A 144,179-nucleotide genomic window follows, 5' to 3' on the forward strand; every position below is an offset into this window, starting at 1 on the left:
TAGGAACGCCCAGCACAAGGGCCCCCCATTTGGGTACAAAATACGATGAAACACACATTGCAGATTATGAGTCTCTCTGTTTACACAAGTGAGACTTAAAATATATTGCAAAGCTGAAAATGAGCAAACAATATTCTTTTAAGTTTAACGTCCATGCACTTCCAAAGGCTTTTACTTTTGTTACTGCTCCATTAATCCTGTTCATTGTTTGACCCTGCTGGTTCCCTTGCCCGCTCACTCCCTTTACACACCAAATGTAGTTAATGAGATTTAAAAAAAAAAACTAGAGGTTATGATAGAGAATAATATTAAGCTTATAATTAAGTAAACTCAGTATTTAACCTTATTAGTATAGCTTAAGCTTAATTACTATCAACAATTTTAATTTACATCAATGTTATTATCAGCCTAAATCAAGGAATAAAGGCAAATTTTAAACCAAATCTCATAAGGCCATGCATACTTACCCCACTTTTCCCGAGCCTGGTTCTGTTTAAAATGGTTTGCCAACCATCGTCCGAAATTCTTGACTCCAGCTTACAAAGAAGAAGAAGCCAATCGGGAACACACATCTCGTTCACTCGCTTCTGCCACAGCTCCTCAGGAATAAGTTCTTCGCAGGTTTTGCGTACACCGTGCTGTTGTTCCACTCTTTCAAAAACGTCACGAACAATATTTTTCCCGCAAAAGCTATCCTTCTTCTGAAATAAGCAACACTGGGCGATCATCTCGCTTAATGTCTCTCCGTACTCTGCGCGAACATTGCCAATGTCTCTCATCACAGTTTCAACTTTCTTCCTTATCTTTCTTTTCTTGGTTACTGGACCAAGACTAGAGCTTTCTATCTCCGATACCGATGATACTGATAAGTCTGGAGACGATGATGTCGAAGGAGAACTTTCAGTGGAGGAAAAGCTTGAGCTGGCTGGCGTCGAACACCTTGGCGGGCTTTCGACCGTGTTTGGCGGGCTTTTTGGACATTGGTTTGCCACTACATCTGGATCATAATCTTCAGCAAGAGAAGAGAGGCTTGAAGCTTTGGTTGATTGGTTTGAAAGGTTTTCCATTAAATCAGCTGATCTGTTGCTGCTGTTATCCAAAGAGATTTGGGAAGAGCTCGAGCTCTGGCATTCGTTTGTGCTGGCGAATTGTTCTGCATTATTCACAGCCATTCTCAAACACTCAAACAGAGAAGATTTAAAAAATTCTCCTTCGCAAAGGTCTTTCCTACGAAGATACCCTGCCAAAACGGCAAACGCTGTCCCTGCATAGATGGTATCTGATCCTCTGGCTCCTCGGTTGAAGCTTGCCAAGGGAACCAGCCCGCCATTTTCACTTCGAAGGTCATCAATGTTGTTGACGCGGCATACTTATACATAGATAGATTTATATTATATTTATATATATTTATATTTATATATTATTTTTTTAGATAGATTTTACTACACATAGATTTACACCTGACCTATGACACTCATATCTCTCACTTAGTCTCTTCTTGCTTGACTAAACTGGTTCAGATGAACGGCGTGAAATATTGTTTTGATAGGAGGACTTTGGTTTTAATTATTACATCTCTTGTCTTTAGCAAAATGCTCTACTGTTCGACCGTGTGGTCTAATACCTCATCTAAGAACATTGAAAAGCTGCAACTTATTCAGAATTTCGCCTGCAAAATTATCTGCGGCGCTCGGAAATATGACCACGTGACGCCATTACTTGATGAACTCAACTGGCTTCCAGTTAGCAAGATGCTCAAATTCAGAGACGCTGTTATGGCTTATAAGTGTGCCAGCAATTTAGCTCCTGAATACCTATGTACTAAGTTTAAAAAACGATCTTCTGTACATAATCGCACAACCCGTAATAATGAGAAGTTCGAAATCCCATTATTCAGGTCTGCCACCGGCCAACGAACCTTCGCCTATAGAGCAGTATCCCTGTGGAACACGTTAGACGAAGACCTTAGAAACGCTACAACTGTAAAGGCCTTTAAGAAAGCCCTGAAACTTGTAATGAATGAATGATTGTATGACAGTTAGCATTTAACAATATTAGCTTGTTAGATATAGTTTGCATTTATATTTGTAAATAGGTACTGAAAAACCTTTTTTGGGAGTATTTATTAAAGTTTTATTTATATTTTATTATTTATTTATTATACTTCTTCGGGAAACAAGTCAAAAATGCCATTGGCACAAAATTTTCTCGGAGGAATTACACACAACTTATCATTCAAAGCGTACCAAGCCTTCCGTGGATTCAATTGCGTCGAGAAAACTCGAGTAATAATCCTCAGAGCAGCGATCACGGTCGCGGATGCCAGCCGCGAACATCGACCTCCAAATTCGCGCTCTCACCGAATTCATATCTGGCGCGAAATAAATTTGTCACCAAAAATAGTCTGATCCAATTTGGCATTAGCTTCTGATTAACTAGGAATGTCTGGTTCGTTTGACCAGAAGTACAAAGTTTCTTGACAGGTAATGTGTTCGGCACAATCGAAAGGTGTCTGTAGTAATGCTCAAAACTAATTACGAAAATAACGCCTGTCTGTTATTGGAAACCGATCTGCGGTGGAGATTAGGCCTCCTCGTGCGCGCATTAAAATCGGGGCTCTGGCCTGTTATGGGTCGTGGCAGTACGGACCGAGCACAGCCAGGTCCGTACTGCCACGACCAAGGGCCAATATTCCCCAGTACGGCTCGAGCAAGCTCGGTTAGTACGTTGTTTACCATGACACTAGGCTTCTGATATTAAAAAGCACTTCCGGTGGCTTGCACTTAAAGGGCTTCCACCGTGACGTATTCTTGATGACACGAGGAACTCAGACAAAAGCAAGCTACCACGAGTTCGAAAAACAATTCATTGATGTGAGATCGCCTTAAATTAGCTTAAACAACACTTCAAAAACGCTTTTTAACGGAATCTGACAAAAGCAATTGTTGATTCTAAACTTCGAGAAAGGTTTTTTTCGTCGATCAAGCAATTCTTTCTTAATTACAAAATATGGATCAAGTCAGAGTCAAGTGAAAGTCTAAGTTTGAAGCTGTGAAAATTAATTCGAAACTGGACATAGTTGACAAAAATAGCTTCAAAGTCAATCGTCTTCATCGCTGTCGATAACAATTCGACGCTTCCTTTCATTTTCACATTTACCATGAAATATTTGGTATGTACACCTGCTGATGGATCCTATATCTTTGCACCTGTAAAAACTGGAGCGCTGGAAGACAGTAGCGGATCGCTTGACTGATATTCTCTTGCTCGGAGACCGAAGTGTTGTATAAAAACCACCACACAGCTCTTTGAAGCGCAACTGGATTGGGATCGCTGAATTCAAATTTAAAAAAAGGACATCCTCTTCGTCCTTGTCGATGGCCTGAGCGGCTTGCGGTTTGTTTCCTTTGCCGTGCTCGTGTCAGAACAAGTGACTTTCGCTACATTGTCCTTAGATATGTTAAATAGATATTTCTTCTAAGTATCGCTGTAAGCTTAAATTGGACTGAAAACTGGAAACTGTTGCTGGCTCTTATTCTTCTCCATTTTTCCTCCGTGCGTTCAAACAAATTTCGACGAAAAGTGGTCAAGCTCGGACGCAGGTAAGCTTAAATTTCAATTTTCTTATTTTTCATACCATTAGCTTCAATGTAGCGGAGAAGAGTGTTCATATCAGAAGCCTTTTTCTTGTTTGTGTTTGCACTTTTTTGTTGGTTGATGAAATCGTCTATGGCCTCCTGGCTTTCTGTAATGCCCGTTTCAGTTTCTGAATCAAAAGTTTCCAGATGTTCACGATAATACTGAACTGGCTCAGAGAATTTTCGTCTTCTTCATCCATCTTTGAAATCTCAGTAAAATTTCAATCTTTTTAGCTTTTTCTGGTAGTTTCGCGATGAAGAATGACAATGTGCACATTTTTTTCGCTGTTTTGGTTGCAAATTGTGAATTTGCCGGCTTTCCTTCAAAACAAAAATACGTCTTGGACCGTTTCCATCCCGACCGAGCAAGAACCAATCACAGGGCACGGATTTGCCTAAGACTGGTTTTGCCATATAATAATTACTTTTATTGTTGAGAATGTTGAAAAAATGTACTTTCACTCAAAAATGCCTTGACCACCACTACTTATAACGTCATATCTCGTAACCATACAAAACTGACCATCACTGTACGTGACTCAAATTGCGCGCAAGGGATGAACGAACAGCTACTGAAAACATCAGAGGCTGATGCTTTATCCCCCAGGAAAAAACTTAGAAAAACCTTGGGGGGAGGGGGGGGTTGGCATCCACCCTCCCTGTACGTCTGAGGGTTAATACCGTCAATTAACGGACGTGATGAAACTCACCTGGACTCAGATGCTGTTAATAAATCCACTCTTAATTATCCCAGATAAAAAGCATTATTTCTGTTGGAAAAAGACGCATAAATTGCCTTATCCCACTTATAACCACTTCAAACACTCTTCGGTCACATAATCAATACGGTGCGTTTTTATTATGAGGTTGCAAACATCTCAAAACATTCGCAGTCTTCTGCTTCGTGAGGTTTTTGAAAATTTTGCTTGAGTTTCTTTTTAAAAATGTTGGTTTTTGTCACTTCTCAGAATTACAGTTTTGTTCATCTCCACACAAAAAATTGAGGCTCATGCATATATATTTTGTTAGAAATATACCCGCTTAAAGCGTCAAAAAGAAGGATTACCATGAAAGCTGCAAACCCTACACAAAGAAGTAGTGACAGCCACACAAAAATTATACTTGTAATCGCAGAATTCATGATTTTTATATATTCTGTATAGACGAGTGCAAAGCTTTTTTCATAACATTTATGCTTGCTTCGGGTACAATAAATTGTTATTGTTGTTGTTGCTGTATTTTGATGTCACGAGATATCTACCATCTTCATAAAATCCGAGCAGACTTTTATTTTTAAGCGGGGGGTAGAGGGAACTGTTTTTTTTTTTTTTTTTAATCCCTGAAATGGGGTCCCTTACAAAAATATGGAGGTGATTTGTATACAATTTGTATACAGAAGGTACACGTATAAAAATCTACTCTATTGTACCTAATGTATACTTGATGTATACATAAAAAATACAAACAGGAAATGTGATTGATTTTCAACTATTTTTTTTTGTTTACAGCACCCTTACCAAATCCAGCGCTGTTTTGAAAGTATTTTTAAGCTATAATAGGTTTTAAATAGGCTGAAAAGTGTATTTTTAATGTACTTTTCGACTGCTTTTAAAGATGTTTTAACCTGTTTAAAACGCTATTAAAAAAGAATTTTTAAATAGCCTATTTTAATCATATTTATTAAACAAAATACATTGTAAATTGATGAGAGAGGTTTTCCTTTTGATGAAATATAATTTAACTACACTTAAGATATATTTCAAACAGGAAGGAAAATTTTAATTTTTTTGTCAAATAGGATTAAAATACAGGAAAATAGTGTTCAAATACTGAAAATACATTTTAAATACTTTAAAATCAGTTTCAAAATACATATGGTTTGGTAAGCAAGAGGATGTGTATACAAAAAGTATACAACAGATGCAAACTAGAAATACGTGATTAATTTTGATGTACAATTTTTAAAGCACAATCAGAAGAAGCGTACAAAAAGTATAAAAATTCAAGGAATGCATTAACAGGAATAACAGCATGTGTAAAAAACTATATAACAGATAACAAAGGGGATCTTTAATAAGTAATGGTAATAGGACTGCCCCTTATAGAAATGTATTACACAAAATGTATACAAATTCAAACATTGAAGTATACAAAACATTGTATTCCTTGTGTACATTTATGAAGTATACATTTTGTATTATACATTTGGAACTAAAGTATACACAAAAAGTACACATTTTTGTACACGTTTTGTATAGTAAATGTGTTGCCTGAATGTTATAAAGAATTGGCTCACGTTCTTAAACTTCAACTTGTTTAATCAGATCATAGTGAACTCACAAGCGGCCATGAGAGTAAACTATGACAAAGCGAACCCGAGCGCGCACATGTAAATACTAAAATCTGCTTGGATAATGCAATATCGTCACACCCTTCCTTGTTTACAAAGAAAGTGTACAAACTAGATGTAACATAACAGAAACAAACAACTAGCAAAGCACTAAAAGATGATGTCACTGAACTCTCTAAACACAGTGTCTTTCAAACAATGTCTTATTTAAAAGTTCAAACAAAGTCACTTGGATACAACAAAGTCTTTTAAATGGCTAGGTCATGAGAGGCTTAGGCCGGTTCAGGAATTCACAGCAGGCATTTGCCCAAGGCGTTAAAATCCCGCGGCCATTTGCCTTCCTTGCGGTTAGGCATATGGAAATCTGCGGTAAGATAGTATCCGTTCACAAGCAATTTAATGTCGCCTCTGCTGTTTCCAGTTTTAAAAAAATTTTCTCTAAAAATATTTTTCCCTTTGGAACAGTTAAAACAGAATCAGAGAAAATTTGGATCTGTCGACGGTGACTTTACAAAAAGCAACAGAACAAAGAACATAAGCAAGATGCTGTGTTACTTATTTGAGTTAATTTATTACAGCACTACCATATTCGGAAATATTAGCGGGAAAAATGAAGTAATCTCACTCTACTGCGAGCTCAAATGCAATGGCGCTCAAGACGAATTTTTTTTCTCGTTTAATTTTCGCTTGTGCACATGCTGGTTATCTTGTGATCTTCACTGAAACAGGTAGATAATTACTATCAACGTCGCAAGGTGAGTAATTACAAATCTTTACATAAAGAAAACGTCTTAGCTGTAAATGCGAGCGGACTGTTATGTCGAAGACGTCGCGCGCATATATAGATTTAGCCAGGGCTAAAAGCGAAGCTTCCATTGATAAATTTATAATTTAAATCAAACAATAAACTTGTATTCCACAAATCAGTTACCTTAAGGGCACATTCATGTGACTTTTGTGGGAAAAGCTAAGTGATGTTGGAGTGAAAAAAAGCTTGCATCGAGTTGAAATAGCCTTATATGTACACCCAAAAATAGTTTTCGTTCACATTGAAGAGCAATAATGGCTCTTGATCACAGTAGATAAGGCGTGGAAAACAAATCAGGCCGAATTTTTTGCATTCGACAAGTTCACTTTACAAATTCTTGCCAATAAATCTGGGTGCCTGCAAACCAACCTTTCGTTTTTGTTTTTATACACCACATTTGAGGAGAAAGAGTACTATGAGGCGCTGTTTTTATCATACAGACCTCTACAAAATGCAGTATTTCACAATTTTTCAAGACGAATTGCATTCATTCAACATTCAGGACCATCGAAGGACGCGTGGACTTTTAGTGAAACAGTTCAAAAAATTTCCAAAATCACCTATACGGCCAGCCGGTTCTAACTTTTGACAAGCGCCAAATTTGCTAAGAAATTTTAAAAGAGTTACGCTTCAACGTGATAGAGAATTTATTGAGTTCTATTTTTTAATAATGGTTTTATAACGATGTGTAATCTTCAAAAGCATTTGATACGCTCGGCATTTTGAGTACTCCTAGCTGCAAGCGATGTTTATGAACGGCTCAAAACAAACGCAAAAGCGATGAAAATTGCACTTTTGGGACTAACAACAATCAATAAAGAAATATACAATTCGGTAGTGCATTTACAGAGACAACAATTTTCATTCACGAAAACAAATGAGTATTTAGGTGCCTCTAAGAATCCTCAAGTCTTTTATAAGCTTAAAGATTAAGTTTATAATGTTTTAAGCCGCCGGTTTCCCGGTGTTTGCTGTTTTCAAAGATGAACTCGGGACAAGAAAATACGCATCCAGCATGGTGAAAAACAAAAACGATGCCATCCGAAATCAGATAATCGGCTTTGACAAGCGACGCATTTCTCAACCAAAAACCCAATAAACAAACCAGCCATGAATAAGAGAAGACTCTTTATAGCAGCTGTATTTCATTTTGTACATTCAGTGGAAAAAGACAGTTAAAAAAATCTCAAGTTGACTCAAAACTCTGTCAGCTTCAGCTGTCAAAGTGAACAACTTTCAAGATATGCTGCATAAATTTTACGTATGAGCTCACCTGTCAAATTTTAACCAATCAGAGCATAAAAATTGGACTTGGAGCGTGACCAACACGTGACTATGGAAAGAAAAGGTCTTCCCCGCTTGTATGTTAAAAAAACTGGCTGAATTTTTGCTTCTGAGGTCAGCTTGAAATCAAAACCGTAATAGTGCTAGGCGATAGTGACATAAACATAACATATTTGATAATATATAGATTTAGCCAGGGCTGAAAGCGAGGCTCCCATTAATAAATTTATTATTTAAATTAAACAATAAACTTGTATTCGAATTCCACATATCAGTTAACTTTAGAGCACATTTATGTGACTTTTGAGGGAAAGGCTACCTGATTTTAGAGAAAAATAATTTGCAAACAGCCCAAGAGTGAACCAAATCTTACATAGAGTTGATAGCCTCATATGTACACCCAAAAACTGGTAATCATCTTCGATCACATTTAAGAGCCATAATGGCTCTTGGTCACCGTAGATTAATTAGTGGAAAAAAAACCAGGCCAACTTTTTTGCGTTCGACAAGTTTACTTTGCAAAATCTTGTCAACAAATCTGGGTGCGTGTAAACCAACCTTTTATACCATTTATACATCACATCTGAGGTGAAACAGTAGTATGAGGCACTATTTTTATCATACCGGCAGACCTCGGACAGAAAGCAGTATTTCACAATACAAATTGCACTCATTCAATGTTCATAAACTGTTAAAAAAATTTCCAAAATCACCTATACGGCCATCCGGTTCTCACTTTTGTAGTGCGAGCTGTGGCGAGTGTTTGAATGAACATTAACAGAGTTAGGCTCCAACATTATAAAGAATTTATTCTGTTTATTTTTTATTTAATGGTTTATTAACGCGCGGCATTTTGAGTACTCCTGCAAGCGATGTTCACTGAACGACTGAAAACAATCGGCACAGCGATTAAAATTACAAGAGAGACTACTAACAATCAATAAAAGAAATATAATTCGGTGAAACATATACAGGAACAACAAATTTCATTCAGGAAGACAAGTATTAAAGTATCCCTAAAAATCCTGAGTCTTCAAGCTTCAAGCTTAACTTTATGTTTTAAGCCGGCTTCCCGGTGTTTGCTTTTTTCAAAGACGAACTCGAGGCAAGAAAATCGCTCAAAGCTTTCTTTACCGGCCAGAATTATAACTAAATATTCTTTGGAACGTTTTCTTTCTATTTGCGGTGGGAAACTGTCTAAAGGCTTTTTAAAGTTCTGTAAGCATATATCAAACCTGATACTCGGTCAGATCATTGTCTCAAATCTTGCAAACGTGCATAAACTAAATGACCGCATAAACTCCGCTCGACTTCATTAAATTAGATCCAAAAAAACAAACATCAAATACAATAATTTCTCTGGCTTACCATTCGAGATGCAGCTCCTGAGAGGTATCAAGAAAGGCCAGTATCGCTTCAGACTTTGCAATCCTCTTACGCATCAAGCAAGGTGAAAACGAAAACGATGCCATCCGAAATCGGATTTCCGACTTTGACAAGCGACGTATTCCTCAACCAAAAACCCAATAAACAAACTAGCCATGAATAACAGAGGACTCCTGATAGCAGCTGAATTTCATTTTGCACATCCAGTGGAAAAAGACACTTAAAAACATCGCAAGTTGACACAAAACTCTGTCAGCTTCAGCTGTCAAAGTAAACAAGATTCAAGATACTGCATAAATTTTCTGCATGAACTCACCTGTCAAATTTTGATCAATCAGAGCATAAAAATTGGACGTAGAGCGTGAACAACGCGTGACCATGGTGAGAAAAGTCAAAAGCAACTGTCTTCCCTGCCTGTAACTGCTGGCTGAATTTTCGCGTCCGAGGTCAGTTTGCAATCAAAATTTTAATTATGTAGCACATAAACACAACATATTTCATATGAATTTAGAAAAAACTTGAACTTGAGCCTGCGATCACTTGAAAACTAGTAACTCGTCAGCGGATAACTTCAAAAAATACTTGACCTCGTTGGGTCGACACCTGAGCCCGCGATACGTGATACTGGTCAGCGGGTACCCTGTTTTGACAGCTGTCAATTGATCAAAACATTGATGTCCAATATGTGTGCATTATCAGTTTAACTAGTAAAAGTATGAGATTGAAGATTGTTCGCGATCTAGTAAAACAATTAGCTGGTCAGCGGACAGCTTCCAAATAAATCACGTCACCTCGATGAGTTGACACATGAGCCCGCGATATGGTCATGGGATACTGGTCAGTGGCTATCCTGTATTGACAGCTGTCAATTGCCCATATTGTTAATGTCCTAAAATCCTATATTAAAGATGTGGACTTGCCAAGACACGCCTGAGACACCCCTCCCTTCCTTTTGATAGTCTCCCCTACCCCACCCGTACAATCTGTAGACGCGTACGTACGTACGTACGCTTGGTCATCACGTGACAACCAAACGAAAAGAGGTTGACCATATTCCATGATTATGGGGCTCTCTGAATTTTGAAAAAAAAACTGAGACTGCGATCATTTGAAAACGAGTAAATTGTCAGCGGATAACGGATAATAAAAAAAATATTCGACCTCGATGGGTCGACACCTGAGCCTGCGATACGGTCAGGTGATACTGGTCAGCGGTTACCCTGTTTTGACAGCTGTCAATTGACTACAACATTGATGTGCAATCAGTTTTCTCCTGGGCTCCCAAAGTAGCTGGAAAGTGTGAGAGTAAACATTGGTATGCCTGAGGTGCGGACGGACGGACGGACGGTCGGTCGTCGGTCGGTCACGTGATTACCAAATTTTCTGGGATGGGTAGCTTTATTTAACCATGGTGCTCCGCTGGCGCGCTTCGCGCGCGGAGCTCCGCTATAAAGATGCTAATCGAGCTTGATCTTAATGTTCGCTGAAGCTTAGAAGTGGTTATTTAATTAATTCCCTTACCAAACCATATGTATTTTGAAACTGATTTTAAAGTATTTAAAATGTATTTTCAGTATTTGAACACTATTTTGCTGCATTTTAATTCTATTTGACAAAAAAAAATTTAAATTTTCGCCCCTGTTTGAAATATACCTTAAGTGTAGTTAAATTGTAGTTCATCAAAAGGACACCTCTCTCATCAATTTACAATGTATTTTTTTTAATAAATATAATGAAAATAGGGTATTTAAAATGTATTTTGGGCATAGAACCACTAACACTGTTACAAACAGAGTTCAAATAGACTATTTGAAATATGTTTTAGTGGCTTAAATGCTGACTGTATTTTAAATACTTTTAAATACGGTACTTTAACATTGTTTTGAGTTGTATCTAAAATGTATTTTGAGACGCATCCACTCACAAATTAAAGTTACAAACAGAGTTCAAATAAACTATTTGAAATATATTTTTAAGACCTTAAGTACTGACCGCATTTTAAATACTTTTGAATAGGGTACTTAAACACTGTTTTGAGGTCTATTTAAATTGTTTTTTGGGCACACAACACTCTGATTAGATTATACATAACATAAACTATTTAAAGTCTGCTTAAAGACATCAAATGTTGACCTTATTTTAAATACTATAAAATAGGGTACTTATTACTATTATTATTGAGGGGCAATATTGTAATGTATTTTGGAATACTTATACTCAGACTATAATAAAAGTAACAATTGCACAAAGTTAATTTTAAGCCTTCATCGTGTCACGAACTCATAAATGACTCAAAACAAGCTGCCACATATTGTGGACCGGATTCTTCTCTCAACAAAGTACAAAGCTGAGCGGAAAATTCAATCTCCCAGCAAATCAAAAAGAAATTGAAAAAAGAGAAGAAAATTCGGAATAGATTTTAGCTTTGACTGACAACACGTAACTGTGACAGTGTGCCGATAAAAGATCAATCAGTTCCTCAATGTTCATTACCTGTAAGCTCCCTGCGAAAATCTCCGCGTAGATTTTAGTTGTGATTCAGTTAATGCAGTTACGGGACATTCCATAGGTTTTTTTTAAAAGAAACTTCTTAAAATCGCATTTTAACTTAATATAGAAATTTTTCACAAACAGCCGAAGGTGCGGGCAGAGAACCGGATGCACGGCATGCATGGCATATTATCTCTGAGATGTCACGCGCGACTTCGCGCCACGGTGATGTGACAAATGCACGTGATAGACAAACCGTCCTTTGTCCTTTGCTCATTTCAAATTATTGAAACGGCGGTTGCTGGGAGCTTAAATGCGCTTGATTTTCATGTTTGTTACGATCTTACAAAAATACACTTCAACTCTGTGGATTGTCTGAACAAGTAGATGTTGCTCTTATCACGAATCAAAAATGGGTATGACGGCTATGTACTTTGAAAGGTTCTGGTTCAAGTTCTCTTAGAAGCACGCGGCCAAGAGTCCTCTCTTATGTGAGTGTTATATACAATGTTCTCTCTACATGCATAACATGTTACTATATGACGCTTAATTATACACCACCTGAGAAACAAATAAAGGATAGTAAACATTTATACTCCCGCCTGTACGGCAATTTTAGTTTTTACAGGATTCCATGTTCAGCTTCGCTGTTTTCTATGACTTGATATCACGTCAACGAACTCTTTCATCCTCGGGTAAATTTGATGGTGTTATTCTTATGTTGTCCTTTATCAGCCAACAATTAATGTTCAGGCGTAGCCTGCAAGGTTCAGGTTCAAGGTTCCTTACTGTGATTTAGGAAAAAAAAAATTACCTAAGCAGCGGGGACCCACATTCCTGAACCGGCCTAAGCATGTCATGTCTGGAGGTCCGACCACTGCGAGTAACTGGCAAACCCACTGGCTTTTCAGGTATAGACGGCGTTGAAACATCTGCAGGATTTAGACTTGTGTTGGGTTTCTCTGCAGCAGCAGCCTCTTCAGGAGGTGGAAATTGCTGTGAAGTTCCTGGCACTGGCTCGTTGGGGGGAGTGGGGCAGTGAACGTTCCCTCTGGTATACTGAGAGACACAGGTTCGCTACTACAACGTACTGGCTCTTTGCTGCTTCTGAGGTCTCTCCTGTTTCTTCTGAAAACTCTCCCATCCTCAGTTCTCACATCATAAGACCTCACATCAACTTACTTTTCTACTCGTACCTTGTACCATCGGCCAGATTTATCTGTTGGCTTCACACACACAACTTCTCCATTGTTTAAGGGTAGTAGTTCTTTAGCACTGATATTGTAGTATTTTGCTTGCAGCTGTTTCCTCTTGAAGAGTTTTCCTGAGACATCGTCCACTATTTTGGGCTTCAATAGTTCACTGGTAGTTGGTATCAGTGTTCTAGTTCGGCGCCCGAACATCCTTTGTGCTGGGGGACTCTGTAGACCTTCGGAGGGCGTGTTTCTCCATTCTAGAAGGGCTAGGTACAGCCTCCTCCTCAGGCGCTTCGTTTTTCGCATGGCAGAGGCGAGCGCGAAACGCGAGTGACTGGTGATGAACCGCAAGGGACCATGGGAAGGGTACAGACGGCAGGCGAAGCGCCTGCCAGATCTTGTGTCGTTTTCTTGGCAAAAAGTCGTTTTCTTGGCACGGCCCAATTTTTGGTCTTTTGAAGTCTTGGAAGCGATAAATTTTAGTAGCATATTGTTGTAAACATTGTAAACTTTGGTAGACAGTTGAATTGCTCAAAATTTCCAAAACCTGAGGTAGAAATAATCGACAGGCTGCAAAGGAGTCGGATTCTGCTGGATTCTTACGAATCGAAGACCTCTAACAAAATATTTGATGACTTGACGGTATCGGGTAAGTCTTATATTTTAGTATTTAATTTGTCGTTTATTGCAGAATCCGGATTAGTAAAGTACAGCGCCGGCGAATATGTTTCTATTTTTCGCTTTTTAGGCCAAATCCACCGAACAACGAGCAAGTAACCTTGTGAATTGAAAGAACTGCAAGGCCTAGCTAGATTGTGCAAGGTCAGGAGTTGATTATCAAGACCACATTATGTCCTTACACCAAGATTTAAGTCTGCGACGTTACTAACTATGAAACCAGGGACAGATGCTTTTGTCAAAATAAATAAAAATGCATAACTTGAATTGTTGAAGCTTACAATTACCTAACTCTCGGTATAAGATCCCTAGATTCTCGAGGGATAAGTAATGAACTTTATTTTGGGATCAGGGAAGGGGTTGAAGAGAAGGAAAGTGCCAGCATTGATCAATCAATTATTTTGGACTACCTCTGTCAATCTTGATGAGGGAAACGAAAATCTCGCGCTATAAAGGCAGTCTTTTCTAGCTGAAATTTTTTTAGTATTTTTAATTATTATATAAACACCAATGAAGTACCAGGTGAGCTTTCGCGCGAAAACTTGGTATCTTCACATGTGAAAATAACATGTTATCTTGCATAATAAATCGCGCCTTTCACACCAAAAAACTATTAAAGTGAAATGGTTCGGTATTTCTTTGTTGTTTATGTAATAAATAGAACATTACATGACCGCTTGGAGATACGAAATTTCTTTTCTCGTGTTGAAAAAATATTTCACTCGTTCGTTGCGCCCACTCATGAAATATTTTTCAACTCTTCTAAGAGAAGTTTTGTATCTCCGCACAGCCATATAATATCCTCTATATATTGTACAATAATTAATGCTAAAATATATTTATTGATTTTATCTTTTGTAAGAGATTTTGTTATTGCTATCATTAGTTTTAACTTTATTTCATTTCATTTATGGGTGTAAATATTCATATTCCTTGCGATTCAATTCGATTTCGATTATTGCCTTTCGATTTTGATTCGATTACGTAAACGTTTCTTAATTGTTATAACATAACGCGCAGTCTAAACAGCATGCAATCCTAAACCCTCAATATAACAATAGTAACAGAGACAGGAAGATTCACAGTTGCTTGGTTCGTCGGCATGTTTGAGAACCTGATAAAGAGTGTGTTGCACATGGTTAATTGCCCTATTTGGAAATTCTCAAGGGGAGGTTGAAGGACAGCATTTTTGCCAGGCAACTCAAAATGGCGCACGAACTGCTATCGTTTTTGCTCATCAATGAAAAACACTCATTAAAGAGTTCTGGATTCTTATTTTAGACTATAATAACTCACTGAGGGCACCCTGGAAAAGGTGTGCAAAAATTGAACCAAAATCGAAATGCGGAAGCAAAGAATCCTGAATTCAACTGAACGGTCATAATCACGATTAATCGAGAATTTGGTTATTGTTACACTACTAATTTTATTTAGCTAGATGTCTGGCATGATAACACCCCTATTGCAAGACTAAAAATGTTTGAATAAAGGTTGATTAAAGTATATAGTTCAGTTAAAACACAGTGATTCAATGACCACTCTACTACATCTCATTCAAACTCCAGGTCTGTAGTCTCAATGTAACTTTATTGGGACCCACAAATGTAAAAGAAGGGGAAAGGGCTTAACCCTTTTTTGACAGAAGTCAGTTCAATGACAACATGCCCATTCAATAATCTCAGTAGCCCATGCACAGCAATTTTTTCTGAGGGGAAGGGGCAACTGTACACATGCTTTTATCACAGTATTAGTGTAAAAAACACACATCAACCCAATTTCCATTGTCCAAAATGAAGGAATTATAACAGCAAAGTATTTTATTACTTTGGGCAAGACAGCTAGATCGAGTTTAAGTTGGATTAGGGGTGCAGGTGCAGGTTTTCTCTTTTGCTGACCATAGTTCAATGACCTGACCATATCTTAGTTCAATAATCTTGGTAGACGTTCATAAAACATACATCAATTCAATGTCCAGTGACACTAATTTAAGGAATAGGAGCAATATTTTCTATTTCTCTGGGTGAGGTCGAAGCAATGGAAAGGGGTGAAGGTTTTGCATGGCTGAGCTTCTGGTCCATACATAAAACAGCTGGCATTTTTCATTGCTTGCCACTGTTAATAGACCTGACATTAGCCTACTAATAGTGTAGTGTTTTTTACTGCATATTCTTCCAGTTTGTCCAGGGGCCTGTTTTTACTGTTCTTTCCATTCAATGCTTGTACCTTGATTAAAATTTTGTAGTTAAAATTTCTAGGAAGGGGGTTGGGGGTTAGTAGTTATGAGAACCATTTATACTTATCTTAACGTTTTTTGCATTTCAAGGTAATTCTGTGCCCATTGGTAATTATTAGATGATCTTGTATTCCTCTGCAACTCTAAAGCAGGTCAAAAACTACCCCTTCAGAAGACTTTTGAGGGGAATTTTATGCTACCACAGGTTTGCCAAGAAAGAAACCATGTATAAGCAATGACAGGAACACCAATGTTGAATCTGGGTAGAATGATCCCAAGAACTTCATAATACTCAGTCTTTCCTACCACCAGTTGGCATTAGGACAATGCAATCATCATTCTCTAAAATGGCATTCACAGCATCTTGTTTGCCATGAAATTTAAAATATTCAAACACGATTATTTTTTAAAAAAAGTGTCTAGGACAACGTCTCCTGTCTGGCCAAATGGTAGTTACGATGGTATCTCATCAACTACATCACCCTCTTCAATCAGGGTAACAAAATTGTCTATCAAATTGAAACCAAAGTTACCAATAATTTATTTATTAAGACACAAATGATGTGTTATAAAAGAGCATGGCAAAACCCAATTGGTCTACTGTGTAATATCACAAAAACAAATAAAAAACAATACAGACAATAAGTATTTGCTGCACATTCGACACAGCTTCATCATAAAATGAGGTATATAAATAAAAAGGAAGTAGAATTTATTTACACCGGGCTGCGCATTCAGTGACAAGTCTAGTACCCAGTGAGGTAATCGAACGATAAAAAACTTCAAGTAAAAAAAACCTAGACCTAGTTTCGTGGCTGTTTTTCCTGTAAATAAGCTTACGTTGTCGAGCAAAATACACAATGCGAAATCCTGAGACAAACAATTTAACAGATTTAAACAATATTTTATCATCTATTTAATAAAATAACTTAGAGGGCTTGAGACTAGACTGGTTTGTTGCCTTTTCGAGTATTCAAGATACAGCGTGCAGCGAATAGTATTTTAAAGCTTTACAAAATATTTGGCCTCATTAAGTTGTTGCAACAATTCTCAGCTCGCCATTTTTCACTTCGACAGAAGAGATCGTTGCATCACTCGGGACCTTAACAGAAACGACTACTAAATTACTAACTTACTAATTTTCCTGACCGGCTGTTACCTTGGCGTGCGGCAGTTTCGTTAAATAAAAGGCGGTACCGTCCCGTCCGCGGCTAATAGTTTTTCGATTTAAATTCACGCAAGACAATTTTATGTAACATAACCCCCTTTCAGAAGAAATTTCCTAAATTTCTCCTTAACAAGAAAAATCGATAAATAAGGTGCAGTTCAATGTCAATAAACTTATTCTTCAGCTCTACTTAAGTAATCTGCTTCAACGTTCTCTGAGCCTTTAATGGCTTCAACTCTGAATGTATAAAACTTTGCAGAAACATAGCCCAACGCATAAGACGTCCGTTCGCAAACTTAGCACTGTTCATATACTTTAGGGGTTCATGATCCGTCTGCAGAACAAAGGGAACTCCATACAAATAAAGATTAAATCTCTTGATACCCCAGACTACTGCTAGGCACTCTTTCTCAATTGTAGAATAGTTTCTTTCTGCACTTGACAATTTCTTGCTTGCGTAGCAAACGGGGAACAACTTGTCATCATGCATCTGCATTAATACAGCACCAATTCCAGTATTTGACACATCCGTTTGCAAGTAGTACGTTTTCACTGGGTCTGGAAGACGAAGAATTGGCTCATTCGTCAATGAAATTTAATGGTCTGATATGCTTTCTCTTGTGCTTGTCCCCACTCGACTCTAGTTGGTTGACCCTTGCGTGTCAGGTCCGATAGGGGAGCTGCAATAGCAGCAAAGTTAGGGATAAAGTCTCTGTAATATCCGGCCAAACCAACAAACGAACGAACTTGCTTCTTTGTACCTGGCCTTGGCGCATTCTTAATCTTCTCGACATTCTCCTCGTGTAGACCAAGCACTCCTTGTTCTAGGCGATGACCCAAGAAATCAACGCAACTCGCTCCAAAAATACACTTAGTTGGTCTAATAGTCATCCCAGCACTCAATAAACGTGCAAACAGCTCTCGGAGGGCTTTAATATGCTCTTCCCAGGTGCGTGTATGAACCAATATATCGTCCCCGTTAAAATCGACGTTCTCTAAATCTTCAATTAATTTCTTCATGCTCGCTTCAGGGTTGCTGCAGAGTTAATCATTCCAAATGGCATCTTTAAGAACTCGTAGGAACCGTCGGGTGTTACAAACGCAGTCTTCGGAATATCCTCCTCAGCTATGGTAATCTGCCAGTAGCCCTTGCTAAGATCAATCTTTGTGAAAAACTTATCACTACTCAGCTTCTGGAACAGATGTTCCGCGGTCGGCATAGGTTCAGGGTCAATAACAGTCAGCTTATTTAGCTTCCGGTAGTCAACGCAGACTCGGTTGGTATTCTCTTTCTTCTTCACTACAACAACAGGCGACGCATAGGGTGAATCAGACTCCCTAATGACTCCCATTTTAATCATATCGGCGATATCTTTCTTCAACGACTCCCTCACGCTGTAAGGAACTGGATATGGTCTTGACCGAACAGGCTCATCTGAGGTAAGTTTGATGTGATGCTGGGCGAGGTCTGTAGTACCTGGTGCCTCGGTAAATAGACTTGAAAACTGATTGGCTAGGTCCATAAACTCAGAACGCTGTTCGTCAGTGAGATTTGACCCGGTGGTAATATCTGCAACAGATTCCTTAGCATCATAACCACCGATCTCTAGGAAATCAACATTATCATCATCCTCCGCATCCTTTACTTCACATTCTTCAATTTCACAGTGCATATCTTCCTTAAAATGATCATCTGCTTTTACCACCGCTTCTGCTCCTTCTGTGGTAGCTTCAGCTCTTTCGAAATACTTCTTGAAGAGATTCGCGTGATAAACTTTCTCCTTTCCTTTCACTTTAACTCTGTAGTCGTTAAGGCCTACTACTGAACTCACTTTAAAAGGACCCTTTCACTGCATCAGCAACTTATTGTGATCAGTTGGTAGTAGCACAAGAACTTTCTCACCTAGCCGAAATTTTCTGACTCTGGTCTTGCGATTATAATAGTACTTTCCTTTATCTTGAGCCTTCTGTAACTGACTGTGGGCTAATTTAAGGGTTTCTTCCAACTTCTCACGCAGCTGAAAAACATACTGGTAGCTGTTTTTAACTTCCGGTTCCTCTACTTCTTTCGTCCAAAGCTCCTTAAGGATGGTCATTGGGCCTCTAACGGCTCTTCCATACTACAGCTCAAATGGCGAAAAACCAGTAGACTCTTGGGAGACCTCACGATAAGCAAACAACAAAGGGTTGATAAAGCGATGCCACTGTCTTGGTTTTTCACTACACAATCTCTTTAACATAAGCTTCATTATTCCGTTAAACTTCTCAGTTAAATCATTACACATAGGGTGGTAGGGCGTGGTTGCGATCTGCTTGATACTCAGCAATCGTGTTACTTCCTTCATACAATCAGAGACGAACTGTGTACCAAGGTCACTTAAAATCTCTTCAGGGACTCCCAATCGGCTGAAGATATTTACTAACGCCTCTGCAACAGTTTCAGTGTCAATAGTCTTCAAAGGAACGGCCATGGTTCTTTGGGCTGTTCTTTCTTGTAGCTGGCGCAAGCCTCACACTTGGAAATGTAATCTTTAATTTCAGCAGGCATGCCAGGCCAATAGACAATTTCTCTAGCCCTGCGAAGCCAGCTTTCAATACCTGTGTGTGCACCATGTAGACGCTCACGGATCTTAGGGCTGAGGCTTGATGGAATCCGGCATCGAAGACCTTTAAAGAGAACGCCATCCTGGGCTGTCAGTTCATCCCGAACGTCAAAGTAGGGATGAAGTTCTTTTGGCAGATCATCTTTCTTTTCTGGCCAACCCTTTAAGATAACTTGGGTGAGGGACTGTAGGACAGGATCTGCAGCTGTTTCTTGCAAGATCTCTTCAGGCTGTGGTTCTGAAATCGACAGCATGGATTGGCTCGACCTCTTTTTCAGTGAAGGAGCGGTCTGTGGTTGACAGGTAAGCACGGCACAAAGTATCTGCTAGATACATTTCAGGACCTGGCCTGTAACGAATCTCAACATCGTACTGTTGTAGTCTCAGGAGTAGGCGCTGGAGTCGTTTCGGTGCCGATACTAGTGGTTTCTTGCAAATAGTCTCCAATGGCTTATGGTCAGACCACAGAACAACTCTTCTACCATAGACAAAGTGATGGTTACGCTCCACTCCAAATACTTGGGCTCATAGTTCTTTCTCTATTTGAGAATAGTTCTTCTCACTGGCTGTGAGAGCTCTGCTTGAGTATGATACAGGTTGCCCATTCTGCATCAACACAAATCCTATACCACTGGAAGATGCATCTCCCTGACCTTCCACAGGTTCAGCAGAATTGAAATATCTCAGGACTGGAGCTGAAGTGACAGCATGCTTGATACTTTGAAATGCTTCTTCATGTACTGCTGACCAACTCCATTCAACGTCCTTGTGAGTTAATCTTCTCAGGGGCTCACAAAGTTCTGAGAGCTTACTTAGGAACTTGGACAGGTAGTTCACTAGGCCTACCAGTCTGCAGCTACATCGTTTGGTCTTTCCATTTTCAGTATGGCATCAACTTTCCTTGGGTCGGGTTTCACTCCTTCAGGTGCAAGAACCTGACCAATAAGGGGCGTTTCCGAACACTTCAGTTGTAGCTTCTCCCGGTTAAGCTTCAAATTTCGCTCTCTGCACCTGTCTAACAGCTTCAGTAAATTGGCATCATGATCTTTCAGAGCTTCATCAATGCTTGCACCAAGGCCTGTAATAAGGATGCCATCTGCAATCTTGTATATTCCATTCAGGCCCTCTAAACTCTGATCCAGTTTTCTTTGGAAGTATTCTGCTGCTGGACTCTTTATCTAACTGTATATGTAAGAGGCCATTTTTAAGGTCTACTTTTGAAACCACTTTAACATTGGTTAACTCGGGGAGTATGTCTTCAATGACTGGAAGCGGATAGTGACTTCTTTTCAGGGCTTTATTGAGATGCTGAGGGTCAATGCATACTCTAAGCTTCCCGTTAGGTTTCTCTGCAACAACTAGACTAGACACCCAGTCGGTTGGTTCTTCTTCCTTGATTATAACACTTGCTTTCTCCAGGCGAGTCAACTCATCTTTTAACCTATCCTTCAATGTTAGAGGCACGCGACGAGGAGGCATAATTGCAGGTGCAACAGTCGTATCTACTTCCAGGTGAAGAGCTCCTTCCATACATCCTAAGCCTTTGAATACGTCACTGTAAGAAGCAGTGACTTCCTCCATGGTTAGACCTTGACAGTCAGTTTTAACCACAGTTTGATTAACATTTAGGATGTTTTCATGCTGAACGGTGATCAGTCTCATCTCCTGTGCTGATGTAGAACCAATGAGTGGAGTGTAATCTTCATCAATGACCACAAACTGAACATGGTACTTCTTCTGATTTTTCGGGTTACGAAACTGGATTTTTGCCACACCCTGTACCTTTATACTAGCTTTAGAGTAGTTGGTTAATTTTACTTCTGTTATGTCAACCACAGTACCTTTTGGCAGAAATTTACGAGGTAACACATTGCACGAGGCTCCTGAATCAACTTGCATCTTCACTAACACATCTTCAATTTCTATGTGTGCAAATATTTTACTCTTGAATTCCGACATTTCCACAGTAGTAACAGCGTTTTGAGAGGACAGAGACAAAATTTTTTTCTTCAGACGAGTAACATGCGTCATCGCTGCCGGCAAGCTGATGGACCTTTCTATGCTTGGATTTCTGAGAAGGCTTCTTGGAATCACTGGATTTCTTTCCACATTTTACCGCGAAGTGATTAGGTTTTCCGCAGGAGGTACAAATTTGACCATACACGGGACATTTCGTTCTATTACGCTCATGCCGACGGCCACAAAACTTGCATTCCTCGACGAGCTGATCTTTAGGATATTTCTTATTTTCCTTGCGTGAATTTGACTTTTTAGGCTCTGCCTTCGCGACCAAATCAACCTCACTCGAGTGTTGGCTCGGTGCCATTTGTTTGAGCTGTGCCGACGTAGCTTCCGCGGCTCGGCAGATATCCACACATTTTGACAGAGTAAGACCAGATTCTTGCAGTAATTTCCTCCTAACAGCATTTTCTCGGACTCCACACGCAATTCTGTCGCGGATAAGATGGTCTTTCAAGGTTCCAAATTCGCAAGTTTCGGCGAGAGCTCGCAAAGTGGTCACGCACGTATCGATGGATTCTGTTTGTTCTTGAGAACGGTTATTGAATTTGTATCTCTCGTAAATTATATTGGTTTTGCCAATGCAATGCGTCTCCCACAATTCCAGGACCTTGGTTATGTCGGATTTCTCCTCTTCACTTCTAAAAGGTAGACCATTATGGATTTCGAGGGCTTCTTTACCAATGCAGGTGATAAACGTTGTTGTCGTTATCTTAAGAAAGCCTTCGATACGGTTGACCACAGCATATTGTGAAAAAAAACTGCAACTTTATGGTCTCGACCCGCATGCAGTTCAGTGGTTCAAATCATACCTATCAAATCGCTTTCAGAGTACTTATGTAAATGGAACTCTATCAGACTATCTTCCTGTTAGTTATGGGGTCCCACAAGGTTCTGTACTTGGACCCTTGTTGTTTCTCATTTATATCAATGACCTACAAGAATGCGAGCTGTCATCATCTGCACTCATGTATGCTGATGACACCTCGCTTACCCTTTCCGCCTATGACCCCGCAACTCTTGAAGAAAAGTTAAACAAAGACTTGGATGAGGTTCAAAAGTGGCTGAAATCGAATAAACTCACATTAAATGTCAAAAAGACAAAATATATGATAAGTGGAAGCCACTACCGACTAAGGCATATAAATGGTGACTTAAACGTTACTGTTAATAGTCAACGATTGACTCGGGTGACTAATTATAGGTATCTGGGAATAGAGGTTGACGAGGCATTGTTGTGGCAATCCCATGTAGATACCATCTGTAAAAAGGTATCTGCAGGTATAGCGGCCTTAAAATGTATTCGTTTTCTGGTGCCTCGCCAAACCCTACTGAAAATGTATGATGCCTTAGTCGCTCCTTGTTTGATTATTGCTCCGAAGTCTGAGGATGTATGGGAAAAGGCCTGTGTGACCGACTCCAGAGATTGCAAAATAGGGCTGGGAGAATTATAACATTTAGTGATTACAATACAAGATCTGCGGATATCCTCCAAGACTTGAGATGGGATACCCTTGAGCAAAGACGCTCTAAACAGCTCGCAATAAGTGTTTTTAAATCTCTAAATAACCTTTACCTTGAGAGTTTAAAGAACATGTTTAAACCAACCTCCGGGGTTCATTCCTACAACGTGCGAGGTGCCTCGAACAACATTTTTGTACCAAGGCCCCGTACTGAAGCTGCTAAAAGGGCCTTTAGCTATAGGGGAACAGTCATGTGGAATGGCCCAGAAAATGTGCTCAAAGACGAGATAAACTTCAACTCTTTCAAGTCTGCCCTATCTTTGTCTTGAACCAGGGATTGCCTTGAGGGAGTTGAGATAGAATTTAATTTTAGTTATTTAATGTACCTTTAAGGTTGATTGATTTTTGTGTAATTAATTATAGGATAGATTTTCTTAATATATAGATATATTTTAGCATTAATGTAGTAATTAATTTTGTTATGTAAACGGCTCACTGGAAGAGCATTTTTAATGAAGTGATACCGTTAATAAAGCTTTATTGATTGATTGATTGATTGATTGATTGAACGCGAAGGCGGCTCGTTTCACTTCGAAGGTCTGGTACCTCTTCGTAAACATCCCATACTTGTCGCCATTGCTTCCACTCTTTCAACAATTTTCCACAGTTTTCCAGTTTCGGCGGTAAAGATACATTGCACATAAATGAAGAAGCCATAATATTTGCAGAAGGTGGGGTAGCGCCTGAATTCGCATCACCATCACTCGGTATATTTGACTAGATTTCGACGACTTCAATGTGTTAAGCTGCGAATTTATCAATGAAAACTGGCTTGTCTTTACCAAACGCGGTTCTAGTCGTTTACTTCTGACACCATATAAAGAATTGGCTCACGTTCTTAAACTTCAACTTGTTTAATTAGAACATAGTGAACTCACAAGCGGCCATAATGACAGTAAACTATGACAAAGCGGGCCCGAGCGCGCACATGTAAATACTAAAATCTGATTGAATAATGCAATATCGTCACAATTGTGCTTTGCGATCTATACATTTTGTATACATTTGTATACTTTTTGTATAGTACCAGTGTAGCCTACGTTAATTTGGAACAGAAATGAATACAAAAAGTTATTCTTTTGGATTCAATGTGATGTATACATTCTGTATACAAAACATTGACTGCAATCTGTTAAATCAACATAATAATTGTATGCAAAAATTATACAAAGTATATACTTTTCTGGAATTTCTTTAAGTCCTTTGCTTCACATTTCCGGTTCCGGTAGTTGGCCCCAGCGCGGACTTTTATCTCCTGCAGCGCGCCAAATTTACAGCAGACGTTTTCCTTCTGCAAGTTTTATCCAATCACGAACGGTTTTACTGATGCGCAGTCAATCAAACCCAATCACGCCACAGAAACGTGAGTTGAACTGTTTTGAACTGTGTATTTTTTGCGGGCTGCATTTCGATTTCGTTTTATAGCCTGTACCTCCTGAAATACAAAAGCTTTAAGGGCGTTTTATCTTCCTCTATTTGAGTACTTTACAAAAGGCCGGACTTTCCTGGCAGCCAAGGAGGGAAAAACATTACCTACTTGTTTTGTTTTGAGCGCGCACTGCAAAGTTTTTATCATTACTATTATTATTATTATTATTATTATCATTATTATTATTATTATTATTATTATTATGATGTTTTCTTTCATGGCGTATACAAACATTGCAACGATTCTTACGTACTTGAACTCCACTGATGAAGGGCCAGGCCCAAACGTTTGGAGACTGAACTCATAAATATCACAAGACGGCACTTTTGTTCATTACTTGTTTTTTGTATTGAAAATTCCTTTATTTACTCTCTTTAATCGGAATTTTTTTCGTTATTCGCTTGTTTTGACATACTTTGACAGCTCGCGACACCACAAGCACGCGATGACACACGTGACAGGGTCGCAAATAGTACGCGCCAAAATGACAGAGACAGGGGGAAAAACTCGAGCTATTGGTTAATATATGGATTTAGCCACGGCTAAAAGCGAAGCTCCTATTAATAAATCTATAATTTAAATCAAACAAGAAACTTGTATTCCACAAATCAAGGGCACATTTAAGGGCTTAAGGGCACATTTATGTGACGTTTGAGGGAAAAGCTAAGTGATTTTGGAGTGAAACAAATCTTGCATCGAGTTGATATAGCCTTATATGTACACCCAAAAAATAGTCTCTCGGTCACATTTAAGAGCAATAATGGCTCTTGATCACAGTAGATAAGGCGTGGAAAACAAATCAGGCCGAATTTGTTGTATTCGACAAGTTTACTTTACAAATTCTTGCCAATAAATCTGGGTGCGTGCAAACCAACCTTTTGTTTGTTTGTTTGTTTGTTTTTTTTATACACCACATCTGAGGAGAAAGAGTACTATGAGGCGCTGTTTTCTTCATACAGACCTCTACAAAATGCACTATTTTACAATTTCTCAAGACAAATTGCATTCATTCAATATTCAGGACCATCGAAGGACTCGTGGACTTTTAGTGAAACAGTTCAAAAAATTTCCAAAATCACCTATACGGCAGCCGGATCTAACTTTTGACAAGCGCCAAATTTGCCAAGAAATTTAAAAGAGTTAAGCTTCAACGTGATAGGGAATTTATTGAGTTCTATTTTTTATTAATGGTTTTATAACGATGTGTAATCTTAAAAAGCGTTTGATACGCTCGGCATTTTGAGTGCTCCTGCAAGCGATGTTTATGAACGGCTCAAAACAAACGGAAAAGCGATGAAAATTGCACTTTTGAGACTACCAACAGTCAATAAAGAAATATAATTTGGAAGAACATTTACAGAGACAACAATTTTCATTCACGAAAACAAATGAGTATTTAAGTGTCTCTAAGAATCTTTAAGTCTCTTATAAGCTTAAAGACTAATTATATTAAAATTTCGAGATGCAGCTCCTGAAAGCTATCAAGTACGGCAAGGATCGCTTGAGCCTCTATAATTCTCGTACGCATCCAGGAAGGTGAAAAACAAAAACCATGCCATCCGAAATCGGATTATCGTCGTGAGCGATGCATTTCTCAACCAAAAACCTAATAAACAAACCAGCCATGAATAAGAGAAGACTCTTGATAGCAGCTGTATTTCATTTTGTACATTCAGTGGAAAAATACAGTTAAAAACATCACAAGTTGACTCAAAACTCTGTCAGCTTCAGCTGTCAAAGTTAACAACTTTCAAGATATGAGCTGCCAAATTTTAACCAAATCAGAGCATACAAATTCGACGTGAAGCGTGACAAACACGTGACCATGGTAAGAAAAGGTCTCCCCCGCCTTTATTTAAAAAAAAAGTGGCGGAATTTTTGCGTCTGAGGTCAGTTTGAAATCAAAATCGTAATAGTGCTGGGAGATAACACAACAACATAACATAACATATTTGATATGAATTTAAAAAAATCTGAGCCTGCGATCATTTGAAACGAGTAAATTGTCAACGGATAACTTCAAAAAATACTCGACCTTGATGGGTCGACACCTTAGCCTGCGATACAGTCAGGTGATACTGTTCAGCGGATACCCTGTTTTGACAGCTTTCAATTGACCACAACATTGATGTGCAATCAGCTTTCTCCTGGGCTCCCAAAGTAGCTAGAAACGAGTGAGAGTAAACATTCGTATGCCTGTGGTGCGGACGGACGGTCGGTCGGTCACGTGATTACCAAATTTTCTGGGATGGGTAGATTTATTTACCCATGGTGCTCCGCTATGAAGAACGTAGATTTGTTGGGTCACAAGGTTAGTATTCCATCAACAGTCTCAACAGTCTCCAGCTGTGACAAAAACGTTAAAATTCTGCGCCTAGTTCCTCGAAAAGTAATTTTGCTAATAATAATGCAAGGTTCTTTTAGTCAGAATTTGGTGATTATTGACTCTATATATAAATATATACGCCTTTGTACTCGCTCCGAGATCGAGATATACACCAGAAATACTGTAAACAGATGTAATAGGATAGTAAATACTGTTTTTACAAAAGGGATTTTCTATCACTCCTGTACTTGTACTAATTAATCAGTGATTTCATGCCTTTAATCAGGGCTTCTGATAGGTCGCGGAGAGAAAAGTCATATTTCGCGGGATTTTTAGGGAGAAATTCGCGGAAAAATCGGCCACTTTCGAGGGAATTTGGCGGGAAATTTCAGGGCAAACTTCGCCAAAAAGCAATCGGTAAAAAACGGCCGATTTTGTGATTATTTCGTGGCAAATTTCGCAGGAGATCCATCGGTTTTGCGCTGATCAGACCAGTGTTTTTAACGTTTTTCTAACAGAGGTTATCATTTGCTCTTTCAACGACAATACCCTCAAGAAACGAGCTAATAGCAAAGCCTTTAACATCCTGGCTAGTGCCCAGTTTTTCGCAACATAATCGAAGCCTGGTAGTTTCGGGACGTTGTTTGCACGTTTCAGTGACGAAGTTTCAAGATAAATTAGCATTTTTACAGCAAGTAAATAGCCCCAATAGCTGAAATAAGTTTCAAAAATGTTGTACAGACATCTATTTGCTAAGATTTTTACCAAATTTCGCAGTATTTTGCGTGTTTTTGTGAATTTCGCGGGTTTTCGCGGAATTACCTGATTTTTGCCCCTCCGCGACAGCGCGAAATATCAAAAGCCCTGTTTAATGCAAGGAAAGTGAAAGTGTTCATTACAAGAACTTTACTGCAGTTGTTGTTGTTTAAAACAATTTTAAAACAGCTCAACTTCAAATGAACGTACGAAAAAGAAAATGATGATAAGAAGTAACCGAGGGTCATACTAAAAACTTAAGGCATAAATCCTTGCAGGTGCTTCACCTTTCGAAAAATAGCGAGTGGTAGCTATAATTAAGGCCTTAGCTTAAATTTGATTTATCAAGCATCAACCTGAATAAAAAGAAGCTGAAGAAGCTAAAATGTAGTTCATTTCTGTAACCTCGCAAGTATCAACATCTTTCTACAAAAGGGTACAAAAATATATAATGAAAACCCCATTTATCAAAAGGAAAGGACAGTACTTACCTTTCCAGCAAGTCTTTCAGTTATTAAAATGAAAACTTCATCGAAGAAAAGGACTACAAATCCTTTTAGGGAAAAATTAGCCTTGATCTTGTTCTTGCACTGATATGTTTAGCTTATACACGTCATCTCTAGCTTTGTTGTGAACGAATTAGGGAGTTTACGCAGCGACGTTTTCGAGCGTCGCACGTCAACCGGAAGTGAGCCTTTTTCTCTTTTTAAATGCCTTGACGATACCAAATCTGTATTGCTAAGTGAATTTACCTTTACAGAGACGATTTGTCAAAAAATTTGTTGAAAATCGTGGCTCAAAATTGCAAAAAGTCCACTTCCGTTCGACTTGCGTCGCTCACAAACGTCGGTGCTTATAAACTCCCTAATGAACAAAGTTTGGCAGCTGGGTTCAGAAATTCGCGCCAAAACCGTCAAAACACGGGTGGTAGGATCTAGTCTTTCATGGCCCCCTCCGAACATTCGGCTCGATCTAGATCTTTCAGATCTTTGTGCATCGTGCTGTATTTTTTTCTCACTGGTTTAATTAATGGATGTGTGAGGGACAAGCATAAAATCTGAGCTGAGGTCAGAGTAAAAGAAAACTACTTCCTAAATCGCCTTGAGTTCGCAAGTTAAGTCAGTCTCTGTTTATCGATATTTTTACTGTAAACGAGGCAGAGAAAAGCCCAATGCTGAAAGGAAGAAAAAAAGTACTTTTAAGTGAGTACTTACGGCTTTCTTTTTTGTCATTTTAATTACACTGGACAATTTCCTTGCTTTCTTCGATTTAATGAGCTTTAATGCATGCACGAATCGAATGCACGCAAGTAAGCTCGTAACTACACTGTAACTACAAAGTTTCTTAATGATAGGCGGCCAAAATAGTTTTCTGCTTCTATGCAAATTATGTTAAAGTAATAACTTTCGTACATGTTAAAGTGAATGGTTCTATTGAAAAAATATACCTTAATTTTGTATAGGTAACCACATGATTTCGAGTACAATTTGGAATAAATAAGAACTTGTACATTTTTCAAAGACCAACAAAAGTACACGATCCCGTACTTTGTGGTCTTTGAAAAATTTTCAAGTGCTTATTCATTCCAAATTGCACGAGAAAAACCATGTGATTACTTATTAATAATATACACGAAAAACACAAATACAACAACAAATTTTGACAGCGCGCGCGTTTTTAGTTCATTCAGCTGATTGGCTGAAACAGCAATTACCTTCGTCAAACTCAAACTTTTTCAAGACCAACGCTTTCAAAATCATTCAGCTAAGAACTTGGAAATATGCAAGGATTGATTTTACATGGTCACCAGCCTGTTAAAGATAAATCGGTTTACAATAATCAGCAAAAGTAAGTGTTTGATTACCAGAGCTCGGCGTTTACAAGAAGCATTTACAAGAAGTATACTCCCGTTTTGACGCTTCGAGCAGTCAAAGATAAAAGACACGTGCTGAGTTGTTTAACGACTGTTCAATGTTCATCATTGTCTGTTCCTGAGACCCCATCATAGCTGGGTTCATGGAGAAATTTTTGAGATTTAAAACCCGAAAATGAAGGAGGCAATTTGTTTTCTTTCGACTCTATCATCGATGGGTGAGTGGAGCCACAGTTGTTGTGAAGTCGGAAACTGCCAGTATTGATGTAATATTTGCTTTTTCTCAGCGCTGGGGTTTTCATAATTACATTTGGCCTACTGCAAGAGAGAGTCATCGTCGCTCTTCTTCGTCGGCTTCATCGTAGTCGTGGAGGAAATTTATACCCCTGTGGCCTGAACTTACAATCGTTGCTTTCTTCAGCTTGCTCACTGTTGGTTTTCTTGCACGACGATTCCTAAACTTTAGTTCGCACTTTCTTTAGGCTAGTACCAGCTACGCATACTTTCATTGTGTTAGTTATGATATTTTCGCCCATTGGTTTAGTTTGAACCAAATGTTTAAATTTTCGGTTTCGTTTGCTACTGAGGTAGAAAAAAAAAAAAAAACCATCTCATGGATGTTTTAATAGAGGTCTTCGCTCGACAAAAGACTTAAAGAGAGCAACCGGACACCAGTCTTCCCCAACAAATAACGTACGTGACTTGAAATCCCTGTTGTTATCATGGAAAACTTGAATGTATCCTTGTTCATTTAAATGCCTGAAAATTAGTGTAGCTGTTCTAGCTTGCGTGTGGTTGCCACCATTTTTGTTCTTTATTTTTTACTTTAGCGTACTCTTTTATAAGTAGCTTGTTTAGTTTCTCTGGCTCATTTTCCTCGACGTTGTTGACACTATTTTTCTTCTTTTCAATACATTTAGACAGAAAGACGTACTTCAATGTACTGTGTTCGGGTTTTTGGAATATATATTTTTAACTTTTGTATTGTTGTTTTGCGTACAAAATCAAATCGTTGTTTGATGAAAACCATGGCAATTTTCTTAAATTTTGTTGTCAAAACAGCTGTAATCTGAATAGTTCTTGGTGGTTTCTTTTGTGTTTTTCAGCCGAACAGAAACCATTTGTAATTTGCACTCGTGTTACAGAAGAACTGCACTCCTTTCTCAGCCAATCAGAATTGAGTAATTTTTTCGTGTGTATCATTAAGCCTCCTAAGCTATTTTGAAATACGTGGGGCAGTTGTAATTTGTGATAACATATTTTCTGCAATTATTTTTAATTTGTGTATTTTTTGTATCCTTCCTCTGACTATTGTATTAAAACGGTGTTAACGAAATGATTCCTTTTTGTATGTGTTAGTTTTGTCGTTAATGCATTGCTTGACTGTTGTATACTTTTTATATGAAAGTTACTGATATTGTTCCGACTATAAAATTACTGTACATGATATAAGATATATCATGACGGTAACAGCATTCTTGAAAGATCCTGTGCTTTATACAAAAAATCAAATAGACTCTCATAATCACATCTTAAATTTTGTTATAGTTATTACTGAATTGGTAACAGAACCTTGTACCTTGTGTAATCCAGTTGGGTCTAATCATACAGTTACTCGTGATTAAAGAAATTAAACGAACACAACTCTGTTTAGATCACTTGTATGTATGATTACCGACTGAATTGTACTCCACTCATTTGAGCCACATGCAGATGTCAAGTACCTGCTTTCAATGTGCTGTTACTCGCTTCTGGCATTGAGCGATAATCCACATCAATAACGTTCAATATTTTGTTTTAATTTTGAACACTGACTCTCTGGTAGCATGAATCCAGTAATACAATTACATTGGCAAGATATGTAAAAATTTATTCAAATTTAAGTCACGCGGAACTCTTCCTTTAATAAATTCAGGGTTTCATTCAGGGTTAAGTTACCCTGGGTACCAGAGGTTTTTTCTCGCGTTTGACGAGGAGCTTAGTCGGCCGTCGACACGTCTTCGGCCGAAGGCCGAAGAGACGAGCGGCGAAGCCGCAAGAAAAAACCTTTGGCGCATAGCGCCTTGATTTACCGTGCTAGATGGACCTTGACCTTGTCTCTAATCTGTCAATCAAACCAGCGGTCGCAAGACTGTTTACGCTCATTCAAAAGTAATCACCAATGGAGGAAAGACGCGCTCCAGCAAAAGGAGTCACATTATCTTGAGAAAAACAAACTGGAGTTTGAAAATCATTGTTTAAAGAGCAATCTTGTCACAGTGCAGTTCTCCATAATTTATGTAGCTTCAGTTTCAGCAGCAATCCATTCTTCGAAATTTGAATCTGTAAATCATTAAGGCTAAAAAGCCACTTGAACCAGTTGGGCCTAGCGTGACCAAACATTGAAGGAAGCGTTCACATTTAGGGACAAAAAGAAAATAGCTTATATTTATTCAGATGCAGGAGGCACTTTGGAGAAAATTACACAACCTAAAAGTTTATTTAGCCGCAATGAAGAAGTTTACTTTTCATGAGGTCAAAGAAAATGCTATCGACTCGCATCAGAGGGCAAATCATGCAGACCAGAAATAAACCGTAGAAAATCAATATGCGTGTCACGACCTCTCAGTATGAAACAAGCGGCAAAAATAATGCACATTTGCTCAGTCATAATCTATTCGCTGGAGAAAAAATTCATTGGAACAAGCAGTAGCTTGGCACGAGGTAAAAGTAGTGTGTTGCTTACTGACTCCCTTGTTACACAGTGCATCTGCCAGGTAGTGACTAGAACAAGACCGCCAATATGTCTTTCCTTTGATTTTAATTTACAGAGCCCTCTCTTAGTTCCGCACTTATTATCCACCACACCATCGAATGCTCCAATGACTTCGGCTATTGCCTTATCTAAATCTTCCGTTCGTATAGACATCTGATATTTCCAGTTCTCTTCCAAAAAGCGAAAACGTACGTGACGTGTGCTTGGATTCTTTGGATTTGATCTTTGTCACCTTCAAAACACCCGCGTCCCGATCACGCGCCTATTGTGATTGTAATCCAATCAGAGCATTTGAAACACTCGATATCTCCAAGGAAACAATCAGCAAAACATCCAGATTCTGGATGTTTTGGTATAAGCGGGGTTGTAATTGGCTCGGCGCTATCAAAGGGATGGCGCTCTAGTCCAGAGGCTTTTCGCGCGGGTCACTTTTGAAGACTTGACCAAAACCGGAAACCGCGCATGAAAAGCCTCTGGCACCCAGGGTAGGGTTAAGTAGACAAGTAATGTATTTTCTGAAATATTGCCGCAATGTTTTTTTTTATTATTATTATTTCAAGCGTACCAGATATCACTTTATTCTGATTACGTACGACACTCTATGAATGGACACTGGACAGCCGACGAAATAAAACAGTAGGGCACAATGAAAACAAAGCGTTCTTTAATACAAGCCAATGAAGCCATGCACGTAAATCGCATTTTCCTTACTGTTTAGAGTATACGATATTTGAAAAATGAAAGCTATTAAAATTGTGTTTTGGTCGTTCTGTTTCACATCGTGGTCTTCCCTTTCTTTCAACGTGAAGAGTAATGCTAAAATAATAATAATATTAATACTAATGCACTACGTTTACTATTATTCACAACTACTACTACTACTACTACTACTACTACTACTAATAATAATAATAATAATAATAATAATAATAGTAATAATAATAATAATAATAACAATAATAACAATAATAACAATAATAATAGACAAAATTTAGGTTGATTCGTCACTCTGTGATACGATCCTTCGGCCCAGCTACCAGCTGTACAGTCACATAGCTTTCAAGTCGTTTACATTAGCGTAAAGGCTGTGGTCATATTGTTTCAGGTTGACATATGTCTGAAAATATGAAAGCAATAAAAGAAATGCACGTAAAAAACGTGGAAGGCACGAGATGTTGGGATTTCTATTCAGTCACATTTGACCTCAAAAACAATTAATTTCACCTAATACTCAAACATAGCTTACAGGCAACTTTTATGATTACTGAAGGAAGACAGACAAGTTATCCCCATCTTGGAATCTCTCCCTTCAGATTATCAACCCAAGACTAAGGACGGCGAAACACCAGAAGTGGTCACTATAATATCAAACGTTTTGTTACACACATAGTGATTTAAAATTCTACAGATTCAGATCAACTGAAAAGAAAAACTGAGAGGTCTACATTTTTCAGTGGTAATCCTGCCTGAGAGAGATCGGGATCAAAATATTTAATTACATAATGTAAACAATGTAAACACCTTCTCATCAGTTATTTTAGGACCCTATATGCCTTGTAAAGTCTGATACTCAACCAAATGACACTAACAACCCTACTTCTTTCGATCCAGTTGTTGTTAATGGCATGCCTATTGATTTAGTTACTAGTGCCAAAATACTAGGCCTTAACATCTCCAATGATTTGAAATGGAATTGTCACATTGACTCCATTATTAAGAAAGCTAAAAAGCGCTTGTATAGCTTATCTCAGCTTAAACGCTCTGGTCTTGGTACCCGTGAATTAGTCCAGTTTTTCTGCACTTGCATTTGTCCGATCACAGAGTACGCGTGTCCTGTCTTTCATGACGGCCTCCCCGTGTACCTCTCCAACGAACTTGAAGGAGTACAAAAGCGGACTATGCGCATCATTTTTCCTCTTTGCTCATACAATGAGGCCTTGGTTGAATCAGGCCTAACTAAACTTTCAGACCGCCGCCAGGAACTAGTTGATAAACTATTTAAGAATGTTTTACAGAACGAACGGAACAAGCTCCATGAACTTCTTCCTGCTCGCAACACATGTACCTTTAACCTAAGAAATGTGCGGAAGTTTAAGCCAGCTTTTAAGACGAACAGGTTTCGTAGTAGTTTTATTACCTTTAACGCCCTTAAGGCTTAAACGGTTTTAGTAGATTTTTAAACCTCTTCTGGATATTTTTTAGAACATATATATAGTGTCCTTATTTGCTGTTTTAAATCACTTGTAGTCTTTTTAATGTAATTATCAATATTCAATTTTGTGTAAATAATCGTATAATTCAACTTTTAGTTGCAAATCGGTTATTAATAAACTATCTATCTATCTATCTATCTATCTATCTATCTATGTATCTAAATGAGCTAATCAGGTCGACGGGCGGTTTGAAGTAGTTTGGTCAGTAAGGAATGTACATTTAGTGTAATGGATAAATGTTTTAAAGTAAACTGCTTGTAAAGAAACCAAGCGGAATGAAAAATAAATACAGTAACCAATTCAATATTTAATCAGTCTCTCATACTGAGATAAGAGGGTGGGAGGGAGGTGCTACACACTCCTCTCAGCTTCAGCCCTGGAATAATCATTAGTTCTTCCCTAAATGAACCTTCCGTATCCATAGTTGTTTCTCCCTTTTAATTTAAAGAAAGTTCTTACTCTCCTTACCTTATGATTTCCTTCCATCTCCTTCATTGTGTTCCTCAGTCTCTCAAACGTTGGACGATCAACTGGGTTTTCCCTCCAACAGTCAAGCATAATCTGATAGCTAATCGAGAGAAACATATTATTCATCACTACATCACTAACCAAACTAGGGGAGGGGCCTGGACCCCGATTATTTCTGGTGGAATTTAACCCCCCGGAGGGCCGATAAATATTTTTGACGAGGCCGGTCCCCCTCTAATATTAGGCTCTGGATGAGCGGGGCACCCTTATTCCAGAGGATCTAAATACGCAGGAACAGTTACGGAAACCTAATAGCCATAGCATGGCTACTGATTTTTAGAACTGAATCTGTACTCATAATTTTTTTCACTTCTTAGAACTTTCTTTTCCCTACTCGTATTATAACTCACAGTTTAATCTCAACGTGTTTTGGTTTTGGCATTCTGTATCCTTCCTGAAGTTTCTGGGCGATTTTACGGGCATCTATATCCGGATATGGAGATCCACCTGGAAGAAATGAAGCTATACTAGGAAGAAGAGTACATAACAGAAAGAAATGTTTTTCTGTACTAGCGAAAACATATAAGGGAAGTTTACGCGATTTGAACAAAATTAATATTAATTCGAATTGGTAAACCTTGCCTCTGAGTTTTGGAATGTTTTGTTTCTCATAAGAACAGTACACAATATTATTTAAAAAGATAATAAAAACTGATCAAACATTGTTTGTTTGTTTGCTCAATCATTCCGCTATGATTATTGACATTAAGGTAAAGGGAGTTTTGCTTTTGTTTCATTTTGTATCTGTTCTATCTATTACGAACCATGAAAAACAAGAACAAAATAGAGTACACAAGAAAATATCAGAATGAACAATTTTCCCAACTCACCAACAGTAAGAATCTCGTAAAGTGCGACGCCATAACTCCAGCTAGAACAAAACAATCCGAGTCAGTAGAAATAACTAACTAAAATGATGAAGAGAAGGCTCGTGCACCGGCTTTCTAAAAGCTACAATCACCTTTGAACTTGTATTTCATTTTGTTGAGATAATTATCGTTGAACTTTAATTATTGAACGTAACATACCTTTGTTTTTAGACATAAAAGAGACAGACGAAAGCCTTGTGACTCATCGGAAAAGACAACATTCTACATGTTTAACGTGAAAAAAATGTTGACTTTAATACAAAACATACTTACACATCACTCTGTGCAGTGTATGTTCCATACATCAACGATTCATAAGCAGTCCATTTCACTGGCAGACGCCCCTTAGAAAACAATCAAATTAGAATCAATAGTAATTTTTTTAAATTTAATTTCCGCCCTTATGCCAATGTTTTGATTGTTTTTACCTTCTCAGCAACTTTTTAAACGCCGCTAACAATAATCGAGATTTCAAAGCAGCAATTTGTGTCCCTGACTACAGATTCCACGCAATTTTGTGATAAAACCCAACGTGATTTAAAATTAAACGGTGTGCTTAGTTGAACTCACGCGACTCGTTTTGTTGTAGATGTCTTCTTGATGCACATCCCTTGCCATTCCAAAATCTGTCACCTTACATTTCTCTCCTTCACCAACCAGAACATTTCTTGCAGCCAAGTCACGATGGATAATCTACATGACAAAAAAATTTTATAAGGGCTTTTTTAAAAAATCGAATCACGATAAAAATAATATTCTTTTCAAAGCTGTGCTTAGGGCCTCCTCACATGAGCCCGGTTTCCAAGATCTCGCTTATTTACCTCTAACTTCGATGTGTTCATATGAGAGGATGGGCTGGCTCGGTTCCCCAGATCTCGCGCGCGGTTTTTCCAACCAGGACTTTGGAAACCGGGCTTAAATTTCACATTTGAACCCAAGGCGGAATTGGTCCCGGCAACCGGGCTCATCTGAAGAGGCAAATTAATTTGATAACTTTTTTATCATGACAGTTCGTTGAAGACAATCGCTTGATATAGAAAAAAGGAATCCTATCTAATACGGAAAGAAGGTTTTTTTTTTTTTACAAACTACACCCTGAATTTAAAATATTTAGTTGCTAGAGACGATAGAGGAAACCATTTTGTACTAATTTGAGGAAAAAAGATGCGATGGTACTTTTTTGTTCTATTTTAAGTAACCGCAAAGAAAGGCCATTGCTAGAGAAAGTTATCAGCAAGACAAAGATCCTCCTAATTCCGCTGCGCCTGGTGTAAGTTTCCCACGCTGCCTAATATGAGATGTCGTGAGATTTTACCTCCTTGTTTGCCTTCGAAACTCTGTGTTTCTTTCATACTCGCCTAATAGAGCGGTCTCTTTTATGAGTATGCCAAGGACTGCTCCTATTACACCTCTCACACAATGTATTGCATATGACGAGGAACGCAAGTGGAGCACCTCGTTCAGCTTGTTCAGAAAAGACTGGTACCAATGACCACATGAGCTGCTGGTCACAAAATCACACAACGAGCTCGGACCCTTCACACCCACGGGATAGGTATCTCTGGACAACATCGTTTATGTAACTTTTTTAGTAGATTTATTTGAAATTTATATATTCATTACGTGGTATTCATTGTTTGAGCATAATTATGTTTTGTTTAGAATTGGGCAAGGTTTGTAAGACTAACACTTAAGCTTCTAATTAAGCTGTGAGTGCTCAATCGTATGTCCCATAAAGGTTTATCTTGTAGATAAATGTTCATAATATAATATCTTTCAGTTCCAATATCAGTTCTCAAGTCAAATTGTTACTTCTAGTTGAAATCACAATTAAAGCAAACCTTTTTTGAGGATAAGTAACACATTCCATCTGCCACCTGCCAAGCGAATTTCATTAACTGTTCTGCTGAAAGATTGGTCTGTGGCTTCATATCCGGGTCCTTAAAGTACGTGTCGCTCAGTCCTCGACTCTTCCTCAAGTATCCCAGTAGGTCACCGTACGGGACATACTCAATTAAAACCAACAAGGGCTCTATGGTAACCAATATAATAAGAAAATCTTCAAACCTGAGTTCCTACTCATGACATATCATTAGAAAATTCGCCGATTTACTCTCCGAGCAAATATTAATGATTTTGTTCGCACGAAGGGACATAGAATGAAACGTTACTACCTTTCAATGAAGATTATGTGAACTGCAACAATAGAAAATCTAACTGGAGGTATGATCATTGCAGGTTTGATGCAATTTAGGGAACAGAAGCGAAGGCCGAAAATAAAAAAGCCCTGAATTGCAGTGAAACCCCGCTTTACAGACATCCGCTAAACGCGGACACTTTATTATTTTACGGGCAGTTTGCTTTGTCCCTTAGGAAAGAAAGCCTTCAGTTAATACCGACACTTTCTATGGTCCCCTCAGTGTCCATATAAATTGAAACTGGGTTTAACCGCAACATTATTTCATTTTCTTTGACACCTTACAATATTTCTTTCAAACATACTTAAGAGTGTGTCCATGAGAGAACCAGGCAGGAGGTGATAATGCTCAAATCACGGATTTCGCTCAAACTTGGCACAATTGATGGGTGTGGTGAGATATTAACCTCGACAAAAAGTAAGGTCGCAATATTGAATTCCCTGGGATTTACAGGGACCCCCCCCCCCCCTAAAAACGACAAAATCTACTCATTTTTGCATAATTAATTAGCTGACTTTGGTTTGGCTGTTCAACAAGAAGAAAACACAACTTCAAATCTAATCAACTTTATCATCTTCTATGTTTATCAAACTTAATGCTCAGTAATTTATTTTTACTCTCTAATTCGATCTCTTCCTATTATTTAGCCTAAAGTAAGGACATCTTCTCACTGTTTTGACCAAACCCTAAATTTAAGGTATTTTAGTGGCTAACATCTCCCATGAGCAACAACCTATGTACTTAGTTCTCACATATTCTTTGAAAGACATCTTTAAGGTTATCAAATCAATCATAAAATATTTGGGCAATCTCATACTTTATCAATAATGACGTATTATGTACATCTGACTTGACGCTTATTTGTCATTTGACCAAAATTGGAAGAAACGTAACATTCGTTTTTTTAAACAAAAATAGCACAAAGTTGGCGAGAAGTCACAAATCAGATGTGTCATTATCGATACTAATAGCGGAATTGTTAGAACGTGTCACCTGAGGCATGTTTTCTGTGTTATTTATGGACGTTTGGATGGATATGTTATGGAACGCTTAAGTAAACACAAGGAGCAAAAGAGTTAGTTCAAAACTTCGATCGGTCCAACTTGTGGGTGAAACAAGACCCAACAAGGATAAAAGATAGTTAATAAATGTTACATACAAGTCTCTCAGGTGCTTTAGTCTAGATTTGCTGCTCCAGTTTCGTCTGGTCCTTTGTGGCGTTACTTCGTGACGAGGTAATGAAATCGAAACATCATGAAACATTGCAGAATTAAAAGTGCCGGCTTTTCACCGAACATTCGAAGTCTTTGAAATAAGTTGTAGTCAGAAAGAACAAAATCATTCTCAAAGGACAAGAAGGATCACTGACAATCCGTCTATATCTACAGAAAACAACCACCTGCTCGAACACCCTCCATCTTTGACTTTAGATTCTGCCAAAAAGATGGAATCTGTGACGCCGGACTACCGGACTCCGGAATGCGGAATAAGCTATCTATTGTTTGTACGCGCCAATATCCTGTTATAACTGGTGTGTTGAAAATAGGTTGTGAAAGTCGTGTTACTTGAAATTTTGAGTTTATTCGATGTTGACATTAATTACCATGATAATAATGGTCCATAATAGCCCTTTTTGTAGTCAGACCGTGCCGTGCAATTTTTAGACAATTAATGACTTGCCACTGGGTATAATTAGTTACTTACTTGTATTTTAATCCTCGTAGTCTTACAACTATACAGGTTGGTATCTGTATCTGGGTATATTATTGGCTACAAAAATATAATAATAACCGTTTATGAACGTGTTGAGGAAAAACTTCTGAGAAATACAAAAGACCCAAAAGGGGGCACTAATACATTGCAAAAAGAGTCGGCTAGACTTCTTTGGCTATAAGGAAGGTGTAAAAGAACAGTTTCTTGAACACAGACTAATACACTATATTCACTTCTCATTTAAGCTGTCATTTGCGGATTCATACAGTAGATTAAGTTCTCTTGACGGACACTCTCGTATATAGCGAATAGCTCTACTTACGACTGCCATCACAAAACCTCGTTTCAACTCCCACACAAACCCTGGATTTTTACATTCCCGTAGGCGGCCGCGGACTTTTAAAGGGTTTACCGGCGAATTAGATGTTAGCTTTGATTTAAAGCTCTCCTAAGCAGACACTCGAAAGAAATCTTATCCGCCTCTGAATGTTGTTTTTTTTTTCATATTATGTCCACGGTCATATGGCTGTTTGTCACTGTTATGAATCATTCTTGTATATCCGTTTCAGAGTTACCGTTTTTTCATATACTCATCCGGTTACACTTGAAAATACAAACTGAATTGTATGCTTTTACCTAAATTTCAACAAGGCAAGAACATCAGCGTAACCATACACTAAAAAACAGTTTTTTGCTATTACCAGTGTTAATTTGTAGCTGGGAGGAGCTTCCGTAAGCGGCCATCTAACCTTTACACCACTTTTAAAGTGGCTGAATTCCACTTGCATAACTATGCTGCATATTAGATTCACTCTTGTAAGCGGCCAGATCCAGTTAAGGACACCTTTTTCTCGTCCCGAGGGCGCCCTCGTACGAGAGCTTCCACTGTATTACAATTTTAGGATTTCTCTTACATTTTAACAAATTTTCGCTTAACGAGGCACAGTCGAACCTACGTGCGACCACCCAACTTAAGTGACCACTTCCCAATAAGCGATCACTTATTCAACACACCAAATATATTATCAAGTCAAAGCGCTTGTAGTTGGAACCTCCTGTAAACGAACACATCCACATCCAGTAAGCGACCGCGACCACTTTTTACGATGACAGTCTGATTGAGAATTTTCCATGATGCAATGGTCTGATCTCTGCGTTCCCTGTATGTCCTAAGCTACTCGGAGTATAAGAGGAACTTTAGAAACAAATTAGATTTATCTATAGTATATTGTAACTTAAAAATTGCATGCAGTACATTCACTCCAAAAAGTAGATGTGTCCGCACTTTTCCTCGTTAAAGACCTCCTGCAGTTGGACTCTCGTAAAACCCAAATTTTCCTCGGGCAACCCCATGGGCATTATTTACTGGGTTTCTTCCGACCACGCACGGACCGGAACATCAAATGTCTGTAACTTAATTGTTGTGTCTGTCCATAATTCAACATCTGCCTGCCTCAGCACGGCACACGGCTGGGCACTAAACTGGTTTTGGTGCCCAAGAGTACGCAAAAAGGCCCTTCCGAGATCGATGTCTAGGACGAGAAAATTGACCTTACCTGGGTAGGGTGAGAAATTTGAAATCGAAGTATTACAGTTGAAGTATCTCTCGGAGGGAATGTGGGAAGGGTGTTAAACATATGGAAGCGGGTGTTTGAGAAAAATATCTAACTCAATGTGAAAGTGTGGTGTATTTTGAATTCTACTTGGGAACATTAGTGCCACAGTTAAGCTTTATAAGACCCCCAAAAGACCGTGCGAGATAAAAAAAATTCACTGTTTATGACAGTCAAATCTGGTGCCAGCAGGGTAGGGCATTTGTACGCAATTTGGACACTCCCCCGGGGAGAAGGGACTCCAGTATGAAAAAAAATGGAATTCTTGTCGTAAGCCAATCTGGACGTGTCTCACGCTTTATTTGTCTCTTTGAACTGGTCTGCACCAACATCCGGCTTCACTTCGCTGCTATTTCACGTGCAACTAAAATAGAAAAAATAGTTCTTTCCAAAACACGAAGACAAAGCGACTTCTTTCTCCGAGTTTGAGAAGACATGGGATCATTTATAATCATGGTCTGAATAAAGTTGCCAATAGATTTGGAATTCTAAATTATTTATCAGCATACAATAACAATAAAATAATCTCAGAGAATGTCGGAAAGTCATTTTGTTCACTGAACTCTGGTTCCTCGCTCCTGGTTCCTGACTCCCGATACGATGTTTCCGTATGGTGGCAACCGCTGCTTAAAATTGCGGGCTCCATCTAATGTCAAAGATGTCGGACGTTTGCAACATTTTTGAGCTACAACAGTGGTAGAAATAATTCTTTGAATGGGTTAAGAATCGGCTTTCTACCTTTCGTATTGTTTTGTCCTAAAACAACTTGATTTGGATTTTGGTGCGTAAACTGATGGCTAAGGAATTTTAGTCGTACAGCGAGTCACGACGCTGAACTACGCTGAACTGGACATCGAAGGTGGCATGAAGAACAAATCAAAGCGGGCACAAACTAGCAGTTGAGACATCTAAGAGATACGTATATGGATTTTATTGATCGTTTATATTGTTTTTAGGGCGAAATTGTTAAAGTAAGTAGAACTGTGAATTAAATCTTTGTATGTTGTTTTTACTTGAAAAGATCGCGTATATAGCTATCAAAAATCATCGTTAGCGTTTCTTGCACAACAATTTTTATGATTTTACCCTTATTAATGCTAAATCATTGTCTGATGAGTTTTTTTGTTCGATTTCTCCTCATTCAAAGGCAAACACACGAATATTGTGAGGGCCTGAATTTTGATGGAATATGCAAAAGTCGTTCAGTCACATAAACAGTTTATGTCAACACATGGAAGAAAGTGAATTGCCCAAACTTTTTATGATCTTTTTCTTAACTTAAGTGATGGCTTTAACTACTCATGCAAAAGTTATAAAGATAAGCGGTTGCTCATCAGAGATATTTGGGAATAAAATACCCTAATTTTACGTCTTACTCAAAACTTGGAAATGATGACCCAACTTAAGGGGGCTAAGAGGGGGAAAATCGAATCGGCGACTTTAAACAGTTTATTGTGCTTAAAGTCTTATGATGTCAGATTATCTCTCAGTGCATTTAAGTTCCAGGTGGCTTTTCTGTTTGTTACACTGGCATCGTAAAGTTAGCTAATTAATTATGCATAAACGGGCAAAATGGCGATTTTTACAGGGGGAGCCCGGATCTCCCAGGGAATTTAATATTTTGACCTGACATTCTGTCACATAAGCTAACTCCTGATACCTAACATTTGTACCAAGTTTGAGCGAAATCGGTGATTTGAGCATTATCACCCCCTGCCTGGTTCTGCCTGGTTTTCTCATGGACACACTCTTAAAAAAATGTAGCAAGTCATATGTTTATTTGGAAATCAATTTACTGACATTTCTATTAGTTTATAAGTAAGCTATTAAGGACGATGCCCACTAATGGGAAGTATTTTTTCCCAGATATGTGAGACAAGTAGATCATATCAAGGGCTATTGAAATCCAAAAAGAAAACTGGGGGTAACCACGCATTTTTCAGAGATAACTGAGCTTCAATATGGAGAAAAACGCTGAATAGGCGTTTTTTAGAAAAATGAGAAAACGTTATTTTTTCCCAAAATTTAAGAGTGTACACGTGAACTGGCATAAATGCAATGATAATTGTAAGAAGGTTTCAAAATAGGCAACAAATGATAACATAACAACTGCTCTTTAGACGTCTTTTTTTGAAATATCAGCACAACTAGGAAGTTATCAGCAGTTACCCCTCTCCACGCGTTTGCCTCAAAAATAGTGTAAACGACATTTTCCCCGAACCAAAAATTGATTGTTTGCTGAGTAGGCTTATTACTTTCATTTGGTAAGATAAAAAGTAGGGGTTACTACGCGTTTTTAGAAGTTAAATTGATTGGTTTCGACCTTAAGTTAATCGCTTTGGGGTTTATTTACAATTTTCCCCATCCCCTCCCTGGTCAATTTCACTATTGCTTCACTCAACGCGGAGTACTCTGCGATGTCCAGAACGGCTAACAGTCAGAGAAAACAACAACACACTGAGGAGAGCAAAAACAGAAAGTGAAGCAGGACATTTCATGGACTCTAAGGAAAACAAATTATACTATTTCATTCAACTGGAGTTTCTCTGTCTCAAACATTTGACAAAAATGTTTAGAGAAGAGCAATCTCCAAGGTATTAGAGATTACTTGCAGCGCACATAGAGTAGTATGGCGAGCTCAAGATCCACGGCTGGTGCTGTAAACAAACTACTGTGGTGTAGTGGAAAATGGTCGACAGGAACTCTAAGACAGATACTCCTTCAATCGTTTGCTTAACCGTACATGTCCTCAAGATTTTTTGAACTATGGATGTAATATGGATTGTAAACCTTCTATCGTTTTTTATCATTTTACCGGGTACCTCGATCGAATATGTTATTAAACTTGCATACATTCAATGAGCTTATATCTGTCCTTTGCGCTATCTCTTTCGGGCTTTGCCACAAGTGTCATATGACATAAATGATTTGCATAGACTCAAGTTCCATACATGAGCTCTCTTTTAAAAAAGCTCAATACTGCGAATGTAGTTGTACCGAATGCGTTTATGTACCCTCATAAATGAACTGGGCTATAATGATCATTTTATATATTTCGTTTTGATTGTTTTACTGTGGCATTCTGTGTCATGATCATTCACTATTTTCGTTTCTAAATGTCGTTTCTAAATGTTAATTTTAGACTTAACAGTGTCTGTTAAACCTAAGAAAATCTTAGAATGGAAATACTTTATTTTACCTTCTATCTTTAGTTTGTAAACAGCCAAATGGCAGCTATGTCTAAATGTCCAGATTATATGTGGCGTGAAATTGAACCGTAAGAAATACTATCTACACGACAAGGTGCCAATGAGTCAATAATTTCAATGCTTAGTAATGCCAAAACAAGAATGGGCTCTGAGTCAATAGCGCATGAGGCCGAAGGCCGAATGAGCTATTGACTCAGAGGCCATGAGGGCGAGAGGAATAATTGTTCTAGTAAAATTCAACTAGTTGGTCAAAAATATCGAGACAAAACAACTTTAGCTAGCAAAACGCGATTCAGCCGCCATTGTTTTGGTTTTCAAAGCCGGTACTTTTCGCTCTTAGTGGACTATAACATATAGCCTAGTAGTAGCTTAACCAATCAGAACGCAGCATTGATAATAGAGCACTAGTTGGATTTTACTAAAGCCGATTAGCCGATAAAAAGCGAAGGACGCTAGTGAAAGGTAAGCTTGCAGTTTCTCGATTAAGCAGAGGACTTAGAGCTATTTTCCCTCTGATTTACTGATCCTTGCCTATTACAGGATTTTTTAATACCCAAGCTCTAAGCGTAACATCTTAAAGCAATAACTTTTGATGTTTTAGAATTGACTTTTGTTTGACTATAAAATGTTCAGTCAGATCGATCATAAGTAGAAATAGCAACATGCGCATACTTCTTCGGTTTTCAAAGAACTGACAAGGAAAATAGAAATCATTTTTTATCTGTTGAAAAACGATGCAGCTTTTCCACAAGAAATAACTCGAACCTCCTAGACTTACAGGAGACAAAACCAGTCCGCGTGTCCTGCGTGTTGCGCATTTCTTTCGCGTCGCGCGCCACTACCTTGGCATGCGCAGAAAATGTGCGCAGTAACAATAGTGGGCACCGTCCTTAAAGTTATCTACTTCAACTTATCGAATTAGTTCTCTTTGTTTGACTTTGTTCAACTCAGTGATATATCCATTCTAATATGTTCTGCCTATTAAATTGTTCCATATGGCATACATCATGGAGAACACACTGTGTTCCAAAACAATGGCACGGTGGTGTACCAAACTTTTTCCGTGGGACTAATCGAATACTTCTGTTATGTAAACGTTTGCTTTTATTCTAATTAACGTGTTCGCATAACCTCTGGCCATTGGCAGTATACAATCACTAGGAAAACTTATATGCCACAAATTTCAAGAAACTGAAACGTTACATCCTTCACACATCCCTTACCGGTTTCTGTGACGCAGCCCAACAGCTTGATCACGTGGGGATGAGGTTTTAGTTTTTTCATCACGTCAAGTTCTGACAGAAGGTCCTTTTTATCTGAAGGTGGAGCATTTGCTAAAAAGAAGAACCCAAAAAAATTTCTTAATCTTAGACCATTACTTTATTGCGGCAATCGTTAAAATTTGCTGCAGTGAGCTTTTTTCAGTGTTCTCTGTCCACTTGGTTTTTTTTTGTTTTGTTTGCATCGAAACCATCCAACTGAACGAGATGCCTTTTATAGTTTATTGACATACCTTTGGACTCAACCTTGCGCAAATCTCCATCTATTAGTCATAGTACACTGAATTACACTACACCTTTAAGCATTTTTACTGCTACTGTCAAGGTATCCTGGCCTTCATGCATGTCGTTTACTGTTGCCTTGGCAACTTGCGAAAAAGCTCCTTTACCAATGACTTTAACTATGTTGACCTGTCTGCGACTGATCTCCCAGCTTCTCGTTGAGGGATGAAGTGGCATGTAATCTGAACTTGCTGTGGATGCATAGGTCGGGGCTGCAAACGTTTGCTCCACATCGAAGGATTGTGTATCAGCCTCTACTTTAACAGCAATGGGATTCTATTGTCAAACATTGTGAGACAAGATTCAGCAGTAGAACAACAACACTCAACTGTAAAGTTCCTTTTTTAAAAAGGCCAGTAAACCATACAGTTAAAGTGATCGACAAATGATTGAATGAATCAAATGAATTAGTACGTTATGCAACACTTTGTTTTAAATATCATAATGGCAAATATCGTAAAGAGGTGTTCTGAGTTCAAGTTTCATAGGGAGCGTCCAATCAAGCTTTCCGTCATTCGCTAAAAAAAGAGAAGAGAACCTCAGAAATATTTTCTCCAGGCAACAATACTTTGCTTCGCTCTGGCCTATTTCATGACCTAAGGTTAGGCGTAAGCGCATCTCGGATTAAAATATAGAGCTTGACAAGGCAAAACGACAGGGGTTTTTCTATCCCCACCTTCACTCCATCCACCCCACCCCTACTGATTCATTTTCATCGCCCCCAAAATTCCATAGGGTGTGCACAAATGCTCTTAGCAATAACGTATTAACTTACCATCGCTAGAAGGTCTCCGCATCTTGGACAATTTCTGTTGACAAGAAAGTAAACAGTATTTAAAACCGTTTAGTCTAAAATTTGTGCCAGCAAGACGCTATTAAGCTTTTCTCGATCTGCCACTGGACGAAAAAACGGATTTGCCTAAGTTTGCTAGTTGAGCAAATCTACTGTAAATTTAGGGTACTAATGTTGCTACTTATTTGTTCTTGGTGCAAATTTTGTTCAAAAGTGAAAGTTTACTTTTCTGCAAGGGTGGCGTAAATGTGGAGTAAATATCAAGTTTACACATATTTTGTTTCACTTTTGCCCCTAATAGTAAATTTGGTGTTTAGATTCAAATTTGCCGCCATTTTGTTCTCTGTGTAAAAATCGAAGGTCAAAAATGAATGTTTGCTTGATATTTTCTGGCATAGCAAAGTTACTGTGTAAATGTATGGTTACTAGAGGCGTAAATTTAAGCAAAATATGATCAAAGAACTATCTTTACGACCACTTTAACCAACGTGCAACGTTTGCACATTCACCAAACTTCACAGTGTTATTTCACGCAAGTTTTGATTTTCCATTGCCCCGTTTCAATCACCATCACATTCTTCTCAAAGTTTATCATATTACTTGCTGCAGCTGGTTATTTCGCGTAAGGCCATCCCCCCTTTTTTTTCGTTTAGCGTCGAATGCGTTTCCTGATATTGGGTCGGTGGCTCGGAAAAAAACAAAATATCACAAGACGTCTCGGAATAGGAGGCCCTGGTACCCCAGGATGACGTAAAACGTTACCATTTACAATTTGGTGAACAAAATGCACAATATGTGAAAGGTTTGAACCCAGGAGTCATTTCAATAGTAGACCGCTGTGTTTAATCGTCCGGGTGAATGTAGATCAGCCGCCATGTTTGTTGTTTCCCAGGCTTCCACGTGACTTTGGCACATGCGCGGTTTGATTTACATTGTCACGTGCGGCTTTTGAACCAATAGAATAGTGTAAAATAAACTTTCGTTGAATAGTTCAAATTCACGCGGACTTCACGAGCAATACAGCCTTGCAAACGAGTAGTTTTGTTATAAGCCTGTTTTTCTATGAAGCTGTTCTATTACGATTTATAGCTTTGTTATTTTTGAGAGAAAGTGATCAGTTGCGATATTCTTCACATAAGCCTGTTTCCAAGTCATCAACTCAGCTGGATTGCAGAAAGGTATGTTCTTCTTGATATCGTGGTTCGTTTATTTACTTTGGTTTTCTAATAACTTTGCGTAAGCTTAAAACCTCAAAGATAAATCTTAAAATTTAAGATGCATGCACAGATATGCCATTGATTGATTCCTTTATGCTTATTGCAGAAATAACTGTACTCTTTTGTTGCGCATCGTCTTCATTAATGGAATAATCTTAATCTTAATCGCGGCCTCGGTAAATATCCAACACTAGCCACCTCCACTTCGGTGAATAATTGTTCTCGAGCCAGATCTTGAGCTGTGCAGGCAAACATTTCTCTTACACCAATATAAGTCGGTGATGTGACCTGAGCATGTCCATAATTCAGTAATTTGGCTTGTTGTACAGCTGAGTTTATCTGTTAGATCTTTTGGGTTACTGTACTTTTCAGGTGACAGCACTTGACAAAGTGGTGGTCACTATAATTTATTATTTAATATTCTACTACATTTCAAATGACAAATGATTTTCCTTTTGAAATTTTTACAGTCAAAAACTCATATTTTACATCTATACATAATTATGGTTCAGTGATATTGTGAAATCTTAATTTTGGTTCATTTTGCAAGTGACGGCATAAGTTTGCCAGATCTTGAAGGATATGTGTCATTCTGAGTGACCACCGTATTATTGTTCCACATTTAAATGAAAAAGGATTCTTATTTCATAAATTGTACCATCCAAAACTCTTATGGTTTGTACATATGGTTCAGTGATACTGTGAGATCTTAATTTTGGTTCATTTTGCGAGTGACGGTGTATGCCAGATCTTGAAGCCTATGTGTCATTCTGAGTGACCACCGTATTATTGTTCCACATTTAAGTGACGAGTGATTCTTCTTTCATAAATTGTACCATCCAAAACTCTTGTGGTTTATGCATATGGTTCAGTGATATTGTGAGATCTTAATTTTGGTTCATTTTGCGAGTGACGGCATATGCCAGATCTTGAAGCCTATGTGTCATTCTGAGTGGCCATGGTATTTTTGTTCCACATTTAAATGACAATTGATTCTTCTTTGATAAATTGTACCATCCAAAACTCTTACGGTTTATACATATGGTTCAGTGATACTGTGAGATCTTAATTTTGGTTCATTTTGCGAGTGACGGTGTATGCCAGATCTTGAAGCCTATGTGTCATTCTGAGTGACCACCGTATTATTGTTCCACATTTAAATGACGAGTGATTCTTCTTTCATAAATTGTACCATCCAAAACTCTTGTGGTTTATGCATATGGTTCAGTGATATTGTGAGATCTTAATTTTGGTTCATTTTGCGAGTGACGGCATATGCCAGATCTTGAAGCCTATGTGTCATTCTGAGTGGCCATGGTATTTTTGTTCCACATTTAAATGACAACTGATTCTTCTTTGATAAATTGTACCATCCAAAACTCTTATGGTTTATACATATGGTTCAGTGATATTGTGAGATCTTAATTTTGGTTCATTTTGCGAGTGACGGAATATGCCAGATCTTGAAGCCTATGTGTCATTCTGAGTGACCACGGTATTATTGTTCCACATTTAAATGACAATTGATTCTTCTTTCATAAATTATACCATCCAAAACTCTTATGGTTTATACATATGGTTCAGTGATATTGTGAGATCTTAATTTTCGTTCATTTAGCGAGTGACGGAATATGCCAGATCTTGAAGCCTATGTGTCATTCTGAGTGATCACCATATTATAGTTCCACATTGAAATGACAAGTGATTCTTCTTTCATAAATTGTACCATCCAAAACTCTTATGGTTTATACATATGGTTCAGTGATATTGTGAGATCTTAATTTTCATTCATTTTGCGAGTGACGGCACTTGCCAGATCTTGAAGCCTATGTGTCATTCTGAGTGACCACCATATTATAGTTCCACATTGAAATGACAAGTGATTCTTCTTTCATAAATTGTACCATCCAAAACTCTTATGGTTTATGCATATGGTTCAGTGATATTGTGAGATCTTAATTTTGGTTCATTTTGCGAGTGACGGCGTATGGCAGATCTTGAAGCCTATGTGTCATTCTGAGTGACCACCGTATTATTGTTCCACATTTAAATGACAAGTGATTCTTCTTTCATAAATTGTACCATCCAAAACTCTTATGGTTTATACATATGGTTCAGTGATATTGTGAGATCTTAAGTTTGTTTTATTTTGCGATTGACGGCATATGCCGGATCGTGAAGCCTATGTGTCATTCTGAGTGACCACCGTATTATTGTTCCACATTTAAATGACAAGTGATTCTTCTTTCATAAATTGTACCATCCAAAACTCTTATGGTTTATACATATGGTTCAGTGATATTGTGAGATCTTAATTTTCGTTCATTTTGCGAGTGACGGCACTTGCCAGATCTTGAAGCCTATGTGTCATTCTGAGTGACCACCATATTATTGTTCCACATTGAAATGACAAGTGATTCTTCTTTCATAAATAATATTATACCATCCAAAACTCTTATGGTTTATACATATGTTCATTTTGCGAATGACGGCACTTGCCAGATCTTGAAGCATAAGTGTCCAGGGGTTTCAATAAGCACCGATGACCGACGAAACGCGTCGGGTACATTGCTCAGAGAAGTTGGCTACTTTTTCCCCCGAAGAAGAAGCCACTAGTTTGAATAATGTCATGGGCAAAAAAACGCGGAAGTGTATGTAACTTATAGTGTAATTATCATTGTTCATTGCTTGCAGGAGTTAATTGTGTGGCTAATAAATCAAAATTTAACTAAAACCCAAATCTTCTTGAATAGAAAACTCGCTCTTTTATACTCAGTTTAGTCCCTTATGGGACTCTTATGGTTTATACATATGGTTCAGTGATATTGTGAGATCTTAATTTTCGTTCATTTTGCGAGTGACGGCACTTGCCAGATCTTGAAGCCTATGTGTCATTCTGAGTGACCACCATATTATTGTTCCACATTGAAATGACAAGTGATTCTTCTTTCATAAATAATATTATACCATCCAAAACTCTTATGGTTTATACATATGTTCATTTTGCGAATGACGGCACTTGCCAGATCTTGAAGCATAAATGTCCAGGGGTTTCAATAAGCACCGACGACCGACGAAACGCGTCGGCTACATTGCTCAGAGAAGTTGGCTACTTTTTCCCCCGAAGAAGAAGCCACTAGTTTGAATAATGTCATGGGCAAAAAACGCAAAAGTGTATGTAACTTATAGTGTAATTATCATTGTTCATTGCTTGCAGGAGTTAATTGTGTGGCTAATAAATCAAAATTTGACTAAAACCCAAATCTTCTTGAATAGAGAACTCGCTCTTTTATACTCAGTTTAGTCCCCTTAACGCTGGAAATCGCTTATTAGGGCTTTGCAATTTAAGATTTTCTGAGGGAGCATTCCCCCAGGCACCCCTTGAAAATGTGGACTGGTGATACAGTCGGTTACTCTATTCAAATCTGCTGATTACTTCAATTTTTATTGAAACCCCTGAGTGTCATTCCAAGTGACCACTGTATTACTGTTCCACATGTTAAATGACAATACCTCATTATTTATACCTTTTTGTACAGCTCAATGATGTTGAGAGATCTTTGTTAGTTCATTTTGCGAGTAAATGCTTTTGCTTTATCGTGCCAGATAACCACAATTAATTAATTATTGTTCTAAGCAACATGTGGGTTGCCTCAATAACGTTTCTCAGGTTCTGACCGGTTTTACGGTTTATGTGTACAGTTGAGTCATGGCTGTGCTCTATTAGAGCCTGGTGACCTGTGAGACACTATCAGTTCTGCTCTTGAATAACAGGGGAATAAATTTTTTTCAGTTTTTATTTACACTTAAAAGAGTGTTAATGAAACAAATGCAGATTCAACTGAAAGAGGCATTTCTGCTCTCTACTTTAACACCTGTTCCAAAAAACATATATATTTAATGAAAAAGTTAGTAGGAATAAAATGCAGGGAGAAATTTTTCTCACAAATATCCTCAAACTATTCCTTTGATTAAGAGAGTGTTTTCAGCTTTTGGCATTGTGTCATGGTTCTGCAACCCAATCATTTACACTCAGTATGAGCAGTACATGCTTGTTTACCAACTGTGGGTTACTTGTTGGCTGCTAAATCATGGCTCTTCATTTTTCTTTCACAAAAAAAAAATTAAAGGGCCAATATGCTCTGAGGGAGTCAACTACAGTGTAGCATCAGTTAGTCAGACAAGGACAAGTACCTTTTTTTTTATACATGTATGTCCGTTGCATATATGTCATCAGAGAAGTCTTTGTCTGAAACGGTTGTATCAGAGTGGCATGAAGGTAATTCTTCTGGTTCAGATGAGGACCTCCCAAACAGGGAAAATCTCTGTGTGAGGCCACTTTCCTGGCAGAGCATTGAGGTTAATGGTTTAATGGCCCAGTTGGACCGCAAAGTTGCATGGTGTCAAAGCCAATGAAGTGAAAATAATGGTAATAGATAGCACACAGTGAGACCAGCATCAAGCCAAGGAGCACCAGATGATGCTCCTGAGTTTGCTCTGGCACCCACCACTTACAATAGAAAAAGGAACTTGATCATAAGCATAACACAGATAATTTTTTGAAGAACATTCAGAAAAGAAGAAGACATTTTGGATAATAATGTACAAAATAGTAATAACACTCAAGTTGAAGTTGACATGCATCATGATTCAGTTCCTATTCAGTTAAGTTCCTGTAATCATATTTACTCAGTAGACAATTGCACAATTTTTTGAGTTTTGATGAAGACCTACAATGTAGTAAGTGAATATCCTTTTACACCCATGGGAAGGAACCACGTTAAAACTAGGTAAATTACCAAAATATAATCTCAAAGTGATTTGCCACAATCCAATGAAGATCTTGCCTGTGTTGCAGACACTCTAAACCTTCTGTATAGAGCATGCCGTCTGAGAATTAGTGCACAATATCATGTTTGAATCCCACAAAGTCACAAAGACATGCATGTATGTCAGCATTTTGTGATTGGCTAGGTTCTTACGCTGTTTGTGATTAGTCCGATTTGAAATGAAGTGTTGACACAAAGTCACATAATCTCAATGGCCTTTGTATGGTACTGTGGAGCCACAAACTTGCCCTTACCAGACAAATGTCAGCAAAATTTGCCATGTTTGCAGAGCTGTCTTTGTTAGTTGGCACCAAATCACTCTGTAACTAGGCAACTTTATTGAATTTTAAAAACCTTCCTTCTAGTAGCCTGTAAATGTAGCTGTATTTTCAGTCGTCGTGTCCATTCACCCAACATATGTAATTGGAGATACATCTGCATCCACTTTCCGCAGTGGTGACAGATCCTAGGGCTACCCTAAGCACTGCCTTAAAAAGTGCCACTCCGAGGACTAAATCTAGCCAATACATGCCATGGTAGAGTAATTACTGGACTCCAAATGCCGTGATCCTATTTTGTTCTTGGCATATTTTATGAAAAAAGAGTGCAGTTATGTTTTATGCAACAACAAAAAAATACCGTGTGTTATAACAGTTTTTTGATAAGCATGGCTTAAATTTTAATCACCTGCATGCCAATAATAATAATGGCGATGATGAATTAAAGAAGTTCTACAGAGCTTTCATAGTGTATAGATTGTGTTTGGATAATTTGGATATTTAATCAGTCCAATACTGCAAGCAAAACAGCTGATCATGTGAATCAGAAAAAAATTGCTCAAATTTTTAGCAAATAATTTGATTTTAGTTAAAAAAAAATAAATGTAATAAATTATTTATGGTCATATAATAATACAAGAATTTCACCAAATCATATTATTTACAGTGATTTAATAATAATAATAATAATAATAATAATAATAATAATAATAATACAAGTATTTAACCAAATCAGAGGATAGCAGATTTGCTTTCATAACTTGAAAAGCTTTTGGCTACCTATAGGATGAAAGTAAAATTGGGGAGTCATTTCATGCCTGTTTTAGAAGTTTAGCAGTAAATGAAGCACCTGTAAAATAAAATACATGTACATGCTAAAAAGGTGACAAAATTAACCTTATAAGTGTTTACTGCTGGGTAAAAATATATCGAAGTTGTACCCAAATCATAGAAATGCACAGAGCTTTCGAATAGTAACACATTTTATTTACAAGAAATATTTTTTTATAACTGATTTGGTTAAAAATGAATCATACAGATGTATCTCCCCTTGGGGTCAGTGAATAGCACTAGATATTATTCACTGTCTATTTTGGGTAGTGGATAATATTTATCAGATGAAAACAAGTTCTTATAAATAATTATTACAGGAGTATCGCTTATCATAATAATTTGAGGCTAATTTTATTTCCTGTGGTTGATGTTCTGTCCATTAGTAAGGATGTCACATCTATACTGGGAGTGATGTGTACGTGTTGTCATCGTACAACCATTTGCCAATAGTATCAATTGAAATCTATAAAGAGTATATTTGAAGCATACCACTCAAATGGAGTTACGTTTTACCTGTACCAACCTTAGATAATTATGAACCAGCTAGTGTTGACTTGTACTTTCAAACCCAATGTACATTCTTATACATGTATGAGCTTAGTTAGTTTCACATTGTATGTGCTTTTTATTTAAAGGCATATATTTTGTGGTACATGCAGTGCCCTGTAGAGGCAAATGGAACTTTCTTTTAACTTATCTTACTTTTTATTGTTCAGTGTATATTAAAGATAATAAAGTCATTTTATTCTTGAAATTTTGTTTGGTGTCTAAATTGTTTGTCAGTCATTTATGGTACCAAATAAAAATAAGAAACATGTGGATAATGATGTCTTGATCAAATTTGCTATCTTGAGCGAAAGTGTAAAAAAGTGATATTTTAATCAACTTTGTTTACCTTACTTTAAGTATGGAAAACTGCTATCATGGCAATATTTGCCATCCTGAGCAAAGATACAGAAGAACTGATATTTGATCAACTTTGCTACAATGGGGAAAAGTATGGGAAACTACTGTTTTGATCATATCTGCCATCCTGAGCAAAATTGAGAATAAAGTGGTATTTGGCCAAATTTGCTACCCTGAGCAAAACAGTGGCAAACGACTATTTTGATCATATTTGCCACACTGAGCAAAGATACGGAAGAAGTGATAATTTGTCCTCATTTACTACACTGGGCGAAACAAAAATAAGGTTAAATTTTGCTCAGTTTTACTATCCTAGGCAAAACTGTTGAAAATTGAGTTTTGGTCACTTTTGCTACATTGAGCAAAAATGTGGGAAATTACTACTTTGACCGAGTTTGCTATAGAGAGCAAAAGCGTTCAAAAATTCATCTTCGATCGCTTTTGCCCATTTGGGCAAAAACCTGACAAATGTCAGTTTTGCTATCAAGTTTGACACCCCTGTAAATGCCTTGATAAAATAAAGGTTATCCTTGTTTTTACACACGGGGCAAATTTGAGGCAAATTCGGCATTTACCACCTTTGCCACTAATGCAAAATTATGGCAAAGTTGGTCCTACGACATGAGGCAAAATTGAGCAAAATTAAGCAAATGTGGCATTTGCAGATGATTTGGTCCAAATTTGCTATAGAGGTAAATCCGTTTTTTCGTCCAGTGTGCCTGTAAGTCACATAACCTTTAATTGCCTACGATATTACCCTTATTGTAGACAATCTTTGCTGAGATTGGACTTAAACACCCCGATACTGGTGACGAAGGGAATGGTAAAGTTATTTTTATTATTTTTTTATAATTTATTTATTTATTTAGTCACTTACAAAACCTTACACAACATGAACAAAGGGTGTTAATTAAATTATAACATTAATGTGACAAGGAAGCCTAACGAAGCTTGAAGCTTATATTAATAGGCTTCCTTCAACTACCTAGTGAACTAAATTCATGGCTGAGTGCAGAGTGAGCAAGATCAGAAAATTAAACGACAGATCGGCTATCAGTGAGATAATTCTTTAATTTAAAAAAAAAAAACGGATATAGAAGGAGAGCTAATTAGTGAAACAGGCAACGAATTCCAGATTTAAGGTCCTTGGTAAAGGATACTGAATTGCTTTATATTTGTTCTACAAAAATGAGTAGCCGTATCTTGAATACCATAGTGTTGCAGTTTTTGACACAATATTTCATGATTAATAGAATCAAACGCCTTAAGCCCCATTTACACGGCAGAAAATTTTTGGCGCGGCTTGGATGAAAGTGGTACGCGTACCAAAAAAATTGTACTGATTACTCATTTACACGTTCTTTTTTCTACCGTGCTAAACGATGTGAAATTATGATTTGGTACGGGTAAAAGGCTCAACATCTCGGCCAGCGTACTCGATTCTTGCCTAGTGCGCATGCTGCTTCCTCTGTAAAAACATGGCGGACGAAAAGTTCATTAGAATTCCCACAGCCGCATGTAGTCTACGCACAAGGAACAAATGGGTGGTCATTGAATACTGGTGCGGTTATTTAATTATTGTGTGGTTATTGAACACACTGAACTAACGAAAAAGTATTTACCACTTAGTTAATGCTACACATTTATATTAAAAAATTCTAACGTATTTGTGGCTATTTCCCCCGCAGCTGCATGTTGTCCACGCTCATCAATGAACTAACGTGTGGTCATTGAACTGCTGTCGTGTTTATTGAACTTTTGGTTTATATTGAACCAACGAAAAAGCTCATCTGAACATGCTCTCCCACACTGGTGCTGACCAAAGGCACGAAGGCTCATCAGAGAAAAGTTAGCTCGGCACGGCTAATCGTTTACACTGCACACTTTATCCGAGCTGGGCTAGATTTTCAGGATCGCGTACCAGTTTTATCCGTGCTCGGACTACCTCTCGACATGGTCCGAGCACGGGTGAAATTTTGGTCCGGCACGGATGGGCCAAAGTCGTTTACACGACTAAATCTATCCGTGCCGAACCAATTTTTTTGGCACGCGTACTTTTTTCATCCGAGCGGTGCCAAAAGTTTTCGGCTGTGTAAATGAGGCTTTATAAAGATCTAAGACGATGCCTAAAGTTGTTTCATTTCTGTCGATAGCTGAAGATATGTTGCTGATCAAGTCAATTAACGCTAATGCAGTCGAATGATTATTACGGAATCCAAATTGTTTCGAGTATAAAATATTATGCAAATTTAAGAAATTAATCAGTCGGTTGTATATGACTTTTTCAAAGAGTTTAGAAAAGGCTGGAAGAATTGATATTGGCCTGTAATTACTAAAAAGTGTTGGTTCATCTGCCTTAAAAACTGGAATCACTTTGGCTATTTTGAGAGATTCAGGAAACACACCAGTAGACAACGAAGTGTTTATAATGGTTACAAGAGGCTGCGTAATATTTTGGAAAGACTGATGAATTATAAGCTTGCAGGATACAGCGATTTAGCGACACGCCCGTTGATCACTTCATTAAGAATTTTTCATGTTTGCTTCAAGTTTGATCTAGCCTTATCCAATTTGTTGTCATAATAATTCTTCCTGGCGATACGAACAAGACAAGTTAGCTTATTTCTGAATGACCTATAGTTGGATTCTCGCTCATGACTTGGTTTCCTTAAGAACAATTTATACAGCCTAGACTTTGTTTTAATTGATTTCAAGATTCCAGTTGTAAACAACGGATTATGCAGAGTTTTTAGGTTTTTCCCTTGACAAAACTTTATCGGAAAACTCTTGTTATAAAATTCAGTATATTTTTGTAGGAACCCATTGTAAGCGGCGTTAGCATCACCATAAATTAGAGAATTCCAATCGAATGCACACAGGGGTTGTTAAATGCATTAATATTCTGACTAGAGAAGTTGCGAATGGCAACACTCTCCTTAGGCTTAATTGTTGAAGAATGAGCATCGGGGTAACAGACCGTGAAGATTGGTAAATGGTCGGACTGATCATTAATAATGCGTCCATTGTCACACGAGGCAAAAATATTTTTAGTAAAAATGTTATCAATCAGGGTGGCGCTGTACGAAGTAAGTTGAGTTGGTCTCGAAATTGGCGGGTAAAGAAAATGAAAAAATAACGCATTAATAAACTCGTTCGTAGCTGAATGCACATCAGTGTTAAGAAGGTCTAAATTGAAATCACCCATTATGTAACACATTTTATTGTTCCTGGTTAACCAATGAAGCAACTGGTGAAAAGATTCCAGGAATTCATGCAAATTAGCAGAAGGAGGACGATAAACTCTACCGATAATAAAGTTTTTTCCATGCGGATTTTCGATTTCAACAAAAACAGAGTCAAATAAAGAGAAGTTTGACGAACACAAATCAGACATAATGTTAAAGTTGAAAGTGTCGCGTCAATAAAGGCCTGCGCCTCCACCAATCCTAGCCAGTATTGTTTACATAATCTTCGTTAATATCATTTAGCCACGTTTCTGAGATACCTATAGCTGAAAACTCATGCTGCGAAGAATCTAAGAGTTGGGTAAATTTGTCAAAATTTCTAAGTAAGCTACGAGCAAAAACATAAAACATTTATAATAGACGTAAGACTCAACTTTTATTTTGGATTCCTACCATTCCGGAAACATAAAGTACAACCCTACATCCCACGGTAAGGTAAAACATCAGTAAGTCACGTGGTTTGGTGCAAATGGTAGCGTTAGTGACTGTGATACAGCTAACTTCTTCCTAAACAAGTTTTTTGCCGAAAAACTGCATACGTCATCTCTCTATATTTTCGCCGGGGCGATGAATCGGAGTATACTATAATGATAATAATAAGGAAAGTTACTTACTTTCTCTCCCGTGACTTTTCTGAAACAAAAATATGTTCAGACTAGTTCAGTTTGTAAACACTTTGACAACTAGTTATTGATATATCTCTGGAGCTCAATACAAAATACAAGATGTGAGTATCTTTAGTCCTCGCAGCATTTACCAAGCCTTTCAGGGCTTTTTACTTACGCATTGACGTCTACTACATCTAGATTGTCTTTTTCTTGTATCATCTACTGTCAGCATGTTGAGTCACCGTGGCGAATTCAATAAATAATTAGAAACAAGACAAATGCGTTTAAGACAAAAAACCCACCTACCTGAACGGGTGCGCATTCGGCAGACGACGAATATCAGAATAAGATTGCTTATTAATAAAAGACAGATGATGGTGATATAAACAGCATGAAGAATTTCCTTTTGATTATCACACGAGGAACCTAAAACGAAAAGTTTTCTGTTAGTTGGAAGCAATAGCGCAGCGACAGACACAAATACACTACCCTAATGCTACAAGTAGAAGAGAGGATACAGAAGATATAGTATCTAATGGCCTCTGAACCGTCTGTATTTTATTATATTGCATTTGTTACCCTTCAAGCGTTTCTAACTTCACTGAAGCAAAAGAGGTATGCACTGATGCTGGTGAGAACAAGTGCAGTTTAACCATGGTGCTCTTTCCGCCTTTATGAGTAACAGCAACTCACCTGTTTGGCCTCCTGTTGGTTTGGAGGAACCTGAGAAAATATTTAAGAATACTATCATATGATTCTAACGTGTTACATGGGAATGATTTACAGTTAAACCTGTTCATTTGGTTATTTTTAACTGAAAGTTCTTGTAACGGTAGTCAAAAATTAATTCTCAGAAGGCAAGATTCAATGCCGCGAGGGTTGCTTTTTGAGCGCTAACAAATTATTTATAACTCCTTTTGACATTCTCCACCGGTCGGCCAGTCTTGCTATTATTTCCTAAGTTACTTATTTAATGATTCTTGTCGTATTTAATAATCCTATCTTGATACTCAGTGCCTGACCTACAAAGCATGAACGATTCACATTCATGAATGGTTCAATATTGATCAATGAAGGTAGCATTGTCCCAAAGTTGGAGTTACTGACTACTAACTTTTATAGCGTTTTATCTACAATTAATTTTTCCCTGCATTGATTTAAATTGAGTAGCACACAATGGCCGTTTTCACACTAGAGACGGATGATCCGTATGAGACGGTTAATCCATCTTAAAAACCCGTCTCAGACGGAACATCTGTCTCTAGTGTGAATACGGCCAATGACTGCGATACGGGTACGAAGCTCAGTTGAAACCTGTAGAGTTTTTTGTCAGTGGCTTTTGCCACTGTAGGGAACTGTTTTTTTTTTTTTTTTTCATCCGTTTTTACACTAGAGAAGTTCCGTCTCTAGTGCGAAAACGGCTATAATATCTGTAAGGATTACCGTTTAACATTTAAAAGAAAGAATTATCTGGGGAAACATCTTGTGGTCTGAAATGTGAAAACAAAACCTACAAGCTAAAAAGGTGTCTAGTGAACATCACTGAACGATCTGCTGTGTATAGTGATCTACTATGTATTTCCCTGAGATACACTCTTTCAGTTAAACTTGAGCTTAACCCACCTTCCGGTACGTCAACACGTTGCATCTTGCCTTCCTTTGAATTCTCTCCATACTTGTTGCTTGCTGTTACCAGTACTTTATACTTCTGGCCCATTTCGACTTTCACAACATATTTACGTACTGAGACATCAGTTATCTTTTCAGTCTCCTTCCATTGCTCATCACTTTGGGTTCCATAGTACACGGTATACATTGTGATTTCTGCTCCGTTGTTGTTTGGTTCCTCCCACTTCAAGGTTATTTCATCAGCTTTTAATTCGTATGTGAAGGCCACTGCTGACGGGACACCTTACGCACGAAAAAAATGCCACAGAGCTGTTAATTTTCCTTTCAAAGTTTTTACTCTTTCTTCCTTAAATAACTGGAGTACGACTTTTGCGCATAGCTGATGTTAAAAATTGAAAAACGGTACAATTAAGACTTTGATAATGCATTGCCAGTTGTGAAAATCATATCTACCCGTATTTGGCTCTCCCTACTACTCTGGCTACGCTATCATGATAAACGCTTAATACTGTCTCAATGTATTGTTTAGTCCTTCACTTCGATCAAAGATTAGTGTGCTTTCGTACTCTTTTGGGAATAATTTTCATTGGACATTCATTTCACACAACATTATCGGGTAATAAAGTCGTCTCGAAAGCAATAAACAGACTCACTTAGAACACGACACAATAAAATCCTTAGATTTAAATGTTAAGACTAATGATCGACAAACATGTAAGTACCGGTATGTAGCAAAGCAGGTTTTCTTTTTTTTTTTTTTTTGTCGTTGTTGTTGTTTTTTTTTTTCTGGAACAAGCCAAGCCTCATCAATGGATGGAGGCAGCGGAAGTAGCTCGGAAAGGGTAGGTTAAAGGCAAAGGCGTGTATTATCCAGTAAATAAACTTTTCCCGGTGGCTAGTATATTGGAGGACAAAGCCTACGGCCGAGAGATAAACATTCGCTCCTCGGGCAAATGTAAAATTTTGAGGACAATCTCTTAGCCAAGGGCATTATCATCCGATATACGATAATGGGACTACTGCACTGATTCTTTTTTTTTTTATGTCGCCTTTAGAAACCAATCTGATCTTCTTTAAAAGGTACTGAATGCTGCTGCGTTCAAACGAACATATCCTTCTTGCTGTTCCTAGAGCTAACCACAAGGCATTTGGTGATCGCGCCTTCGCACACGCGGGACCTTCTCCTTTGGAACAACCTCACTCATGAAATACCACAAAGTGCAACTCTGGCTGTTTTTAAATCAAAATTAACGACTTACTTTTTTAGACTAGCATACAATCCTTCTTAATCTTATATGCTTCAAAATTGTTTTATTTTTAACACGGAATTTTTCATCTATTTTTTTTTTTAATTTTTATCATTATAATTCTAATTTTACTATATTGCGAATGACGCAAACAAGCACATTGATTGGTTGATTCTTTTTTCTTTGTTGAAACTGTGATTGGACCAGGGCTTGACTGGCTGTCATGCCAAATGCACTCTTGAAACGCCCCAAAGATCAAAACTCGAAAAACAGCGTTTCTAATGGATAAGTAAAGAGAATCCAACCATATCACTAATTGCTGCTGCAAGGACTAGAAAAGTTCTTGAAAGTATGAAACACAGAAACTGAAAAACCTGGAGCAGTTGAAGGATTTACATTAGTGAGCTGCTGTCAAAACCTGGATTTGTACGTTGCTGTGGATGGTGGAAGCTGAGGAAGTCATAGAAAGAAAGGAAGAAGAACTAGTTATGAGGCCCAACTGTAAGAACAGGTTGAGCTGACCGGAATCACCTGATAATTGGAGATGACTCAAACTGATTCTCTAGTTGGTTGCGCACTGTACGACTCGATCAATTACTCGTTTTCATGTCCCGCTACGCTTTTTTATCTCTTTTCTCCATGATGAATGTAACAAAAAAGGCTTATATTAGTGAACACTTGAAGTATTCTTTTCCATGGCTGAAAGCTATGACTGCGTAAAAAACTGTATTCAGGTTTCTGTTCAAATGCGTAAATATAAAGCTCAATTTGAAATTTTGTTCATCTTCGATTCGTAGCTTATTTTATTGATTTCTCTGTATTTTAGTGAAACTGGATTAAACAAAATAAGTTTGTTTTTACTGCTTTCATTCTAAATTATTAAAGAAGATAAAAACTGAAAGGAGACTGCAATTTGTTGACTTTGTCATATTCTTGCCACTGAAAAATCGTAGAGCAAATATCTACACAGATGGGGCGTATTGCTTAACACCCGCCCGATTCCGTACCACGTGACCCAAAATAGCCCATAACATCGCGAGATAATTCATCAGTCACCGTGGATTATAACTAATACACGCTTTCTCCTTTGTTTTGGGTGTACATAGGGTCACACTGGGCGAAGGTGAAGTAAAGACACTTATCAACAAACAGATGCTACGTATCATACGACCATTGGATGGAGTCCAATGCCATACATTATGTCTACTTTTATAGTGGAAATTTTAAGAAAAGGAAAATATACAATACACCTACCTCCCAACACCTTTATTTTCCTGATTTTTCTCTCTTCTTTCCCTCCTTCTCCAAAACGGTTTGTAGCAGAAACTACAAATTCATATTCTTTGCCTTTTTCCAAGTTAACAACAACGTTACGGTCTGTAATATCTGTAATTTCCTTTATTTTACTCCAATTCAGTGATGTGCCATCCTCACGGACAGTTCTTCGGTACACAGTGTACTGGGTTATCGGGGCTCCATTGTTTTCAGCTTCTTTCCACTTTAAAGTGATTTTAACATCTTTTGTTTCAACCGGTAAATCTGTGATCTCCGCTGCTGCTGGGACTCCTGGGTTAAAAGATGAATGGTACAAAGCTTAAAAAAAACTAGTTTACTTTCAGTTGTATTGATAGCCTAGCAGAATTAAGCTGCAGTTACTTCGAGTCCTCCTTAAAAGGTTTCCTCGTTTTCAATGAAGACATGCTTTGTGACAAATTATAACGAAGGCTATGTAATCCGAAATTAACAAACCCAAATTTGTATACCCGCCTCGGTTATTTAGATGAAAATGAACGTGGAGAATGCAGGCGTGGCTTTATATAAAAAACGTTTTTTTGTGAGCCAAAAAAAATTCGACTATTAAACTAAACTATTATTTGCGGACAATTTCAGGTAATACAGATCAATGCAGGGCGAAGGATAAGAATAAGGTGAGTTTCCTGTTGAGGTACAACAAGAGGTCTGGTCACAAATGTTGCTTATACTAGACAGAGCACAAGCTTCATAAGCTCACTTTATGGCCTAGTCCACACGTAACCGGGTATTTTTGAAAAGGGACGGATTTCTTTTCACGGTTTAGCTTTCAGCTCACAAGTAAACGGTATTTCCGGGAAATAAAAAACGGTCCCCAGAGTGGAGTTTTTGAAGACGCCAGCTTATCGTTTTCGTGTGAACGGGCGAAACGGAGGTTTTTTGAAAACGATGATGCCATACATCGTATTTCCATTGTTTTGGTGTTTTCTTGTGGACGGGTGAAAACGATTCGAATACGCCAAAGAATCCTACGTGAATACAGTGAGGTTAAAAAAAACACTACTGTGTCAGACATGGCAAAGCACTGGAATTTTTAAGTATATCTTTAAGGGACACTGTCCCGATTATGCACACACGCGAAGGACTTTTTTTTTTCCTCAAAAAGACTTGTCACGATTTTGTCGCTCGCTCGGCCGCCTGGAGACCTTGAAAGCCTCTTCAACTAGCCTTACTGCTTTTTGTGAGGTCAATTTGTGGCACCTCAAAGAACCTATCCTCTTTGTGACTATTGACTATTATTCACAGAGTCTTTCCACTTTTTTCGGTTAGCTGCTATGGATCGCACTTCGTCCCATAATTCCTATCCTGCTTTCTTTCTTTCTTTCTTTTTCAACCGTGCGCCTCCAGGTGGTCTTTGGTCTTCCTCTTCTTCTGTTTCCTTCTGGTGCCCAGGACATTGCTGTGTTGCAGTCGCTGTTTTTGTCCCGTATTAGTATATGTCCGATCATGTCTCATTTGCTCATTTACCCTGTTTCACCTGTTTACTCGGAAATCGACCTAAACCAGACAAGTCATCGCTATGTCAGCGGCGTCTTACAAAATGACTGAAATGTTTACGTCGACTTCCGCTCACTTGATCGATCGCAGCGAGGACGTTATATTTGAGTTAGTTTGAGTTATAAAACGGTCAATATTGTCATTTCCAGTTCATATCACTAAAAAAAGGTTAAATCTATGATAGACTCAGCTGTACTGCATTGAACGACGTGGCTTATGGTCTTCCCAAGGAACGCTGGTTTCGGTCGATGTTATTTATTGTCAACACGTCACGAAATCCTGTTTAACATCGACCGAAACCTAACCGGAACTCGGCTGCGGCTACGAAAAACCGAAATAAATTAAATAAATCCCGCGAGAGTGCGAATCCCATCCCAGTTTCATTGCTGTCATTTGAGTCTCAAACAGTAGTTTTCCAGCTTTTCGACTTTCACCGAAAAAAGTTTAAGAAGTTCATAATGAAAAAAAGTTCTACTTCCACAATCACATGCCAACATTTGCGCCAAATCTAAAATTTTCCAACTGAGAATACTCTGTGAAGGACAATGGCGGGAGTAGAATCAAGCCATACACCGTGGTTATCTCTATTTTAATCGCATACGATCTATATATTCAGGATATATAAGCCTAGCCCGTACCAAACCAAACACTATTTTTAACATATTTTTGATATATTTTTAAAACTGTTTTAATTAAACAGGTATCAAATTCTATTTTTAATGGTGTTTTAATCCGTTTTTAATGGTGTTTTCACCTGTTTTAATGGTGTTTTAACCTGTTTTTAACGTTGTTCTAACCTGCCTTCAAATGTGGTCTAACCCTGTTTTTAATAGTGTTTTAGCTTGTTCTGAATGTTTTAATCTGTTTTTAAAGGTTTTTGACCTATTTTAAATGGTGTTTTAACCTGTTTTTAAAGGTGTTTTAACCTGCTTTAAATGGTGTTTTAACCTGTTTGAATAGTGTTTTAACCTGCCTTTAAATCCGTTTTTAATGGTGTTTTCACCTGTTTTAATGGTGTTTTAACCTGTTTTTAACGTTGTTCTAACCTGCCTTCAAATGTGGTCTAACCCTGTTTTTAATAGTGTTTTAGCTTGTTCTGAATGTTTTAATCTGTTTTTAAAGGTTTTTGACCTATTTTAAATGGTGTTTTAACCTGTTTTTAAAGGTGTTTTAACCTGCTTTAAATGGTGTTTTAACCTGTTTGAATAGTGTTTTAACCTGCCTTTAAATGTTGTCTAACCCTGTTTTCAATGGTGTTTTCGCCTGTTTTTAAAGGTGTTTTAACCTGCTTTTAATGGTGTTTTAACCTGTTCTTATAGGTGTTTTAACCTGCTTTTAATGGTGTTTTAGCCTGTTTTTAAAGGTGTTTTAACCCGTTGTTAATGGTGTTTTAACCTGTTTTTAAAAGTGTTTTAACCTGTTTTTAAAAGTGTTTTAACCTGTTTTTAATAGCGTTTTAATCTGTTTTTAAAGGTGTTTTAACCTGCTTTAAATGGTGTTTTAACCTATTATTAATGGTGTTTTAACTTGTTCTTAACGGTGTTTTATCCTACTTTTAATGATGGTTTAATCTGTTTTTAAAAGTGTTTTAACCTGTTTTTAATTACAAATAAAAGCACATTTATACAACAGGATAAATTAAAGTTAATGTGATAACCATAAACCCGCCTTTACCAGTAATAATGGAACCAGCTCACTTCCTTTCAGGGGTTACTTCTTGCATGTGACCCCTGTCACACTAATTGTTTCGCTCAGCCAATTAGATGGCAGCTATCACTTGGACAGTTGATGCCTATGTTTTCGCGCCTAGCTCAGCAAAATAGCACTTCATATCCTTCTCTTCGTGGAACAAAATCCCATCCCACCCTCCCTTATCACTGCTTGATTCTCTTTGCTGGTTTTCCTAAGGTTTTATATATGAGGTCTTTTCTCTTGCTTCAAATTTAAGACGCTCCTTGTACTTTTTGCAGTCATAAGAACTACTGATCTTTGTTGTTTACACTTTGAATCAATTGGCAATTATCAAGAAGATATGGCAGAAAAGAGGTGAGGTTTCTGCTGAGGGGAATCATTCTACAAGGCATCCCAACATGCTTGTGCACTTGGTTACTTTCGGCCTTATTTTGATTATTAAGTTGATAAAAGTTTAATTGTCATTTACTTACAACTTGTATTATTATATTTTCGTCTAGCCTCTCTCCCTCGAGGTTCATGTTAAGTGTCTGGCTCTGCTTTCGGGAGGGTTCAGGTTTCCCTCAAAATAATTAAGGGTTTTTCCTGACGGGCAGCAGACACGCATTTCTAACTTAAATTAGTGATATCTGTATTGAGAGTTGTTGGCAATTAATAAACTTGGGTTCGGGATGAAGTGCTCCCATACAGGTCACACTTTGCCCCATAGACTCTTGTTACTCCTTCAACCGGGGAATTAGACATCTAGAGAGGTCTCTCCACCTAACCAGTACCCAAGGGGGATTATCACCTCCACTCACAACCTTGGGGGATTATCAACCCCTAGAGAGGATTATCACCTCTCACTATCCTGGGGGATTATCACCCCCTAGAAAGGATTATCACCTCTCACTAACCTGGGGGATTGTCACCCCCTACAGAGGATTATCCTCTATTACAATCCTGGGGGATTGTCACCCCCTAGAGAGGATTATCACCTCTCCCCATGTAGATTTCGGACTGTTACACCAATATGTAGAGAAAAGTGACCTGCTGTCCATATTTGGAGTACTTCATCCCTTACCCCTTTTCCCCACAATAATTCTGGTCTAGTTTACTTGCTTTTATCTAAGGGGTTTTGGATTAAGAGCATTAAATAAAAATTTAAGCATTTTCCTTGTAACAAAACTTGAAAATAAAAGCAAATATTCAAAAACACCCTTAAAGGCTAGCTGAAAAACCCTTTGTAAAAGAAATCACTTATATCTGAAGTTGTCTAAACAACATACAGGTATGTCTTGAGAATTTTCTTTAAAACTCACCATATCCACATATGTGTTTGTTAAAATTTAAAACACTACTAGAAAAGTGTATTCTAAAATTGTCTAATCAAATCCCCAAGGTTTAATAAAATTTTCTAAAGGAAAATATAGTTTATTTTCTTCTTTCCTACTATAATACAACTACATTAGCCAAATTCATTTGTACAAAACAAAGGTCACAAGTTGTTGGTACAGTAATAACTGGCTAAAACACTAAAGGATCCAGAGTGCAAAGAAAGTCAGTTTTACAACCTGTCATTCGGGCGAGCTGTAGCTAGCATGTACTAGCCCACAAGTCATTTCAACTAGCCCCAAAACCCTTTTTGATTAGCAGGATTGATTACAATCCTTCTGTAATTTGAATTTTCCCAAAAAACAGCACTTGCCCATCAGGTAAGTTAAGGACAAAAATCACTGGTCCGATGGCAAAATCCACTAGCCCTGGGCTATCGGACACTACTTTCTTTGCACACTGAGGATCATTCAATGAAACAACAGCTACAGATCTGGAGACAGATGGGCCGAATTATCAAAAACCTAGAATAGACTTCAGTGGTATAACTGAAATCAATAAGAATGCTGGAAAGACATGTTCTACATGAAGCTTTATTTAATATTGCTTAGAAGTAATTTCTTCTCTAAGGCCAAGTCTCATAATAACAAGTACTGTACATGTAATTGACAAAACTAAGCGAAATATAATAACATGCCTTCTAGCTGCCTTATCCAACAAAAGTTGTACTGTTGCTGGGACAGGCAATTTTCCTCCACCATTAATTCAGGAATGAGGGTTAGGGTATAAAAAATATAATCTACACTGTATTGACAGCATCTGAGTTCTTGTACAACACAGTCTGTTTTTGTTGTTAATTTCCATGACACTGTCCTATTTTCACAAGAAGTCTGCATGAACGTTTAACATATATTACTTTTAATCAAACAGTGAAACTCAGTTGATACAGACACTGAGGGGACCATAAAAAAAAATTAAAAGGCTACTGCTAGAGTCTAAATAAAACAGGACACTATAATAGCATCGTTAAACAATTAATCTGTGAACATTGAAATGCTGTCTCAATTAAGTAATAGTATTATTTTTTCAATTTGAAAAAAGCACATGTACACAGTGGGTCTTATTACAGCAAACAGTTGATAAAAAAGAAACCGTATTAGTAAGATTAACGAAGCTTAGTTGTGACTGAATCTGTTGACTGAAAAAAGGCTTTTTTATTCCTTAAGTTATTATTACTAGCATTTCCCTAATAACTATTAGTCAATGGGTGTCTGTATAAAATTGTTTGAATTTAGAGAAAAAAGTGAGGATTCACTCTCATACAGATGTAGGTCCTAAGAAAACGATTTTTTATGTCTTGATAAATTGATGTTCTTTAGTGCATAAGGAATATGAACAAGGCAAACAAAATTGAAGCTAGATACAGCGTAGCACAGGCTATACATAGAAACTGGCAGGGATATCTGCGTAGCTCAAATAAACAACAGTTCTTTGGGATTGTCAGAAAAGGAAATTACTTGGATACTATATTTTCAAAGAGTTAAGTACAAGAATGGTGAAACAAAATGCTTGGGTTTTATTGCTTTTCAATGGAAAAGTTGAAGACGTGAATATAATTATATTCAGTGATTTTGGTAACAAATAGTTATGGTGAGGCCTGCGACTCATCTTGTGAAAAATATCGAGTCCCAGTCCAGAAACAATGAGTTCAAAATAAAAAAAAAAAAATTACAAGTCCGTAATCAAAAATGCTTGGGCCTTTCTGTAACCAGACAGTTAATCTGACTTATTAGCTTGACAGACTCGAAAACTCTGCACATATTACTGCAGTACACTAAAATTAAAATAAAGTCCTTCTAAAGGCTAAAAGAAATATGCATCTTTAACGACAGCCATAATAACTGCTACGAAATACACAAACGGGATATTTCTACAAATGCACATGTTCAGATTTTTTATGGATCTTTGTGTCCATTGGAATGCATGCCATGAATATTGTTATTTTGCATCTTTGGGGATTTTTATGCATCGGGAATGCAGGATGCAGTGGTTAACAAAGTCACTGCATACGTTTTTGTATGGACTAGAGATTATAAGAAGATTTTGTTTTAAAATGTAATCAATGAAAATACTGGATGTCATTTATTGCTTGTGGTCGTCGCTTCTCCGGAAGCCACACTGTATATAGCTGATTAAGTAAAGGTTGGCTATTGGGCATTTGGGCATACCAAACAATGCAGTGATTTCCCTGAGTGACCACCAAACGATAGCTTACTGTTTCTCAATTCCCAATGCCCAAAGCAACCTTAATTGAGCCAGCTGTACATGTGTGCAATGTATGTGTAAGGTCCTGATTGTTTACATGTTTACTAAAAGTCAATCCCTGGAACTATAAACTTTTTAGGATTTTCCAAGCACAAAAATAATCATTTTAGGCTTAACTGAGTCAATATAATAAGTTAAATGTCTATAATATATAATTTCATCATTGAATTTTACTTGCCAACTATATATAATAATAATAATATAATAAGTTAATAATAATAATATAATAAGTTAAATGTCTATAATATATAATTTCATCATTGAATTTTACTTGCCAACTATACTTACATTCATTCTCGCAAGACCTAACACAATAATATTTGATTCCACTAAAATCATCATGAAGCTTGCAAGGCCCAAGGCTGAGCATTCATTAGGGAGTTTAAGATACGGCGACTAGGACTACGACTACGGTTAAACATGTTATTGCGCATGATAAAAACCACGTGACTGTTCATTTTTCTCGCGTAGTCGCGACTACGGAGAACGTTTTGCTCGCATTTTGCCGTCTCGGTAATTCAAAAATCTCGTCTTTTCCTAAAAAAGTTTTCAATTCACCTGCTTTAAGTGAGAGGGAAGCGAAATATGTAAGTTGTGTCTAATTTCTGCTCAGATATTTGATATAAGTATTCATGGGCGAAAAAAATAAAACCTGTGTAACCAAAACTTTGTTCACCAATTTCACCCGACGTAATTGCTTCTTTCAAGTATGGAAAAATTTGTTCATTGTTCTAAAGATAAGATCACACGCAAAACTGACTTCATTTTTGTGACCTGTGATGACAACAAGAAAATCTTTGCATGTTGTTTCCCTCTCCGCCTCTTCTCTCATAGTCTACTGTCTGTAGTGCAGTCTTAACGCTCTATATATTTGCACGACTCAACCCAGTGCTACAAACAAAGGACAACGCTCGTCCAGCCGTAGTTCGTAGTCCGTAGTCTCCGTATCTTAAACTTCCTATATTGGTTTTGTGGTTAATATTGCTATGTGTGAGCGAAAGAGGACGGACACAAAACTTGATTAACGTGACACATTTGGCGTGAGAGCAAGAATGTAATCTAATCAATTAACTGTAAAGGAAAAGAGTCGTTTCGATACGAACTTAAGCAGTGAAACTGCAAAAATATTGCGATTACTTGATGTATAGTTATTGCGCGTGAACAAGAAAAACAAATGTCGCGAAATATATTGCTTGTACTCCTCGACTGAATCAATTTGTTTCTGAACGAGATGAATCGCCTGGTGTATCGAAATTGCTTTGTATCAAAACGACCAGTAACCAAACACATACAAACAAAAGTCAAAATGGCTCCTGGTAATAAATTAATTAACAGCGCTCTTCAAAAGCCCACATATCCAACTGTCCTTTTCATAACGCGGATGCCTAGACGGTCCTATAACAGATTAATCTAAAATAAGCAATGTTAAACGTGTTTTAGTATTTAAACGGTGGATATGGGCATATTTTTATCCCCTATAAATTTTTCATCTGTTCGGATTTCCTAGCTGAAAGTCTAGTTATCCAACAATTATAGGGATCAAAACTTACCTGTTCGAAAATTTCAGCCAGAAAAAAGGCTCCTGAAGTTCTAGGTGACCATTTTAGGGTAAAAATCCGTTGAAAATGGGCAATTTTACCATTTTTTAGATGTTCGAAAATCCTAGGAGAGGCAGGCAAGCAAGAAATTTTACAACAAATGTTCCTAAAATTCTAGATCTCAAATCGTCTTCTGAACAGATAAATTTCCGAAAATTGTCGTTGGGTGCCCCTGAAAACAGCTAGTTTAATCCTGTTTGGAGAGATTTCAAGGTATTCGTCATTTCAAATCACAATTTGATTTGAACTGCCTCTTGAACCTTTTGAAACATGTTTTAACTAGTTTATGAGCTGTTTAAGGTCGTAGACGAGGAAGTATATTCAAAATAGTCTTTAAACATCCTAATTAAAACCTGATTTTGAACTTTACTTGTAAAAACTGCTTTTTAAATCTTTGATTTTAGGTTCTTCTTTCCAAAATGCAATTTAAATACGGTATTTAAAAAAATTTTAGCAACTCGCCAGTACTCTCTTTCCGAAAATATAGTTTAAATACTGTATTTAAAATGTAGTTTTGATAGCAAATATGTTTCAAATACAAGGAAATCCTGGGAAAATGTTATAAATATTATTCAAATAGGTGTTAAATACAATTCAAGCTTCTAACGCTATTTTGGTTTTACTCGTGAAATATAATAAAAATACCTCAAATTGTGGTAAAAATAGTTTTTAAATCGTTTAAATAGCTTTAAACTACTTCACAGACAGTTTTAAAATACAGTTGATTTGGTGCGGGTAGGAGCTTATTTTAAAAAGCGTATGCCACTACTACCCATTTAGCCGTTTTGTGAGGTATTTAATGTACTGCGCTTTTCACAGTCACGCTAATTCTAAAATTCAAAAGCCGCCTTCACAATTGCGTTTTTCGCTGCCGTCAATCATAATTATATACGATCACAAGCAATGAACCTTGAAACAAAGAAACACACAAAACGGATCGAAATCCACCAATCACAGATCACAAACCTTGACCTTTTGAACCCGTTTAAGCAAAGTTCTGTTTCCTAAGAGGTCCGTTAAGATGATTGACGGCAGCGGAAAACGCAAATGTCAGTTGGTTCTTCGCGTGTTTATGAAAAAAGCGCAGTAATAAACAGACAGGAGGATTTTCCAGCATTGGTAAAGCACTTTGTACAAGTGTCCCCCCCCCCCCCAGTAATTTGTATTTTCCACACTTTTACAGTATAAAAATCACGTTTGAGACTACCATCATTGTTGTTTACGTTCACAGTAACTCGTAGATTTAACAATTTTTTTTCTTTTTTAGCTTGAGTTCCCAGGAGCGGAAAAGTTGGGGAGGGGGCGGGGGGTACTCCGGATTTCAAGTGACAGGGATAATCGAAGGATTTTGGGGGGTTTGAAATTTTCGATTTCGGGATCTTTTTGGGCATTCAAAACCAATGTTTCTATTTTTCTTGTTATATCATTTTATGCTTTCTGGAAATTCTTGTTATGGCTCGGAAATTCGGCATGGGATTTTTTTGGGGGATAAATTTTTGGTCCAGGGATTTTTTTGGGTTTTGATTTTTGCCCCCATTCAATCACCCCTGTCAACTGAAATCCGGAGTACCCCCTATGGGCTTGAGTTAAGCTGAAAAGTTGTATAAGAACACTGAATTTTTCACACTTTCCAACCCAAGTTAATCTATGTTTTTCTGATTGGAAACTGTGTGGAGGAGAGCAATGAAAAAACCAAACCTTCTTAAAGCCGTAAAATGCATCTAAAATTGTCGGGGAAAATAATACTGCGGAAATTCTTGCTCTTCGGAAATTTTTGTGGATTTTAACACCGGCCCTAAAGTCCCCTTTCCTGGGGTTCTGGATCTTGGCCAGTTCCATTCTCCTCAGATGAAGCCTTGCAAATCGGCGGATTACCTTATTCTCCTTAATTTTCGCGGGTTCTTAAATTCGCGATTTTCGCGATTTTAAAAAATTCGCGAACTTAAAGACCCGCGAAAAATAACGACCGCGAACTTTGATCTCGCGAAATTTAATGGACATAGAAAAATCATGTATTTGTGTTTTCAAGGTTCCTAAACAATTTTTAACACAAGGTGTTAGTACAAGCAGCTATCATCTATCAACTTTAGATGTTAATCAGTGTCAAGATTCGCCTCAAGTTCTTCTTCGGCATCTGAGTAATCATCTTCGCACATTTCCTCCAATATACCCTTTGGACTCTTCGTAGACATTTGTCATGAAACACATCTACTGCTCTGTCGTCCCCTTGTTCATTTTCTATGTTTCACACCCGTACAGGACTGGCACTAGCAGTGTTTATACAGCCTCAGCTATGTTCTTCTTAGTGTTTTAAGAGCGCCACCGTTTCTCTCGTTCTTGTAATTTTGTTCAAATGTATATTTTATCATAGTCTTATCTTAGTATTGTAACCATAATTAAATAAATAAACAACTTCCATCTCAACAAGCATGGTGGAGTAGAGAGAAGTCTAATGAAGGCAAAATAGAATGGCAGGTATGTTTGTGTTGCGTATGTAGAGGGCCTATATGTAATAGCATCTTAATAAAAACTTAAGTGGAATAACATTCGGCCTTAACTGCATTGACGTCATGCTAACGTCATTAAGGATGTAACATGTCATTAACCAACTAACTGGTTATAACAATGGGCACGTGATCATTCGCGCACCTGTCACGAAAACTAGTCACGTCATCGTCCACCACCTGACCAACTGATTACAACATCCACGTGACTGTGACTTCTTAAACCTTGGTCAATATACTTTTTTCCATTACTTAAGGCTTTCTTTGCCGTGCAAGGGCTACACCGTAGCGAAAACACTTGTAGTAATCTCTGCGGCAAAGCTTTTTGGACTACCCTAAAAGTGACATTAGACAGATTTAGAAATAAAAACGCAACAGCAGTGACGACGGCGCGCGCAGATCTGAAAACGAGGATAACCAATGGCAGAGCAAGAAATTAAGCACGAACTTTTTAATTGTGTATAGTTTGTACCCTGGAGGGTAGTATTGCCGAAACGTCGGATTAAACTCTTGTAACGGCGCCGATTTTACAATTTTCAAATTTACATTAAGTAACTGCGCTGCGCAGGGATTTAAGTCTTTATTTCACAAGAAATTAAGCATCTTAAGTTGCCTTCAGTCCTTTCCGTTCTAAATGATATATGTATGGTAAACGGGTTGTCCGAAAGCCCTAAGGGTGACCGGCTACGATGTAACTCTTCACCTCGCAGTGCACATATATGATTTTCATATATACTTCACAAAGCTACGTATCTTCTTAGCAACTAGTTTTATTTTTCTGACACGTTTTTGTTTCATTCCAGATTTAAAGAAACTCACTTTATATAAATTACTACTAGGGTGTGAACAGCAAAAAACATGTCGATATAACAACATTCCGCCGCCTGGTTAGCTCAGTTGGGAGAGCGCCAGTCTGCCGAGCGGGAGGTCGCGAGTTCAAACCCCGGCCGGACCAACGCTCAGGGTCTTTAAATAACTAAGAAAAAAGTGCTGCCTTTGTAATGACATCTGCAAATGGTTAGACTTCTAGTCTTCTCGGAGAATTAAGGACGAACAACCGTAGGTCCGGTCTCAGAGCACTTTCACTTATTTGTTCTTGTGGGACGTAAAAGAACCTACATCCCTATTCGAAAAGAGTAGGGGTCGTAGACCCCGGAGGTGTGGCCAACCTTTAAGGGTTGTGGGATTGGGCAGGGATGGCACCTCGCATGGGACCTGAGTCCTGTTCGTGCACATTCCCTCTGGGCAGGCCTGTGTCCAGAAAATCTGGTAAATAAATAGATAAATAAATAAATTCCTGCGTGACAAGGGGCTATGATTGCATGCGGACCCTGGATTCGCATAAAGTGCAATATTTAGTTTCTTGGCTGACGGATTTATCGTCAAAAAAAAAATACGCTGCTTTGAGCTTGTCACTTGTATTAATAAAAATAAATGAATATAATTATAAATAAATCAACTGACTCAATACAGTTCTTATGCATTCTTAGTACAGATTTTCATACCTTCATACTTGGTCTGAATTTTCCTTTCAGTTGCTTTTCCCTCAAACACGTAATTTCTGGCAAACAACTTAATAGCGTAGTTTGTGCTTTTGTTTAGACCTCCAATATCTTGATGCTTGACGGACGTATCCGTAATATTCTCATTTTCTATCTCCGTGTTGCCCCGCAGTATTAAAACTCTGTATGCTGTAATAGGACTTCCTCCATCATCAGCTGGTTTTGTCCACCTAACTGTTATTGACGTTGCTTCAATCTTCACTGTGACGGTCGGTGAGCCTGGTGCCTCTGAAGGAACACAAAAATAGGTCCGTAGAAATGCATGCATGATAGACTGATGCGAATCAGGGACCCGTTTCGGTAACTTTTAGGGCAGGAACCCAAATTTTAAAATTAAACGCTAAAGAATATTACTATAGCTCCCAGTTCCATCTTGTCTTGTCACCTGACGGTTATATAGAAAGGCTACAAGACGAAAATACAGAAAAAGAAAGAACCACACATGACATAACCAACAGGAGTAGGATGGACAAGTAGAATAAATCGATAAAAGATGGAAAGCACTACGAACCAACTACAAATATTCCGTTAGACGATTTATAGCAAGCTTGATACACACCTTATCCTCACATTAATGGAAAAAATAAAACTGTGATGATGATGCCGTTGACTGGCTAAAGCTCGGATTTTGACTTTTATTATTAATCGCAGAAGTTAAATGCCTCACCCGGAAACTATTTTAAAAGACAGATTTCGAGGCAGAACTAAACGGTAAATTTGGCCGTCTTTATGCTAGAGACGTTAAAGTCGTCTTAAGACGACTTTAACGTCTAGTATAAAAACGGTAAATAAGGCAGACGACTTTAACGTATGACGACTTTAGCGTCTTCTGTTAAGTGCGTCCGAACGACGCACTTAACAGACGACTTTAACGTCTCAGACGTTAAAGTCGTCTGGTATAAAGACGGGACGTAAACTAGGACGCATTTATGCTCGACTCGTCCAGAGACGACTGGGACGAGTACAAAACAACATGGCGGCCAAGAAGAGTATGAAGGAGTCTAGTGGAAGAAAGTGGAATGAGGATGAACTTAAGGAGTTTGCATCTGTTCTCGCAGACGACCGAACTGAATTTGTTACAAAGATCTGTATTTCTTAGTCATGCCTTTCTTGGCGACGGCGAGAAATAGACTTTTAAAGTTGTAACGCCGCCGCTATGTTAGAGTTTGGACAATTTGTTCGCATTTCGCGGGATTGAAGTTCATTTTTGGCGCCGCTTTAACTCGTGTCCAGTGTCTTCCCAGAGTAGAGCCTAGTCCTTTTTTCGGAAAAATCTACTTTTTTAAATGAGGTCGTCTACTTTTGTGCGTCCCGTTTTTACACTAGACGACTTTAACGACTCAGACGTTAAATGCGTCTAGACGACTTTAACGTCTCTAGCATAAAAACGGCCTTTATTAGCCTAAGGTCTACCCACTTTAAACAAGGACACAAAAGACAACGTGACAGTAGGGCATTGCCAAAATAAATCAGTTCGAAATTAATTAAGCCCCATCTTCTATATTTATTTGTGTTTCTTCGTGTAACCAACAGACGAAATGTTAAAAATACCAATATACACGTGGATAACCACCTATGCGTCTAGGCATCATAATAAGTATAGGCAATCACATGATTGCGAGTGGAATTTGGAATACATATGCACGAGTAAATTTTTCAAAGGCCAACAAATATCATAAAAAAAAAACATAACTAAAAAAAAAATAAAACAACGAACATAACTAAAACAACGAATTTTGACAGCGCGCGCGTTTTTAGTTAATTCAACTGATTGGCTGAAACAGACTACTACCTTTGTCAAATTCAAACTTTTTTCAAGACCAACGCTTTCAAAATCATTCAGCTAAGAACTTGGAAATGTGCAAGGATTGATTTTACATGGCCATCAGCCTGTTAAAAATAACTCGGGTTACAATAATCAGTATAAACAGTAAGTGTTTTTAAATTCATCTTCGATTATGAGAGCTCGGCGTTTACGAGAAGCGTTTACAAGAAGATACTTGAGGAAATTTATACCTCTGTGGCCTGTGACATTGGCGATATTTTCAGAACTTACAATCTTTGCTGCTTTCTTCAGCTTGCTGACTGTTGTTTTTCTTGTACTATGGTTCGCAAACTTTTTTCTCACTTTCTTTAAGGCTAGTACCAGATACGGATACTTTCATCACGTTAGTTATGGTACGTTAGCCCATTGGTTTAGTTTGAACCAGACGCTATAATTTTTGGTTTCGTTTGCCACTGAAGTAGAAAAAATAGAGATTACTTCATGGTTGGTGAGTGCGTACGATTTTTATTCACGAGTTGTGAAGAATCGCAAACGAACGAGTGAGTCTTCGAGCGAGTGAGTTTGAGATTCTTCACATCAAGTGAATAAAAATCGTACAAGCGAATATAAGTGCTGAGATTTCTTTCAAACAATAATGACAATTAACAGCGATAAGACAATGAAATGAGCTTTATTTACTCATACGCTCTTTAAAAATTCAACATCTTTTCAAAATTTCAGGACAATGAAGAGTTTCATTCACTCGAAAGCGTAAAAACTTCAACATTTTCTTTTAAAAATTTCAGCAAAGGGAAAAGAGGAAATTTTAAAGCTAGTGATATATAACAACACATTCATATCATAGCAATGTTTTTACTCATCGTCACTGTCCTCCAAAGGCCTCAGTCTCTTCTCTTCTCTTGTTTTCTCAAATACGAGGTCATTCACGATACTGGCAGAGTAGCTAGAGTAGCTAGAGTAGCTAGATGTCGTTCAAAACTTGCCAATAGACTTCGGAGCGAGAAGAAGGCTCATAGTCTTTCCCATCTTTGGTTCTGACCAAAATGATAAACTCGCAGATGTATTCGTTTAACTCCAATGCTGGAATTTCTTCAACTTTTCTAAGTTCATTCCTGGTTCCTAAAAAGGTTCGCCGAAGTTTTACATCTCGTTGTGTTTTTTTGTAATGCAATGTGGCTTTGTTTTCTTGTTCCGCAATAAAATTGTCACCTGAACCAACGTCCATAAACCTTTCCGACATCTTGAAAATAAAAAGGCGGCTTGCCAGTTTTCATGCCAAGGATGACGCGGCTTTCCGTACGATCACTTTTCATGAGTGAAAAACATCGTCCGTCCAATCAGACGCCGCGAACGATGATTTTTCATTAGTGAAATTTCATCGCTCGCGTCGCTTATTGGCTGCGACTAAAAAGAGAACGATTTTTTCATCACTGTCATCTGTGTGGATAAATCTTGGTCCTTATAAAATAAAAACAGACCATCAAATGGCCAGTTTTAATATTATTTTATTTTTCCAACTTTAACCTGTATGCATTTAGGGGTACGGATGCTTTGCAGCGAAACAGTCACGTGGTGCATAAACACCTTGCTAGAGCGCAGACGACAAAGAGGGTTTTGGAAAGACGGGATAGTGGCCTTATAAATGACGTAATCGTGGTGTTTTTCTTGGCCATGTTCAAGGAGTTTTTATCCCAAGAGACTGCCTAGCTGCAAAGGGCCCATACCCCTTGATGCATATTAAAAATGAAAGAAGTACTTGCAACCATCACGTAAACGGCAAAATCACAGAATCACAGCTATTTATATACAATAAAGAAAAAGATATTCCACTTACTTATCTGCTGCACCTGCACTGTGCTTGTATCAATATTAACATCATTAGTGGCCTGGCACGTGTAATTACCAAAGTCCTGATCACTTTTCATCAGCACATCTACTGTTGTCTTTAATTCTTTTTCTAGCCGTATTACTCTCCCACTCGGGCTTTTCCAAGATAAGGTTGGCGTTGGGGAACCATCTGCCTTACAAGTCAATTTTACAGTTTGTCCAATCCAAGAATAGGATGTTATAGGAGCGACCGTCCGTACTGTAGCTGCATCTGTGAAATACAATCATGCCACCAATCAAAGACTATGAATATTGCTATTGTTTTCGATGCAAAACTTAAGGGCTTAGCTGTGTTGTGATTGTTCTCTTAACACTGATAGTACGTTGCAATTAATTTCTTTGTTATTTTAATCTTTATTCATTTTTTTTTTTTTTTTAAGTTAAGGGAGGAAAAATGACTGCTTTCTACCAAGGTACCACATGAGGGCGACAAAAAAAAGTCGGCAAAAAACTACCAATAATTGTTTTAAGTTATCGTACGAATATAAGGAGCCTTAAAATAAAGTGTAAGAAAATAATTAAATAAATATATAACTTACGTCACTAACTTGCAGTTTAGTAGTTAAGCTCATATAGCATAGTATAGCAAATGTACGTCTTTCTTATCGGAAAAAAAAAGGTGATCATCAGAGGACATATTTCATTTGATAGGTTTAACTGCTTTTACTGCTGAGACAGTAATCCATTCCAAATCGCCATGCATCATAAAATAAATAATCGTACTCACATTGTACAGTAATGAAGACATCACGGATTTTAATACCAAAACCATTATCAGCAGTGCATCTGTAACCTCCTTCATCTTGTCTCCTGACGGCCAGAGGAAAGGTGACGTGACTGTTACTAACGAGTCTTGTCCATGTAACGTTTGGAGGTGGATTACCATCAGCTGTACAGTTAAGTATCACCTTATCTCCCTCATTTGCTGTCTGATTATGAGATACGAGTGTTATATTTGGTGGTCCTAACAAGTCAATAAAAGGATAGTAAATAAAGACCTTAAGTAGTTGGCAAGGATGTTTTAGGACAAAAGCTTCCAGAGGTCAATTTTATAAAACTTTGACAAGTGTAAGTCACAAGTGTAGCCATTGTTTAAGGGTCTGAAAATAATAGCTACACTTGTATTGTAAATTATATTAAATTGACCCCAGGTTTGCGTAAAATGTACATCGCCATTAAGCGATGCTATCTGAAAACCGCTTCTTGGTTCAAGTCTTGCCAACCTCCTCCCCAGGGCTTTTCCCTTAAAAAAATGGCTGGGGCGGGAAAAGGCCCTGGCATCGGCTGGTCACGTGTCCCCTCGTACACCCTAAAATCCTGGGTGTAATAAATTAGCGCTATGTGAAAAGCTAAAATTACTGCGTAACCTCACAGCGCGCGATCTTGGGCGGCCTTTTATATCTCTTGACGATTAACCAAAAATTTTACAACGTTTCCTTTTTGTCACAGATACTGGCTACGGTAATTTTTTGCTTTCCTCCGATTTCTATGAAGGGGACAGCGAGCGGTAACATTTCTAAACTTCCTTTATAGAGCGATATAAATGACAAACAAGCTATCGTACATGCATAAAGTTTGTACTGGAAAAGTTCGTTTTCGCGACTCTTTTGATATTTTATTTTATTTCTTGCGAAGTGGACCGCCGTACACAACCTAGTTCCATTCACCCTAACTCTCTGTTATCTTGTATGACCTGTATTTTTAAAAAATTCAATGACCTCTGCGAGACTTGACCGAAACCGGAAACCGCGCATGAAAAGTCTCTGGCACCCAGGGTATCAAACGACTGGTAACAAAGAAAGACTTGGCTCCATTTAAAATTGACATAGCTGTAGTTGATTCCAATCGATCGGTCAATCTTCCCTTTAATATAAGGAAAATCCTTTGTACTTATCCTCGGAAGAGAAAAGATATAAGAGATCTTTAAATGTTTCAGATCGGCGACCTGTCATCGTTCCTGGCTGGAGGGCTGACTTGCATCCGGCGCGGAGATTTGTTCATCAAAATGCTTTATGGAGTCTGGTCTTCTCTACAACCCGACCATGAAACAAACAATTCTATTTCAATTAAGTTCAATTTGTTTAAATTCACTGCAGATCATAGAGGCAAGGGCCCGCACTTTTGTTTGACATTGGACAAAATCACTTTCCGCTTGATGATCGTACAGCAATTCCACAGTCACGATGAATTTCAGTCGAAGTACTACTCGATAACTGCTTGTCTCAGCTCTGAAGCATTTGACATATTTTGTACGTGACAACGTAGAGCCGGTACGCCCTTTCATAAACTTGTAGCATTTGAATAATACGCAATTAAATGGATCTTAAGCTTTTGAATCGCACAGACGCGAAAATATTGACATACAGTTCGCGAAGTTATTACTTTTTCCATGGTTACTCCGTTCGACTTCTGTCAGCGCAAAACCAGCGGGTTGCATATAAATTAGCTTCTCAGGAATATTTAGGCTGTGCAGGTGACCAGCCGATGCCAGGGCCTTTTCCCGCCCCACCCATTTTTTAAGGGAAAAGCCCTGGGGACGAGGTTGAAGTCTTACCTAAAAGACAGACAGCAATTTTGCGTGGTAAACGGATTGTCGTCTGTAAAAAATCGTATCGTATGTGGCGTTCCACAGGGTTCTTTATTAGGCACACTCTTGTTTCTTATTTACATTAATGACTTACCAAATTGCTTAGATCATAGTATAGGAAGGTCATTTGCTGATGATAGAAAATAATATAACGTTCTCTGCCGTGGATTTATCTATCCTTCAGACTGAAATGAGCAACGACCTTAACGGAATTTTTAATTGGCGCAGCTCAAATAAACTCACATTGAATATTCTAATATATAGATTTAGCCATAGCTAAAAGAGAGGCTCCCATTAATAAATTTATAATTTAAATCAAACAATAAACTTGTATTCCACAATTCAGTTAACTTTAGAGCACATTCGTGTGACTTTTCAGGGAAAGGCTAAGTGATTTTACAAAAAATAATTTGCAAACAGCCTAAGAGTGAACCAAATCTCACATCGAGTTGATAGCCTCATAAGTACACCAAAAAACTGGCAATCATCTTCGATCACATTTATATTAAGAGCCATAATGGCGGCTCTTGATCACCGTAGATTAATTAGGCCTGGAAAAAAAATTCCGGCCGAATTTTTTGGGTTCGACAAGTTTACTTCACAAAATCTTGCCAACAAATCTGGGTGCGTGTAAACCAAGCTTTTATATCACTTATACATCACATCTGAGGTGAAACAGTACTATGAGGCACTGTTTTTATGATACAGACCTCGGACAAAAGAATGCAGTATTTCACAATATTGCGATACAAATTGCTATCATTTAATATTCAGGACGACCGAAGCACGCGTGGGCTTTAGCAGTAAACCGTTAAAAAAATTTTCAAAATCATCTATACGGGCAGCCGGTTCTGACTTTTGCTGTGCTAGCGGTGGCGAGTGTTTGAATGAACATTGACACAGATACGCTCCAACATAATAAAGAATTTATTATGTTTATTTTTTATTTTAAAACGGTTTAACGCGCGGCATTTTGAGTACTCCGGGAAGCGTTGTTCACTGAACGACTGAAAACAATCGGCACAGCGATTAAAATTACAAGAGACAGTACTAACAATCAATAAAAGAAATATAATTCGGTGAAACACATACAGAGACGACAATTTTCATCCAGGAAGACAAGTATTAAAGTGTCTCTCAAAATCCTGAGTCTTCGAGCTTTAAAGCTGAAGTTTACGTTTTAAGCCGGCTTCCCGGTGTTTGCTTTTTTCAAAGACGAACTCGAGGCAAAGAAATCGCTCAAACCTTTCTTTTACAGCCAGAATTATAACTAAATATTCCTTGAAACGTTTTCTTTCTATTTGCGGTGAGAAAATGTCTAAAGGCTTTTTAAAGATCTGTAAGCTTATAGCAAACCTGATACTCGGTCAGACCATTCTGTCAAATCTTACAAACGTGCGTAAGCAAAATAGCCGCATAAACTACGCTCGACTTCATTAAATTAGGGATAAAAAACAAACATCAAATACCATAATTACTTAGGCTTACCACTCGAGATGCAGCTCCTGAATGGTGTCAAGTAAGGCCAGCATCGCTTAAGACTTTGCAATCCTCTTACGCATTAAGCAAGGTGACGGCGAAAACGATGCCATGCGAAATCGGATTTCCGACTTTGACTCAACCAAAAACCAAATAAACAAACTAGCCATGAATAACAGAAGACTCCTGATAGCAGCTGAATTTCATTTTGTACATCCAATGGAAAAAGAAAGTTAAAAACATCACAAATTGACACAAAACTCTGTCAGCTTCAGCTGTCAAAGTAAACAAGATTCAAGAAGCTGCATAAATTTTCCGCATGAACTCACCTGTCAAATTTTGACCAATCGGAACATAAAAATTGGACGTAGAGCGTGACCAACGCGTGAACATGGCGAGAAAAGTCAAAAGTAACTGTCTTCCCTGCCTGTAGCAGCTGGCTGAATTTTTGCGTCCGAGGTCAGTTTGAAATCAAAATTTTAATTCTGCGGCACATAAACACGACACATTTCATATGAATTTTTAAAAAATTAAACTTGAGCCTGCGATCATTTGAAAACCAGTACCTTGTCAGCGGATAACTTCAAAAAAATACTTGACCTCGATGGGTCTACACCTGAGCCCCTGATACAGTCAAGTGATACTGGTCAGCGGATACCTTGTTTTGACAGCTGTCAATTGATCACAACATTGATGTCCAATATGTGTATCAGTTTTCCTAAGCTCCGATCCCAAACTAGCTAGAAAGTATGAGACTGAACATTGCTCGTGATCTAGTAAAATAATTAACTGGTCAGCGGACAGCTTCCAAATAAATCACGTCACCTCAATGAGTTGACACATGAGCCCGCGATACGGTCATGGGATACTAGTCAGTGGCTATCCTGTTTTGACAGCTGTCAATTGACCATATTGTGAATGTCCAATGTAAAAGATGTGGACTTGGCAAGACACGCCTGAGACACCCCTCCCTTCGTTTTGATAGTCTCCCCTACCCCACCCGTACAATCCGTAGACGCGTACGTACGTACGCTCGGTCAATCACGTGACAACCAAACGAAAAGAGGTTGACCATAATCTATGAGTATGGGGCTCTGTCCCACGCGCGCTTGGCGCGCGTGGGAGCCCCACTAAAAACAGATTTTATGGTGATAGGTTCTCGGCAGAGAATAGCAACATTAGCGGGAAATATTTCATTAAGTGTCAATGGTTTAACGTTACAACAGGTCGAAAGTACAAAGTGTCTTGGCCTTACTATCGACCAATTTCTTACTTGGAGAAATCATTTACAAAGTGTCAGACAAAAGGTGGGGTGTGGCATTAGAATTCTTAAGAGGAGTAGGCCTTTTGTTGGTTTGGGGCACTTCATAAACGCATACAGGTCAATAGTTGAGCCTTATTTTCCTTATTGTTGTATTGTTTGGGATAGTATTGGGGAAACGTTGGTAGACAGTCTTCAAAAGTTGCAAAATAGGGCCGCTCGTGTTATTATTGGTGCTTCATACTCGAAACATTCAGCTGATATTCGGCATGAACTTGGGTGGCTCTCACTTAGTGAAATGAGACAACATCATATGGCATTAATGATGTCCCTCTTATTTGTCTGACATGTTTGACGTTAATACAAGCCGGCTCAGTTATGACCTTCGCTCTTCTGGATTGAATTTAATAGTGCCAAAAGCAAGAACAAACTATTTTAGGAATAGTTTTGCTTCTGCATGCGCCAAGCTCTGGAATTCTCTTCCTTCCAGTTTAAAGGAAGAGACTTCTTTAAAACAATTTAAGGCTAAGATCAAGTGGTATTTGCTATCTACACAAGCCTCATAATTTAAGTTTTTTATCATTAGGTTTAACATTGTGTGTGATCTTTCTTAGTTTAGTTTTTAGGTATATAGCTATATCTTTATGTAAGTTAAATAATGCACGGCTTTTAGGTAGAACAGATGCTTTTTGTAAAGTTATTTGATAAAATTACCGTGGGTGAATAAAGTTTTCACTCACTCACTCACTCACTCACCCATAACTAAGTGTTTCTCATTCATAAAGCGCCCACCCAAGGAGGAGCCATTTGTACTTGTAGTATCGGAAAGTCCCAATAATTAGGGACTGTGCAATAATTATCAGGAGGGGGAGTGAAAAACTAGAGTTATCTAGCAAAAACTTAGACAGTACCCCCCCCCCCTCCAAAACAAAAAAAATTGTTCTAACCCCCCCTCCGTTATGTTAAAAATAACGTCGCGCTAAACCAGAGAAAAATACCCCTAAATCGGCTATACCATTTTCCGATTTGGCACTAATCACATTGCTCTGAAGCTGACTACACAGCCGTTCTCCTTCTGTCCAACCGTTAGTCACTGTCAAAAGCAGTCCTATGTAGTCTGGCAGCATTTGTACTCCCATGGGAAGTTCGTGCTGAAAGCAAGCAACTTTTCTGGAAGTACGTATACTAAGAAGACCTCAAATAACAAGAAAAATGTTGCTGCCAGTTTTGTAACCCGCACCGAGGCTTTTCAGGAGGGGCTAAAAAATTAGCCTAACAGAGGTGATATCATTTCTATCCGCACGTCTGAGATATCATTTTTGACCAATCAGCTTACAGAATTTTCGCGCGCTGTCAATGCAGACGCTTGTGATTTTCCTTCGTTTGGTCGTTTCGCAGTTTTCGCGAGTCGAAGTTAAGTTTTAAAGTTTATTATTTAATGGCGACAAGCTATTTTTTTTAGCCGGAATACACTAAGGTCGTAGAGACTACTGAGAGTCTAGCGATTTTCTAGAAAGGCAGATTATCATCAATAGACCTTTTTGCCGATAGGGCGGCCATATTGAATTAATTCGATTTAAGGAGTATTATAGGATGCCCAGGGAGCATGAGCACATTTTGTTTGTATTTTCGAGCGCTTTTCGGGACATTTTTTCTTAAAGTTTTCTTAGAATAACATTGTAAAGGGAAAAAAGATCCTTGTGCAGTGTTTGGATGTAATAATGATCGCCTTTTTCTAGTTTAGTATTAGAAATATGGTCTTTCACTGTATATTTCTCGGGAAAGAGGAAATCATTATTACATCCAAACACGGCACAAAGATCTTTTTCCCCATTACAATCTTATTCTAAGAAAACTTTAAGAAAAAAATGTCCCGAAAAGCGCTCGAAGATACAAACGAAATATGCTCATGCCCACTGGGCATCCTATAATACTGCTCAAATCGAATTAATTCAATATGGCCGCCGTATCGGTAAAAACGTCTATTAAATTATGAAACAGGTTGGGGAATAAAATGTATTACAACTTTACAAACTGTGGATAAAATGACACCAAAATAACAGAACATGTAAACCTCGATGTTGCCAGCTTTTTTCCATAGCCAATGGGACATTTCATTAGTCACGTGACGAAGCTAGCATGAAAACGAGGCTGAGAAATAAAACTTCCTATACGTTTATTAACTGTGGATAAAACGAGACCAAAATAACGGGAAACACACAACTCAGTGTTTCCAGTGTTAACCTAAGCCAATGGGATACGACACTAGTCACGTGACGAATCTAACATGAAAACAAGGCTGCGAAAAAAAGCTTCTTACAGTTCGTATAACTGTGAATAAACCAAAACCAAAATAACGGGGATATAAAAAGCAATGTTTTGAATGTTTGCCTAACCCAGTGGGACTCTGCCACTAGCAAAGCTAGCATGAAAGCGAGGCTGAGCAATAAACGTATTATAACGCTATCAACTGTGGGTAAAACGAGACCAAAATGACAGGAAATATGAACCTCAATGACTTCAGTTTTGGCCTTAGTCAAACACTCACTCACTAGTGGCTCTCAATTAGGTATTCTCTGGCATATTACGTGTCTAATCACGTGGCCAAAGTAACACAGAAATGTGCTGACGGTTTGTAAAATTTTTGACTGGTCCTTTAATGTCGATTAAGATACTGTTTTTACATCCAGCATCCAATGTTGCACAGAAAAGAGATCGATGTTTCGGCTGTGGTGTATAAGAAATTGTCATGCATATTTTGACAAAGTTCCCCACTGTCTGAACAACTACATAAAACGGTGTAGTTTAGCTCAGCATCTCTCCTTAGCGCATTTGCAGTTAACAAGGTAAATAATTGCGTTTGTGGTAGTTTCGTCATGACAGGCACCCAACCATTCTCATCCGTCGTCCAGCCAAAGTTTTCTGGGGATGGAAGGGTGGATTTGCGACTTGGTCATTATTCTACACAGGAGGTTGATAGTAAGCTCTTACTATTGCTTGACATAGTGCAGCTTGGGTTGGTGGCAGCCTTTCTGACTGCGCTCGCTTCTTTCGAAACAACCACCATCTCAGCTATTTCACCGTACAAATAATTGCCCTTGGTACATCCACATGTACATTTTATTACGTCGGTAACGTCGATTAGACATCACACCAACTTTTTGAAAGAAGTAGAACACGTGGCAAGTAACAAAATGGAATAGGTGAACCTATTTATGTATGTACAGATATAAAAAGAAATATATCAAAATAAATAGACTTAATAAATACAACATGCTAGTTGTGTCTCATTCACATTTCAGATAGTTTGCTAAATTTGTTTTGAAACAGTTCAAAGACTTAGAATTTACAATCTCTGAAGGCAAAGAATTCCATTCACATACGGCTCTAGGAAAGAAAGAGAACTTGAAAACGTTCTTTCTATAAATTTTGGATATTCTGTACTTAAACGCATGGCTCCTATGTGTTCTGGTCTCGCTATTCGGCACGAAGTTTTTCGATCTGTTTTAATACCTACCAGACTACGACTCAGTTTGTGTATTACTGCTAATCTGTTTTACTTTCTTGTCATTTCTAAAGTATCCCATTCCAGTTCCCCAAGCATATCTGTAACGCTGGCAGTTCGGTTGAAATCAGCTGGAGGCAAAAACGTGCAGCCTTTCTTTGAACTCTTTCTAGTGTGTGCACGTCTTTCTTGTAGTGTGGGTCCCAAGAGGGCGCTCGCATACTCTAGTTTAGGTCCAACAATGGAGCAATATGGAGATTCATTCACATTCTTGAGGCAATTCCAGAGATTACGTCTAATCAACCCTTGGGTCTTACTAGCATTTGTTGAGATTGAAGCAATATGCTGGAACCACTTCAACTTCACTTCACTTCACTTCAGAATGCAGTCCATTGGGCAGGTCATTTACATACGTCAACAACATAGTAGAGGGCCCAAAACTGTTCCCTGTGAGAACCCAGAGCTAACAGGGGAAGCTTTAGATGCCCAGCTGGCACACAAACTTCTCGATCAAGGCCATCGTCTCTCTGCCGGGAATGGCACTTACTCCAAGAGCTAAAAAGCTACTGAGGACTTCTTCTTCGACAGGTTGTATGAAAATTTCCAGCCAGATGCCTTTCCTTTTCCAGGAAAGCTTCCTGTGTTTCCAGCTCCGCAAGAAACTTGAAAGGCAGGAAGGGCTGCTGCGTATACAGGGCTAAGAGCGTGAAACATTGTTTCATGCTTGATCCCGTGATGATTCTGGCCCGTGCCGGTGACAAATGAGGTGTTTTTGCAGAGATGTAGGTAACGTCTATCAGACAAAACAGAAACATCTGTTTGGGGAGAGTGAAAGGCATCTAGCCTGCGAACAGCAGACGCATTTCCGGTCGTCGCTTCTCTCCCTCCGAAAAATAGCGTCTGCTAACCCGAGCGGCAAAAGAATTTTCCGTGACGTAAAACCTTTTGTTTTGATGTAGGCCAAACAGATCAAAGGATAGAGTACAGCTCAAGTGACTCCTCGCGACCTCGCGCGCTGAAGTGTCTTGGATTTTGGCGAAAATTACCAAATACTCTTTGGAACGTGTATTTTACGACCATAACAAGGTTTCCTGCGACGTTGAATGCTGACTTCTTTATGAAGCAACTGCTCATGTTATGTGGGCCTTTGGTTTCGCTTTATAAAATACTGTAGTACGTGACATAAACAAAACCTGGACAAAATAATCGCTACAGCGAAGGAAAGTGACATAGCTTAATGACATCGCGCTCAGACTTATTTATTTCAATTTAACCAGCGCTGATAAAAGGTGGTGAATCAATTATACAGACACATCCTTGACTGATTCAGAAATCTCTAACAATCGCTCGTTAATAATTCTAGTATCGCCACAACCCAATGATCTGAAATATTATAAACCTGGGTCAGACCCAGCGTGAAATAAATAGTTACAGCAGTAAATAGATCATAGTCAAAATGACATTTCAGCTACGACGCTTCTACTCATCTCACAAAAAACTATGGAAATGAGAACCTTGAAAAGAACATGTATTTAAAGAAATATACCGGAAGAAATATAAAATACTATCGATCTGATCAAAGTTCTATCAGAGCCAAGAAGCAACCACGCATGGGAAATCAATTACCACACGTCCTACCTTTCAAAGATAAAGGATATCTACTAAAAAATATCTAAAGAGGCACACGACAAACTATCGAAGAGTTCTCCAAGGCATACTTTCCTGCCAGGAACCAGAGAGGAACAGAAGCAACAAACTGCATGATGCGTCTACTGTCATTAGGACAGTTATCGTTTCGAATATGATCAAAAAAACTACGTGTGATAAATCATTGACTCCGTAGGCAAATAGATGAAAAATGTCCTCTAATCTTTTCTTCTATATGAATCCTCTTGATACTTATTTCGTCAATCAGTCCCACAATCCTGGCAAATTAACTTTCGTAAACGCGTCTTTCTGAGAAAAAGGACGGCTATACGCAAGCCACGTCGTCCTTTCAAGTTCGACTTGAAAGCATATCCACCGCGAACGATCTTGCGAGAAGTCTCGCGAGTTAGTTCCTTGATTTTAAGAGCTAAACCGTGATTGGCTAAAAAAATTTACGTCACGGAAATCGTTTTGCCGCTCGGGTTCGCAGACGCTATTTTTCGGAGGGAGAGAAGCGACGACCGGAAATGCGTCTGCTGTTCGCTGGCTAAAAGGTATCCTGCTGGAAAACTTTCATAGAAGCTGAGAAAGACGTCATCAGTGGCTTTTCAGCTCTTGGACTAAGTGCGATTCCCAGCAGAGAGATGATGGAGAGATGCTGTTTGTGTGCCAGCTGTATGTACCAAGGACATTTATTTGTACGAAGAAAGAGCTGAGATAGTGGTTGTTTCGAAAGAAGCAAGCCCAGTCACAAAGGCCACCACCAACCCAAGCTGCAAGTCAAGCAATCTTAATAGCTCACAATCAACTTCTTGTGTGCAATTATGACGAGTCGCAAATTCCACCCCAGAAACCTTTGGCTTGACGACGAATGAAAATGGATGGGTGCCTGTCATGACGAATCTACGTATACCACCCGCAACAGACGCAATTACCTACCTTGTAAAGTGCAAATGCGCCAAGGAGAGATCCTCAACAAAACGCTAACAATGTAGAAAAGCATGGACTAAACTGCACTGATTTATGTAGTTGTTCAGACAGTGGGAAACTTTGTGAAAATATGCAAGACAACGATGGTGATGATGATGGTGAGGATGGTAATGATGATGACGATGAAGATGAATAGGAAGATTTTTATGACTAGGTTTCATGGGAAGATAGTGAAAGTAAAACAAAATTCGTGTTGGACTACTGAAATATTTCTGTGTGAGCATTTTACTTAGCTGACCACTTCACAGTAACAGGAGTTAAGCTATTAACTTTTCGTCACTCTTAAGATTGGTTAAAACGAGAGCATCTCATTTCCTGGTCTGGTCACAAAATTTCTTGTACACCACAGCTGAAACATCGATCTCTTATCTGTAAGACACTGGGCGCTGGATGTAAATACAGTATCTTAATCGACGTTAATAGACCATTCAAAAATTTTACAAACCATCGGCACATTTCTGTGTTACTTTGGCCACGTGATTAGACACGTAATATGCCAGAGAATACCTAATTGAGCCACTTGCGAGTGAGTGTTTGACTAAGGCCAAAACTGAAGTCATTGAGGTGCATATTTCCTTTCATTTTGGTTTCGTTTTACCCACAGTTGATAGCGTTATAATACGTTTATTGCTCAGCCTCGCTTTGCTAGTGGCAGAGTCCCACTGGGTTGGGCAAACATTCAAAACATTGCTTTGTATATCCCCGTTTTTTTGGTTTTGGTTTATTCACAGTTATACGAACTGTAAGAAGCTTTATTCGCAGCCTCGCTTTCATGTTAGATTCGTCACGTGACTAGTGTCGTATCCCACTGGCTTAGGTTAACACTGGAAACATCGAGTTGTGTGTTTTCTGTTATTTCGGTTTTGTTTTATCCACAGTTAATAAAGGTATAGGAAGTTTTATTTCTCAGCCTCGTTTTCATGCTACAATCCTGGACAAAACTACTTGAGAAAATGTTTTCATTAATGCACACTACCTAACGCAACAAAACTATTTCCACATCAACGGCTTCGCGTAAAGAATACCCCCTCCCCCAATTCAAAGTTGCTTCCTACAAATGCTTAGGGATCCGGCTTTCTTTTGAAGACCCAACAACACTGCTTCTAGGGGGAGGGAAGAATCGGTCGGCTACGAAGTTCAGCAAAAATGCCCCCAAATATGCAATTTTCTCAACAGTTTTGTCCAAGATTGTATATAAGGTGATTCGCGTTTTTTAGCAAGAATATTAACATGGACAAAACGGAAACCTACCAATAAAAAGCACTTTACAGAAGCTGTTTTGAGCACAAAGTTTCACGGCACACCATCTTCTCATAGAAAAGAACGACCTCATATACGTTTTTTGCTGCACCCTCTTAAAACAGTAAGATTTTGCAGTAGCCGTAGAACGCGTGCTCATTGTTACATGTTTTCGTGTTGTTCAAACATAGAAGGCTTGGAAAGTGTGGAAAGTGATTTATAGTTTTCAGAAGAGTCGGAACAAGACTTGGATGACGGTTTTCTTAGAAGAAAAGAAGTTCGTAGTGTTTATTTAGTGACGTATAGTGAAGCCAATATGGAAACGTATCCCGTCACGTGGAAACTGCTTCTTAGATCTTAAAATTGGCTAAACTATGAGGGTTACAGAAACCTCGTTTGCTACAAGTCGGTTAACTTTTTATGATAATTCCATGGGTAGAATAAAATTACGATTAACAGAGCATTCAAACGGTTAACACCATTTCGTTTTTAAAAGTAAATGACCTTCTGAATTCTTATGAAACGTCCTTGTTAACCGTTGTTAACCGTTGCTAATCTTGGTAGCACCTTGAAAATGTCCTGTTAATCGTTCCGAATCTTAGATATTGTGGAGAGAAAGAGATTAGAAGACAACTGTGGCAATTTTTACTATCTCTTGCTTTACAAATGATGAATTTATCTCATAATTTCTTCCAGTCATATGTAGCTATAAATAGCCCTAGGGCAAAACATGCACTCTTACAGGTCACACGATAGTAGATCTTGTCACGTTACCGCGCGTGACATTTCTAGATTTCATAGTGTGATTTTTTGCACTGGACATCGCTACAATGTCAAAAAGTAAGCTTTCAAATTGGGAGAGTAAAAATACAAGTTTTGTTAATATTTAATCCTCTCTCCATTTGAAGCTGTTATTAATGGCAAGCGCTCGTTCATTGACTTTGATTGTTTTATCCGTTTCGGCGATGGGAAAATTGTTCAAAGTATGGGTCACGCGCTCTGAAAATTCAGCAAAACTTTCATGTGTTACTTGTTGGTCGAATCGTAGCCGGTGAAATTCCCGTTTTGTGGCTAATCTCCTTGACGGAGACGTCTTTCTCGTCCACCAAAAACGTAATGTATGCCTGCTCCTCTGCACTCAAAGCGCGCGTAAAAACCCTGCATGGAAAATGAAATTCACAAACGTTCACGATTGGCTACTTGAATCAAGAAAGACAGACAAGTTGATTTTCTTGCCATCAACTCCTCTGTTGTCACTTATTTGCCATTAATTATCTACTTCTCTGTGAAATGTACCAAACATATAAAGAACAGATTTATGTGCCCGCGGTAAATGCTCAAAATCGACTTTTCCGGTCAAATACAATCCTGGACAAAACTACTTGAGAAAATGTTTTCATTAATGCACACTACCTAACGCAACAAAACTATTTCCACATCAACGGCTTCGCGTAAAGAATACCCCCTCCCCCAATTCAAAGTTGCTTCCTACAAATGCTTAGGGATCCGGCTTTCTTTTGAAGACCCAACAACACTGCTTCTAGGGGGAGGGGGGGAGGGAAGAATCGGTCGGCTACGAAGTTCAGCAAAAATGCCCCCAAATATGCAATTTTCTCAACAGTTTTGTCCAAGATTGTAGCTCCGTCACGTGACTAATCAAGTGTCCCATTGGCTATGGAAAAAAACTGACAACATTGAGGTTTACATGCCCTGTTATTTTGGTGTCATCTACAGTTTGTAAAGCTGTAAGACATTTTATTCCCGAACCTCGTTTCGTGCATAGTTTGTTAGGCTAATTTTAACCCCCCCCCCCCCCCCCGAAAAGCCTCTGTGCGTGGCAACAACATTTTTCTTGTTATTTGAGGTCTTCTTAATACTTCTAGACGAGTTGCTTGCTTTGAGCACGAACTTCCCACGGGAGCCAAATTTCTTACATATAATCCTGGGCCCGGTTGTTCGAAGGCCGATTAGCGCTTAACCTGGGGTTAAATTTAACCCGGGTTTCTTTTTCTTGTGTTCAAAAGCATTTTCTCGGATCATTTCTCAGTTATTTTTAGAGCTTCCAATCATCAACTTGTAGACCAAAAGAATTAAGACTGAACTGCTTTTTGAGCTTTCAAATCTGAATTCAAATCTCGTACCAACCCTGGGTTATCTTAACCCAGCTTTGAACAACCCGGCCCTGGACTATACTCACGTCTACACTTACCCGGACGATCATAGCCCACGTAACTATGAAGATATATGAAAATTTAAAATTATTTTACAAGTCATATCTCGTCCTTGCACTAGAATCTAAAGTTCTGTAAAAATATACATACCTACAACAATTAACTGCACGGAGTCAGGTATTTCCCGCAAATTTGGGTTATTAGGCTTTAGCAAACATCCATAAAGTCTCTCATCATCTTTTGTAAGATCATAAAGTGTGAAGCTGGCCTGACCAGAAGATGAGTCACCTGAGCGAGTTCCATTCACACGACCTTTGTATTCAACAGGGACTGATCCAGATGGCACCACATCGACACCACGTCCATCTAAGGATACAAACACCTTGTCAATGACCGCTCCAACCTCATTCGCCAATCCCCAGGTTACTGTGTCAACTCCACCAGAAAATTTCCATTCGAATGTCACAGAATGACCGATCCTTCCTGACACCTTCTTCTTAGCATATGATGTTGTGAATCTCAGCGACTGCCCTTCAACAAAAACAAGATACAGATATTTAAGTTGGGAGACAGTAAAACTCTATTGTCAACTGGATTTACTTGCCATAACAAATGGTTTTCTTTAAGTTGTTTTATTTTTTAAAACCAGGTAAACTCACTGTAGTAATGAACATTTTTTAAAATTAATTTGGATGCTACGCAGGCCAGAACCACGCAAAAATTTTGAACTTCAAAATTGACTTTTTGGCAAAGACACTATATGTATGTGTTTTAAAATTTCAGAATAACAATGGCAATGTCACTATTTAAAAAGAAACAATAGAACAAAAGTTGTAAATCTTTGTATTCACTAGGTTTGCTGCTGATGATCATGATCTTTCGTGATCTTGCCAAGTTGGGTGCTTCTTTATAGCAACAGATCAACGACTTCTTCCAGACGAATGTATGTTAGATAGTGCACGCAAGTCGTATTTCTCTACAATCATGGACAAAAGTCTCGGGACACTGGGGCGTTTTCCAATTCACACAGGTCGAACCCTTCCCCTCACCCCACAAACAATGTTGGACACCTGTATCCAGAATTTTTCCAAATTTCAACTTTGTATAGGGTGGGAGGAGGGAGAACTGCAAGAACATTTCGAAAGGGACGCACTGTTTTAAGAGGGAACCGAGAAATGACAGAAAAATATGAATATTGCAGTACTGTCCCAAGGACTTTTGTCCTGGATTGTGGTTACATGAAACAAGAAAAATCTGACTTAACGAGAGCGCACTGAAGGGCCACACCCACCAGGGCGTCTGCTTTCAAATTCCCAGTAATCTTTAACTTTGAGATTTACTTTCAAGATTTTCAAATGAAGAAACTCGGTGGTGATAAATGTCTGCAGCGGGAAAATCTTCACTTACGGCACCTTCCTTTTTTAGGCAACTTCGGACAGAGGTATCTATGGATTGACAAATCTAACGGCGGCCTCTCTTGCTGACCTCCTCGGCTTATTTTCTCACTATGTCAACACCTGTTCAACTATCGCAAAATTGAGGACGATTTTGCTTGCACGGTATCGGTAATTTACTTCGTTTTAAATAGTTGGTCGACAAAATAGCGGGACTCTGAAGTCTGTGGAGGGTGGGAGCCAACTTGTCGCACCCCTCTCCCTACAGGCCTGTATTATAATCATAATCATTATCATTATTCATTCCATTCACGGGTAAAGTCAACAATGGATCTGCTCCCAATGTATGGGTCTTCATAGCTCAGTTGGTAGCGCACTGCAGCACTAACGCAGACGCGACAGAGGTCTAGGGTTCGACAAGTGCTTAAATTGCAATTACCACTGAGACGATCATATCTTCATTTAAAATTATTATTAATATATAGATTTAGCCAGGGCTAGAAGCGAAGCTCCCGTTAATAAATTTAAAATTTAAATCAAACAATACACTTGTAATCCATAAAGCAGTTAACTTTACATTTGAGGGACAGGCTAAGTGATTTTAGAGACAAAGTAGATTGGTCAAATTGTAAACAGTCTAAGAGTGAAACAAATCTTACATCGAGTTAATAATCATATATGTGCACCCCAAAAAATAACCATGCACACCTTTGATCACGGTTGATTAGGCTTGGAATAGTCCAGTCGTCCACCACCTTTATTTTATATAAGGTTAATTGGACAAACTTTTTATTTTATGCTATAAAAGGCCGGTCACACGACAAGATAGTTCTCGGTGGCAGCCAATTTACACGTTATAATTTATCGGCTGCATTACTCCGTCTAATGAAAGGGAGGCCAAAATAAGAAATCAGGCCAGATTTTTTGTGTTCGACAAGTTAACTTTACAAATCTGGTGGCCGATGGCGTGTAAATCAGCCTTTTATACGTTTTATACATCGCATCTGAGACACCTGAGGTAAACAGTACTATCAGACGGCGTTTGTTTATTTTACAGACCTTGGACAGAACTTGTTATTTCTTGCCGTATTTAAACTTACAGTTCTTCAGCTTTTCACAATTTTTCAAGACAATTTTTCAGGGTCTTAACCCTGAATGAGATGCTACCGTACTTTGTTTTCTACGAGTACTTAGCAGTGGCACAAACAACAACAACAACGAGTGACGTCTTCTTCCGTTTTTCTCTAGAATGGCCCAATGACACGCTTTTCGGTAAAGAAATGACCGTAGGGATTGGGCTTGGCCTCTTTTGTGATACTCTTAGCAACTGAGACATGGATGTTTATCTTTCCGTTCATTTAGAATCTTGGAACCGCAGCACGTGCACATCGCTTTCAGATGGCTTTCATTTCCTATTGGTCAAGCGTGTTCTCAAGTAAAGAGTGTTTTCACATGACGTCACGGCGGCCACATTGGTGTCCCAAAACAATGAAACGGCGGCCATGTTGGTGTCCCCAACCAATCCTCTGGGAGTTGAACTCTTTTCTTATGCAAACGCTTTCTTTTGTTCTAATAAATTTGCATAGATGCTGGCCACGTGAGTGAAAACACTATATTTGGCGACGAACTTTGGCTGCTTTGAACTACGAATGTTTCCATGGCCACCAAGTGAAGTTGAAGTAGGTATATTTTACCCTTTCACACTCAAAGTAGCTTCCAACTGTACTTAAATTATTCTAATCAGGTGTGAAGCCAAGTAACGATTACTGGAGGGTTCATATTTTAGTGTGGATGCTGCTTCAAGACATTTCTGACCGAATTCGGCTATCACGAACGGTACAACGCACGTATGTCATAATTGATGGGTTCTGTTTCACCTGCTTCACGGTAGAGTATAAAAGATGATACATGTATATCTTCAAAGCCCTTCCAATGAAACAATAGTTGATATTTAGATATGGACTTTAATTCGATAGCATGCGGCCTATAAATATAAACCCTTCAGTTCCTTTTATTTTATTTTGCACTGTGTATTGTGTTGGAAGTGGCTGCGGTAGACGTTTCAAAGACGTTTTGTACCAGGCTCTCTTTTCGTTTCGCCTTTTCCGCCGGAATTTTATTTAAAAAGCGAAACAAAAATAGGGCCTGAACTCAGGTTAACATTCATTAAGTTGAAAATTCGTTCTACTTTAACTCTAAATCTGACTCTAAATGATCTCATTATTGTCCTTTTTAGCTGAGTCTGGTCAACGCGTGGGGTATTGTCATGTTAAAGCTCAAATATGGTTGAAAATGTAGAGTAATTTAATGCGGTGTTCCCAGCGAAAGCCACCAGGAATGTGTACTGTTTGCTGATGTGGAGATTGCAATTTGTATCGAAAAAAGAACGACATTTGGTTACTTTCGTTTGCTAAAAAGTCAATGCTTGATTTACTCGAAGTTTAGCGGACTTTTTCCTAGCAGTGAATAAAAGCCCCAGATAAATTTTTACATCATTGAAAAGAAGCCCTTTTGTACTTATCGGAAACATTCATTTCAAGACATTCTGAGTTATACAGCAAAGGAAAAAGCTTTCATGAAAATCTGCTCCAAAATGAGATATTACAACAATGACATATTAGCGATTTTCAAAGACTCACCTGGAATTCTAAATAACCGTTATAATCCTGTTATTAGGCTTAAATCATTTTTCAACACCTCGTACGTAAATATGTGAATTTATAAACCCATAAGTTCTTTCTGTGCTTTTTGAGGTGCAAACGTCTTGTACCCTTACTTGTCGCATTTTTTTCGTCATTTTATGGCGGTGGCCACCCGTTACAGACCGTTAAAGTGTTTTAGAATTTTCTGGAAAAGAAAAAAATATTTCACAAAAACAAAAACTTTACTCCACATTTATTGACCCTTATAAGGTATCTCTGAACGAAATATGAGGATAGGCATTATTTCCATCATGTGCCACCCCTCACTCGATCACCCCTCTTCAGAAGTATAAACCGTTCAATAATAACAGAAATTTAAATGTAGAATAAGTAACTAATTAAAGAATCAATAGATGGCATATGGTAGGAAAATTTGCATATAAATAAACACGCAAACTAAAAAAAGTAAAGTTTTTCACTGCTGACAGTTTCATTCAGGAAGGGTTTTAGATCTTTGATCAGCAGAGTCTCCTTTTTCTTGCAGTCAATGTCCGACGGTCAACAAAATTTCGAAATAGTCCCATTTCAATTTATGACCGCGCTTAATGTCAAGGGTTAGTTATAAGGCTAGTTGTTAGGTCTGCCAGGTTGATTGTATGACAGAAAAACTAAATACTTCAAAGCCATTACAAGTAGCGATCAATCATCAGTTAGTGCAGACCATGTCACGTCAACTGGTCATAACTTGAAATGGGACCATCTCGAACTTGTGGCAAGAGGACGGTCGTTAATATACCATGCGCCCGAGCTTGGGCCTTTGCGGACTGGTCTATCTAGACAAACGGTTAATCAAATCTTAGTTGTTGTTTTTAGTAGCTACGTGTTATTTTAGGGGTGGTCCGTGGACCGGTCGATAAGGTATAGTCCGAAGTTGGGTCCATAGACCGGGGATCAGTGATGTTGATACAATCAAACTACACAAGATAATAGGCATTGCCTTTTTTTGTGGATCGAATCTAATAGAAGACGAAGTTCACTTTACTTTTTGTTGTCCTATATACTCTATGATTAGGAATAATTTTTACAAGAAAAATCAAGACTCTGTTTCCAAATATTACCCAGTTACCTGTAAACGTTTTGATCAATGAACTAATGAACTCCTCTAATTACTATATCAATATACATTTTATGAAATATATTTCAGCTTGCTTTAATCTTCGTGGAAAATTATTACCAAAGTAACTTTATTGCTCTATGAAGTAATCTTGGTTCTTAAAATAGCTTTTGCAATACTGTATGTACTTCTATGCTTATGCAATTAAAGCTGACGTTGTTGTTGTTTTCGGGTCTAACGTGTTAACGTGTCTATTCAGGTATTTCATAATTTGTCATAATTTTTGTTTTTTTTTGCGTAGTACTGTTTTCAGCAGCACGGTGCCCGATTCAGCACTTCGTAGGCGCCTTTCGTAACAGGAACTTTGATAAGATCGCGAGACAGACCGTAGCGTAATAAATTGCTGTTTTTTTATTTATTTATTATTATTTTTTATGCCACCACAGTTCAAAAACAACACATTTTTCTCATGTGAATGCGACGACTCAGCCGCACCAACTTATCATCATCTCAGAAGCGTGGCTCTACTATAAGATGATATAATGAATGAGAAATAACTGTTAAGAAGCCTAGAGCCAAAACGTCATTACGAGAACTTATTTTGGAGATATTGTCAGTCAGGAGCCAGTTTAGGGTTATCACTCTGCTTGATACTAGACTAATCGAAAGTTATGCAACGATGTAATTCAACTGGATTTTTGCTTAAATTCCGTAGTGATTGACGTTACAACAAAAGGTGGTTGAAACGAACTTTCGCTACATGGTCGAAGATGAAACCAAAGATAAAACTAAGTTTTGCTTTCAATGTGCTATCATCACAGCGTCACAATTTAGCGCGCCTTGGAACATTTAGACATTTGTTATTCCATCTGTTAAACCCAAGAATTTTACAACTCAGTGTAAGTAATTGTTTAAAAGTGGCGCAAAAAATCATCTGGTCGAATCATCAGCAGCCATAATTTAATTTGAACAGTATATTTTTGATAAGTAGCCTAGTCAACCAACATTTCCTCCTACACCATCATTTTTAGCAAAAGCGGAAGTTGTAACGAAGCGATTGTGTTTTAGGGAAAATATGTGAGTTTCAATTAGTTTAGCATATCATGTAATTTTGCCACTCGACGGTAATTACTAGAAGTGAGCTCCCAGAAGCAGAGTGCATATGTATTCTAGAGGAAAATAAAATCACAAAAGTCTCAAAAAGCTAACCTGCACACGCGAGAGGCCGGAGCAGCAGCAGTAACAGCACCCTGACCAAAATAAGCATCTTTTGATCGTCTGTAACGTATTCACATCTCATATGACATTAACGATAGCCTCACTGGTGTGTTCACTTGGCAGTAATTAATCACAAAACGTGCAATTTCTTACTGAAGAGAAGATGAGCAGTAAAACCACACAGGAAAATTCACCTTACTGAATCGCGTTCAGCCGGCGAAACCACGTGACAAACTCAAGCGGAAGTAAAAATATTGTTACGTCACACCATCATTTGCGTTCCTCTTTCGCGGAACAGGGGTCTTTTTTGCATGAGCATGCGCGACCGCTGACTTGTCAAAGAACACGCGACCAGTGACAGCGACCGTGCTGCATAGTCATAGGAACCAAATTGTTCACTTTGAAAGCTTGCTTGAGATTGAAATAGTAGCGGGAACTTAGGAAAGACCTTCGTTGTACAAAATAAGTAAAGATCTGTTGATTTAAAGTGGAGACTGTTGGGCTGAACGAGGTGAAAGAGCAAGTTTCACAAGGGTGTCTGACACGAACATGGCTGCTTGTTGTTGTTTGGCGCTCGACTCGTGTCTTGATTCCCCTTTAAGAACCGCAAAGATTGGCATAGAATGCATTGCTGATGCGTAGCTAATGAGCAAAATGTTCTTTATTTAGTGTTTGTCTATACATCGGATGTAAATCAGTTTCTCGATGCCGTAGAGGATTTCTGTCAATTATTTGTTAATAGCTGATTTAGCCATATTTCGGGAGTGGATTAATAACGATCAGCGGGCGACTACCACGCCGTTTTCAGTTGGAATAGAAAGTTTTTGCCTTAAGTATTTTAGCGATACAAAGTTTGTTTATAGGAAAATTGTAGAACTTCTTCTTTTTGCGTGGACTAACATTGTAACGCATCTTTTACAGGAATTTGCTTTTAGCCAGAACTTAAATGTTCTAATGATTTTTAACTTTTGGTCGGCATCACATGTTTACTGTACTTCTTGGGAAACCTAACCGTTTGTTTCATCAAAATCGGTCGCAAGATTGGACTTTAACTTCGGTCCTATTGAATGCAGTTTTGACTGTCTCATTGATATTCATTTTTTTTATTGTTCGAGACATACAGAGTGACTACCACCAACATCTCACCAGGTGACTTATCTAAGTCTCGTGTGCTCTTAATTTTGTAGCTTTAAAGTGCTGGGAAAATTGTAGAACATATATTAATTCACTGCTGAACTGAACATCGGCTTTCGCGCACTTCGAACCCACTCGCTGAAATTTGCTATGTTTTTTTTTTTTAATATTTCTCTTCCTTTCCGATTTCAAAACAAAGAAAGTTGAAAGTGTTTACTTGCATCAACAAACGTTTCTGCACTTTGTTTAGACTTTGATGAGACCAGCGCAATCCTCCAGGCACTACATATACGCGCGCGGTTCTCCAGGTCAAGTGGGGAGATGAAATTTGATAGTAGCTCGTGTATGTTAAAGCCGGTCTACTTCGCTTTTGTTAAGACCATGTTAGAGTTTTTTTTGCAAACTACACATTTTGTTAAATCACGAGCACATTCGCCAAGACCAACGAGCAAAATAATCGCTATGATAGCTTTAAGACGCGCCATTTTGATGAAGGCAAACCCTGTGGTGAGCCTCCATGCATATCGCTTGTTCAGTAGTCGCGCATGCTCATGCAAAAAAGACCCCTGTTCTTTCGCGGTTGAATTAATCGGAATTTAAGTTTAGTTATTATGTATAAAATAAGTCGGGTGCACTTCCATAAAGAGCGAAAACAACTGGAAATCCAGTTGAGGTGCTTACTCCAACATCTCAGGAAAATTCGAGTATCTTCAGCGTTTATTTGCCATTAATGCTCTCAACCCATAACCCCTTAAATAAAAGCAAGTAACTAGACCAGAATTATTATGGGGAAAAGGGGTAAGGGATGAAGTACTCCAAATATGGACAGCAGGTCACTTTTCTCTACATATTGGTGTAACAGTCCGAAATCTACAAGGGGAGAGGTGATAATCCTCTCTAGGGAGTGATAATCCCCCAGGATAGTAAGAGGTGATAATCCTCTCTTGGGGGTGATAATCCTCAGAATAGTGAGAAGCTAGGTGATAATCCTCTCTAGGGGTTGAAAATCCCCCAAGGTTGTGAGTGGAGGTGATAATCCCCCTTGGGTACTGGAGAGATGGGAAGACCTCTCTAGATGTCTAATTCCCCGGTTTAAGGAGTAACAAGAGTCTATGGGGCAAAGTGTGACCTGTATGGGAGCACTTCATCCCCACAAATACCCCAAAGGGGTATTCCCCATAGACGAACAGCAGGAACGGTAGGGCTATTTCCAGAGTCAAATGTCAGTTGAAACAATGGTCACATGGTACTTGAACATTGCGTGTAAGATTAGACTGGGCAAGTGTCCCATCGACTAGGTATCAGCTGAGGACTTAACCAGGAACAGCAACAAGTTGGTCAGGGGCCTAAGACTTTCTCCACAGCAGATGAGGAGATATGCAATAACAAAGAACAAAACAAAGGATCAGTCTATAAATTAAGCACAATTAATTGAATAATTACAGAAACTGGATGCAACTGGTGTATCTGTCAAGTCAGGGCCAGATACTGAGATGTGAGAACCCAATATATATTGACAAAATTTTAAACAATTCCTTATCGATAAATCAGAATACACATGCTCATGGTTGTTGTTTGTAAGCTACTGAAAAATAACTGTATTATTTATGGTTTCTACCCAATTATTGAAACAATGATAACAGTACATTCCCAGGCCCCCTGGGGACAACCACAACAAGCCATCAAGTCCCCAGGCTACAGAGAGGTCCTAATCCTCTCTCTGGGATCCTAATTCCCAGGCCCCTGGGGACAACCACAACAAGAAAGGTGAGCTGCGAACGAGAGGACACACCCAATAGGAACATTATCACGCAACAACAACACAACAACCAGGCTAAAGAGAGGTCCTAATCCTCTCTCTGGGTCCTGATCCCCAGGCCCTGAGAGAAGATTTTAGCTTATAATTCCTCTTTATGATCCGGAGAACGAAGGAAGTTTCTGATTTTCGAATACTGTAAAACACGCCTTTCGCAAGGAGCAGTCTGCACGTGCGAAGCATGAAACCGACCTTGACGATTTTCTGTCATGTATCATTCTCAACTCATAATTTGTTAGATGTGAATAAACAATTGAGACTGAAATTCAATCCATTATTTGAAAGAACCTCGAAGACCCAATCGTCACAGATTTGATTTTAACAGTCCGTATTCTTTCTTACTCCATAGTAAGAGCACAATAAAAGCACGGACATGCATACTTGAATCTCCGGGACTTGAATAAAGAGAATTTCAGGGGCCGCGGCGCCAAGTCCTTCTTCATAATATAGTAAGTGAACTAAAAAATAACTTCCCATGTCTCAAAGCGCTCAGTACAGTCACATGCACACAATATTGAAAAAACAGATGTCGTTCGAGGCACAATATAATAGGAATATTAAGTTAACTACCGATAAACCAGAAAAATACCGCACCTGAATCATGAGAGAGCAACTCTGATCCCAAAGGAGGACTCCTCTTTTCTGTACTTTCTACTCCTCGCTTGTCCCTTATGTCCTTTTATGTCCTTTTATGTACTTAGTAGTCCATTTCTGTCCTTATTAGTCCTTTTCTGTCCTTACTAGTCCTTTTGTGTCCTTACGAGTCCTTTCCCGTGCTTACTAGTCCTTTTATGTCCTTTTACTTCCGTATTAGTCCTTTTGTGTCCTTACTAATCCTTTTCTGTCCTTATTAGTCCTTTTATGTCCTTACTAGTTCTTTTCTGTCCTTACTAGTCCTTTTATGTCCTTTTCGTCCTTGTTAGTCCTTCTCTGTCCTTACTGGTCCCTTTGTGTCCTTACTAATCCTTTTGGGTCCTTATTAGTCCTTTTATGTCCTTACTAGTCCTTTTCTGTCCTTACTAGTGCTTTTATGTCCTTTTACGTCCTTATTAGTCCTTTTGTGTCCTTACTAGTCCTTTTCCGTCCTTTTACGCCCTTATTAGTCCTTATGTGTCCTTATTAGTCCTTTTGTGTCCTTACTATTCCTTTTGTGTCCTTATTAGTCCTTTTGTGTCCTTACTATTCCTTTTGTGTCCTTACTATTCCTTTTGTGTCCTTACTATTCCTTTTGTGTCCTTACTAATCCTTTCCCGTCCTTTTACGTCCTTATTAGTCCTTTTGTGTCCTTACTAGTCCTTTTCCGTCCTTTTACGCCCTTATTAGTCCTTTTGTGTCCTTATTAGTCCTTTTGTGTCCTTACTATTCCTTTTGTGTCCTTACTATTCCTTTTGTGTCCTTACTAATCCTTTCCCGTCCTTTTACGTCCTTATTAGTCCTTTTCAGTCCTTACTAATCCTTTTCTGTCCTTACTAGTCCTTTTCTGTCCTTACTAGTCCTTTTGTGTCCTTTTCCGTCCTTTTCTGTCCTTATTAGCCCTTTTCTGTCCTTACTAATCCTTTTCCGTCCTTTTACGTCCTTGCTAGTCCTTTTATGTCCTTAATAGTCCTTTTTTGTCCTTATTAGTCCTTTTGTGTCCTTACTAGTCCTTTTGCGTCCTTACTAATCCTTTCCCGTCCTTTTCTGTCCTTATTAGTCCTTTTGTGTCCTTACTAGTCCTTTCGTGGCCTTACTAATCCTTTTCCGTCCTTTTACGTCCTTATTAGTCCTTTTCTGTCCTTACTAATCCTTTTCTGTCCTTATTAGTCCTTTTGTGTCCTTACTAGTCCTTTTGTGTCCTTTTCCGTCCTTTTCTGTCCTTACTAGTCCTTTTGTGTCCTTTTCCGTCCTTTTCTGTTCTTATTAGTCCTTTTCTGTCCTTACTAATCCTTTTCTGTCCTTATTAGTCCTTTTCTGTCCTTACTAGTCCTTTTGTGTCCTTTTCCGTCCTTTTCTGTTCTTATTAGTCCTTTTCTGTCCTTACTAATCCTTTTCCGTCCTTTTAGGTCCTTACTAGTCCTTTTATCTCCTTAATAGTCCTTTTCTGTCCTTATTAGTCCTTTTCTGTCTTTACTAGTCCTTTTGTGTCCTTACTAATCCTTTTGTGTCCTTACTAGTCCTTTTATGTCCTTACTAGTCCTTTAATGTCCTTTTACGTCCTTATCAGTCCTTTTGTGTCCTTACTAGTCCTTTTGTGTCCTTACTAATCCTTTTCTGTCCTTACTAGTTCTTTTCTGTCCTTACTAGTCCTTTTATGTCCTTACTAGTCCTTTTATGTCCTTTTACGTCCTTATTAGTCCTTTTCTGTCCTTACTAGTCCTTTTCTGTCATTACTAGTCCGTTTCTGTCATTACTAGTCCTTTTCTGTCCTTATTAGTCCTTTTGTGTCCTTACTAGTCCTTTTCTGTCCTTATTAGCCCTTTTGTATCCTTACTAGTCCTTTTGCGTCCTTACTAATCCTTTCCCGTCCTTTTACGTCCTTATTAGTCCCTTTCTGTCCTTACTCTTCCTTTTATGTCCTTACTAGTCCTTTTCTATCCTTACTAGTCCTTTTCTGTCCTTACTAGCATGACATAACATGTAGTGCATGCCGCCGAGAGAGTCGAAACGGCTAAAGTGACGGTACATGCGAGAGGATATCGAAAGTTCAAGAAGAGGAGAAAGCAGCCACATTCGAGAGGAGGGTTGCACTATTGTAGATCAATGTTCCAAGGACGGAGTTTGACCAAGAGCGGCGGTACAACATCTCTTCGTGGAAGGTCTGTCCGGAAAAACTCAAACGCGTAAGGCTTGTATGCAGTTGGAAGATCAAGGTAGCCCTTCCTGAACGGTGATTTCGTCATTACAGCTTAGCAAAAATTCCAATTCATGAAGAAAAAGCCAGGCTATAAGTAACAAACATTTTGTTCCACGAAGAGAAGAATATGAAGTGCTATTTTGCTGAGCTAGGCGCGAAAATATAGGCATCAACTGTACATGTGATAGCTGGCATCTGGCATCATCTAGCTGTGATAGCTAGCATCTAATTGGCTGAGCGAAACAAATAGTGTGACAGGGGTCGCATGCCGGAAGTGACCCCTGAAAGGAAGTGAGCTGGTTCCATTACTGGTAAGGGCGGGTCTATGGTTATCACATTAACTCTAATTTATCCTGTTGTATAAATTATCTTTAATCTTCATCGTGTTTCGCTTGTGCAAATCTGTTTGAGGCGCTGTCACGATGATTTGGGTATCTCCGTGTTTTGTTTTTCCCTTCTCATTTTACATTAGTGTTTTGGGTATCCCTGGGTACTTTCCCGGGATCACTAGTGATTTGATGATCGTTGTCATACCTGTGTGGGTTTACATCTGCATGCTACTTGATCGCAGGGATCATTGCTGCTCCTGCGCCAGCCTTTAAATCTAGTCCCATTAAGGTGACACTATTTACTGCATAATTCGTGATCATTTAGGGATGGTCAACTTTTTAGTCCGACGCAAATGCACAAAGATTAAATCCAACGAATAGCTAGCTATTACCGTTTTAAAAATAAAATCCTGCTAAGACACTATTTCAAAGCAACAAGAGCGTTTGCTGAAACGGATGACTGGGTTGGGCAAGATGTCTGTGTAGACGTGTTTTTGTGTGCTCTGACTTTCAAGTACATGTCCGAAAGTTCTAAAAAGAAGACCTAGAATAATTCTTTTAAGCCTTTTGAAGAAGAGTCTCTATTGCCGGTAGATAGAAAAGTAGAAAAGCGTCATAAAAAAGTCAGATTCAGGAAGAAGTTGCGAGTCGTCTTAACTGTGGACCGAAAATAACTTATTCACCTCTCACCTCTCGCTCATAAAACACACCTCAGTATCAGACAATAACAATGAATTTCTTGTATTAGAGGATGCTAAATTCAAATAGTGTTTAGCAAAGGAACAAGCTTTCTCTCAAATGTATTAAAAAATGACAGACTGAATCCCTATATTCAAAAATACAAAGAGCCGCGAGTCGACTTTATCACGGAATGTAGCCACCCTTAGCTTCAGTAGTCAGACTTCCATCTGCCGTGAACTTTGAAGAGACTTTGAAGAGACGAATTCAGACTCACCTGTGATTACCAAACCCACAGCGGTTAATTCCAATAGCTTCTCGCGCTCTTCCAGGGGAAAGGGGCTTCGAAGATAACTCGTTTTCCTTAGAACGCTTATCATTCCTAAGGGATCTAAAAATACAGTCTTGCGAACTCGGAGGAATCCTGGCAACCTCTAGATATAAGTAAGGCAAGTGTGCGGGCATGTGAATTTCCCGGTTTTGGCAATATACACCCAGAAATCCTCCCTGTACTTATCGTTCTTGCTGACTTATACGAAAATCTTATGATAGTAGTCTTCAGTGACAATGTTAGATCTCCATATACGTAAAAGCTCGGAAATACGGAAAAAACCGGTCAAAACATTTGCAGACAAACCTGATATCAGGCAAATTACTTCCATAATATTTCAATAAATCGATCAATTAGCTTTATTTTATAGCGGAGCTCTCGACCGCGCGAAGCGCGCGCAGCGGAGCACCATGGGTAAGAAAATTTGGTAAACTATCCATCCGAGAAAATTTGGTTATGACGTAGCGTACGCCCGCCCGCCCGCCCGTACACACACTTCACGTAAGCCGATGTCAAATGTCACAATAGATCTTGCACAACTTGACTAGCCTCTTAGTTATGTAAACCATCCGTATGAGTACGATTAGATTGACAGCTGTCAAAATCAGACATCCGCTGACAATTAACACATGACCATCTCGCGGGCTGAGATGAAAGACCAGTCGTTTTGCCCCTACATATAAGCTGATGTAATATGTCACACTTACCAATTCAACATAAAAACGAAACTACGCCGGGCAAGGCTGTCAGCTGGCTGATAGTCGTTTAAAGCATGAGGACCCGCATACGACTTTTTTTTGTACACCACAGGACGCTGGCGTTGTTAAGGACGCTAGGGTTTGAGTGACAAGCAATAAACTTCCTACTGCGAAAAGCAATCAGTTTCTTTACCGTTTGGTCCAATCATCAGTGGTATTATTCGATAAAGCGTCACATTTTTTAATAAGATTAAGGCGGCATCTGGCGATAGAGTAATTGAGAAGAGATTACAATTTAGCATAAGGCAGAGATTTGCGTTCTTAGCTCACGAGTTATCCAGAATAATCGCGCGTGGCCTACGACTCAAGCGTTGTCTTTCTGGTCTTTTCCAGTATTCAGTAAAATGTAGCGTAGTTCCATATTGTATTGAATGTACGTATTGAAGGTCGCAGAACTCAAATAGAATCGGGCGAATGTTGCTAGATAAAAGCTTTGATTCAAAATCTTTATTATGTAAAACCCGCACTCCTTGAACACACAGCATACTACTCATCGTAAAGGAAAGACGGATGGCAAAGCAGATTGCAATCATTGATCTCCGAGGCTTTGTGTGGGCAGATTCAACGAATTTCTTTGGCGTGAGCTTGCTAAACTGCAGTTTCCGCAGTGAATCGCGTGTCACGCACGCGCTGGTGTGTTGTGTTCGTATTTTTATGGAATCTTGTACATTCAACGCACTATAGTTAAAAATTTAACCAAAACAATGGAAATAATAATTGACTTTTTCTTTATATGGAAGTTGTGTGACATTATGATTTGACCTTTGATCGAATACATGTAAAGCCGGCATTGCATTCTTGAGAAGAACGTAAAGGACGGTGGGTGCGTCTTTCGATTTATGACATTACGAGAAGAAGACGGTCTTCCTAAGCCTTCAAAATGTTTCTGAGCCTAACGATATTACGACAAACGTGTAAGTGGTAATATTCATCGGCAGTCTGGTAGGCATTTTGATGTTGAAAACGTTAGATCTTCTAATCCGACTGCATTTGTTTTGTGACTATTATGCATGATCTGCTGCTAGTGATGTAAAGCGTGTGCAAACGGGCTAGATAAAAAAATTCCGTTATTTAATGACGACGGGTTGCGGAATACTATTGTTAGTAGATGAAGATGTCATAGTAGAGGCAGAAAACACAGAGACCAAGCGATCAAATGGATTCGGTCGAATAGTGAAATCGTCATCCCGCCAAAACGTGTCTAAAGCCCGCCAAAAATTACCAAATCTCGCCTCTTCCGCTATTTAACTGTTTATTCAGGCAAGAAACAGCTATGTATTGCAGGATTTTAGAAAATTAGGTATGGGAGTGGAAATCATTGTTAACATGTTTCAATGGTGACTATTTTTTTGTAAAAAAAGACAAGGCGTGCGGCGAGTTTTATTGTAATGCCATGGTGTTCCTAACTCCTAAGTGCGATTTTTAAAGAACAGAAACACTAGGTGGCGCGCCCGTGATTCTGTGAGTTTAGACACCACGGCATTATGAAATCACTTGTGCACGAAGTGGAAATTTAAAGTTTAATATGTTTAAGCTTGAGTAAGCGAGTTTTATTGTAATGCCATGGTGTTCTAAACTCCTAAGTGCGAGTTTTATCAGGCAACAGAAACACTAGGTGGCACGCCCGTGATTCTGTGAGTTTAGACACCTCGGCATTATGAAATCACTTGCGTACCAAGTGGAAATTTAAAGGTTAATATGTTTTAGCTTGAGTAAGCGAGTTTTATTGTAATGCCATGGTGTTCTAAACTCCTAAGTGCGATTTTTAAAGCAACAGAAACACTAGGTGGCACGCCCGTGATTCTGTGAGTTTAGACACCTCGGCATTATAAAATCACTTGCGCTCCAAGTAGAAATTTAAAGGTTAATACGATTTAGCTTGAGTAAGCGAGTTTTATTGTAATTCCATGGTGTTCCAAACTCCTAAGTGCGATTTTTGAAGCAACAGAAACACTAGGGGGCGCGCCCGTGATTCTGTGAGTTTAGACACCTCGGCATTATGAAATCACTTGCGCTCCAAGTGGAAATTTAAAGGTTAATACGATTTCGCTTGAGTAAGCGAGTTTTATTGTAATGCCATGGTGTTTTAAAGTCCTAAGTGCGATTTTTAAAGCAACAGAAACACTAGGTGGCACGCCCGTGATTCTTTTAGTTTAGACACCTCGGCATTATGAAATCACTTGCGTACCAAGTGGAAATTTAAAGGTTAATATGTTTTAGCTTGAGTAAGCGAGTTTTATTGTAATGCCATGGTGTTCTAAACTCCTAAGTGCGATTTTTAAAGCAACAAAAACACTAGGTGGCGCGCCCGTGATTCTGTGACTTAGACACCAAGGTATTATGAAATCACTTGCGCAATAACTGGAAAATTAAGGAGTTTACAAGCTACAAAAGCTATATGTGTGTCTTAGAGTGTTCTTTAATAGGAGATTTTCTTGTAGGAGATCCTCCGCCAGTTATATTTTTCGGCATTTGTTAGTAAAAGATTTGTTTTCTCGTTACAAATAAAACACGCGTGGCAAAATTCCCATTTCCGGGACTTTTAGTACGTCCTAGAAAATGGAAAGCACAGTACGTAACCGTTTATTCGGAAGAAGGCTTTTCTTTTTCTTTTTGATATTTATTTAGAACAATACTATTGCGATCCGTTCGCGGAGAATCTCTGCTAATGCGGTTACATTTCGAAAACAATGTTTTTGTGGTCTCGCGTTCTCCTCGCGCCCGTCCTTTTGCTTTTAATCACCTGGAAACTTTGGTCTTACGTGGTAGTCACAAAGAAACGTTTCGGCGCGGCCCGCACAATGTAAATAAATTTAAGTAAAGTGGCCGAGTGTTCTGAAGTTGCTCTCTTTGAAAATTTTTAAAATAGAATCGAAGATGTATTTACGGAGGTTCCGGTTATCGTTTGGGGACAAAAGCATATTTTGATTGTGTTAATTGCTCCAGTCGGAGTAAAATGTCATATGAATTAGCAAGATGACGTGCGAGTAATAAGTTCCAGGGGTTTCTCATGGTTTCCGACCTTCGGTCCTGCACTATGTTGTCAACACTTCCTTTGTTTTATATTGCGCAATCGGTCAATTCAGATGACCGTCGTACACGTATCCAAGGCTTGCGGGTCATCATGTATATTGGCAAGCCAAATTAAATTCAATTGACAGCTGTCAAAATGGGACATGTGCAGACCACTATCAAAGGACGTGATAACGTAATAATAATAACGTGGGCTCAGGTTCGCTCAGGTACACGATCTGGCATTTTCCACTACATACCGGACGGATATGTCTTACTCACACTCGTAGTCTGTTAATTCGAATATTCGCCATTATAAAGAAGGTTAATTGACAGCTGTCAAACTAGAGTATACGCTGACCATCATCACCTGAGTGTACGCGGGCTCATTTTTTATCCATTGAGGTTAATTTAGTGTTTAAAGTTTTGCGCTGATATTTTATTTGATCACGGGCTCAATTCAAAACCCCATAGCTTAGAAAATCTATCCATCCTAGAAAATTCGGCACAGACACCACAGGCCTACCAGTGTTTAATCTCACACTTTCTAGCTAGTTTGGGAGCCTGCAACCTGATTTTGTACATCCATGTTTTGATTAATTGACAGTTGCCAAAATAGTGTTTCTGCTGACCAGTATCGCCTGACCGTATCGCGGGCTCAGGTATCGACCCACTAAGTTCGAGTGTTTTATTGAAGGCATCCGCTGACAAGTTACTACTTTTCAAATGATCGAAGGCTCAAGTTCAATTTTTTTAAAATGCATATGAAATAAGTCGTGTTCATGAGCCGCATTTTTAAAATGTTGATTTCGAACTGACCTCGGACGCGAAAATTCAACCGGCTTTTGCATTTACATGCAGGGAAAGCAATCGCTTTTGAATTTTCTCACTGTCACGCGTTGATCACGCTCTACGTCCAATTTTTATGTTCTGATTGGTCAAAATTTGACAGGTGAGTTCATGCGGAAAATTTATGCAGCGTCTGGAAACTTGCTTACTGGAGCTGGAGCTGACAGAGTTTTGTGTCATTTTGTGATGTTTTAAACTGTCTTTTTCTACTTGGTGTACAAAATGAAATACAGCTGCTATCAAGATTGTTCTGTAATTCATGGCTGGTTTGTTTATTGCGCATTTTGTTGACAAATGTACCGCTTGTCAGAGTCATTGGAAATCCAATTTCGGATGGCATCGTTTTCAAAAAAGAGCTTACTCACTTGCCCTTGCTTGAGGCGTAAGAGGGTTGAAAAGTCGCAAGCGATTCTGGAACATTTGATGACCTTCAGAAGCAGCATCTCGACTGGTAAGCCTGAGCAATTATTGTCTTTGATGTGTTTTTTTTTTTTTTCGGTTTCCTGAAGTCGAGCGTATAGTTTATGCGGCTTAAGTTTATACACGAGCTGCACGAGCAATGATATAACCTACAATAGTATCAGGTTTAAAAAGCCTTTAGACAGTTTTTGACCGCAAATTCAGAGAAAAGGTTCCGAAGATTATTTAGTTATGATTTTGGCTGTAAACAGAAGGCTCTGAGCGATTTTCTTGCCTCGAGTTCATCTTGAAAAAGAGCAAACACCGGGAAGCTTATGCTTACCTGACTCATGATTTTCAGAGACACTTTACTCTCAATACTTCTCTTCGTGAATGAAAATTATTGTCTTTGTACATGTTTCACCGAATTATATTTATTTTATTGATTATTAGTAGTCCCTCTCGCAATTTTTATCGCTGCACTGGTTGTTTCCAGTCGAACATAAACTTCGCATGCAGGAATACTCAAAACGCCGCGCGTAAATATCACTCGCTTTTAAAGATTACACATAACAAAACCATACACAGTTTAATAAATAAAGGGGAATAAAACCTAAACATAACACTTTCTCTATCATGTTGAAGCGTAAATGGTAACTCTATTAATCGCACTGCAAATTTGGTGCCTGTCAAAAGTGAGAGCCCGTCCGGCTGGCCGAAAAGTGATTTTGGGAATTTTTTTTTTATCGTTTTTATTAAAAGCCCATAATTATTACCCTGCATATCACATAGGACCAGATTTTTCTAACTGAAAAGTCCCGGCATTATAGAATTCTCTTCATGAAAATGTTTTATAATTCAATGCTATAATTTGTCGTGCAAAGGAAGCGCGTGCTTTGATCGTCGTGGATATTGAATGAGTGCAAATTCTCTTGCAAAATTGTGAAAAACTGCAGAATTATAGGTTTCATAGGGCAAAAAAGAACAAATTCTGTCCGAGGTCTGTATGATAAAAAAAGGGCCTCATAGTACTGTTTACCTGGGACATGATGAGGAAAAGTATGTTTAAAAGGCTGGTTTACACGCCACCAGATTCGTGGCCAAGATTTACTAGTACACTAAACTTGTCGAACACAAAAAAATCCGGCCTGATTTTTTATTTTGGCCTCTCTTTTAGACAGAGAAATGCAACGTGTAAATTGGCTGCCACCAAGGACTATCGTTGCGCGTGTGTTTCATAAAATTATATTTCGGGGTTGTCCAATTATCCATAGTCACTGCATAGTCTCTCTAACGGAGCAATGTTGGAGAGCAGTGAATGCCACATTATGATGCAACAGCTAATGCAAATATAACACACGAATAAGGCCTATTTGTTTTCCAGGCATAATCTACTGTGATCGAAGATGATTGCTTTTTTTGGATGTACAAATAAGACTATTAACTCGATGTAAAATTAAATTTGTTTCACTTACATTTAAAAAGCCTAATAGAAATATTATACTAGAATTTAAGAACTACATTAAAAAGCCTAAAAATACAATGCAAAATCACATTTAAAGCCTAAAATAGTAATAAAATATCAAAGTTATGACAAAAAGAAATGTCTTGCTCGGCGACAGAACGTTTGAATGTTTTCACTCTTCACAATGTTTAAAGGGAGTTTGTTAAATATGTTTGCGCCAGTAAAAAGAAAGGTCCTTTTCCCAAAATTTTGCTTAACGTTTGGTAGGGATAGCCTCATACTTTACCTTGTGGAATAATTGTGAATGTTCGAAAATCTAGTAAAATATAATGAAAAATAACTAGGAACTATTGAGTGAAGACAGAGAAAAACGAGTTTAGCCTTGTGGTAAGAGCGTCTGCTGGAAAGAGTCGGCCAGTGCAGCTGTTCTATTGCTTCAGATGAGCGAGAGCAACGTGTGATAATCCGTGCAGATCTATTCTGTAGGCGCTGTAGTCGATCTATATCTTGCTGTAGAAGGTTACTCCAGGCAATGTCACAGTAATCAAATGAAATATGGTCAAACAAAATATGATTAATTAGAATATAGTCTTCTACAATATCAAATTTTCCAAAAAATATCACATCTGACTCATTGATTGTCTCAACATGAACATCATTATCTCTTAGCCAGGACAGGACGTGTTTCCAAAAGTCAGAACATATCCTGCAGGAGAAGCGTAAATGCTCGGCGGATTCCGCTACTTCTTGACGGAAAGTGCAGTTTGGCGATTCCACTTCACCAATTAAATTAAGTTTCACGTTTGTAAAGATTATACAATTTAAAATTTTTATATTGAAATTCCCTGACTTTTGTATTAAAGTGCATTGAAAGGCCAAAGTGTAAACCTTTTCCCAATCAATATCTATATTTGAGTACTTGTTTGATAATTTCAGTTTTGCGGTGGGCGCAATTTGCTTTTGCTGCAGAAAGATTTCATAGAACTGTTTAAGAGAGATATCAAGGATTGGCACTACATTACCGCTTGCCATCTTAATAGTTGGGGTGATTGGTATGGGGTTGGCTAATGTTACGTTTGTAGATGCCTTAATAAGTGAGCGCCAGCCTGCAGGAATCGAATTGATAATACCCATAAGAAAAAATCTTTGTTCGGGGTTTGTAAGTGAAGAGAAATCGCACGAGAAGGAGTTGTTCGCAGAAATTAAATCCCTTATCTTCACGAAGCCTAAGTTTACTATATTTCTTCTTTACATCGATTTTTTTGTCATAACAAAGAAATTTGTTATTCCAGATAATTTCGAATTCGTTAATGATTTCTTCGTAACGACTTGGAGTTTTCCCATTTACCTCCGACCACGCATCAAAGCATTCCTTATAATATGCTGGTAGGTTGATTTTCAATTTAGAAGTTTGAAAGTTGCAGTGCAATGCAAAACGTTCTCCGATTGGTAACAGAAGTTTGTCTAGGATTGTTTTCCAAGGACTTAAGTAATATTCCAATAATTTCTTTAAACATGTTACGCGTTTAGCGCAAATCATAAATTGAATGTTCAACATTTTTAGTCCACCCATTTCTATATCAGATATCAATTCAAGACGCTTCTCTTCGTCTTTCCCATTCCAAATAAAGTTATAGAGAACTGAGTTTGCCTCTTCATTTAAAAATTAGGGTAAACACATAACAGCAGAAGCTGATAAACCAGTGGCCCTCCAACAAAACTAACTAACCTGAAAAATTACAGATATATATTAACACTAGTGCTTAAAATTTATTAATATCAATATAAGAATCTGTAAAATAAGTTATCGCATAACAGCAGACGTTGATAAGCCAGCGACCTTCAACTAAATGAACTAACTTAACAATACAAATATATTTTTACAAGGCTTCAAAATTATCAAAATCAATATAATAATCTCTAAAATAAATTACCGAAGCATTCTTAAAAGATGAAAGACGTCTTTTTTTTTTTAATTTTTAATATCATCAGGCAGAGTGTTCCACAACTTTATGCTAATGACGCTAAAAGGCCTTCCCGCTTTGGTGATGTGTCGGATCACTCACCGTTTCTGGGAACGGAGTCATCTTTCTACCGACGCTCAAAAATAAATAAATAGACACTCGAATTTTCAAGCGTTACTTCAACACTCGACGAGGACGACTCGATTTTCACTCCATGACTCGACGAGGACTAGATGACTCTGCGAGGATGACTCGGTGAGACACCGTTGACTCGACGAGGACGACTCAACGAGGCGACGACTCGACGAGGATGACTCGGTGAAGTTGACTCGACGAGGACGACTCAACGAGACGATGACTCGACGAGGACGACTCGACCAGGCAAGATGTGTCGACGAAGACTACTCGATGAGTCAAGGCAAGGGATACTTGAACCTAGTAGTCAGGGTTGTTGACAATTGGAAGGGACATTTGTTTTGCGATATTTCTTTTTTTCCATTATTTTAAATGTTAAATCTTTATTGAAATTATGGGCATTTATCCAATTTTTATTCGGCTGTTTTATTTCACTCATCAATCCATTGTTCTGAATACTAAAGTTTCATTTCATTTTCATCTATATAATTATTATATGTATAAGTTAGTCAGCCTTTTGACTTTTTATAGTTCAGGAATACACAGTACTAACGGTATTGGCGGTCTCATAAGCGCGTTAACACGTTGGATCAGCCTGTAAACCCAACATTATTTTTTCTCGTTTCTAAGAAATATGTTCTAGTGTTTCCAATGTACATGTTGCAGAGGGTTACTGTAGTACCGCGGTTAGGTTAAAACACACTTTATTCACGACCGTTACACTCCGAACTCAGAACGCTAACCGACCGAATAAATTACAACACACGCTATCTATAGTACATGCAAATTACGTAATCCCCGTGTGTATCACATCACATTCATTCTCTCGCTTCTACGCGCTTGCATTAGCATCGTATACACTACATTCCCTTCTTTGATCAAATTTAGCAGGAAGGCAGTTTTAAAAGGCTGCAAAACCCTAAATGTTCAGCAAAACAAAGTCTTTGAATTAAACTAGACAAAACAGGAAAAGAAGTCCTAAACATCCAGGACAAAGTCTTTATAGCGCGCAGGCTGTCTTATAGTTCGGGTCGACCTCCGCACAGGCCTTTCCGCTGCGTTATCTTCCTTTTCGGTAGAATGCCCAGCTTGTACTTGGGAATTTTCAGATACTCCTGTAGTCCCTGGAATTCCGCTTGGCCCTGATACCACTGTCGTCTCCGGAACTCTGCTTGGCCCTGGCTCATCTGTCTGTACTGTAGAACTTGCTTGTACCACTTGGTCTCCGTTGCCATTGGATACACCATCGTTGTACTTCTTTACGAATGCAGTGTTCCTTTTCAGTTGCACACCAGCTTCGTTCCTAAGCGTTACCTCTGTTCCTGTCCTCTGAATCACCTTAAAAGGAGCAGGGTTGAAGTTGGTAGACAGCTTGTTCGTTTTTTCGGCTTTCAAAAGTACTCTGTCACCAACACGTATGCTCTTGGGCGTGGCACCTCTCTTGAGATCTGCATAAGCTTTGCCCTTTAATTTACTTGACCAATCCCGCTCTCGCACTTCTTCGCCTGGCACCCCGACCGTCTCTCTCCTTAACTCTGGCAATTTGGACCTAACCTCGTGGCCAAACATCATGTAACAGGGGGTAGTCCCCGTCGACGTTTGCGGAGTGGATCTGTACGCCATCAACCATACAACCAATTCAGTTCTCCAGTTCTTTCCTTCTAAATGTGCAATCTGTAGACATTTAAGTAACGAGCGATTTTGGCGTTCCACCTCTCCATTAGCTTGAGGCCACAACGGCGTCGTTTTCCTGTGCTCAATACCATTTGCGCGTAAATATGCTTCAAATTCTTCGGATACGAACTGGGGCCCATTATCTGTCCTTAAAGAGAACGGAAAACCGAATCTGGCAAACATGGGTGCAAGTGCTTCGATGACCTTGGCACTTGTAGTAGACTTCAGAATAGCAACTTCTAAGAAACGACTGTAGTAATCGATCACTACCAAAATACTCTCTCCTGTGGGTAGGGGTCCCAGCAGGTCTGCTCCACAATCCTGCCAAGGAGCACTCGGAGGAAGAACGCGGGACATCGGCTCAGGAGGGTTAAATCCAGAAGTGACCTGGCAGCCATGACAAACTTTACAAAATTTCTCAACTTCCTTGTCCATTCCCGGCCACCAAACTTTACTACGGAGCCGATACTTCGTCTTCACTATACCCTGGTGCCCTTCGTGTGCCAACCGCACCACCCTGTCGCGCAGGAGCTTGGGAACCACAATCCTTGTGCCGCGAAGCAATAGCTCACCATAGACGCATAATTCGTCCTTGACTTGTACATACGAGGGAAGTGTACACCGGTCCCAGTCCCCTGACCTCACGCAACTCTTTACTATCGTCAATTCTTCGTCAAAATAGGAAGCTTCTTCAATTTCTGTAGGTGATAGAGCAACGGGTATACAGCTTATAGCAATGGCTCTGACAAAGTCGTAGTCTTCTCCATGGTCCACTTGATCCAAGGAGTTCAAACGGGACAACGCGTCGGCTATATTTGTCTTCCCTGGGCGGTACACCACTTTAAAATCGTACCCTTGTAGTCTTAAGACCCATCTCTCTATTCGGGCGCAAGGCTTTGAAGTGCGCGAGTAGACACGCTCTAAAGGCTTGTGATCTGTTTCCAACTCGAAGCTCTGTCCGGAAACGTACATGTTGAACCGTTCACACGCCCAAACCAAGGCAAGTGCCTCTTTCTCTGTTTGGCTGTAGCGTCGTTCCACGTCAGTTAGGCTCCTCGACGCGTAGGAGACAACTCTCCACATTCCCCCCTGCTGCTGGGTGAGAACCGCTCCTAATCCAACTGGAGATGCATCGGCAATGATTCGCGTTCTGCAGCCAACCTTAAAATAAGCCAGTGTCTCTGCCTGGGTGATTAGACGCTTCAGTTCCTCAAAGGCTGTTTGTTGCTCTTTACCCCAGTGAAACACGATGCCCTTCCTGGTTAACTCTTGAATAGGCTTGGCCACGGACGCTACGTCAGGCATGAACTTAGCGGAATATTGGACAAGACCCATAAACGATCGCACTTCACTTGCGTCTTTGGGAGATCTAGCATCTCTTATAGCAGCAATCTTCTCTTCGGATGGGTTTATGCCGTCACTAGTCAGCTCGTGACCAAAAAACGTAAGCCTTGACAATCTAAACTCGCACTTGTCTCCGTTCACCGTCAACCCCACTTCACTCAGCCTATCTAACACCGCAAAAAGACGCTTGTCATGTTCCTCCACGTCACACCCATGAACAATGAGATCGTCCGCAATGTTCGCAACCCCAGCACAACCCCTTAACACATCTCTAATGATCTGCTGATATTTCTCCGGCGCCGACGTTACGCCAAACATCAACCGCTTGTAACGATAAAGCCCTCGATGCGTGGCAAAGGTAGTGATGTGGCGACTTTCCTCACTGAGTAAAATCTGGTGAAAACCCCACTTGAGATCTATCTTGCTGAACACCGTACTGCCATTCAAGTCGTGTAACAGCTCCTCAACGGTTGGAATTGGGTGACGCTCTCGGACGATTGCTTCATTTGCACGACGCATATCAACACAGACTCTTACGTCGCCATCGCTTTTGGGAACCACCACCAACGGCGAAATCCATCCTGACGGCCCCTCCGGCACTTCCTCTATAATGTCAAGCTCCAAAAGTTCATCCAGCTTTGCATCCACCTTCTCGCGTAACCCGAACGGTATCCTACGTACATGCTGCGCTACAGGCTTCACCGACTCATCAATGTGTAGCTTAAGCTCGTAGCCCTTCAAAAGACCAACACCACTAAACAAGTGCTTGTATTTCTCTCTGACATCCCCGTCCGATCGCCCACCGTCAACACTGTTTGTCTGAAAAGGACCAATACGCAACAGGTTTAGCGCCTCGGCAGTCTCTCGGCCCAACAGCGTGCGACCATCGCCTACAACCACCACAAAATCAGCATTACTTCCGTTTTCAAACCCAGCCAGCGTGACATCTGCCGTGAACGTTCCTAGGGTCGGTAAAGGTTCTGTACCACCATAAGCAAAAAGTTCCTTTGCAGATTTGCGAGATTCACAGTTAATCCCCTTTTGCTTTAACAACTCCCAGGTCTGCTGGCCCATAACATTACATGAAGCTCCCGAATCAATGAGAACATCGGGTACGTCTACACCACCAATGACCAGCGTTACCAAAGCGCCCCTTTGTTCCTTGCGATCATTCACCTGTTCCACTGAAAAGGCATAATCGGGTCTTTGCGAATGACCTGATGCAGCGAAATCTCCTTTGTCTTCCTCTCCAGGGCTAGGTCTTCCAGTCACGAGGTTCGTCTCTCGCCCTCCGCGTCCGCGTCCACCTCGACCCAGTCCACCAGCACTCCTGCCTCCTCTGCCGCGTCCGCCTCTGCTACTCTCAGGTCCTCTAGATCCCGAATGGGTCCTGCTTAGCTGATGGAGTCGAGGGCATTTAACTTTGAAATGGCCTGTTTCGCCGCACTTCCTGCAAGTTTGACCACGCGCCGGGCACTTTTTGTCTTGACTGAAGTGTCCTTCTTGTCCGCAGCTAAAGCACGTCTTTGCTTTCCTGGGATTTTTGTTTCCATACAGCCTGCCACCCACTGCATTGACCTGGTTATCTGCTTGGTCGGTACTGTATTGCTTCAGTTGTCGATCAACCGCTTCTTGGGATCTTGCAACACGCAACAATTCATCTAACGTAACAGTTCCTTCCTTATCCAGAAATTTCCGGCGTAAATGGCTCGAATAACACTTGTCTATGAGCTGATCGCGAATGTAGTCATCCTCGCCGGCGCCAAAATCACAAGTCGCTGCTCGCTGACGCAATCTACAAACGAACTGATCAACTGTCTCTCCGATCCCTTGCGAAATTTGTCGAAACAAATGTCTCTCAAAGGGAATGTTCGCCTTGGGCACGAAATGGTCGTCCAACACCTTTAACGTTGCTTCAAAACTTGCATCTCCACCCTCACTAGCTAGTGTGAAATAAATTTCTTGCACATCCATACCAGCGACATGCAACAGCAAAGCACGTTTTTGAGCGTCGTTCGATACACCCTTCCCGGTCACATACAAACTGAACGCTCGCTTCCACTTCTTCCATCGCTGACTTAAATTGTGCGCCTCTCCTTTTGGATTAAATGGTTCCAATCCACTGACATCTAAAGTAACAGAAGTCATCCCAGAACCGCCAACAGCACCGCTCGTAGTACCGCTTGTCGCGTTAGTTTCGCCCGATCCACCGCCTCCCGGCATCGCTGAAATAAATCCTTGACGAAATCCTCGACGAAATCCACAGCGAGATTTTCAACGAAGCTCTTAAAACCCTCGGCGAAATCCTCGAAATATCCTCGAAATATCCTCGAAATATCCTCGTCGCCAATGTAGTACCGCGGTTAGGTTAAAACACACTTTATTCACGACCGTTACACTCCGAACTCAGAACGCTAACCGACCCGAATAAATTACAACACACGCTATCTATAGTACATGCAAATTACGTAATCCCCGTGTGTATCACATCACATTCATTCTCTCGCTTCTACGCGCTTGCATTAGCATCGTATACACTACAGTTACCTATTTTCTGGCAGTAGCAGGAATAGTTTTAAGAAGTACAAGATTGGGAAGATTATCATTCAGAAAATACCTGCATGCAAGAATCTAGTGGTTTAAGAACTTTCTGGCAAAAATTTACCATCCTAATACTCACAAATATACTGAATATATAACAACCTTTTTAGTCCCAAAAACGAAAGAAATCAAGCAGGTTCTTAAAAAAGGAGTTTGAAGTTTGTAAATTGATAAGACAAGAAAATACTGTACCAACTGTACCACTGTGAGTCTTGTAATTCCAGAACAAAAACAGGGTTATAAAAACTACAGATTGTAATTGTCTTCATGGACCTTGCTGAAAGGCACCAAACTCAAGTTCCTTTATAGACTTCAAAAGTGTAGGTTCTTACACGCAGATTTGTACTGTAACCGATATGATTTTCTATCAAAGCTTACACATTTTTTAAAATAGTATTAAAAAATCCACAATAATTAGTGTAATCATTTTAACAAGGCTGTGCTCTAGTTTATATTGAAGGGAAACCCAGAGCTTTGAACCTGTGAAATCCAGAGTGATTTTCCCATTGCTCAAGAGCAAAAAGAGGGTGCCAGGGGCTTTTGGGTACTGCTAGAGCACAGCCCTGAATATTTATATAATATGAAAAGAAACTACTCAACTTCCTCAAATTTTTTCTTTTTTTATTTACAATTGTCTTCCTCTTTTTTTTTTTGACAAATTATCCTTAAGACTTTAACGAGCACCCTGGGAGCAATTTTGAGGCAAAACTGACATTCCAGCACCAACCATCTCAGATAGGTTCACATGGAGTATTTAGTCATGAATAATATTTAATGCAGTGAACAATTTACTTTTGATTAATAATAAGGGGGGAGAGGAGCGCTATTTATAGTGGGAGAGTTAGTTGAAATGCCGGGGGGAGAGGGGCAGGGGGTAGACAGAGGATTTACAGTAACAAAAGCTAATTTTCATTTTTTTGATGGTTTATGTTCTGCTGGCCTCTGCTCTGCTCCTGCTCTGTTGTGTTCTGCTCTGTAAGAGAAAAAAAAAATACACGTAGTTGCTTGTTCTGTTATTTTCTTTGCTATATTACAACCACAACTTTTTTTCTCAAGTATTGATGTAGCTCAACCAATCCCCCTCCCCCTCTTTTACACTTCTTATTCACTTTCCGCAGAACCTTTACTTACATAAGAGGAGAAGAGGAGAGTGACTTCTATACTTTTTGTGGGTCAATACTACCCCTCTTTTCAACTTTTTCAACAATAATTTTACAATTGTATTAAATGAATGTGTTCCCTGTGTTAAATAATTTTACCATTAATTTTATTGATGACTCGAGTATATTTTTCCATGGCTATTGAGCATCAATTGCTCATGTCTTGAGGGACAAGTTTGAAGGCCATCATTTCTGAATTATATTTGACTGCCTTGTTTTCTTCTTCTTCTTTTTTTTTTTAACTTCCACCTATGTTGAGAGTTATTTCACTTCTTGGAAGTTCCCTACGCTTGCTATATGTCTAATTATCTATAACACGCTGTGAAGTGAAACCTGACTTTTCAACGCACCTTTAGACATTACTTTGAAAATTCAGCTCCTTGAATGCTTCCTGCACACACCTGAAATGAAGAAAAAAAAAGGTGGAAGTATGTCTTTCTAGAAAGACATACTCCCACCACCACAACAAGTGCTCATGGAAAGAATCCTATGCGAGGTTTTTTATTTCCTTAAAGTTGCTTTCCTGTGTGAAACTTTCTTTTTTATTACTCCCATTTCAATTTATTCCTCCTATAATCTCTCTTAGCAAATGGTGCAGTTTTATTCACTCATGCATTTTTGGAAGAACACGATCAGTATCCTCAGCGAGTCAAGGCCCAGAATCCTCAGCGAGCCAAAGACTAGAATCCTCAGCGAGTCAGAATCCAGAATCCTCAGCGAGTCAAAGCCCAGTTCCAAAAAACCAGACTCATTCTCAGCGAGCCATCCAGATTCATTCTCAGCGAGTCAACTAGACTTATCCTCAGCGAGCCATCCAAACCTATTCTCAGCGAGCCAACCAATCATGTTCTTGGCCAGTCAAGACCCAGAATCCTCAGCGAGTCAAGGCTTAGAATCCTCAGCGAGTCAAGACCCAGAATCCTCAGCGAGTCAAAGCCAGGCTTATTCTCAGCGAGTCATCAGGACCTATTCTCAGCGAGCCATCTGAACCTATTCTCAGCGAGCCATCTGAACCTATTCTCAGCGAGCCATCCAAACCCATTCTCAGCGAGTCATCATGAGCTATCATCGCCTGCCAATCAGACCTTTTTCTAACCAATTGTCATTTTTTTTGTTGTTTCGGTTAACAGAGTATCTTTTGGTATAACAAAAGATGCACAAAGTCCTCTTAGATAAAAAAAAATACATGCAATGAGAAGAGAGGTGCAAAAAGCCTTTTTGTTGATTATCGATTGATTGTTCCTTTTTTGATAGTATTTTCCTACATAGTCATCAATAATCGGATGCATGTAACCAAGCAGAAATAAGACAGTCAGTTTAGGCGTTTAAACTCATTTTGTTGTAATTAAACCTTTAGTTCAAACTCAGGTTCTACTGTATCAGCTGCTTACTTTATTTAGAATTTATTTGAAAGTACATTAGATAATAAATGATGCACGGAAGACTTTGCCTACTCATTTTAAATCAGAAAAGTGAAAGGTCTTCATGAACTTTTTTTCCTTAAGGCATTTAAGTCCTTTGAGAGCAAATGTCTTTGCAGTCTCTAGTTCACTTTTGGCTTTAACTTCAGTTTTCTTCTATAATATATCTGTCACTGGACTTCTGGTGTCTGGAATTTTCTTTCTAGGAGAACTTCAATAAGCCTGTATTTAATATCCTTTCATCTATTTGCTTTCTTCTAAGACATGTTTGGATGTCTGTAATAACTTCATCTGTTTTCTGGACTTCTGGTGTCTGGCATTTTCTTTCTAAGAGAACTTCAATAAGCCTGTATTTAATATCCTTTCATCTATTAATTTGCTTTCTTCTTAGACATGTTTGTATGTCTGTAATAACTTCATCTGTTTTCTGATTAGTTAACTCATTTTCTTCATGCTTGATACACACGGTTTCTTCACCAAGAGAAGATTGTTTTTCTTGATTCGCAAGGTTTGGCGACAAGCACCTCATGAGTTATCACAACCATGTTTACCATATGAAGAGTACAGCGCTGTTTGTTTGTGTTTCGATCTCTTGAAACATAACCTACAGTTACCAACAGTAATTAAAACAAAAGTTGAAAACGTGAAAGAAGTACATAAGAAAAAAAACGAAAATCCATTAACCTTGTTCTGAACGCAAATGAGGCCATAAAAAGTAGTATGTCTGTGAAGACTCTTTAATCATCCTGATCTCGTCGGGGTCCTTCCGATTTTGCTCGAAAATCCCGAATCCCGATCAATATGCGTTCCAGAGCAAATATTTCAAAAACCGCACAACTTGTATAAAATAAAATCGACTACTTCTACGCGAAGTCACGCCAATAAAATAAGCATAAAAAGGACAATTGATTTAGAGAACATTTCGGACAGAATTTGTCCTCTCAGAACACTAGAAATTGGCGTTTCAGAGCACCAAGATTTCAAAAATTTCTGGGGGAGCATAGTGGTTGGCCCCTTCAGCGCTCGTCTGATTCGTCGGTGATTAAAAAACAAAAAAACACGATTTTATATACTTAAAAAGTTGGACAGCCTTTCTGTGTTATCATTATACCCTCTAAACGAAAAAATAACTAACTAAAGGATAGATAATAAAAAGTTACATAATTAAAAAAAAGCTGCAAAAAATCTCTAATCAAAATTTTAATTTTAATTGTTAAAACAATTTTGGGAAGTTAAACATTTATGGGGAATGCCACCGAAAAATTCGGGAGGGTCGACGAAATTTCCGGGAGGACATAGAGTTATTCATAGGACTGCCCAAACAGCCTTTGTTAGAGTTGTCACCCCCCGTCATACATGATGGGTATCGTGTTTTTCGATTGTGCTACGTCTACAAAAATGTGCTTCTTTTAAACTGAAACGAAAGCAAAATTATCCGAAGTCAAAAATGAACGAACCTTAAAGGCAAGTGTACGTACATGTGGTTTCAAGAGAAGCAAGGTTCGTGTCTGGTAACTTATACGGCAGTAGATACAATGATTAATGTACCTTCTTTTTTGGTAAAGAAGAAGTCAAGAGATGATTGCTCGAGGTACTTTAGATAAGAAATACATAGCACTATACAATTTTCCCCTCTATTATCTGTCAAGTGATCGCTTACGAGAGTTAAAAAAAGGAGCAAATTTCAAATTTTTAGCTGTAAAAGTGGTCACGGTCGCTTACGAGAAGTGTTAGATCCAAATATAGAAATGTAAACTTATAACATTTTGGAAAACTGGTCGCTTACAAGAGGTGGATGCAAGGCTCCACCATGCCAAGAAAGCTGTTTGAACGCCTGGCTAATTAACGTTTTAGTAAAGCAAGCGAAGCAGAATGCTAGATAGTTTAATAACCCTTTTTGTGCGATTGAGTTTTCTGTTGCCGCACCTCAGCGCCGCTGGCCCAGCGGGACGACAATTTCCAAAATGGCGGTCGCGAAATGTAAAAGCTCGTTAAGGAAAAAACGTTTTTTTAACTCTGAAGTCGACTTGTGGTCAAAGGAAGCTGAAAACCCTGTCAGATATGCAAAAGAGATGGGAGCAAATTTACAAGAGCCAAAGCAACTTTTAAGCAGCTCTTTGAAAATGTTGGAGCTGAACTTGTATAAAGGCAGAACATGGGCTTTCAAGATAAAGGCATTTGAACTTTTCTTGAATAGAAAAAATGGATTTGCACAAATTCGCTCCTTGTAAATATGTCGCAAATATATAAATACTGAGGAGTAATATATGGCAAACAGGACCTGTGTTTTGGTATGAAAATTTGGCACTCACCATCTTTGCTAAAACTTTACTCCTCAGCATTTTTATATCAGTTGCGACACACCGTAAAATTCCGGAAAAAAGCCCCTCCACGTAAAAACCCCTCGACATATAACCCACCCGAAGTCATAACGCAAAAACCTCTCCGTTAAATAACCCTTCCAAATATAAGCCTCACCCCCCCCCCCCCCCCCCCTCAAGGGGCTTGTCCTTGGAAGCTTCCCTCAAATACAAAGTAAAACAAAGCAAAACGGTAAATTTCCTTCCAACTATAAGGCTAGCCCAATCGATTTTTGAAACGCAAATTTCCCCTCATAGATAAGCTAATCCGAAGATTAACCCCTCCATAAGCCTCTCAAAAAGGGCCTTTGAAAAATATAAGCCGCGGGACTTATTTTACGGTATTTGCAAAGAGTAGCCAATTTGTGCAAATGATAGACCAAGCTCTACCAGTCAGTAAATTGAAGCAAGAGAGTGAAGATAAATCCCTTTTAATGAGACAATTAACATGTACTTCTACTTGTAGACCTACGTGCACGTGATAAGGAATTTGCCGTGACATATTATGCCAAGAGGGAATGATCTAAGCTCATTCTCTCTTGATTATGCATGCAACCAACAATAGGCCCAAAATATAGGCCACACCCACCAATGTAAAACACCTTATTTACCTTTAAAAATAAAAAAAAAATTCCCAGAAACCAACATTTTTATAAGGACCTTTTCAGCCTAGCTTGAAAAAACTTAAGCTCTTATACGCAGGTTTTTACTGTAAACGCCGGGATCGAGAAAATACGTTATACTCAATCAGAATGCGAGAAAGCCTTAGTTTAAGGTGGGTAAGAAAAAGATTTTTACGGACATTTTCCGGTCAATGTAACATGGTTATTATTTTTATTTTATTTTTTGTCTTGCGCCCTTGACTGAATGTTTAAAAGATCTCTTCACTCTGCACAAGTTAGCGGACAAAACCTGATGACATCACAAGTGGAAGAAGCGATGTGGATCCGCACCTGCGATTACGGGCGGCTCCTGGGTAAATGGGTTAAACGAAAGCAAAAACGTTATTTTGTGTGAAGTTTTTGAGACCATATGGACCGCGTGCGAACTTGCCAATTAACTCTCTAGGTCACCTAGGTCCCTGAGTTTTAGTGTCATAATAATAGTAACAATAATAATGATGGTGGTGATGATAATGATTGTGGCACCGTGTTGTCCTCTGAGTTTGTTTGATTTTATGAAACACTACTATAGCGTTTATTCATGGCAATAAACACTAAAATCTTGTTATATCTCTAGACATACCATCACAGCTTATGAAATCGGACTTCTTCGTTACCCGTGCTACTAGTAAAATCTTAAAAATATTTTTCTCATACAATCACCTTGCGCCAGAAGGACACCTTACTTTTATGGGCAATTAACCTGATAATACGGATAGCAGCTAAATATAAATTCAAATTCAATTAAAGTTAGTATCAAAATTACAGAAAATGTATGGAAAATTGAGGTTTTCTAAAAACTGATCACAGACTTCTTTGCACTCCAGATTTAGTGTACTGTTTCTTTGAACTCGTTAGTTACTCTTTTCAAAGAGAAATCATCAAATACATAAATTCAAAAAGAATTAGCTGGCTTTGAATTCTAATACAAATTTCAATTTCCCACCATCTTGCCCTGATTACCCAGTGGCGACGGTTGTATTGCTAAGCCGGGGCTTTTTCGCTGCAGTTCTCTTAGGTAATCAGTGTAAGCATTCACCTGGTTGAAACGGCAAGTATGCTTTAACTTAACTTAAGAAGCTCATTCTGCTTGTACCCGGCTGGCCTTTCACAGTTATCTCTAACAACAGAATAAGCAGAGTCCTGTTCGACAATTAATCAATTTGCGCTGACTGGCCCTGAATGCATTTTCATCGAGTTTGCGAATGTTTTGATGGCTTGACGGCGATAAATGAGGGTGGTGCAGATTTATGAAGCAGTGAAAACGTTGTAGCTGGCATTGGTATGTTTGAAAGCGTACAATGAATCGCGAATGTATGAATTCGCGCTGATATACATTTTAACAGAGAGGACAACGTTTCTGTTGAAGTAAGAATTAAAAAATCTAGTATGTTATATAGCTAATTCATATTTAAAAACTAGACGGTTGATAAAAGAGTTTTTAAAACGCATAGTGTTAATCTTAGATTTGAAACAAGTTTTTTTCCTATGATTATAACTGGATAGTTTAACACGAGGCATAATAGATAAAAGTGCATGGATGTTCTTTCGCTTTAGAAACTTTTTTTGATAATTTTACAGTCTTGCCTCTCTAAGAAATCTTAAACACTTTAAATACGGGCTTAGACGTATATTTCATATTAAAACAGTGGTCTAAAAAACATTGTACAGGTGTAAGATCGGACTCGGACGCGACGTAGACAGGTAATGCGTAATTGATATTAGGTAGGACTATTGTATTAAAGAGAAGGTCTATTTTTGTCCCCATGTCACATCTGGAAGGCGACGCCCAGAATCTCTACTTCTTTACAGCTTGGTATCATCCCGATAGATGAATAGAGATCGCGGTTGCCTCTCGTTTTGATCGTCAACTCTTTACATTTGTTTGAATTGCAATTTCTTGTACACAAGAAATGTCTTTCGTGGTCTCCATCATCAGTATTCAAAATATTCAGTTATATATACCTAGCCGAATTTTTGAAAACATACCTCAAAATGGGCCAGAATATTCGCACAGAAAGCTGGCGATAGCCAGCTTTCTGGTCACTGTGGTGAGAAAAAACATAGGGGGCTTGCTGTCCTGGTTGGTCTCATTGTCAAGCTCAGTCCCTGAGCTAACTCGCCATGGGTTGGAAAGGGGCCTCCATGTCAATCCCTAGTGGGGGAGGGTGCTGCAAAAGCGTTCTACCTTCCGTTACATGTAGTCCTTGGTCTGGGAGAGCCAGTGCACTGGTCATGTCTGCCTTTAGTTTGTCATGTCAAATTCTGGTAACGTTTGAGGCCCATTGGCCAATGAAAGCATTCCCCTCAAGCACGTGCTAGGCTGGGGGGGTGGAGGAAGTCAGGGGGGTGATTTAACCTTGAATTCTCTGCTTAGAACTTGATTCTGAGTAATTATTATTGCTCTAAGGCCTATGGAATACAGCACCACTGTACTCAGAAAAGTCTCTGAATTATCTTCCCCTATACACGTTGACTGTTCGTTGGACAAAAAATGTAATATTTAAATTAATAATAATAATAGTTAGAGTATTGTAATAGTAATAGCGGAGCTCTCGCGCGCGAAGCGCGCAGCGGAGCACCATGGGTAACAAAATGTGGTAAACTACCCATCCGAGAAAATTTGGTAATCACGTGACCGTACACCGACCGCCCGCCCGACCGTCCGTCCGCACCACAGGCATACCAACGCAAAATTTCGGGTAGTCTGTGGTGAGGGTTTTTTGGCGCGAAAACGAATGGCAACCCGCGTTTTGTGAAGCCTAAACAACTTAGAAGTTCAGGAAAGTCAACTCAGAACAAAAAGAAATTTTTCGTGTCGGTTGACTTTTTTATACATCCGTATTTTCCACATTATTTATTTATTATGCCCTCTAGTTTGGAGTATAGAGATAAAGAGAGGCAGAGAAAACGAGAAAGTAGGCGGCAAGCAAGCCAAGCTCAACGAGAGAGAGAGCGGCAGAGAGCTAGAGAAAGGAGGCGAAACTGCTCTGACGAGAAACGGGAGAGGGAGCAAGAAAGAAACAGAGAAAGGAGGCGCAATTTTACTGACGAGCAACGGGAGAAAGAGCAGGAAAGGGATAGAGAAAGGAGGCGCAATTTTACTGATGAGCAACGGGAGAGAGAACAGGAAAGGGACAGAGAAAGGAGGAAACATTTTACTGAGGAGCAACGCGAGAGAGAGCAAGAGAGAAACAGAGAAAGGAGGCAAAATTTTACTGACGAACAACGGGGAAAAGCGCAAGAAAGAGAAAGGGAAAGGCGGCAAAATTTCACTGAAGAGCAACTGGAGAATGAACGATAGAGAGCAAGAGAAAATAGACGCCTAATAAGCGACGAGCGGCGAAGAATGGAGCGAGTGACAGCAAGGGAAAACAGGCGGCGTATAAACGAAAACGAACGAGAAGGAGGAGAAGGTGAGCGAATTTTTGCAGAGGTTAGCTTTCTGTTATATGAATCGGGGATTTTACGAAAACAGAGGTAGCTTTTGTTTTGTTTGTTAATCAATAACCTCTTTGTAATTGCATCAGTTTTTTTGGACCAATCACCACACGTCATTTGTTGTCACGCAGTCTAGAGTTGATACCTTTTATCCTCCAAGTTCGTTGAAGAGAAACGATATGATTGAAATTTCACTTTAACAAGACAGTCGCGTCCAAGATAAAATTATAGAGTAACCTTATAATTCGTGCTCCTCGGTGTATTTTCGTTGTTTCTGGCGCGGAAAATAAGGTAATCTTAAATTGTAAAATGAAATTTTATCGAAAATTAGAACCATTGCCATGTGTCCGATGCATCGCTGAATGAATGATAACTCCTTATGTAAATTTTAGGCGACTCTGACCTCTCTGACAAGTTAAAATGAGTCAGTGTTAGAGGATTGTAAATTATACGGTCTGTGAAAGCGTTGTTATGTTTTCTGAAAAGAGAGCAGAGAGCACCTTGAATTTGAAGATTTTCAATGTCTGTTGAAAGAGCGTTTTAGTGCAGATTGTTCGAGCTTACCTCTATTTGTTTTATTCAAGGTAAACAGAATTTGAAGGATCTATTCTCCCTCTTTTAATTGAAATAACTTTTATTATTTTACTATAAATCTAGGCTTTTCCATTTTGTAGATACCTATCTTCGAGTGTTCAAGAATATATATGGAGATCTATGTAAATAAGGAGGGCAGCCAGGGTTAGAAATTATTTTTGAATGTTGAAAGGCCAAACAAATTTAAGCTCGGTCATGTCTAGTTACTAACCGGTCAAAATAAATTATTGCCTGCCAAACAAATTTTAGCTCGGTCATGTCTAGATACTAACCGGTCAAAATAAATTATTACCTGCCAAACAAATTTTAGCTCGGACCGGTCAAAAGACAGTAAAAACTCGTGGGTAAGAACCTGGATTTTCCCATTGCATTAACAGGTACGTTCTTACAAAAAAAAGTTATTGGCAAAAAATTTGTCTATTTCTCTAAAATGAAAAGGTTCTTATTTTCTGAAGGGACAAAAACATTGCAGCTTATGTCTCCCAAAGAGGTTCACCTGAATATTTTCCAGGTGTATAGAATTTTTTTTATAGATTTGAGAAAATAAAGATGTGTGTCAAATATTGGGCTAAACAGGTTCTTGTATAGAGGGGGCCTAATTATAACTGGCAAGTTTAGCCTAACAGGTTCCTAAAAACCAGGTTCTTAGTCACAGCTAGGTTTTTACTGTATTGAAGACATTATACTTTGCAGTAATAGCCAAATTAAGACAAAAAATTATTTGATCATAAATGCTCAAAAACTCCTTGTGTTGAGAGATGGGGAAATATTATAAACCAGTTTTGAGTGTGGTTATCAAGTTATTCATTCATTGGAGGGTACAGTGTAGTAAATAATATTTCCAGGAATATTGTCAAGCTCAGCTTGTTTGTTCTTAAAAACAATTCCCCATAAGAGTTAAACCAGAAATCACAACTTTTGGCTCAGTATTGTTCTGACATGTTTTCTTTGAACAATAGGTGTATGTAGGGGTGAGGGAAAATTCTTGCCCAACTAAAGATTTTATCTTATCTTCTTAGCCATGGAAGAACATGAAAGTCAGGTCCTCCAGGTTGAATGAAGCATGGAATGCTCTCTGCTTGGTGAACAAGAGCAAAGTCACTCAGCAGGTACTGATATAGTTCATGGTAGATGGTATTTATTATAGAATTGCATAATTGAGTAAAATCACGCATTCTGATTGGTTAACGAAGAGAGGTATTCAGTGTGGAATTGCGAGTTGAAAATGAGGCTAAGGGAGGTTTTTCGCATCTACGTAACAACTATCGTCAAATTGTAACACAACAACTGCAAAAAAGGTTTTCTACAATGTCATTTTAAAATGTTTTCAAAATCATTGTCACCTTTTGTATATCCTTTCTTAACATACTGTAATGTTGCCTGGTCCTCCACCTACTGTTCCAACCTAAACTGTATTTACCTTTTGCAAAAGCGTCTAGTGCGGCTCATAACAAAAGCTCACTATCTAGCAAATACCGCCCCTTTGTTTAGCCAGCTTAAAGTCCTTGACATATTTAGTATTAATTCATTTTCTGTCACTACTTTTATGTATTCTTATCACCATAATCTTTTGCCTAGTAGCTTTCGTGACTTGTTCTTAAGTAGTAATCAAGTCCATCAATACCAAAATTCGACTGGCCTCTCAGTATAGACCTCATTTTTGTAGATCAAATATAAAGCAATTCAGCATCCTTTACCGAGGACCTAAAATCTGGAATTCGTTGCCTGTTTCACTAATTAGCTCTCTTTCTATATTTGTTGTTAAAAAAAATTTAAAGAATTATCTCACTGATAGCCGATCTGTCGCTTAATTTTCTGATCTTGCTCACTCTGCACTCAGCCGTGAATTTAGTTCTCTAGGTAGTTGAAGGAAGCCTATTAATATAAGCTTCAAGCTTCATTAGACTTCCTTGTCACATTAATTTTATAATTTAATTAACACCTTTTGTTTATGTTGTATAAGGTTTTGTGAGTGACTAAATAAATAAATAGTTAAAAACAAACAAAAGCATTTTTTAAAGTGATCCGGAGGTTCTTCCTTGTTTTGAACTAAACTACAAATTCTTGGAGAGGTATAAAAAACCCCTTTCGCTAGCGACAATGAGAAAACAAGAAAATCCTGTGAACACAGCCCAGAAAATGGCAAGCCAAATTCAAACAAACAAAACGGAGAAGCGACAATGGAGGAAGTGCCAGGGTCAATTGTCACATATACAGAAGAAGAAATAAATACCTTCAAAGATCACATTGTCCCTGAAAACACGAAAAAGAGTACGCCACTTGCATTCATCCTGAATCGTGGTACTTAGAAAAGTACAAAACAGAGCTGAACTTGAACAGCATTTTTAAAACATTTCAAGGTACTTACCTTATATCAATCGCAACGTTAAACTTTCAGTGCTTTGCCTTGGACACTTCATTTCTTTCAGTTTTGCTACCGAAGAGGTAAAAGGTGTAAATTATTTTCCTTCGCGAGCAAATGACCAATTTGAAAAAGGATGTTATGGATAACCGGCTTGTAAATTCAGTGAAATACCTCTATTTATCCTTACAATTAGTGTGAAGCTTGTTCATGTGTAAAAAAAGTTTGAAAACAAATGTAAAAACAAGCACAAGGTACAGAAAAAGTTGTCAAAGGTTCAAACGTGTATGACTGACCTTGCTTCCTATTCGCTAATGCAATGACAGGTTTTGACATTTGACTTTGAAATGGCTTTCTGGGGCGCGTGGTCAGGATAAAAACAAACAATATTATTGGTGTTTTCTTTTTTTTTCTGATTTTTATTTGATTATGCGATTCAAGGAAAATCCATTACCTGACTCGTGAATTCCAAGTTAAATTGCACTTGAAAACCGATATCGGTTTTCGTGTGCAATTTAACGTTCAATTCCCTCGTCAGGTAATGAATTTTCCTATAAAACTTAATAATATATGTGGAAAAATTTCTTGAATCAGATTGGCTTAGAGCAGTGCAGTTTTTAGTAAACACAGTACAAAAACAAGGAAACATAATGCAAAAATAAGGAAATAAAGTGCAAATTTCTCAGAGAATGAAAACCTGTGATTGGCTAATAAACAATCAGTGTTCTCCAGAAGCGCGGGCAACTGGCAGTTTCACTGGGAACTCTTTTCCAAAGTGCCAGCTACTCTTATGAGTCAAAACATAAAAAAAAACTGTAACTTTTATCTTGAATTTTTCGTAAGTTCCATTTTTTTCCGCGAAGGATACAACGGCACCCGAAGTAAATCGTGTTAATTCATTTCTTAGAATACTAGAACATGCAATTTCATCGGGAAAAGAAGAAACAAACAAAAAAGCCACAAGAGCTTGTTTGAAAGTTTATCGAAAAACACATGAAAATACATGGAACTAAAGTGCCTTGAACAGCTACAAAAGAAGACAGGTGTTGTTTATTCATGGTTGTGAAGCCACTCGCTGAGGCACTTGCCGATAGATAGCTGCGGCTTGTTTATCCGACATGAAGAATATAAATCACAAGCAACCAGAATACAGGCTATGCAGCCATTCACTACAGCAATCGAGGCGTCAGTAAAGCTTCTTTTCTTGTTCAGCAAGAAAAACTGTGTAAAATCCTAGAATCTCGATGAGTTTTTAAAAGTGTTCATCTTTACAATGTTTTGATTTTTCATTCATCCAGTCCAGGCGAGTCGGTTCACGCGTTGACAGTTCTGATAGACATGTGACATGGGAATAGCGGAACTCCCTTGTCTTTTCTGGTTTGTTCTAACAAGATTCAAAGGGATTTTGTGGCGTTTTTAATAAAATAATTATTCCACTTGCGCTTGTTGGATGAGATGATTGTTGCCAACTCGGCGCTATGCGTCTCGTTGGCTATTTACCATCTCATATCCAACGTGCCCTCGTGGAATAATTGTTAATTATAAAATAACTAAGATAGTACGTGCATTCTGATCGGTTAAAAACCAATAGTTTATTGTGCCGGTAAAATCATAGAAAACTGAAACATGCTTTAAAGTTATTTTATAAAAGTAAAAGACCACATTTTCTAAAGGTTTGCTGGTGTGATAACCCACTTGGGATGTTGGGAGAAGACTGGAAAAGCTTGTAAACCACCAGCTTAACTTCTCAGATCTCTGTGCCTCATGCCCCCAAACCCGGGGCTTGAAATAACGGCCGGTCAACGGACAATGTCCGGTCAGAATCGAGCATTGTCCGAGCAAATCCGTGGATGACTGGACATGTTGTCCGGTCATTTGGGCTTTCAAAGAAAATTCAATTTTGAGACAATCATGATGGAAATTTATTCAGTCTTATCATGTTCCAAAAAAAGATATTAATTAGAGGGACTTTTGTTTGTGAAATTGATGACATTTCCTGTTGTCAGTCGCAACCGCAAATTGGCTACTGCTGTGCGTGTTGTAAAGTACTCAAGATTGCACGCCAAAACTACAACTTCTAATTTTTTGCACACTAGACTTGTTTTGAGTAACTAGAGTTGCTGTTGCTGAAAATGATACAGATCATGTAACTTGCAAAATGGAGCCTCTATTGCAACTAGTTAAGATGGATTAAATTTGTCCGGCCAAAAATGCCTATGTCCGAGCAAAATAACGTTTGACTGGACAATGTGTCCGGCGCCTGCCCAATAGTTATTTCAAGCCCTGCAAACCCCCCCTTAGATACGGTACTCTCACTTTACCAGCACTTGGTGTCAGGCAACAGTTACTTTACATTGGGAGCTGGCTACTCTAAAACTTCTGGAGAACACTGAACAATAGAAATATATAAGAACCAATCAGCCTCAGGTGTCACAATCTGCTTGCTTATCTTCTTAGCCATGGAAGAACATGAAAGTCAGGTCCTCCAGGTTGAATGTAGCATGGAATGCTCTCTGCTTGGTGAACAAGAGCAAAGTCAATCAGCAGGTACTGATATAGTTCATGGTAGATGGTATTTATTATAAAACTTAATAATATACATGGAAAAATTTCTTGAATGAGATTGGCTTAGAGCAGTGCAGTTTTTAGTAAACAGAGTAAAAAACAAGGAAACATAATGCAAAAATAAGGAAATAAAGTGCAAATTTCTCAGAGAATGAAAACCTGTGAACAATCAGTGTTCTCCAGAAGCGCAGGCGACTGGTGGTTTCGCTGGCTACTCTTATGACTCAAAACAGTAAAAAAAACTGTCTGTACCTTTTATCTTGAATTTTTCAGAAGGTCCTAAAAGAAACAAAAACAATAACTTGTCGTACAAAAAGCTCTTTGGTGTATGACAATTTGCCTTTTGCTAATGGTATTATCGATATATTTACTGAATGATTTTTGATGAGACATTGCCAGATAATATTTTTAATCATAAAATAACTAAGACAGTACATGCATTCTGATTGGCTAAAAACCAATAGTTTATTGAGCTGGTAATCTCATAGTAAACTGAAACATGCTTTAAAGTTATTTTATAAAAGTAAAAGACCACATTTTCTATGGATTTACCAGCATGATAACTCACTTGGTTCTTGGGAGAACTCTGGAAAAGCTTGTAAATCACGAGCAAAACTTCTCAGATATCTGGGCTTAATGCCCCCAAACCCCTCCCTTAGATACAGTTATCTCACTTTATCAGTGCTTGGTGTCAGGCACCAGTTTCTTTGCTTTGGGAGCTGGCTACTCTAAAACTTCTGGATAACACTGAACAATAGAATTATATAAGAACCAATCAGCCTCAGGTGTCACAATCTGCTTGCCCAGCTTATTTAGATTATATCTTATCTTCTTAGCCATAGAAGAACATGAAAGTGAAGTCCTCCAACTTGAATGTAGCATGGAAAGCTCTCTGCCAGGTGAACAAGAGCAAAGTCATTCAGCAGGTACTGATATACCGGTAGTTGTTTATGGTAGATGGTATTTTATTATGAAAGTTAATAATATACATGAAAAAATTTCTCTTTGAATTTGATTGGCTTAGAGCAGTGTACTTTTTAGTAAACACAATGCAAAAACAAGGAAACATAATGCAAAAAGAAAGAAATATAATGCAAATTTATCAGAGAATGAAAAACAGTGATTGGGCTAATAAACAATAGAAATTTATCAGAACTAATTAAGTGCCACAATTTGCTGGTGGGAAGCATGTATACTTTTAAAACTTCCCCGTTTTTGGTGTAATTAATTATGCTCTGTTGTCTTACCTAAGTAATCTTTCCTTTTTCTTGTAACACTTTTTTTTCTCAATATTTTATTTTATGAATTTACCTGATTATTTTTATTTATTTATTCATTGTGGGTTGTTTTTTTTTTTCATTTTTGTAACCAAGATTTTGAAATTAATAAAGGTGTGGGTGGGCGTGTGTGTGTAACAAATAAGAATGTTAAAACTTTCATATATATTTTTTTTACATGGACTTAAAAGAGCAGCTATATAATCAGTGATTTTGTTACCTCTGCATTCTATCTATGTTCCTGACGCATAAAAATCGCCAAAGACATAAAATAATTCATGGATATATCGATCTGAACGTGTGTATTTGTAGAAATATCCCATACGTGTAATTTCTGTGGCAGTTATGGTTGTTGTTTAGTGATGCATATTTGTTTTAGCCTTTGTTGACGTCTGCTTTAAAATAGAAGAACTATATTTTAATTTCAGTATACTATAATACAGAGTTTTGGAGTGTGTCTTCAGATTAACTGTCTGCGGCTGGTACATAAAGGCCCAGACATTTGCCATTTTGGACTCATTTTTTTTAACTGGGACTCATTGGTTCTGGACTGGGACTCATGATTTCTCACAAGATGAGTCCCAGAATTCATCATATTTATTTGTAACAAAAACACTGTATAATTCATTGATTAGACCTTTTGTCGTGTAATTCAAGTGTTGTTGTTGTGGTAAACATGACAAGTCATCATGTCTGTACTTAATTCTCCATGACTGGATTGTAGGATTTTTGTTCTGTTTGTATTTGATCGTACATTATTATTATGGGAAAACTTACCTTAGGGTTGTATTACTTTGACTAGAACAAAGTTAAAATACATTGAATTCTCATAGAGATAATTATTTTTTGGATTATAATAATGAGTTCATTGGTTGGGTCACTCCCATTATATTTGATGACTGATTTATGAAATATCAGCACTTAGAAAATGTTTGTCAAGGTTGTTGTATTATCCGAAGTTTCAAAAGTAGAAATATTGTGTATTTTCTATTTGAAATCAGGTTTTGAGAACACTTCCACAGATACAGCTTTATAATAGTAATTCTTGTACAGTTATACAAGCATGCAGTACTAGGGTGTGAAGAAAAGGAGGTCAGTTTTGTGCTTGTCCTTCGGGAAGGCTGTAGCTTGCATCTGTTAGCCCAAGAATCACAACTCTATTATCCCTCAGGCAAGATAACAAATAGAATCCACTAGCCCCATAGCTTATATGAATTGTGTAGTTGGTTAATACAAATAATTCATTTACTAGGAGAAGATTTGGAACGACACACTCCTGCAGTAGAAAATGGCCCAATTGAGGGAGCAAGCAACGTGCAGGAAACACAGCATCCTCTTCCAGAAGTAAATAGTAGTAGCCACTTAGAAGATGACCGCCTTATTGCTAGAGCAAGGGCAGTTGGTGTGGACTATGAGTTTGCAAAGCCTGGTGAAGTGGAAACGGAGGATGATAGGAGAAAAAGACAGCGGCGAAACCAAAGAAGAATATCAGAACAAGAGAAAAGGTTGCGTGAAGCTGTTGGAGATCTACCGCCTCCTCCACCTGCAGGGTCAAGTCAGCAAGAAGATAATGCATACAGTGCTATTCGTGCATTTGAGGTGGAGCAGATGACTTATGCATTCTTTTTTTGTGAGGTCTGCAAGGAAAGGCGACTGGAGTGCAAGGGCACGAGAAACATGTGTACTCGCTGCAGAAGAGATAAGAAGGTACCAAAAGTTTGGTCTGGTGAGAATAACATGGATCCAATGGCTGTTCCTGAGATTTTGTCTAACATGTCAGATGCTGAACAGATGCTGATAGCCAGGCTAGCACCTACTGTGCATGTACACCTACTGAAGCATGGAGGTATTGCCTCAAAGGGACATTGCATTGCTTTCCCACAGGCTGTGCAAGAACCAGCCACTATTCTTCCACGCCTACCAGCAGAGGTGGATATCATACGCGTGAGAAGACAAGGAAAAGAGGATACCCATAAGGACTTCAGGGTTAGAAGACACCGTGTTGAAGGAGCCCTTCGTTGGCTCAAGGACAACAATCCTGCTTATGGTGATGTTGTTATTGATGGCGCTCGCATAGAGAATTTACCAGAAGATGGTGAGTTGCCAAATTTGAGGACTGTTGAGTTCTCTGAAACAGAACGCATTGATGACCAAGGCCCTGCACCACAACAATTGGATGTTGGGGAAACAGACAGCACTGATGACTCAACAGTATCTGGAATTATTCTTCCTGAGCCTGGAGTGAATGTGCAAGCACAAGTAGAAGCAGCCATAAATGAAGTTGTTTCTGAACCTCCGGAAGGTGAAGCTGTAGAAGCACAAGGAAATGTGCAACGACCAGTGATCCCTTGGCCGACCACGGGCACAACACCAGCATCAGAGTTTACCACTCCCTACTTTTTTACAATGGCATTTCCTTGCTTGTTTCCCTATGGAAAGGGTGATTTCCACATAAACCGTCCGATGACGTGTCCCACACTGCATAACTGGGCAGAGCACCTGCTGTGGTACCAAGACGGAAGGTTTGCGAGGCATAAAGTCTGGAAGTTTGTTGTCCACAATATGATCATGAGGAAGCGTGCCCTGGAGCAGAGCCGGTTCTTTGTTGATCAGCAACTTGGTGACCCACACATAACTGTTGCAGACCTGCAAGAGCGACTTGCGAGAGGTGACACTTTTACCGACAAGTTGTTGTATTTTGGCGCAAATCTGCGTGGTACAGCTCAGTACTGGCACCAGAGACGCAGAGAGCTTCGTGCCCTTGTGGAGTTCATGGTCAATGAGAAGCGTGGGTTGCCTTCATTTTTCATGACTGGAAGCTGTGCCGAGTTTTACTTTCCTCCTCTTAGAAGGCTACTGGAAGAGTACATCTTGCAGACCAAAGGCGAAGAAGTCAACCTTGCTGAAGATAGCAATGCCCGCTTCAAGGCAGTACAAGAAAATACTCATGTAGTAGTGAGTTACTTTGACCTGCGTACCCAGGCATACCATGAGAAGGTACTAAAGCCGGTATTTGGTGTCTCTGATTATTGGTACCGCTATGAGTTTGCCAAGTCCCGCGGTCAAATTCATTGGCACCAACTCAGCTGGAGGGAAGACAGGCAACCACATCAGCTATTGCATGAAGCTCGTGAAGATGGTTGCGAAGAGGAAGAGTATGCAGCTAGACTTAGTCAGTGGGCAGATGAAACCTTTGCCATGACAGCATTACATCCAGCTGGCAATGAGGAAGAAGGGCAGCCAAGAAAAAACCTCTGGCCACCACCTGAGGGAACGGCTGAGCCCATATCAGATGATAGGGATCCCTTAGTTAAGATGCTAATGCAGATCGCTGCAACACAAGATGCAATACTGGAGGATCATTTGCTTTTAGTAAACAGGGTTGGACTCCACAGTTGCTCTGATTACTGCTTGAGAACTCCTCGCCATCCGGAGCAAGGACTGCAGCCGAGAGAACGTGTATGTCGGATGGAGTTTGGAAGCGAGTTCCACCCAGGGAAAAAAGTGCACAGTAATCCCGAAATTGTGGAAGATCATAATGGAGCTCCCCGCCTGGAGATGCCTCGTGACCATCCACGTGTGGTTCAGCATTCTCGTTATCAGTTACAATCATGGAGAGCAAATGGGGATGTAAGCTTGATTCTTTCCAATTCCCCTCCAGACAATCCTAGCACTGATGATATCATAGCCATAATCGACTATGTGTGTGGATATGCTTGCAAAGATAGCGAACCCACTGGTGCAACTTCTGATCTCTTTAAGGACATGGTAAATGCTGTTGATGCAGCTGATGCAGACCAAGTGACAGGTAAGTCAATGTGTGCTAAGATGCTGATAAAGACCGTCGGAAGACGAGACATCAGTGGACCGGAGGCATCCTTTGAGCTGAGTGGCCTAGCACTTTGGCGATGTAGCCGTCCATTTACCTATTTGTCAATGTCGGGGTCAAGGAGACTTGAACGTGATGGTGAAACTGCAACTCGCAGCACCCCACTGGATAAGTACCTTGCACGACCAAGAGATGAGCAATGTTCTTGGTACCACTTTGCATCGAGGAACGGTAATGTCCCTGTTGTAAGTGGTGGTTCTACACACGCAACATGGCCACTGAATGAGGACTACTGTAGGACTATGCTCCTGCTACACTGGCCAAGCTCGTTTGACATCCAAGAAGTGAAGGGGGATGCTGAATCTTGGATTGATCGCTTTAAGGACTTTTTTGCAAGTGATGACTGTCCAACATTTGTAAAGGCCCAAGTTGCTAAGGCACGGCGTTTTGCAGACCACCCACAAGAACCAGTATTTGAAGAGGATGAGGAAGATGATGCTGTCGAAGCAGAAGAACAACCAGACTGGGTGGGTGTATATGCAGGGCAGAACCAAATATATGAGGGTGTAGAGAGGGACTTTGATTATGATGATGGTGGGGAGGACTATGACTGGAGCAGTACCCGTATCATTCTTCCTGAAGGAGAAGACCCAACAAAATGGCTTCGAGAAAGTATTAAAGCAGATGATGAACAGCAGACAGAAAGTGCAGACCTTGATTTACCTCAGGTGTGTCCATTATCTCTAAATGAAAATCAGAAAGCCATAGTGAGTCTAGTTTTGCTTGCCCTGTACAACTTTGTTGAAAACACTGAATATTACCATCCTCTGCGGCTTGTTGTCTCTGGAACTGCTGGTACAGGAAAGTCGTATGTCATCAAGTGTCTCCAGAGGTTAGTGCAGCAAGTTTTTGAAGACAATGATGCAATACAGGTGATAACTCCAACGGGGAATGCTGCCTATCTTGTTCACGGCAGTACAGCTCACAGTTTTCTTGGAGTACCAACAGGTGGAAGGTCTGGCAATGAGTTGACTGTACCTACAGGTCCCTTACTAGAGAAAATTCAGAAAAAGTGCGAAAATCTGAAAGTCCTGGTTGGTGATGAGCGATCAATGTTTGGACGTACAACAATGGGCTGGATGGAACAGCATGCACGTTATGCAGTGAACAAAGGAGCCAATGCAGATGAGTTATGGGGAGGGATTCCTGTGGCAGTGTTTATGGGAGATGATGTTCAGCTTCCTCCTGTGTGTGACACCCCCGTGTACACCTCAGATTGTCGTAGTGCACCATCTAACCACGGTCGCTTGGTTTGGACAATGTTTGATAGTGCTGTTGAGCTTACTCAGATTATACGGCAGAATGAATCTGAACAACAGCTGAGAGACGTGCTGATGTCACTAAGAAATTATACGACAACACCCCAGCAAATCCACTGGCTACAACAGTTTCAATGGCACAATCTCCGCATGTCGCATGGCCCAGAACTCCTTGCTAGGATGGATGAGCAAGGACTGTATGTATTTCCTACGCACCGTCTTGAATGGCAGCGTAATAAAACAAAGCTGCTTGAGTGTAACAGACAGCCAAACCACCCAGTGGCAAAGATCAAGGCAGTTGACAATGGCGGACATGCAGTAAAGGCCGACAGTAATAAGGCGGGAGGATTGTTACCTCTACTGTATCTTTGCCGTGACAGCAAAGTCATGCTGGTGGTTAACTTAAAGGCTGATTGGGGTTTGTACAATGGGGCAGTAGGCACAGTCGTAGATATTGTGTACAAAGATGGCCGCAGACCTACTGATGATCCTGCTCCTCTACCTGATGTGGTTCTGGTGAGGTTTCCAGGATACAGGGGGCCACCGTACATTAATGAAGATCTGACAGTTTTGCCAATTGTACCGGTAAGTCGTTCCACTGAATGCGCATGCCGATGCAAGCGTCTGCAGGTTCCATTGCGACTGGCATGGGGAACAACAATCCACAAATGCCAAGGGATGACTGTGGGCACCGGAGAAGCATTCAGGTATGTAGTGGTTCACCCTGGGGACCATGGCTTTGAAGCCAGAAACCCAGGAGCTCTATTTGTGGCATTGTCAAGAGCAAAATCGGCAGGTGGGGAAGGAAGAGATCCTGATTTTGCTTTTCATGAGGATGTTCTGATAAACAATGACAGATTCAGACCTGTGGACACTCCAACTACAAGAGCTAGAGCAGTGGAGATTGAGAGACTGCATGTCTTAGCAACTCAGAGTCGACAGAGAAGGGTGTTAGCCCCAGCATATAGGGAGGAAACATTTCTCAGACTCGTAGAGTGGGCTCAATCACAAAGTCATCATTGAGACAATGCTGAATTAGTTGGATCATAAGTGTCTGATCTATGTGTTTTTCAAATACTCCATCTGGCTAACTCGTAATTACCCTGACAATAGCCAATGATGTGGTGATGTTTCATTT

General features: G+C 38.9%; 4 protein-coding genes across 5 annotated transcripts in view; 2 read left to right on the forward strand and 2 right to left on the reverse strand.

The window, feature by feature from the left end:
* Positions 1 to 21,773: 21,773 nt before the first annotated feature.
* LOC140949653 (uncharacterized) lies at positions 21,774 to 22,823 on the reverse strand. The gene is made up of 2 exons (XM_073398803.1): positions 22,793 to 22,823; positions 21,774 to 22,576 (listed from the first exon to the last, which is right to left on the reverse strand). The coding sequence occupies exons 1-2, from the start codon at positions 22,821 to 22,823 to the stop codon at positions 21,774 to 21,776; spliced, it is 834 nt and encodes a 277-aa protein (XP_073254904.1).
* A 10,305-nt stretch (positions 22,824 to 33,128) lies between these two features.
* LOC140950274 (uncharacterized) lies at positions 33,129 to 100,904 on the reverse strand. Of its 2 annotated transcripts, none has more exons than XM_073399491.1 (20): positions 100,721 to 100,904; positions 94,512 to 94,892; positions 80,210 to 80,446; positions 79,430 to 79,693; positions 75,753 to 76,037; positions 63,261 to 63,572; positions 60,754 to 61,041; positions 59,824 to 59,853; positions 59,437 to 59,556; positions 59,137 to 59,155; positions 47,196 to 47,229; positions 46,435 to 46,696; positions 46,082 to 46,192; positions 37,967 to 38,157; positions 36,696 to 36,818; positions 36,399 to 36,469; positions 36,087 to 36,127; positions 35,607 to 35,703; positions 35,197 to 35,296; positions 33,129 to 33,632 (listed from the first exon to the last, which is right to left on the reverse strand). In XM_073399491.1, exons 1-20 carry the CDS (start codon positions 100,809 to 100,811, stop codon positions 33,564 to 33,566), a joined length of 3,126 nt encoding a protein of 1,041 aa, XP_073255592.1. In that variant the 5' UTR covers positions 100,812 to 100,904; the 3' UTR covers positions 33,129 to 33,563. The 2 variants fall into 2 exon arrangements, with proteins under 2 accessions (XP_073255592.1, XP_073255593.1); XM_073399492.1 differs by having other exon boundaries at positions 59,824 to 59,848; positions 60,752 to 61,041.
* Positions 100,905 to 131,252: 30,348 nt separating this feature from the next.
* The window catches only part of LOC140949654 (uncharacterized), a 460,765-nt gene continuing 447,838 nt past the window's right edge, over positions 131,253 to 144,179 (forward strand). The window contains exons 1-4 of the mRNA XM_073398805.1: positions 131,253 to 131,386; positions 132,709 to 132,798; positions 136,509 to 136,598; positions 137,453 to 137,542. Coding sequence (XP_073254906.1) covers positions 132,753 to 132,798; positions 136,509 to 136,598; positions 137,453 to 137,542 — 226 coding nt within the window. The 5' untranslated portion in view covers positions 131,253 to 131,386; positions 132,709 to 132,752. The remainder of the gene's footprint in view (positions 131,387 to 132,708; positions 132,799 to 136,508; positions 136,599 to 137,452; positions 137,543 to 144,179) is intronic.
* On the forward strand, positions 139,119 to 144,064 carry LOC140950771 (uncharacterized). Its single transcript, XM_073400001.1, has one exon. The coding sequence runs from the start codon at positions 139,502 to 139,504 to the stop codon at positions 144,062 to 144,064; it is 4,563 nt and encodes a 1,520-aa protein (XP_073256102.1). The 5' UTR covers positions 139,119 to 139,501.

The sequence above is a fragment of the Porites lutea genome, chromosome 10 (genome assembly GCF_958299795.1).
Source record: "Porites lutea chromosome 10, jaPorLute2.1, whole genome shotgun sequence".
In the NCBI taxonomy this organism is placed as follows: domain Eukaryota; kingdom Metazoa; phylum Cnidaria; class Anthozoa; order Scleractinia; family Poritidae; genus Porites; species Porites lutea.

What these genes read in the sequence shown, in the direction of transcription:
- LOC140949653 (XM_073398803.1), bottom strand. Translation starts at nt 22,823, where the DNA reads ATGAGTGCAGATGATGACAGCTCGCATTCTT. An exon ending in TGATGACAGCTCGCATTCTT is followed by an intron (nt 22,577 to 22,792) that starts GTAGGTCATTGA and finishes ACCGTATCGAAG; the next exon opens with GCTTTCTTAAGATAACGACA.
- LOC140950274 (XM_073399491.1), bottom strand. Translation starts at nt 100,811, where the DNA reads ATGAGATGTGAATACGTTACAGACGATCAAAAGATGCTTATTTTGGTC. An exon ending in ACCAACAGGAGGCCAAACAG is followed by an intron (nt 59,557 to 59,823) that starts GTGAGTTGCTGT and finishes TTTTCGTTTTAG; the next exon opens with GTTCCTCGTGTGATAATCAA. An exon ending in AGCAGTAAAAATGCTTAAAG is followed by an intron (nt 46,193 to 46,434) that starts GTGTAGTGTAAT and finishes TCTTCTTTTTAG; the next exon opens with CAAATGCTCCACCTTCAGAT.
- LOC140950771 (XM_073400001.1), top strand. Translation starts at nt 139,502, where the DNA reads ATGACTTATGCATTCTTTTTTTGTGAGGTCTGCAAGGAAAGGCGACTG.